We start from the raw sequence: 144,179 nt of genomic DNA, 5'->3' as shown, positions 1-144,179 counted from the left end.
ACGCGTATTTGCTCATACCCGCACAACAAAATATCCCATTACTGTAACCCTTAACAGGTTACACTTATACTAATTCAGTTCCTTCTTTATTTCAGATAAACAATGAAATATTGAGACCTAATTGTCAGTACTTTAGAGCATTTCAATAATGAAAAACATACATGGTCATTTAGTATAACATGTCTCTTTATCAAAAATATAAAAAAAAATCAGTGACATATGTTATATTTAATATGAGAAAAAGTAATATGTTCTGAAAAACATCACCCTCTAAAACTCCTCCCATAAAACAAGACTTTAAGCAACTACGTGTATGTAGACATTTTCTCAATGAATACAACTAAAACCTGGAAATTTACAATGAAAATGGTCTAGGTCTTTTCTCAATACAATAAGCAATAAAACTAAACCAAAGTATAGTTGCCACATCCTCACATGATTCATAATACCAGGTTTCATCATTATTTTGGCTTACTTCATATGTATCACTGAGTAGTCACTTCCTGTTTGGTGTAATCAGTCCTTTAAGGAAAACTTTGAAGTGTTATTTTCACTTACATTGTACCAGGAACCTAAATGCATATAAAAACCCAGTTTCAGTTTGATAAAATTAATTTTCCTTGAAGATTTTACGGCTTTTTCAGAAACATATGCTAGCGTGCCAAATTTCCTCTAAAATAGCTGTCGCTAATATATGACTACTTTTCCTTAATGGGGCTTATTTTGCCATATTTATTTTTTCACTCGAAACTGCACTCAAATCACACACTTTTACTGTAAAATATACCCAATCTCACCTCTGAAATTTAAAATTTAGTAATTTATAGGAAAAAATACACTATAAGCAGTGAAATTGAAATATTTTAGGTTTTTCTACATGTTCTCTGCAAAATTGCAATAAGATCGTCATTTCTGTCATAATCTTACCAAACTAAACCATTTACAGTTACAATTTTTACCCCTGAACAACGGAACGAAGACACTTAAATTATTAGTAAATGCGCCAAATAAACTGAAGGTAAAGACAAGTGATTTAAAAGATAAAAACGGGTAAACATCGGCATTGAATTGCTCAAGGGTTGGAATGTCAGGTGGAAAATTATTTCATAAGGAAAAAGGTGTATTTATAAAAGTCTGTGGTTGCAGAGGTAAGACAGCAAATGATTAAACGAATATAAACACGGAAACCGTCACATTCTTTGTAGAATGCAGACTAGTAGTGTAAAAATGTGATTTAAGCACCCGTTCTACACGAAAATACTAAAAACAAAATGGAAAAATAAGGATCTATTTACTTTGGACCTCTTTCAACTCATTTTTTTTGGACAAAATCTTGTCCTTATTCTTATAACATCATGTCTCGATAGCAAAGAATACTGCAACTGGTAATAATTATAAAAAAACATCAGTACATTTCTAGCATATATACATGGAGAGACATGAAAAAGCTATTACATCATCAGCCTTACCCCGGATATCAGCAACGTCAATCAACTTTACAATGAGTTATAATGAAACGTTGCTTTCATTTAATCATTTTTTTTTCTCTATATATTCAAAGCGCATATTGAACATAATTTTATTTAGGAATTTAGCAATTATATTACTGATATGTATCATTCTGTCAGCATCTATAGAATTTTCCATAGGTCTAAACGCAGGCACATGATTTGTGATAAGAACATGACTAGAGGTCACTGACATCATAACGTTGAGACGTCATACTCAGACGTCGCACACAACTTAAGAGACCAAATATGGCAAAGCGCAAAGCAGTACAGACGGGCGTGCATATACACGTCCGAACTGCTCTACACATTGCATACTTGCATATATACTCAAATTTCTGTTAAAATGCCTCACAATCAGCTTTGACATTTTATTTTTTTTCTAATTGATTGGGTCCAGAGAAGCTGTTTAATGTGTATAATGATTTATACAAAATATAGGCATATAACCACGTATCTATCATGATTATACCGCCTACTTCTAAACACAAGGAAACTGTTCAATGAGTTTTCGGAAATCTCCAATGAAATCTCGTTATATTATGGTAATTTTGTATTCCTGAACGCAAACAATGAATTCAGTTTCCGATGGTTTTCTTAAGAGTCTATTGCAACATTTTCATATTGTAGGATAATTTAGACTACAATATAAGAAGTACATATAAGACCTTATTAGCCTAAATGTACATTTATAGCCCTAAAAGGATATGTATTTACATGTATACCACATCACAGTATCAAATTCAAATAAACAACAATATGTTTAATATACCAAAAATATAAATCGGTATTTTAGATGATTTGGATGAGTTTTATATAAAGTATGCGGCTGTACTGTAATCATTTAACAGATAACACCGGCGTTTACATTGCTAAGCATTGCCTGGAACACTTTCAATCACTTTGTTATTACTTCTATCTACAGCTCAATGAAAGTTCTTTCAAAAATCTAAACAGCATACATTTTGACTTGTACCGCTTTAAACCGAAAAACAGAAAAAATACATATTTTTGAAATTGTCGTACTGTTTGCATACACATAGTGAAAAAAAACCAAATGGAATATCTGGTAGACTGGAATCCATCTCACTCGATGCACAGTAATTACTGGCTTGCTATTTCGTCTCAAGAAAAAGCTATAGATTTTGAACTTACTGTGTATATAGATTTTAATAGGCTTATATTTAAAATCGCATCAAATTTAATGTAATATTGGCGTGTTTCATGAACTATATTACTACATAAAATAGCGTTAGTGTACAAATTGTAGGCACGTTTGTTGGTTTTTCATATTAAGTTTGAATTTACAGATGAGTCTACACTTCTATAAGCAACAATAACACTACTGGTGCCTTTGAAGAGTCACAACATTTTGAGGGAATAGTTTACCAATGACAGCATCATTTCACTGATGAATATTTGTGTTTTGCTATTGTGAACTTGTTAAAAAAATGTGTATCAGAATTGTATTATTATCATCAATTCTCAAAAGTTATATTCATTAGATATAGTTTCAATATAAGTCTGTTAATACAATTAAGCTGAATATAAACATCAAAAAGAAAAAAGATATTGTGACTACTATATTCACATACTAGTAGATTTACATCTACCGTTAACCTGACAAAAGCAAATTATTACATAGCTCAGTCTAATCCCTGCAAACTAATCAAGTTTGTCGTAGGTGGCGCAAGTTTCTTCCATGTGCGGTCGTTTTTCAACAGTTCGGTCAGTAGACTTTCCTTTACTCTCTGACGTCAATACGTTATAGGTATCATTTACTGCTGACGTTGTATTATATATTTCACCCATCGGCTTTGCTAGTTGTTTAGTACCAACGGCATGAAGATGGTCATATACTCCAGTCCCATCATCATGTCTGATGCCTGAATGAATGCCATATACGTTAGCATCAACTGGCATCGCACTGGCTGTATTACCAGTTGATTTTCCAGGAGCATTAAGATCCACTCTATCATATTCGCACTCGGGTACATTATGCTGTATCAGCGCTTTGTGAGGTGTTGCGTATGCACATTCTTCAGCTGAATCATTATGTTGATGTATAAGTACTTGTGATTGCTCAACACAGTGAGATACTGTTGCTGATCTTGCACTGATGTCCGAATCAATAGCAGTCGTTTTATGATCGTCGTTAGATCTAGTTTTATTAGAAGGACCACGTTTTCGTACTTTACGTCTTTTTCGTAACATTAGGCATGTTATACCGATAGCAAAGATGAGTGTTAACACAACACCTATAGCTATATAAATGCTAGTGGGAATTGTTTCTTCATGTGCAGTTTCTTTATCTTTACCTAACGTAGTAGTTGGAGATGAGAAATAAGTTACAGAAGAAACAGTATTCTTTTTACTTACTATTGTAGTCAGAAAACTACTCTTTGCTTCTGATTCAGTTTCTTTGTGAGAATAAGTTGTTTTTAACGTTGTTGAATCTGTGCTTTCAGATATGTCATCTTCACAAATATATATCTTGTTAGTAGAACAATCGGCAGGATCTAACACAAGTTTGTTGTTGACTTTCTTAAGTGATAAGCAAACTCTATTTTCGTCCGAAACATCTGCATCATCTAGTTTGAAAGTACGAAAAATACCTATCCAAAAGGTAACATTGGGTTTTACATATACCTGTATTTTATGATAAATATGAGTGGCAAGTTTACCGAGATATTGATCACATTGTTTATATGACGACGGCCATGAGGACGACATGTAGACTGCACAAAATGAAGGTGATTGATAATTGCAGTCTGTATTCAGAGGCTGGTAAGCACTGTTTATACATATGAACCCGTCTTTGACAGTGTAACATGAATCTGTCTGATAGCGCATTTTGCCATTTATTTTCCAACTATAAACACACTGACCAAAAAGAGCAGGTGGATGTGGGTCCCAGAATAAGCTCGTGCGTTCTATAATTATATAAACGTTAATTCTAGATGTGGATGAGTCACCATTTCTTGAAGAGAAAGTCGGTTCAATAAATTGCTTTTCACAGAAATGGTCAGATTTTGCAACAATATTTGCTATCTGCGCAGGTTTGATACAATAACACCACTCGTTCCGAAGTCCAATGTAGGATATTTTTGATATTGCAGCACAAGTTTCTAAACAGTTATAAATGTCATTATTTGCTAGCGTGTATCCCCATATCTCTTTTGTGTCTCCAGTGTAGCATCCATGCCAAGCAACAGACTTATTTGAAAATCTAACATTTCCAGAAATCCAAACTGAATCACCTTCACTGAGAGACTGTCCTTTGTCCTCACTCCTACCATCATTTTCAATAAAATGTTGATACGATGCCAGTCCGCCATGTCCTTTACACTGTTCTGTTGCGGTTGTTTGATTGACAGTTAATATTCCACTTGCAAAGTGACACAAACTAATAAAGAAAAACGTTCTGAAGGTCATTTTCATATTTTCCTCTTTGGTTATACGTAACTGATTAATTAATTAATTAATTAACTAATTAAGTCAGTGGTATAACCATCCTGCTGATTAACAGTTAGCCGTTCATTGTTTCAGAATTGTACATTTATATAAGTTGCATTTATTAGAAAAAAGGAAACAAATTTAAGTGTCGGTTACTATTTTATGGAAAGTCCATCTACATCTAGGAAGTTAACATAATTATCTTTTTTACTTCCTGGTATAAATAACAACTGATTGGGTTAATAATATAATACAGTGCTGTACCATAAAACTAATACACAAAAATATAATACTAAAAGATTTTGAGGCATAATGTAGCGTTAATTTTTAAAGTATTTTACGGGCCGGTCTTAACGGACACATTTAATAGGTGACAGTGTTGCTTTGATCACTTTTCTTGATACGCGTTGCGAAGTCATCGAATATGTCCTAAAATACCATCGAAAATTGCTCAACAAGATGTAACAAAGTAACATGTAGCCGACTCTAAACTGATTCAGTTATTCTTGATGACTCCTCAACAGTTTGAAGCTAATACGTGCACACAAATACAATGAATGTCAGTTAAATTCTGACAGCGATACATTGAATGCCTAATAAATTCTGATATCGACTATCATGTGCATAGAGACACACTGATTGTCTGTAAAGTTCTAATACCGACTATAGACGTTCTATCCAAATATTTCTAGACATTTAGAATTGCAAATATCCTTTGAACATATATTATATGTAAACAGGTGGCATAATCATGTTTCCTTGTTATAACCCTTATGTATGAAAACATTCAATGCCGCTTTCTTAAAACTGTCTCCTTTATAACTTTAATGATAACTTGAACTTGTTTTATTGAAAACATAATACTCGTCTTTCGTCTTAAACATTTGATTTATTAATCAGTAGGCAAATATTGTGCTATTTTTTCTATCGATATTCTTGTTTGGTTTAAAAAAATAACAGTAATTTAGGGTATACTAAAACATATTAATAAAAGTGGTTATGACCCAAATGTTATGAAACACTGTTCAAATTTTATTTTCCTCTATGGTTATGATTCTTTTTTTCCTTGGTGAGCATGAGGCATCGCAATTACAAACAGGAGCGGTTCCAGCAATTAAAATTTTCTTTTATTCGGTCTGCAGAATTGAACATGAAAGAATACTTGTAAATCATTCATAAACTTTAAAAATAAATATTTATCTTCTTATCGGAAATTTAGAATTTACTTCAAGAAATAAAAATAATTTTCTCAATTCGGCGTCGATTTTGAATTGGATGTCATCTCAAGTTTCATTGTTCTTTGCAATGGCTTTGGTAACGGTGTATGTATTCGAGCTAACTCTTCACCGTATATAAGGGGAACCAAATAAAACGCATCACGACGAAGCACGGAGGAATTGCCTCCCCCCACACCCCTTACAGAGAAACTTTTATTAACAGTACTGTTGCATATGGTGTACTGTGTTCACACGTAGGCCAGAAGCTAAAGACCAGATAAAATTGAACAGTCAACCAAAAGTTTTACTTCCCATTTCCCATTTTTTTTTATACGGAAGGTGACATCCGAACACATTCGTCCAATTTTTTTTAAAATCATTCGTTGACTTTATAGAAAGGTAAAAGAAACACCATTTCAAGCCAATGTATTTCTATGGTCCTTACATCGTGTAATTGTGTATCAATAATAGAGGTACCGTTTGCTTGTCTACACTGTCATGTACATACAACCCAGCGGGCATGCGACGTCGAAACGACGTCGGTTCTAAGTTGTTATTAGGTCGCGACGTCGACAACCAAAATACAACATCTTCCCGACGTCGAAAGTGCGACATCGGTACGACGTCAGGTTTCGACGTTGTATCGACGTTGAATTTTGGTCGAAATTGTAATTGTTGCAGGTGGACCTGGTTAACGTTTTACAATAAAATTTAATCATTTTTTTTATTAATAAATTAATCGGAAATGGATAAAAGATGCATCGCAATTTCTCCAGGAACTGCATTCACTAGTTTACCTCCCTTGATAAAGTATGAGTCACCGCTAGGAGACGATTTTTCTGAAGTAAACATTGTACTTTTTTCATCTTTTTTAAATTAGATATTTTTTAAACTCATTTTTATCATGAATTAAACTTAAATGAATCACAGAAACTTTAAAAATATGAAAAAAACTTTTTTTTACTTAACGCGCCAAAACCCACGTGCTATATTCATTTCCGGTTGTAAACAACGAAAACGAGTCAACAATTATACTTTCTAAATCCAACAAAGTTATCAGAGAAATTTGAATCAAAGGAAGTTTTACATAAAAGTCCTGATTTAGAAAACTTCGATATCGACGCTTAATTATAGCTTCTAGAAGAAAAACATTATGAAAAATAGGTTGTTTACACATTGCAAACCCGACGTTGAATCGACGTCGGGTGTCGACGTTGTTTCAACGTCGGGGTTTTGACGTCTAAAAAACTTACATTTTCAACCAAAACACAACGTCGAATCGACGTCCGTATCCGACGTCGTATCAACGTCGAATGCCAACTGGGATTGTACTTTTTTTCATCTTTTTTAAATTAGATATTTTTTAAACTCATTTTTATCATGAATTAAACTTAAATGAATCACAGAAACTTTAAAAATATGAAAAAAAACAAAAACTTTTTGTACTTAACGCGCCAAAAACCCACGTGCTATATTCATTTCCGGTTGTAAACAACGAGAAAGGAGTAAACAATTATACTTTCTAAATCCAACAAAGTTATCACTAGAGAAATTGGAATCAAAGGAAGTTTCACATAAAAGTCCTGATTTAGAAGACTTCGATATCGACGCTTAATTATAGCTTCTAGAAGAAAACCATTATGAAAAATAGGTTGTTTACACGTTGGAAACCCGACGTTTAATCGACGTCGGGTGTCGACGTTGTTTCGACGTCGGGGTTTCGACGTCTAAAAAACTTACATTTTCAACCAAAACACAACGTCGAATCGACGTCCGTATCCGACGTCGTATCAACGTCGTTACGACGTCGAATGCCCACTGGGAAGTAAAGTAATTAAATACAATATGTACTAGCGTGAGTCCTATTTTTGTAGCAATGCCGGCTTGATGATGAAACTAAAAACCTAGAATTGCAGGTGATTTGTTGCGTCTTCACCTTATTACATTTTCTTTCAGGCTATGAATGGCAAGTGAACATTCCATGGAAGCATTTAGCACAACAAATACAACCAGACATATACATTGCGACCATTAAGTATGCCAACCAGAGACACACATTGCAACTACTAATAGTACTTTTATGAAAATACCCCGTATTTAGACAAAATAATGTATTGTTGAGAAAAATTCAAAAACATCTAGCTGTGAAAAGATATCACGTGATTCAAATTACAACCTGTAACAACACTTAAAAATGATACAGATGAATTATTTTTATGCCCCCTTCGAAGAAGGATGGGTATATTGTTTTGCAGATGTCGGTCGGTCGGTATGTAGACTAATCCGTTTCCGGATGATAACTCAAGAACGCTTTGGCCTAGGATCATGAAAGTTGACAAGATGGTTGGTCATGAACAGCAGATGACCCCTGTTCATTTTGAATTTTGTAGGTCAAAGGTCAAGGTCACAGTGACTGAGAACAGTTAAACCGTGATAAATATTGCAGTAACTGAAAACTGTTTCTAAGTATCAAGAATGCTAGAAAACAACAACTACAACAAAACAAAATAATAAAAAATGTAGTGATCTATCACGGATGCTTCAAGTTTTCATGAGATACAATATTATTGCAAAATACACGTATACAGAACCCTAGAGAAAATCAATTCTGATGATTATTTTATTTTGCTAGCATAAAATAAAATAATCATAGACGCAGACGCTTTTTTTCGCAGTCAAAGTTTATTTATTTCATATATTGTATTTCTGTCAAAAACTTGTGCTAAGCTAACTTCACTCGTTACTTAGTTATGCAGATAAAACGACAATGTTTATAAATGTGATAGTCCCGCCGCACTAAATGCCTTATCCACACGGCTATATGATTGGGAAAGCATATTTTGTATTTGTTTAAATATATCAGTAATATTGGCAATGCTATAAACGTCCGGACACACCGATATTACTTTAGAGCCATTGTTGTTTCGCCCTTATCCAAGTGGAATATTAAGCGCGATAGACTTGAAAGTAATATTTTGTTCACGGATGTCGGTACAGTCGATCAAGAGTCTTGTTATATGCCAAATGAACTGGTTGACAGAAGAAGTTGCGCTAAATTTCGTTGATTGTAGGGATAATACACGTTTTTTTGTGTATTAACGTCTGCAGAAGCCCGCGAGACCGAGACCGAAAGTCGAGGTCACAAACATATCCCAAGGGCTTCTGCAGGCGTTAATACACAAAACAAACGTGTATTGTCGCTATTCTTGCAAAAAACAAAAACATTACACGACGACTAAATGCATTGTGTTCATATGTGATGACTTTATGATTCCGGTACATTTTTAGTTACCATTCGGTTGTTCTTGGAAACGGTAAACATATTTTAAATATCCATATCCGGGGCACACATAACAACAACACTACTAAAAGCGTGATTTGAAGGTTTTTGAGCATCTTATTTTTATTTTTAGTTATTACAAACGTGACATTACACATAATTCTGCATATAACTTAAAAAATTGATAAACAGGAACACAATTTTAAGAATAACAACTTTACATTCGAAGTATTTTGAGTACAAACACACTTAGAGTACGGATGAGTACGAAGCTAGTGACTAGCTTTCGAGGTTTATTATATGAATTATGCGAAAAATCAAGTAAAAACAAACCGACTGATACTTACATACATACGACCCTGGCAAAGCATTTCAAAAATAAAAATCATGTATTAACAGCACGTGAATTGCCTTGTTTGCACACGATTTTTCTCCCGTTTATACATGGGCGGATCCAGTGAAAAAAGTAGTTTTTATGCAAGAATTTCTGTTAATGGGTAGCGTTGTATTCAAATGACTATTTTCTGAAACTGAGTGAGTTTCTTTGACCAAAGAAGTTGTGCTAAATTTCGTTGATTTTTGTAAATGGGTAGCGTTGTATTCAAAAGACTATTTTCTGAAACTGAGTGAGTTTTTACGACAGAATAAGTTGTACCAAATGTTGTTAATTTTGTACTGTCAGCAATATCATCTGCACATATGTATCCCATTTTAGTAATACAGGCGACGGGATCCAGCACAACTTTGCCTCTAACTTTTCGTATTGATATACAAACTCTATTGTCTTTTGAAATATCTTCACCCTGAAGCATGAAACTACGGTAGTTACCTGTCCAGTATTTTCTATAGGGTACCAATTGCATCTTTACACAAGGCAATACGTGATGTACATGTGTTCCTGAATATTTATCACATTCTGTTATCGATATAAGGCAGGAGGACAACTTGGAGACAATACAAAATGGTATACTTTTAAATTATTTGTCTTTTATAAATTACCAGAATGATAAAATGACATTTTGCATTGAAATGTTTATATGCACTGTTTATACATATAAATCAACTTGCTTATGAATTATATGACACTGTACCGTAACCTACTTTATTGCAACCAATCCCCCACTTAACACACTGACCGACAGCATAAGGTAACGGAGAATCCGCGTTGAGAGTTCTGTGTTCAATAATTACATATACATAGATATTCGTGTTTGCAGATGTGGATGGGTCACCAATATTTTCAACTGCATTCGGTTCAACAATTTGCGGCTTATATTCATCATCTGGTTTTACTTCCATTAGCGCAATGTCTTTCCATTCGATACAATGACAAATTTCATTCCAAAAATAACATGTAAGGGTAGATTTCCCAGAAGCACTCCAAACACAGCCATAGAGCCATGCATCGCAAAGTAGGCTGCCACAACAAATAGAAGCTCTAACAGAAAGAATATTGTAGACGGGTTGCTTCAAAAATCCAACAATAATGACATTATAAATATATGAAAAATGCAGAAAATAGGGTAGGGGTGGTAAGGGATAGATAAAAGGCTCGGACGTAGGGGGTAAGGTGGAGCAAGGATGAATATTTAACAGGGAAAAGCACGTTCCAATGTACGAAATATTGGGTATGCTTGAACAATTTTCACAATCTTCTCAGCAGTTATAAATATTATTTCCGAACAGTTTACTTCTGTCACAAAGTGCGAGAGAAATTTGTAATATTAACTTTACTAACCTAAAACCCAGCTAACATTTGTTTTATAAGTTTATAATTAGCCTTTTCGACAGTATTGCTCATTAGTTATTCAGTTTTGCCTCTCTCAAAATTTGGAGTTGTTGTTTGGTTTGCACACGGTTCTAGGTTTTTCTGGGAAAAATCAGATATATTCATTATTTAGACCAGACAACATCTAAAATTTTACAGAGATCTTAATACAGAAAAATTAAAGATATTTGTTACAGAAGAGGAATAAACTGTAGAAAACTAAATTTGTTGTTCAAAATTTAATTCAACTGTTTCTAGTGTAGCGAAAAAGAAACATAATCACGGGCCGCTACAACTTTCATATACTGAGTGGTTGTGCCCGTTGTAACAACCATGTTTTCATTATTTTCAAAACTGTTTATAATAAATATGATTAGATACAGTTGCTTAAAGCTATCGTAATCCCATTTTGTTGTTTTCAACACCATAAAAGTACAGCCATATGGTGACTCAATGTCGAGAACAACGTGCTATTTGTGGGAAAAGCATCAAACTTGGTACAAATGCCAATGGGTTTTATCTTAATGATAAAACGAAATGAAGTTGCTGTAATATCTAAGATGGTCAACGTTTAAGCCATTTTAATACAGCTGCCAAGCTAAATATTACTGATGATATTTGATAACACCAAATATTTCTAAAATAACACAAAAAATAACATATTGATATTGTATGATATGAATAATATGTTTGTTTGTTTGTGCTTGGTATAACGCCGTTTTTAAACAGTATTTCAGTCATGTAATGGCGAGCAGTTAACCTAATCAGTGTTCCTGGATTCTGTACCAGTACAAACCTGTTCTCCGCAAGTAACTGCCAACTTCCCTACATGAATCAGAGCTGGAGGACGAATGATTCAGACACAATATCTTTTATCAAATCGTCACTTAGATGTATGATATGTCTGGGCGGCATAGTGTATTCATTGACATTATACTGTATGTTACAGTGCTATCAAAATGGCTGTCAAAAGTAAAATTGCCGCCAAAAATAGTTCAGTCAAACTATCATTGTACTGTAAATCAGGTAAATTAAGAACATATTGAGGATAAATATAAATGGTATAGTGTAATAATTATAAAACCGTCCTGTTATATCTATATTTAAAACAGACGTTTAACAGCAGTTCAACTGTGTGTACAGCGTTGTATGTCGACAACTACGCATAATATGTCAGATCAGCGGAACCTAATTAGAGACACCCTTATGAATTGTTTTGTTACTCACACTCGCAGACTATTGCAAAGCATTGTTCACTGGTATTTATAGCACCGAACTGTACATTTTTTCACATGTCCAGATCAAAGCAGCTTCGCATTAACTCAAAATAGATTTTTTCATGCTGGCCTTCAGGCGATTCGTTAGCGGTAAGCCTCGACTGATATCTACTAGGCTGCAACCACAACAAGAGGGCCAAGATGGCTCTAGGTCGCTCACTTGACAAACACACCATAACAGTGTAAACATGTTTGACCTTGGCGATTTCATGGAAACAAATATTCTGGTCAATTTTCATTAGGATTGTACCAAAAATGTGTTCTCTTGAATTTAAACAAGTATTTTCTTTGATTTTACCTAGTGACCTAGATTTTGACTCCAGAGGACCCATATTCAATCTTGACTTAGATTCTATCAGGGTTATCATTCTGACCAAATTTCACGAAGAACAATTGAAGAATACAGCCTCTTTTACATACACAAGATTCTTTTTTGATTTGATCTAGTGACATACTTTTTAACCCCAGATGACCTATTTTCAAAGCTGGCCTAAATTTTATCAATGTTATCATTCTGACTAAATTTCATGAAGATCAGTTGAAAAGTACAGCCTCTATCGCATACACAAGCTAAATGTTGACGGACAGACGACAGACAGACAGACGACAGACGCCGGACATCGAGCCATCACAAAGACTCACCTGAGCATTTATCAGGTGAGCTAAAAATGCAGCGAATTTACAATTCATATAATCTACATACTGTCCTTACACAGAAAGGCATCCATTGTCAGTTTATTCCTCAAAGAGCACAGTAGTATAGGCATCGGTTTGGGGCCACGACTGCGCATGCGTGAGAATGACGTCATGCGCGGCGGCCATTTTGAATTTTATTTTTAGAATGACATCATCTTTCTATTTTAAGAATGACCTCACTCTGCTATTTATATCTCCCAGAAGTATACGGAGCTGACTCATATACCTATCTAGGGCGTGATCGCGCACATTGAGGGTCAGGTACTCAGCCCTAGACGGGGAGATAACGTGAAGTGAAAGAAAAATATACAGTAGAATCAGATTAAATGCTATATTATTAATAAAAGGTTGCATAGATTTTTCCATTAGGATATAAAATACTTCGGAAATAACAAAATTTATACAGGATAACTTTTATTTTGGATACAATATGAATAAGCGATAAATACCTGTTTGCTCCTTGACGTTCAGTGAATAAATGACTCTGATGAAAATATTCAAGTTCTAAATGCCCATGCGTATTTTAGAATGAGATCATTGTCTATTTTTAGTTACAATAAAATGCGCACCCGTCAATCTATGTTTTAGAATACAATCATCTTTGTTTTTAGTTACAACGATAATTTATCTAGTTACAGTATTCTATTTTTTATATTAATACATGTCAATGGAAAGAGTTATATACTTACAAAATATAGATTAATGAAAACGAGTCTTCTTTAAATAAAATGCATGAATAAAATAAACTAGGAACTTGCTTTTCATATATGTTTACTCCTCAAACTACCGTAACTGAATGAATCTAGTGGCAAATATCTTAGTTCAAAATGCGCATGCTCAACTCTATAAACATCACGCGTACGTCACTCATCTATTCTTTAAATCTACTATTCACCTGTACCATTAATATCCATCAAAATGTCTTTGTCCCATTCAAAGTGAATATTCCCTTAACCCTAGATGAAAAGATTCTTTGTCCATTCAAAACTATTGACCATAAAGTACGAGCGCCGCTCTGTCTAGGCAAACAATACCTAGCGGAACTATTTGAACAAAAGTCCTTTGTCCTCGTAACTAAATATAGTTTTAATTATTGATGCTCATTACTCAAAGTCACGCACAGCTGTGGTTTACAAAAGATGAAAAGAATTCTTTTTCCCTTTGAAATTTAATGACCCTTTTGTGTCGTGACCGAGAGTTGAACTTTTTTCCGATAAAAGATGAAAGATACCTGTGTCCCATTGAAATTTAATGGTCCTTTTATATCATGACCTAGCGCTGAACTTTTGCGGACAAAAGATGAAAAAAATTCATTGTCCTATTGAAATTGACAAAGCCTTTTATCCCATGACCTAGTGCTGAACTTTTGCGGACAAAAGATGAAAAGAATCGTATGTCCCTTTGAAAGTCAATGGTCCGTTTGTAGCGCGTTATAAAGATATTTGTGAACCCAGTTACTGTTTCTATATATTTCTTTGTCATTGTTTTTCACTCAAAATGGCCAGAACGGTTTATTTTTACGATACAGCTATATGTTTCGTGTTGACTTAATGACCAGATAAAAGTTTAGCCATATAACTGTTTTTAAACTCTGTGGCAATATTTTACGATATAAAATTGAAAATGGTTACCCTTAATCGATACATTAGGTCATAGTTCTCAAAATAGATATGGGGTTCTCGATTCGATTTTCAGTCGTTATCGAGTTATGACGTAACAGCGATTTTAAACTTTTCTTAAACTTGAAAGGTCTCGTTACGTCTATTCCTATAAAGGTGTTATATATGATATCTAAGTACTCACCAGAGAAATAAGCTCCGTATCCCGTATTAATTATAAAGTTCAATATGTTATTTACGAACGTAAGTCAGTCTCAGCTATTATATATAAAAGTACTCAACAAGTAACGAGCTCTATATTCCGTATTAATAATAATGTCCATTATGTTATTTACTGACGTAACAATATACACCAGACACTGCTGAAAAAAAAACTGTGGAACTGCATCATTTCAAGTTGTCATGAAATCCTAAATAAACACATACATTTACAATTTAATAACCTAATATAAACTGTCCTGTGTAATTTACACGCCAATAGAGCGCATAAATAAAATCGATTAAATGCGCGTATCGTGAAGAAAGCTGCATTGTGACCCTTAATTAACTTCTATTGAAGTGCACGATGTGGTCAACTGCATGCATATTTTATACCCGATTGCCACAGCAACTGTTTTAAGTTGGGAGTTTTATACGTTCCTTATAACGTTCGATTTAAACCAGGGATTTTTAATACTTGAAATCTAGCTGATTTTGGTCTTTTATACATAAAATTTAAAAGAAATAGGCAACTTTTTAAATAAACAGTTTATGCCATGAAAGTTTAACATTTCATTAAATAAATGAGAAATATATTTCCTAATTTCAGTAGTTTGTCTCTTTAATAGTAGAACAGTCCATTTAATTTTGATTTATGAGAAATATAATCATTTTAGAAATTTGTCTATTTTATATGCCGTTTTTTTGGAAATAAATACAGAAGCCATATACCCTATGTATGAGAGCGGAAACATTGACACTAAGCAAATTGATCTTGGTATGAAGCCGAAGGCATCAATGAGAACTGCGTGTTGGTAGCATACAACCGGAAATGAAATCACTCATGCGTAAAATATCGATTTTCTCATTTATTACTCAACCGACTATACCCGTGTTTGGTATCCTACGAAAGGTTTTGACTAGTACTATTTCATTGTTTGCACTAAAAGAATATGGGGTCACTCACGCGTAAAATGCGTCAAAGTAAGCTTACCTGATCCTTACACTTTGAGATCAAAAATGACAATGAACGAATTCAGAGAGTCTGAGCAACGTTCTGATTAGTCAGTAAAGGTTATAGCAATGCTCTGATTGGCTAGTGATATGACGCATTCTGATTGGTTTAATTCTCAAAGAAAGGCTAACTTACATGTTAAAACTTGTCATACCAACAACTCCTCCTCCTCCACTCCTCCTCCTCCTCCTCCACCTCCTCCACTCCTCCTCCTCCTCCTCCACTCCTCCTCTTTCTCCTCCTCCACTCCTCCTCCTCCCTCCTCCTCCACTCCTCCTCCTCCTCCACCTCCTCCTCCTCCTCCTCTTCCTCCTCCTCCACTCCTCCTCCTCCTCCTCCTCCTCCACACCTCCTCCTGCTCCTCCCCTCCTCCACTCCTCCTCCTCCTCCTGCTCCTCCTCCTCTTCCTTCTCCTCTTCCCCAAGAAAGCGTAAGAATGGCAAACAGTATAAAGCAGCGTCTTTTTGATAAAAGATACTTACATCGGTTTCACAAATGCATCAGTGTCCTGTGTGCCATCAGTCTTTCTCCCGGATTGACAACATGCGGAGACATCAACGTTACGTCCACGTAAATGACGAAGCCACTGACAGTTTTTCACCGCCATTACAAACATGGGACATCTCAAGAGAGACGACGTTTCAACATTCATTTTCTATGGTCGTTTCAGGACCTAGTGGTAGTGGAAAAACTGAATGGACAAGAAAACTGCTATCATCAAATCTTGTAAGACCTCAGCCTCAGCGTATCATATGGTGTTTTGGACAATGGCAACCATTGTATGATGAACTTCATCGTGAAATCCCCGGTGTCGAATTTGTACAAGGTATTCCAGACTACTTGAATGATTCCCAATATATAAATGTTAGTCAAAGGAACCTGCTGGTCTTTGACGACTTGATGACTGAAGCTAAATGCGATCAAGGTCACAGGGGCCAACGTTAACTTTTTGCATGAAGGCACTTTACTCGCGAACCACTGCACCCGGGACCTTCAAACTTCACAAGCTGATAGTACATATTGAGTATACCACCCCTACTGACATTGGGGTCACCAGGTCAAAGTCAAGGTCACAGAGGCCAACGTTAACTTTTTGCATGAAGGCACTTTACTCGCGAACTACTGCACCCAGGACCTTCAAACTTCACATGCTGATAGTACTTATTGAGTACACCACCCCTACTGACTTTGGGGTCACCATGTCAAAGGTCAAGGTCACAGGGGTCAATGTTAACTTTTTGCATGAAGGCACTTTACTCGCGAACCACTGCACCCAGGACCTTCAAACTTCACATGCTGATAGTACTTATTGAGTACACCACCTCTACTGACTTTGGGGTCACCAGGTCAAAAGTCAAGGTCACAGGGGCCAACGTTAACTTTTTGCATGAAGGCACTTTACTCGCGAACCACTGCACCCGGGACCTTCAAACTTCACATGCTGATAGTACTTATTGAGTACACCACCCCTACTGACTTTGAAGTCACCAGGTCAAAGGTGAAGGTCACAGAGGCCAACGTTAAATTTTTGCACGAAGGCACTTTACTCGCGAACCACTGCACCCAGGACCTTCAAACTTCACATGCTGATAGTACTTATTGAGTACACCACCCCTACTGACTTTGGGGTCACCAGGTCAAAGGTCACGGTCACAGAGGCCAACGTTAACTTTTTGCATGAAGGCACTTTACTCGCGAACCACTACACCCAGGACCTTCAAACTTCACATGCTGATAGTACTTATTGAGTACACCACCCCTACTGACCTTGGGGTCACCATGTCAAAGGTCAAGGTCACAGGGGTCAATGTTAACTTTTTGCATGAAGGCACTTTACTCGCGAACCACTGCACCCAGGACCTTCAAACTTCATATGCTGATAGTACTTATTGAGTACACTACCCCTACTGATTTTGGGGTCACCAGGTCAAAAGTCAAGGTCACAGGGGCCAACGTTAACTTTTTGCATGAAGGCACTTTACTCGCGAACCACTGCACCCAGGACCTTCAAACTTCACATGCTGATAGTACTTATTGAGTACACCACTCCTACTAACTTTGGGGTCACCAGGTCAAAGGTCAAGGTCACAGGGGTCAATGTTAAATTTTTGCCTGAAGGCACTTTACTCGCGAACCACTTCACCCAGGACCTTCAAACTTCACTTGCTGATAGTACTTTATGAGTATACCAACCCTACTGACTTTAGGATCACCAGGTCAAAGGTCAAGTTCACAGGGGCCAACGTTAACTTTTTGCATGAAGGCACTTTACATGCAAACCACTTCATGCAGGACCTTCAATCTTCACATGCTGATAGTACTTATTGAGTACACCACCCCTACTGACTTTGGGGTCACCAGGTCAAAGGTCAAGGTGCTGCGGGGGCATTTGTCACCATTAGTGACAGCTCTTGTTTTGATGTAGATGCCATTTGAGTCACTCCAATGACAGCTCCAGTTTCCTCAGATGTGCCCATTTTCAGTATCCAGCATCTAAATATTCGAGCGTGCTGTCTCCTGTGTCAGCTCTTGTTTTAGATATTGCCATAACCAACTGTATATCATGCTATTATAGTAATGAGAGAGTATGTATGGCTATGCTTCAAAGTATGCAGTTTAATAGAAAAGTGCTTTAACTTCAGCTGATGTATTTTTTACGTATTTTCAGAAAAGGGAATTTGGTATGTATGTTGCCATTGTAACACAATTCAAATTATGTTTCATAGAAATAATGGCTTTGTATTTCAATTAATGATCTACAATGTATATTTCATTGTAATAGAATTTTCACTTTCTGCAATATTGTAAGTTATAACTAGCCAGTGAAAAACAAATTGTGAGGAAGGAGTGACTGTAATGTTTCATTCTTACGATAACTACCTTTGTTACAAAACATGTCATTAAACTGACTATTTTAAAGTTTTTATGTGAAATTTCAGATTTCATGTCAGAATACTTATCCTTTCAAGTATTTAACTTATTAGAAATATTATTTCAAAATTAGCTGTTGTTTTTAGCTCGACTATTCAAAGCATTATCTAGCTATCCTACTCACCCAGGTGTCGGCGTCACACCCTGGTTAAAGTTTTGCATGCAAACACATATGGCTTTCATTTAACGGCATATAGCTTTGAAACTTGTTTTTTTTCTTTTTCTAGGTCTATTACCAACCTCACTGGGTCAAGTTTTACATGCAAGTTACTATCTCCAAAACTAATGCAGTTATTGACTTGAAACTTCACATGTGTCTCCTGGGTTATAAAACTAGTTGATAGTATCAAGTCTCATAACTCTGACCTGCAATTTTGCCAAATTATGCCCCCTTTTGAACTTAGAATATCTTGGTTAAATTTTTGCGTGCAAGTACATACAGCTACATTTGTATTAGTTATAGGCATATACATGTAGATTTGAAACTTAGTTTTTCTTTTTCTAGATCAATTAGCCAACCTCAGCGGGTAAAGTTCCATAACTCTGACATGTATTTTGGTCAAATTATGCCCCCTTTTGGACTTAGAAAATTCTGGTATTTTAACATTTAGGGTAAAAATTTCCTGCTCCTGGGACAATATTTCGAATGGCTGTCTTACAGATAGCTCTTGTTAAGTATTATTGTAGAAAAAGGGAATTTAATACCAGGGTAAAATACTTTTCTTAGAAAATATGGAAGATTTTAAATTAGCTGTATTTTTCTACTTTAAAATAAGCATCTTAAACATAAGATTTCATAGAAATATAAGTTTCATTTACTTCAAAATAGTCATTTATTACAAACAAGTAAAAGTTAGACAAGTTATGAAGAAACAATGACAGAAATGCATTGTTATAGTTATTACATTATAAACACTGTCATAAAACCAAACATTTTTATCTTTTAACATGAAATTTTCAGATTATATTTTTTAATACATATGCTTTATAATATTCAACTTATATGAAAACCTTTTCCAAATTTAGCTCTTGTTTTAAAGTATTATTGTAGAAAACAGAATCGAATGTACATGTTGCCATGGTAATGCAATTTAATAATGTTTCTTTAGAAAATGTGAAGGATTTTAGTTAGCTAGATATTTGCACTTTAAGTGAAGATCTAAATATTCATTGTAATAGAAGATTCATTTATTTAAAAATAGCCAGTGATTACCAATAAGTGAAATAGTCATTTATTACCAGCAAGTAAAAGGCAAGTTATGAAGAAACAAAAATGTCTTATTGTTATGGTTATTACCCATGTAACAAAAACCGTCATAAAACCAAACATTCTTAATATATACATGTGAAAGTTTGCGTTTATTTTTCTTAATACATATGCCTTCAAATATTTTACTTTTTAAAAACCATATTTCAAGTGAACACTTTTTTTTTATAGAAAAGGGAATTTAATATATTTGTTGCCATGGTAACACAATTTGAGTAATGTTTTTATAGAAATTGTTGTAGATTTTAATTGATTATCATTTTGTGTATTAAGAAGGGATCTAAATTATATCCTGCCATTGTAACAGAAGATTCATTTATCTCAGAGTTGTTAGCCATTAACAGTAAGTGAGAAATAAACAAGAAAGAAAGGATTACTGAGATGTTCTGTTTTTATTAATCTGTGTTACAGATTCTGACATAAAGCTGAAAAGCTTGAAGATTTTCATCTGAATTTTTTAAGATTTTTTTCTGAATGGATATACTTTCTAAATATGCAAAAATTTGAAAATGTCAAAATTCCTCATCTGGACTCATTTTCTCAGTCACATACATGTATGTATATAGATCTAGTGGAAACTAAAATCATCTTGTATGAAACTGCTTGGCAATGCCCGATTTTAGAATAATTTTACACAAATGGTCCTTGTGTGACCCTCTACCAAGATTGTTCAAAATATTTTGATTCATCACAAAACATGGCCGCCAGAGGGCGTGGTCACTTTTCCCTATATGTATATAGTAGAAACTTAAAAACCTTCGTGTGTGAAACAGCTGGCCCGATTTTAGAATACTTTTACACAAATGGTTCTTGTGTAACCCTCTACCAAGATTGTTCACATTATTCCGATTCGTCAAAAACATGGCTGCCAGGGGGTGTGGTCACTTTTCTTCTCTGAATCAATAATAGCTAGAGCCTTGATATTTTGCGTGTGATAGGAGATTTGTAATGTCTACCATAACTGTTCAAATTATTGCCCTAGGTTCAAAAGTGTGTGCGACACGTATATAATATAGGCTTACATAGAAGAATTCCTAACTCAGAATTTGATTTGATTTTTCAGAATATATTTAGAAAATTCAGCAAATAAAAATGACAAAGTTGTGTGCTTCATTTTATGCCAGACTGATTTGAAAACTTGCGACCTTTTTGTGAAGTATTTAACATGTCAGATGTTTTAATATCATATTTTAACTTTGGAAAGACAGTTACAGTACCATAGTGATAAATTTATTCACAGGTTGCCATTAACTCATAAAATGATTTTCATTTCCGTACACCAAGTCCAGGCTTTATTCTACTTTCCCCGAATAAATGACTTTACGCCATCACTTATGGTTTATCAAACATGCAGAAGTACCTTAAAATATGGCATTCTAGTACAGTAATGTGAAACAGAATCACAGCATTATTTCTAAATATATTTTTATTTCCATTCTTTTTACACCCACAGAAAAAACAAGAAAGTTTGGTATCCAGTGTAGACTCACAGCAGCTTTTGAGTTCACATCCACTATTTCTTTTTTAATGGAAAATACACATCATGACAGTCTAGTGGTCTAATGTGGTCAAGATTGAACAGATCGAAGAATTATTCATGACCTCGTACAGTCCTTTCGAAAATGCCTGTTTTACTACACTAGGCTAAAGCCTTCAGCTTCTGCAATTATACCGACCATGTGATTTTTCAGCTTCTCCTAGTTCACAAGATCATTAGTTTTGCAGAAGCAAATTGATGGTGCAAGTATTCCCATAAGAAAGCATTTGTGATTTATGATTAAATTCCATAATTCCAGTAGCAATGTTCTTGGACAACATTGTGCATCTAATTAAGGTCAGAAGCACATGTCCCATGTTTAAAGTTACATTCTGCTGGCTACCATCAATGCTCAATTAAGGTGTGGAGATGGCCACACCTGAAACACAAAGTTACAAGGTTTTATTTCCAATAACAAGAGCTGTCAGTTGGACAGTAAAAAATTCTAATTTATAAAGGGGCATAAATCTGTAATAATCAAAACCCAGTTCTGGGGACTGCTTTCTCAGTTGGTTATGTTGATAAGGTGGCAGGGGAGCGGTTTCGTAGTTTTGGCCCCTGTCGATTTTCTGTATAAACAGGACAGGGTAGATATAAAGGCATATCTATCTTACTGGTTATTTATCATTATAAATTCTTTAATATATCTGGGGAATGTGGAACGGTTAATGATTCTACATGGCGGGTGTTTTAAAATTCCTAGCTCCGTACTTCCGGTTGAGGCTAAAACATAAATATCAGAACAAAAAGTCGGCCAGACGCGCGGCTGTCATCCATCCACTTTTTTTCAAGTGAAAATTAGGGAAATAAAGTGGTGGTTGGCAGACACATTCCACACCACCTGGGTATGCATCTATGTTCGTACTATACATATATGCTACGAAATTGGATTTAAAAATAGAAATGGATGAATGGCAGAGTTCAAAGTGAGGCCCGGTTAGGCTATTTTTGGTCTATAAAATTTGGGTGCTTTGGCCGATTTTCACTACATCTGGCGTGGAAAGCGACAGGTGCATAGGACCTGAGGGGCGTCTTTATGTAGTCTATAGTATCTGCAATGGTCCATAGTAGTTTCAAAGAAAAATAAGCAAAAACGAGATTTCTATGGATATTTCAACACTGGTACCCGCACGTCAATGTGGAATTCGCTAATTTGCACTCCCCTGCCACCTAAGAGGTATTTCAAGTTTCAACTACTGTATTCAATATATTGTAGTTTAAAAAAACTTCAACTAAAAATTTTAAGGTACTCAAATTAAGTACATTAGAAGTAAAGTTTTTGTTACAAACTGCACATATTATTCAAATGCTCCTGACAGTCATTCTTGAATCTGATCTTTGACCTCTACGTGTGACCTTGACCATAGACCAAGGGACCTGGTTCTTGCAAAATTATGACACTCCGTCTCATGATGATAAACATTTGTGTCAATTTACATCAAAATCAAATACAAGGTGCTATCACTTTGGAAAACATTATATATCTATACCAGACACAACTGGAGAAATGACAAGCATAATAAGAATACATGTATGATTAAGTGAATGGACTGTCAAGTTCACCTTATATCACATTAAAACATTTCTCTCCAGTGTGTATTTGCATTTTGCATTAAGTGACTGTCAAGTTTAATGAAAACATTTCTCCCAAGTATATATTTTCATATTTGCATGTCAAGTTTACCTTATATCACATTAAAACATTTCTCTCCAGTATGTATTTCGATGTTTGATTATAATTTCTAATCTGCACATTTTTAAAAAGTCTTAAAATCATACAGTATTTTTAATACCCTCTATGTAACAAGATAAGATACGTTTGAAAAGCGAATGCGAGCATTTCAATTTTTTGTGGACACATATTTCGAAATCCTGAATCAAGGCTTTGCAAGAGTTCTCTTTCCTATGATTATTGCTAGATCTACTTAAACATCATAAATCTGCCCCATAAAAAAGTCCTGTTACCAGTGTTAAATCTATCTATCCGATACTTTCGATATAACCATTCATGCCAAATACTTAAGAAATACAGATAACTTACTTCAAACTGAGTGTATTCCATCCCAGTAAAATAGCTGGCTGAATGCGCTACAAATGGCGAATATTCTAGTAAGGGACATAACAAACAAACTTTCTTTACGGTTTCCTTCACGGAAATTGTCGAATATTCATGAGAGCAGCGCCGCCTTGCGCCAGAACGTGACTTTATATTAAGCTTTCGCCGTTATCCTTGATGCTTGCTGCTATCTTCCATTCGATAACCTGCTACGCGATATCTTTCGTTTTAGACCGATGTAATTTTGGCAGCGAATATCAACCATGAATCTGAAATGTTTCATTATCAACTAAGCCAATGCACTTAAGAAAATGCAACAAGAATTAGAACACACAAACATGTTAAGAATAACAAGTAAACAAGAAATACAACAGACTCACTTTCCCAATTACATTAAAGAATAAGTCACTTACACACAATAATAAATAATTTACATGCAATAATAAGGGAATAAGTGATTTACAGGAATGGATGAGTCAAAAACACACAATAATAAGTAATTAACATGCAAGAATAAGTCATTAATATGCAAGGATTTTTTACTTAAATGCCCTTCCATATATTTATGAAAATATTAGATATAATACATTTTAAATAGGCCACTGCAGTCGACAAAATATTAGTCATAAGTTACGGATCACTTGTCGCTCTCTGTTTGGTGTTCGAACCACGTTCAGGGTTACATGCAGCATTTAGGAAGCAATCCAACTGCCTCACAAAAAGGAAAATCAGATTGATTGTTCTACTGCAGCAAACGCTTTTGTCTTTATCATAAGCCACTTTTAACGTCCGCTAAAAGATATCGGCTGTGACCAGTATGCAACTATGAAATTGCAGGCATTCGGATATGAGCTTGAGAAGATTATGATGTCTAGTTCATACTAGTTCTGTCAGTAACTATTAGCAAGCCATGTATTGGCATATGTTTTGATTCATATTAGGTCACATGTGTAACCGCTGGCATACTTTTAAGATTCATATTTTATTTGTTTCCAATTATAAATCATTAAGATGTAACAATTTATAAATGTTCTTAATTCGTCAAGGCCTTTGTTTTAAATTTCAGTACAAGTGAACATGACGTCTAGTTTCAGCTACAAATATAAAGGTAACGGTTATGGTAAAACAGAATACAGATTGAACGATATTATAAATGGTAAAAAAGTATCTTGTTTACGTCTTAAATTAGCGAAGGTGAGTTATTCCTTTTGTATACTCTTAAGCTAATGTAATACAGCATTCTGTGTATTGATTGGACGAATTTTATTTCATAAAATATTTAGTGGCCCTCAATACACATGTGACCGTATGTGCATTTCGGTATGGCATATAGCAATTATAGCAATTTATGAATTGAGGTAAACATTGAGCAATTCGCCTCACTTTCTCATCGGCTGTGAATGGAGAAATCTCTGCAATTTGCCAGTTCCTTCATTGTCAGCCTATAAAATGGGCTTCTGCCACTTTGCGTTGCCTGTAAGTTGCTATGCCATTTAGCTAGTGATTGTTCTTGTTTCATTTCTTAAAATTTAAACATGCTGTATGCCATGATATCAATGAAATAAAGTCGCGGCCATTTCCCATCTACCTTTGTGTTTGTTGTTTGTAAATGCTAATAAGGATAGTTAAGAATAGTTGTACTGACGTCGTAAAACGACATAGATATAGCAAACCTCATAAAATATCTGTATGTTCTGCCTTGATCGTAACCGATCTTAAGCTGGCCCTTGCATCAATAATTAGACAGCCACCTGCCTTTGGCAACTTCATGGGTTCATTCCTTTGTGGGTTGCTTAACACAGGTCTGGCTGTATACTTTGTAACAGAGAGGTCGTTATGTTGCACATGGGCGGATACGCTTACATGTAGGTTCAAAGAACATCTCAAGCGACAAAAATCAGACAAGAAAAATTATTCACAAATAAGTCATGTGTAAGCGTTGAAGTTCTGATCAGGTTAAGATTACCTGAAAGTCTTTGGCATACGCTGAATATTACGTATACTTGTAAAACATTAATTCACACTTTGTATGCGCATGTGCATGATATCGCTATCTTCCTGTTACTGGACATGCTGCCTTCTGTTCATAATGGGTTCTGCCTTCGCCAATAAAATAAATAAGAAAATATCAAGATGGCGTAAGAAATTTCAAACCTCGGATTATCAGACTTCTGATAAAGTGGATAAAATCGTTCTACAGCATTTAGAACCTCTTCAAATGATGTAAGGGAGGTAATTAATTTTGTTCTTTGTTTCACTCATTCGCCATATCTACATTGTCACTTCCGCAAGCAAGATAATCTAAAGGGCGACAACTGATATTACTGTTATATATAATATATAGCAAAACGATGTTTTAAAAAAATGTTTAGTTAATATGCTTTATAATATTACCTATTCATGATGTAGTTGTTAAAATGAGTTTGCAGTAGTACAAAAACTTTTAATAGCAATGCATATGTTAGATCTGTATTGTGTGCTTTTCCTTCGATATAATTGTAATTTGAGCAAAACACTCGCGTGAAAATATCAGATTATTATTTTTATTTGATAATGTGGACAATACAGAAAAATGTTTGTTGAAAGACGCAGTTATGTTTCTCAGTATCGTATTCGGAGAAACTTGTTTTATTTAATATGTGATGTGAATAAAAATACTTTATCAATACCTAAGCATGTATTACTTTATAGCTGGAATTACTGTATATGATATTTACTTAGTTTTTGTAAGGCGGATTGGCGGATGCTCCCTGACCTTTCATCACACTTGACGGGGATACTCTGTTAAAGGGCGTCTGGGAGAAAAACAAAAAGCTGGGTAGATCTACATACATGCCATTTAATGACTGAAATAAAGACCGTGATCTGTTGTCGGCATGCGACCTACACCATTTTGACGTGACTTCCAAACGAACCAAACAAACACACACGCAAGTAAACTCCCACCCCCCCCCCCACCTCACCCCACACACTTTTTTTGGGGGATAGCATATTTTGTATTTGTTTAAATATATCGGTAATATTGGCAATGCTATAAACGTCCGGACACACCGATATTACTTTAGAGCCATTAATTGTTGTTCCCCCCTTATCCATGTTAAATATTAATAAAGTAATATTTTGTTCACGGATGTAGGTACTGTCGATCAAGTTTCTCAGTTTTCTTGTTATTTGCTAAAGGAACTGGTTGGCCTGCCTCGTAAGATATCTGCTCTCTCTATATTTTCAAGTTACTCCCTAGAAATATCCATTAGGCCTAAAAAAATCTTTGTTTCCGGTAACATGCTCAAAATAATTAGGGTAGGTAGGTCGGATTTTTTTTTGGATTTTTTTTATTAAGGGAGACTTTTCGGAAATTATTTTTGTGTCAAAAATGAATACAAATAAAGGGGTTATGCCTTTAGAGCATCAGTAAGGTGATTTTTAACATCACTGACCATGTTTTAAGCATAAAGAATGCAGTTTTGCAACCTTTTTGTCAAAAAGTTGAAAAAAATTATTCTCCAAGGCCATAAAAACATTTAGGGTCGGGCAAAAAATTTAGGGTAGGCCGGGATACCGGAAACAAACATTTTTTTACGCCTTACCTTATATGTTTTCACGAATATGAGACAAAGTCATATATCAGGCCATTTTCTCTTGCAAAGACTTGGTTTAAATCCTGGTTTAATTTAGAAGTTGGCCAATGTTTAAAGTTATGTACGTTCAATTGTAGTCGCTCATTTAATTTGCCGTTGACATTAAAGCTAATCTCCATTTAGCCGACCGTCAATTACCATGTCAGGCAAGTTTAAAACTTCATAAGTATCTCTTCCTTCTCTCATCATATTGCCATATACGACGCCGAGCGGTTTATATTGCTGTATTGTGTTTAAGGCCGGCAGCTGGCATTCAACTCTCGTTTCGTTGTTTATTCGAGCAAATGTTTGTCTATCTGCCTCATTATTCTTCCTCGGCCTTTCATTTTCGTAAGCGGTAAATTGCGGTCCATCATATGTGGCGTCACTGTTTTTGCGAACGAATGTTTGTCTATCTATCACATTATACTCTACTGACTTCCTGTTGTCATTTGTGTTGAACTTCAAGTCATCATATGTTGTCATTTCAAGATTATGTTGAAGAAGTTTGTTCCTTTTTCGCCTCACCAGGAAGGTTGTACTGACAGCTAAACATATTAAAATTACAGCTGATAAGGCGACACCAATAGCTATATACACACCACTTAGACCTGCATCTTCATCAACATTATTGCTTGATATAGTTCTCGTCATATATCTATCTTCAGTTACTGAACCCGGGTCTATGGCCGAAGACGTTGTGCTAAATTTCGTTGATTTTCTGTAAATGGGTATCGTTGTATTCAAAAGACTGTTTTCTGAAACTGAGTGAGTTTCTTTGACCAAAGAAGTTGTTCTAAATTTCCGTGATTTTCTGTAAATGGGTATCGTTGTATTCAAAAGACTATTTTCTGAAACTGAGTGAGTTTCTTTGACCAAAGAAGTTGTGCTAATTTCCGTTGATTTTCTGTAAATGGGTATCGTTGTATTCAAAAGACTATTTTCTGAAACGGAGTGAGTTTTTACGACAGAATAAATTGTACCAAATGTTGTTAATTGTGTACTGTCAGCAATATCATCTGCACAAATGTACCCCATTTCAGTAATACAGGCGACAGGATCTAGCTCAATTTTGCCCCTAACTTTTCGTATTGATATACAAACTCTATTGTCTTTTGAAAAATCTTCATCCTGAAGCTTGAAACTACGAAATATACCTGTCCAGTATTTTCTATAGGGTACCAATTGCTCCTTTATATAAGGCAATACGTGATGTACAAGTTTTCCTGAATATTTACCACATTCTGTAATTGACGTAAGGCAGGAGGACAACTTGGAGACAATGCAAAATGGAATACTATATATGTCTGTACCAGAATGATAAAATGTATCGCATTTTGCACTGAGAGGTTGATATGCACTGTTTATACATATAAATCCGCTTGCTTGTGAGTTACATGACACTGTACCGTAACTTAACACATTGCCGTCAGTCCGCACATAAACACACTGACTGACAGCATTAGGCAATGGAGGGTCCATGTAGAAAGTGCTGTGATCAATAATTACATATACATTGATATTCGTGCTTGCAGATGTGGATGAGTCACCAATATTTTCAACAGCATTCGGTCCTACAATTTGCGGCTTACATTTATCATCTGGCTTTACTTCCATATATACCATGTCTTTCCATTCGATACAATAACAAAATTCATTCCGAAGTCCAATGTACACTATATTGGGTATGTGCGAACAATTTTCTAAGCAGTTATAAATATTGTTTCTGAACAGTCTACTTTCATGTACAGATTGTCTGTGCCCAGTGTAACACCCATGCCAGCCGACAAACTTTGAAAATTTAACTTTTCCAGATATCCATGCTGATTCACCTTCATCAAGCGAAGTGGATTCATCCACATTCCTTCCTTCATTTTCAATAAAATGACGAAACGATGCAAGTCCACCATGTCCTCTACACCGTTCTATTGCAGTCGTATGATTGAAAGCTAGTATTCCACGTACAATATGAAAGAAAAGTATGTAAAATAGTGTTTTGAAAAATATTTGTATCATTCCTACATTGGTGATAGATGTAAATAGTTTTATTAATGTACTTGTTTGCGATTTCAGGATTGTGTATATTTAAACAGTGTCCGCATGATTGTCGTGCCACCAAGAAAGGAAGTTAATGTCATTGTATGTACATGTATATTGTCTATTTTCTTTTGTTACAATTGTCTCCTTATAGTTAAGAGGTCCTTATGCATTTTGAGGCCACACGTTTCGCAACTAGAGGAATGTTTTTAAAACGTCTGTACATTTCGTCAGAAATGCGGTTAACGTCATGATCGCAGCACTCTTCATAAGGTTTTACGACCTGTGGGTTGTCACGTTTTCGATTTTATGTACATTTTAAAATTTCAAAAGAAGATGTTAATCACAGAACAATAAAACAAACTGTTTGGTCACTTTTCAAGCAGACATTTCCGATTCTTCCTTCGACACTTGACAAGACAATATCATTTAAAACATTTTAAGCTGTTCTTATCTTTAATTTCATGTGCGCTATGTGTAGGGGAAGATAATTCGTCTGCTTTTTTACTTGGTTGCATTTTATGCTTCCAATGAATCTCTGATAAAACATTCAGAAGAGTTTGTCTTAATTAAGTGACGTCATCAACTTGTGACGCTATAGTCACCGACAGGAGAAATTTCTCTGCATATTTTTCATTTTTATAAAAGTAATGATCAATTGTTTGAGTAACTAGTAGAATAGCTTTTTCAAGAGGTTGATTTACCTTTTAAATATATGCAATCAAGATGTTTTAAAAATAGGTTTTTGATGGTTTAAAAATCTAGATTTCCTAGCGAAGCATAGATTCTATCACAAGTTTATAATTTTAGACTGAATAAAATGTAAACCAATTTATTCATAATACATTTCTATTTTTAAAAATAGGTAGCTCTTATACTTTCTAGCATTTCATATCATTTCCACTTAAATAATGCCGAAACAAGGACGGATCAACCGTCGGAGAACTGTTAGAGGTAGCGATACAGGGAGCAACATCAGTCATCTTGTCGGAGCCAGAAGGTCTCCATCGTAACGACCAAATACAATGTCTATTAGTGGGAGTGGGTCTATGATGCAACTTCGCAAACTAACGATATCTAGATCTTTGACCACCAAAGCTTGATGTGTTAATGCCACGTTTCAGCAAGTGTTTGCAGCCTGCTATTCGTCGTAGCTGGACAGTTTTTCCTTCATCGAGTGTTTTTACGACAGCAGGTCTTACAACTAACTTTGCACATGATACGAGATTTGCGGTCCCTCCGAGCATCAGTCTCTTACAGAAACAGTACATGCAGCCGCGCCCGCCAAAAACAGTACTGTCTATACTAGCATTAACATTACTGAAATTACAAATATGACATGCTACACAGCTGGAAAATCCTCAGACGTTAACGTGTGCTAGTGCATTTTTGTTTTCGCAACATCATGAGACAGTACCTGGCGACTCCACCAAGTTACGTTAATAATGACGTTGCTCATCCTGGTCCAGGGCTCATAAAAAGCTAACATTGTATCGAACAACTGCGCCTAGCTGTAGTACTCTGAGATTCTCATCGCTAGCATCTAACCAAGATGCAGCGCCTTTGCCAAGTAACACCACTAATTACGTTGATCACATGTATCAATCTCAGCCGCATCACCTTCATATGATTCACAAAGTAATACAACCTTGTAGCAATATGATTGCACACTTAGATGACAATTTACATACAGCAGTAAATCAAAGAAGAAATATCGAATGGAGAATATATTCAGTTACACAATCATTTAGACAAGACTCAAAACACCTCAGACGATAAAACAAGTGAACGGTAACTCAACAGTACAACATAAAGACAATGCAATGTGTATCACGTGCTTAAGCGATGCGCAAAGTGCCAGATCACGATAGCGCGAAATCTCAAAATAATTTGAACTTTGCAATAGTTATCTTGCGCTTTGCATTCGTATTATGGCACTTCAGGTGTCGCGAAGTTATGACGAAGACAAATGACAAAATCGCGAAATTATTGTGATTTCGCACTTTGCTGTCCTGATTTTGCGCTTTGCTAGATCGTATTCTGGCACTTGACTACGGAAACGTTTATGGGCCTCTCAATGTCGTGTAAGATAACGCAAATATCGACATATTTTTGCGAGAAATCAACATATTATCACAACAAGTCGTTATATTTTATTGACATATTGCATTCATTTTTTCAATGTTTAACCATTTTTTCTCGAGATCCGCGTAAGCTGTAATGATATCTCGACATATTATGTCGATATAAACCATCCATTTCTTGATTTTCTAACGCAAGTTCTCGACTTAACCCGACTATATGTATACAAAGTCACTTCAATGACAGTGAGCAGGGGTGTAGGAAAGGTGTGTTTGGTTAGGATTCAGTATGTATGCGTGGATCAGGGGACTCGTCAAGCAGATTATACGAATACACAATGAACATAAACATAAAATAAAAACGTGTAGTGTCTCTAGAAAAAAATGCGGATTCACTGTATAGGCAGTTTACGAGTACTTAGGCACCAAATTTTCACTCGGCGGATCATTTGCCTTTCTATAAAGGGACTCGGCAGAGCTGCTAGTAATAGCAAGACTAAAAATTTATTTCTGGTTTACGGCAATTTGTAAGTGCCTTAATGCTACTCGTTGACAGATAGTATGAAGCAGAGAATAACTTCATACACAGTTTGGATTGTCTGTGAACAAATAACATATCACTAGCACATAACACATTTTTATCAATCTTTTCTGAGTGCATGTTCTTTCCAAAAAAGGAACAACTAACAAATTAAACAGATAAAGAAAATTTAAAAAAAACAGTCTCACAGTAAAATATCCACAGTTTTACTTTCACAACAGACGTCCGTCAGGTGTTGTGAAAGTGAAACAATTCTTTGATTTTTTTTCTATTTTTATGGATTTCATAAATAAACACCAAGACACTTTTATATTAAATAACAAAAATGTTTTTCATAAAGTAGATCTAGGTTGAACATGGATTTCGTAATAAAAAGTAAATATTCAAATTTAAAAAAAAAATACAATGATTATATTTTATGACTGTATTTTATTAAAGAACGTTCGAAAATAACAACACTTTCTTAAACTAAAAATATAAACAAGTTTTAATATTTTTATGAAGTACATCTAGAATGCAGTCAGATTTCTTTAAAAAGATGATTAAGGGAAATAAATAAATAAAATGAGTTTTTTATGAAGTAGATTAAGACTGCTTGGGTTTCCTAAAATATCTGTTGCATTGCATTTGACGGACCAATATGTTTGTATCACTATCTGCTATCTATGTCATCTCACATGGATTAGGAACTTACATACTATAAGTGGTCTGCTTGAATAGTGTATACTTTTTCATCGATAATTTCTGCATGTTTTATTCATGACAGGAAATATGGAACTTGTTTTTGTGTACATTCATATATCTTTTGTGTGTTGTCAGAATTCAAGGGAATCATGGTAACGTTACTGTGGTTTTTAGGAACCGCTTCTTAGGACATTGCGCTCCCAAAAATTGCAAACTAAGTGCTGTAATTGTTAAAGTACAGTTTAAACTGCACTACGGTCACTTTATATTGATGGTAAGCCAGGCTTCTAGGAACAGGGTCAGTGCTACAATTCCCAAAATAATTTCCAAAATTGCGTTTATTCCACTAATTAAACTTCCAGCTATTTGATTTGTCTTACTAGCATGGTATTGAAAATGCCCGCCCAATATGAAAATACTTCCTACGGGCCTGTAAACCCAAATTTCATATTTCTAAAGAGAGCAATTACTATGTAGGGATAACGCATGTTTTTCGTGTTATAACGTTTGCAGAATCTCTAGAGATTGTTTGGTGCCCGAGCCCGTAGGGCGAGGGTACCAACGTATCCCGAGGGATTCTGAAGATGTTATAACACGAAATGAACATGCGCTAACGCTATTCTAGCATAAAACGCGGAAAAAACCTAATAAATGAATACATTCTACCTCAACGTCATTAAATTTTCATGAAATGCGCGGGAATATCTGAGTTGTTTTTTCACGTTGACATCATTTCCATTTGAATTATTCGTTTGGAGCCGTAATACGTTTACGCTTTGCCACGGAACGCGCATATATAAAAAGGTGTTATAACAGCACGTGAGCGCGAAAATCTCTCTGTTAACACACGTCTTCTCTCTTGTTAAAACACCCCCAAAAAGTGACAAGAACAGCAGTTTTATGCTAGAATATATTACGAGAACTCACATCAGTAAATCAAGAAAGAGGCGTTTTATATCGTCATACTATGTCGAGATATCTTTATAGCTTACGCGGGTCTCGAGAAAAATTATTAAACATTGAAAAAATGAATGCAATAAGTCAATAAAATATATCGACTTGTTGTGATAATATGTTGATTTCTCGCGAAAATATGTCGATATTTGCGTTATCTAACGCGACACTGCGAGACCCATAAACGTTTCCGTACTTGACTCATTGCCTTCACTTAATGGTGAAGTGCGGAGCGTGAAAGCACGAGGGCGAAGCGTGAGATCACAAAGTTTTCGTAAATTCGCGTTTCACCATCGTCATCACGTACTTTGCGAATCGGTTACGCATGTTTGCAAAGCGCGATGGGCGAGATCACGATTGCGGAAAACGAATTTACGACGGCAGTTACGCGCTTCGTCATTGTGAGGTGACATTTCTTATACACAGCTCGAGACAACGATGGAGAAGCGCAAGATCATAATTGCAAAACTGTGAATAAAAATACATAATAGAGTTATAGAGTGTATTGAATGTCAGATCATCACAGTGAACAAGTGAGTGAAGTTTCTATCCAATCGGGACTTCGATGCGGTGTCGGACGCGCACGTCGGCGACGACGAAGACGGATAGATGAATGCAGTAGCTCTACCTATTTTTCGAATAGTAAAGATAAAAGGTTTTAATGCCCGTATAAATAACTTTGATGCAATAATATAAAGAGTGACCCTTTCCTCAAGATTTCAAATGCGATCCTACCACACACACACAATGAACAAAATGACATCGTTCGAAAATGTCTTTGAAAACTGAAGAATGAAAATTAAATAATAGCTACAATTAACTTTTCTTACGGTAAATACCAAAATGAATCGACACGCCATTTTGATTTTTCTCAGAATTAAGAAAACAGGAACTATGTTTTTACTGGAGGGCGAATTACAGTTTAATGCGGCACGTCTTGCAAATCTTAGCGCGATTCATAGATTTAAATTTACTGAATTTATTCCCGTCTTAACGCACAAAAAACCCCATTTTATTCTTAAATAAAAATAATGTCAGTCGAAAGTTATTGTGGGGGAAAATGTAGGTAAAAAACAACATCATCATTACTTTTGTTTCGGTTAAGAAGATTTATTCACAACTTATAGAAATATTTACATGATGAAGAAATGAAAGATCCAATAAATATTGAAATAAACACATATATTTAGACATTAGTGATATGAATAATGCGCAAACTAGCAAACTATAATTAAGATATGTTACAAATAACAGACAACTGATAACAGAGATATTGCTAGGTGATATAATATAAAACAGTTATAAAATTTAAAGCTTCTGAACACTGTTTGATACAATTTTACAACAGAAAAGTTACACTCATTATATATCTAAAATATGTAAATGTATGTATGAATAACTACAAAAGCATGCAAAAATACAAGCAACTGAAAGTTAAAAACTTTTTTTATTTATATCTTCTGCCTTGATATTGTTTTGTTGAGATTTAGAGTCATACCCACACAATTTTGGTCAAGTGGCGACTTGTCAAGCATGGTGGAGCCTAGATGCTCATTCCAGCATTGCTTGAGGCATGGGTGGGCACCGATCTTCCATAAGCCAGTTAGACGGTTTCTTCGCATGAAGAATCCCATCACCTTAACGAGGTTCCGAACCAACACTGGTGAGGGGAATGTGATTTAAAGTCAGAGACTTTTACCACACAGCCACGGAGGCCCTTACTCAATATTGATAGTAATAATCAACCTAATGTTCCATACCCATTGCACCATGTGTTTATGAAATACAGTGCAACCTCTGTACAGCAACACCTTTGGGAGATACAAATATTAACTGCTGAGGTTGTTGTTCTGGAGAGGCAAACTTGATAGTATATTTCAGCTTAGGGACATTTTGAAGATGTTGTTATAGAGAGGTTTTTGTTTAAGAGAGGGCCGCTTTGGAGAGGTTGTATTAAATACACCGGTAACAACCAATAATTGGCTAATGCTATTTTATTAGCGGTTGGCTGTGATGAGAGCTTCGGGCTGATTAAATCTCTCTCAAGTCTGCTTCCTGGAGAATTTCAGTACTAGTGTCAAATTAAAATGCATGTTTGCGACCCCAGTGCGACTTGAAACAATGGCCTCTGGGTAGAGTGGCCGACATTTTAACCACTAGACCACTGCTTACCTTAAATACCTGAGCAGGCATGTGTAAAAAGACTGTCTTCTGTTTATTTGCCAGTTATGAGTTTTCCAGACCAAAGAGTGAAAATATATTTATATAATGCAAAAATATATCAAATGAAATTACCATTTCGCCAGGTCTGTGTCGATATTCAAACAAAAACAAAAAGTGATAAAACATTCAATATTTATCCGTTGAAGAACATAATCATTAGGTAAAGGTTAAAATCTTGTGACAGACGAATACACGGCGTTATATTCAGCTTTGAATAACTTTTGTTTTCATTTGTTGTTTTTGTGTAACATCAGGATGAGACGTATATATACTTTCTTACTTCCTTTTTGTAGAAAAGGGGGAATTATAGCATGTGATATCATGAAAGTACCGTACAGGTACTCTCCCGTGCGCAATGTCTTTCTTGTAGTCAAGGTTGATATAGCTCAAAATGCTGTATAATAATGTTTTTATCTATAAACATGGTTTTATTTATGATATATTCTACAGTGTTAATTGATTCCGAAAGTTCAGCTTCATGATGTGTACCGGCTCTACCGCACATTCTTCAGGGAAATGAACGTGATTTAAAGCAAGGTTAAGAAATCTTAGAAAAAAACCTCCCTGTTCCTATTATTCAAAACGAAGTTAGAAGTTAAATGCAGATAAAAAATAAGAGCTATTACATGATCAGACAAAAGGTAATATTGATGGACAAAAATAATGCTGAAATGATTATGGCTCATTGGGACAATATCAAGTGAATCTCAAATGCAGCCACTCTTCCGGAAGTCATTTTGCATTGTAATTGCAATTATATACATTCATATTTTATCAAAGAAGTAACATTTTCCATAGAAATATAGTACTGTCGCTAACAAACATCGTGCATAAAAATTCACTAATGATGCATATTTTGTAGCCTGGGGTTTCCCTTCTTAATGGCATCAATGACCCTTTTTACTTCAAAGATGTCAAATACTATACAATTAGATACATGTGTATCATCACGAAAGTTGCTACTTTTTGTATTCCTTTTCGTTTAGAGTACACAAATTGTAAATAATTTTATTGTTAAGAAAAAAACACAGTAGTCCGACATTTATATTTGTTCACAGCAAAATGTCATGATTGATTATAAATTAGTACTTCAACATTAAGATACAAGGTTACAGTTATTGCAAGAATGTTAGCAAATGAACAAGTATCAATAATTCACACAACAGTACAGTTATCACAATACATGTATATACTTTGAAAAGTTCTGTTATTCTGTTAAATGTATGAATTTATTTAGCGTATGGTTTTGAGTTTTAAAGATACTGAGAAATTGAAAATGTTTTCTCTTATATGATTAATATAAACATGAGTGTTTTTTCTATATTGCAGTGTTAATTTTGACACCACTCATGTTCGTTTACAAAGGGACTTGACAACATGATGACGTCTCAATCTACAGAATACAGATTGCAGGATAAGCAATAAGCTACTAATCCATACAACATATACATATTAAATCAAGGTCATCACGAGAACATATTTACAAAACATTTTAACATAGTAACAACTATAAATGTCAATTAAATGTGTTACAATATAAACAAGTGAATGAAGTATTGCCATGCAATACAAAGTCCCCTACTGGGAGGCACCTTATTGTTTCTACTGCAGTATAAATAATGAATTGATATATGTCAATGATGTATAAACAATGTTGTACTATATATATATATATATATATATATATATATATATATATATATATATATATATATGTTATAACAAAACACATGGATTAAAATTTGCATACATAAAAACCTATAGTTGCTTTCATATGTATTTATTTTGGCCAATTATAAAAAGTTATCATATACGGTATCTTTAGTAACAACAAAGGGAAATTGATAAAAAAAAATTTAAAAAAGAAAGAAAAAATATATCTATTAAAAAAAACAATATATTACAAGTCCACACAAAACTCTTAACCAGGTAGAGATAGGTCAAAATGCATCTAAAAATTCAATGTAACATGCATGTTGTACCACAGAAAATTGGTCTCGATTTTTCCCTACAGCCAGTAATAAAAAATTAACAATATAATCTATTTGTAGTAAAACAAAGGGGGATAATTCTTAAAACAAGGGTGCCTCATGGCAATGCACATTTGTGCCAAATTACATCAAAATCTCTCCATGCATAGAGAAGAAATGCTCTGCACAAAGTCATTAAATTTAACCTTTGACCTCTAAGTATGACCTTGACCTTAAACCTAGAGACCTGGTTCTTGCACAAGACAATCCGTCTCATAGTGCTGAACATCTGTGCCATGTTTCATCAAAATCCCTTCATGCATGAAGAAGAAATGGTTCCGACAAAGTCATTTTTGTATCTGACATTTGGCCTGTAAGTGTGACATTGACCTTAGACTTAGGGCCCGGGTTCTGCGCATGACATGTTGCTTCATCCAGGGAAATATTTGTGCCAACTGATATTTAAATCCTGCCTTGCATGACAAAGTTATAGACCGGACAGGAAAAAATCTCATTGACCTTTGCTCTCAAAGTGTGACCTTGACCTTTAAGCTAGGATCCTGGGTGTTGCGCATGACAAGCCAACTCATCATGGGGAACATTTGTGCCCAGTAATATTAAATTCCCTTCATAGATGGCAGAGTTATGGACCAGACAGGAAAAAAGCACTGTTGACATTTGACCTCCAATTGTGACCTTGACCTTTATGCTAGAGGTCTGGGTCTTGCGTAAGACACGTTGCCGCCTCATAGGGAACATTTGTGCCAAGTGATATTTAATTCCCTTAATGAATGACAGAGTTATGGACCGGACACGAAGCAGACCTTGTTCATGCCATGTTAACATTTGACTGCTAAGTGTGACCTTGACCTTTGAGCTAGGGGTCTGAAGTTAAACAAGACTCATTGTGTTATTATGAGGTGCATTTGTGCCAAGTAATATTAAAATCCCTTCATGGATTGTAGAGTTATGGTCCGGACAGGAGAAAAGTCCTGTTGACCTTTGACCTCCAATTATGACCTTGACCTTTGAGGTAGGGGTCCAGGTCTTGCGCGTGACAAGTCGTATCCTCATGGGGAACATTTGTGTTAAGTGATATTAAAATCCCTCAATGAATGACAGAGTTATAGACCGGACACGAAGCTGACCCTGCTCATGCCATGCTAACATTTGACTGCTAAGTGTGACCTTGACCTTTAAGCTAGGGGTCTGAAAGTTGGGCATGACACATCGTCCTATTATGAGATACAATTGTGCCAAATAACATTTAAATCCCTTCATGGATGGACCGGACAGGAGAAAAGCCTGTTGACATTTGACCTCCAATTGTGACCTTGACCTTTAAGGTAGGGGTGCGGGTCTTGCGCACGACACATCGTCTCATCATGGGGAACACTTGTGCCCAGTAATATTAAAATCCCTTCATGGATGACAGAGTTATGGACCTGACAAGAAAATGCGGACGGACGGACGGACGGACGGAGGGAATAACAGAATGACGGAAAAGTGCATTCCTATAATCCCCGAAACTGGTTTTCAACCAGTAGGGGACTAATAATAAAACATTTACCAATTTATAAGATGTAGAGGATATTTGTTTGTTTTAGTATAAGATCGAAATATATTTCACCGAGTGAACACCATGATGCAATATTTTCACGAATGGCGCAGCCACGAGTGAAAATGTAAATTATGGTGTTCAGGAGTGAAATATATTTCTATCTTACACTGAAACAAACAAATTTTCCATTCATTTTATGCATTTTAATGATTTTAACCAAATTATATTCAGTTTGCCCGCGCAACGTCACGTGCATCGCATCATAACGTGATAATGTCGCGATGTCAGGATGTCTTTGTAGAAAAACTATAAATAGTAATGTTCTATTACGTTTTCTGATTTCTTTGACATTTTATTATGATCAAATTATTTTTATACATCTTTACCTTTACTGAAGAATATTTTGCAAGGAATTTCCTATCATTTATAATTCATATCATTTCGCATTCAAATGTAAATCTGTACCAGTGAAAAAATAAAAATGATATTTTCACTGTTTGAATCTGGAAATTTTAGTATTTCACAGAAAAGTATAAAATAAAAAGGTATTAGAAGGTATATGTAAATAATAAGCGGACAAACACATATCATAAGAAACTCATCTTCTATGTCTCTAGAACAACAAACATCACAAGTTCGTTCACTTCTGTCAATTCTGTTCTGACCATAACGTCCGGTTTCAACTTTTAAATAATCTACAGATATGATTCGTCTTTAGTGTATCTAGTGTCAAATGATGCATGCTGCATTTATTTTACATGCGAGTACAGTATATAACTTTAAATTTAACAAATTTATTCTTAGTATTAGTCTTTAATATTTAGATAATACCCTTATCAAGGTTAAGACAAACGTACATCATTACTTTTTTCCACAGTTAAAATCATGATAATAATGATAAAGCAGTATATATGATATATATTCAATGGCAAAATATAACCAAAAGTACAGATATTAAATAATTTATATCCACAGTAACCATGTAAGAACTTTTAACTGTCTGCTTCACTGTCTGCTGCTGTCAGTAAATAATATATGTTCTAATGTCAACAGTCCGCTACACGCACAACACTACCAGAGCACAATCATGCCTTTTTGATATATTCACATGTTGCGGCAAAACACATCTCAAACTGGTCCTGAAATAGGATGAAGATCAAAACAAATGGCCCAAATATACTGATTCATGATTAACAGAAGTCAATACAACAATTTATACAGTCAACATTAGCTATTACTAGCTATTACTTGAAAACAAGTGTTCAAAGTAACAAAAGACCCTATAGTGGTGTATGTACACAGAGAAAGACAAGTACATGTAGGTCAGTTGCAGGAGAACCATCGGGGAATATAAATCGGCGACCCACCCTCACTCTTAAACCTCATATTATTCAATACTAATACAAGTAATCCCCGCCAGGTTCTGAACTCGTAAATTTCCCAGCGATAATTTTCACAGTAAGTATGTATAAAAAGAATCATCACGAGCAATATACCCTTGTATATTCATTACTTTAAACATTATAATAAGAGTTACTTATAAATAGATAAAAACACCATTAAGCTATGTGTTCAGACACAAGTTATTCTTGCTAGTTTGTTACTCTTAAAACTTTGTAACAGTTTTGCTTCGTTTACGTATCCATTTAAATATATGTAATAATACCTATAGGATAAAGTATAACATTTTAACCCGATCCAGACTTCCAGTTATATGTTTATAAGTCAAAATAATTTATCCAAATAGGCCTACATTTATAGAAAACTAACAGTTAGAAACTTACCATAGTAGGTAACGCGTTTGGCCTTCTCGCTAGTATCTTTCTAACGACACTTGTAACACTAACTTCGTCTTCAAAGTCTACTATCTCAAACAAATTCACCAAAGCACAAAACAAACCACTTTGTTCAGCTCCATTCCTACAGGTTTATAAATAACGTTTTTCTCAAAAGTTTCATATATGAAATCCTATTTTCATTCATTTTATACATATAAGAATATATCACGATAATTTGCACTTCAAACTCGTTCTGATGACGGCTCGATCAACGATATGTGCGGCCCTACTAGCAAAAGTAGTGCTCAAATATTTTCATAGTAATAGTTCAGAATTTCTTTAGTTCATGCTTGCTCTTAGTACTTTTTATAATTACAGTGAATAAATATGCATTCTGTACGACATAGATGTCCTCTTAAAATGACTTACAAAGATTATTAAAGAAATTCTGTAACAAGTAATACTTCTAAGATGTGCGGACCATCAAGTGCACTATTCTAGAATAAGTCACATTTCGGGACAAACCTCTATAAATAGCTTAGCTACTAGTGTACGAAAGAAGAGTTGTGATTAGGCCATATATACTTCTCCACGTTACTCTGGCAGCCTTTTGATCAAACCTGGTTTTAACTAGAATAATTCAATGCTGTTTATAAGTAAAATGTCATTTTGTTCTCTTTATTTTAAAAACAGTGATCTAAAGCTGCAATGTAAGACTTACATGCAATGGATTAAAAGGCGCTTATCTGGCAAATCCCTGATGTATCTCTGACACACTTGAAGGATTTTCAGCATGTTTTTTGCGTTTGGTACATTCTTAACTATCTTCCACCCTTTATACTGAATCATAGTTACTTCGTGCGCCGGGGAGTCGTCATCAGTCTACGTAAAATAGAAATTAAAGGCGTTTGCTAGAATTTCACCATTTTTTTCCCAATAACAGATTTTGTTCATATTTCATATATTGTTAGTTCATTTTATAAGTAACTTAAAAATAAAAAGAAATATGGGGGTCACCGACTTCGTTTTCATTTTATTTCAGATTATAATGCATGACCATGGTACAAGTGTATGTTGAAATCTAGAGCGTGTCTGCCATAACATATAAGATCAAGGAATCAAATAAATGATTCATGAAGTATAACTGCTAGTCAAATCTCATAAGACATGATTTCTTCCCTTCAAAACAAAAAGAAATTTTACTGAAATTCAAGAAATAGTTGCATGACACTTGTGTGTTGTTGTTGTTGTTTTCTAAGTCAAAAAAGCATCATAATTATGAAATATTGTATATTTCCTTTAGCAGTTAAAATTTCCAAATCTACATAAAGGAATTTTATTAAACTTGCAAGAATAGCAGAATATTATATAATGTTTACTTTTGAAATATAAAAAGAAAAAGGGTGGTCAATGAATTAGATTTTTCACATTTTCATTTTGAATTATTACCCCTTTATGATACTGGATTGTGATCTTCATGCAGAGAAATAAAAAGAAAAAAAAAACATTATAAATCCAAAGTAGTCATAAATACTGATCAGACTCCAAAAGATTACAAATAAATATTCATAAAGAAACGTCAAATGGGTCAAATGTAACTCATAATTTTAAATTTGAGACTAAAATCGTTGGTAATATGTGAAAAAGTGCGAGGAGATTTCTACCTCGACACCGGTTTCAGCCGATGACACTGAAATGACAGAAACAAAAACACAAAACTTACGTTCAAAAATATCAGCGAGACAATTGTATGCTTTAATGTCGACATAAATTCATTATCAGACCTTTTATCTTTACAAATACATTCATATGTACACGTACCAGAAAACGTTCCCAACAAACTTCATCGGAGGTGTCCTTACATAAATACGCACAATAAGCTCGGACGTGACGGGACTGTGACAGTCAAACGTTATTACGCTGTCCCGAAACATACATCCTATTATTTGGATTTGTTTTGATCACGCATTAGAAATAAACACGGCGATTGTCCGAATATCCAAAACCATGCAACTTTACCGGAAACGGTGAGCCATGCGATTTCTGCCTCGTGAAAATTTTATCTGACGTACGTTTTGATTGCGGATTTCCTTACAGAAATACTCAAAATAAGCATGAACGTAACGGGAGAGTGATAGTCAAAAGTTATCATGCCGTCCTGAAACGTACATACTACCATTTCGACTAGTTTTGACCAAGCGTTGAAAATAAACTTTACCGGAAACGGTGTCGTAATCGGTGCGTCATGCGATTTCTGCCTCGTGAAAATTTTATCTAGCATACGCCTTTAAGCTCAAAGCGTTTCCATGACACAAAAATAAGGTCCGGTTTTAACTGTTAATACGGTTAATGTGCTGATAAAGATACTTAAATATGATAGGCACGATCTAGTTTAGTTATGAAACTGATCTAATTTGAAAGAAAATGTCTGCCCCATGGAGCAGTCTCCTCACAAGATTTGTCAGCAGAGATTAAAAGTGGATTGAAACAAACGTTTCGAGAAAATATTATATATGTATTTTTTAAACACATGAAAGAGGGATGAACACAAACCTCAGGAGTGTGGATTCTGAGTTGTCTGATAATATAGTCGGATTCCTTCTCTATACTTAACTGGGAAATAATCATCTTACCAGCAACCACTGGCGTCTTTGCCGTGGGCCAGTATGTTCCAATTGACTGTAAACAAAGTCAGCAATACAGTGACATGGAATGTTATAACATTTGAAATTGCAGTATAAAAGCAAACAGATATACATGTATATCGTAGGATAACACCTAGTTAAAATGCAGATTACAATGTTTTTTTTTTAAACACATTATCCAGGTACACACTTTAATATATAAAGAAAGGTATATGTAGAAACCCTTTGAAACACTCTTTCACTTCTAAGGCTAAGGAATGCGTTTATGTTTATGAAGGGTTACATGCGAGTCTCACGTTGCTAAGGAACATTTCTAAGTTTAAAAAGACGTTGTGACAATATTATCGATAATGAATTACAGTCAGTTTCGGACATTTATATTTTTTAACCTTAAATTAGCTTCAAGAACATATAAGGTACACATATTTGAATAAGAAAACATGCATTCATAATTTAGAAATAATCAACCGAGCATTCTTTTTAACAAAGTAACTGTCTTGTTTTATACGTCGTATAGACACAGTTTAGGTCGTACTGCGAATTTCGAGCATCAGTTGTTGGAGTAAGATACATTTGGGAAAAAAGGCACACTGGAAGATCTGCTTTCTTTCGAAAGACAGCTAGCAGAAGGACTCCCCACATGAAAGCCCGATCAAGGCTTGAATCCGCAGAGGTGAAAGGCAAGCAATTTTATCTTACTGACTTTCAAAACTTGATCACGGAATCAGACAGGAACAAAATCACAACCACAGAAATATGTACCTTGTCATTAGGGTCTATTGGGTTTAGCATGATGACCGTGGCGCATTGATGATAGACCAGTAACTGGCAGAAATCATGAAGTGTGTCCGGTGTTGGCATTTGCGTTGCTACTATAGCCTCTTTCTTCCTTAGCGACTAGATTTACAAATCATATTTTAATTATAGTGCATAAATATAATAATAACATGCAATTCAGATATTGAACAAGTAAGTTTTTTTGAAAATATGGAGCCATTGCCTTTAAGGTATAACTAGATACTAGTCTCTGTAACTGTTTACAATTTTGCTCGTTACCGGTGCGCTTATAAATTCCATTACTAAATTCAAAGTAAGGGAAGAGCTCTTCGTATGGTCTCTAACATAATATGTATTGGTCGTTTCTGTTGATGAACAAACGGTCACATGTATACTTATTCGGAATATCGCACTACGAACATTTATAATTATTGTATATTTCAGTTTCAGAAGTTAACAGTATCTCTTTTTTGGTGAGATTATTTTCTTTATAATTTCCCTGGTTTCGGTACAGATGACATAATAGTTTACAATGTACATATTCTATAGGTCGAATTCAAAAGACACGCACATGTACCCTAACGAGTGGAGAACATGCACATAATGCTATGAGAATGCCGAGTTTGCTCGTTACAAGTTTATTATCATTCAAATGATAAGATGCTAACGATTTGATTTTATTTACATTGCAATGGTCTGAACCTAACTTCTAAGACGCTTTAGAAATTGATGGAAATCACACATTTATATAAAGTATAAATTTTTCTGTCCGCCAATTGACTGTCTTACCTCAAATATGACTGCGTTTATGTAAATATTTTGCGGTAAATCAGGTCTGAAGAGAACATCTGAAACATTATAAACACAAAATGGTTCCATATAAAGGTAGTAAATGACAAAATAATTGAACTAAAGAAGAAAATCTAAGTATAATGAGATTGGTATCTGTGTGTAGACACATACTATTTAAGTGTCGATACGAGATAATTTTAATTTAAACTGCCTTGTAACTTTCAAATATATTTGGCGGTGATCCATTTGTATTCCTTTCTTTGTTTAGTCTATATACATACATACATACATACATACATACATACATACATACATAGATTTACTACGCTACGCGCTTTTGATTTAATTTTTTGTTGGGTTTAACGTCGCGCGAACACAAATATAGGTCATATGCCGACTTTCCAGCTTTTATTGAAGAGAACAACCCAAGGTAACCCTCCGTGCATTATTTCATCACCAGCGGGCACCTGGGTAGAACAACCGGCCTTCCGTAAGCCCGCTGGATGGCTTCCTCACATGAATAATTCAACGCCCCAAGTGAGGCTCGAACCCACATCGGTGACAGGCAAGTGATCTAAAGATTTGAAGTCAGTGATCTTAACCACTCGGCCACGGAGGCCCCATTTTTGATTTGAAGTATCTGCGTTCAAGGACCTTAAATTTTCATATTGGGTATTATCCTAATGCTTTGAGATTTGGTTCAAATAATTTTACACTTTCATACCTGGTACATCACTTGTTGGCCTGTCCTTGCTCTTCCTTTCTTGAAGGACATCAACTGTCGCTATTTCAGCAGTATCCAATACCAAGGAAGCCTTTAAGCTCTGTATATAAATACCAAACATTAAATCATTTATGAACTGATTCAATTCTCTGTGTCGACTTCTTTAAACTTGCGGTTAAAGGAATATACAATGTACCGGTTAACAAAGTTTGCAATTTTGGTAATTTTGTCGTTAACGTTTTCCAAAATTCTGCCATTAATCCTTGATATCTCAGGCAGTGATTTTATCTTGAATCAAAGCATCGTTTTTTTCGTTCAGATGAGCAATATTATACCACTTGGACTGTCCCCTCGTAATATAAGTCCGTCGCATCTGAACTTCTAACAGTGGCCAATCAATGTTTGGTAAATAATATTTCTAAACTTTCATTTAAAAAAGAACAAATACCATATATCATCTATGTATGTAAACACGAAATAACACATCTCATATATAAAAAGTATGATGTTAGATTAAAGATAGTACACAATAAACATAAATGTATATGTAGCCACATTATCACTTTGCACTACCCTGGCTAAACTGGCAGTTATGTAACCCATGTCTGTTACAACATTACAGTAAACTGTGAATGCGTCTGTACTGGCTACTGGCGCAGTAACTTTTAGTACTAGCCAAGATAAATACATCTAATGAGGATATTCCATATTTCAAGTTAATATCTAATGCTAAAATATTTTAGTGAAAGATGTGCATAATATATCTTTAAAGAAAATCTGACGTTTAACCTGGTAAAGAAGTTCCAGTTTTGATTTTCCACTGTCATGATCAAACCTTTTCAGCTCAGTAAGTTTGTCTTGCAACCTCACTTTATGACAAGGCTGTGCCTCTAAAGCAAACGTCTGAGCTACAGCTTTATACAAAAACTCATACTGGTCCTGTGAATCATAATATGACAAGATTCGTTATTATATGATTATTAAAGTATTTATAACATCACTGAAACAAGATTACTAGGATATCTGAAATTGAAAATGATGTCAAGTTGCAAATGATATATAAATCGAAATATTGCATTCATAGTCTTCGCTGACTGATACCATTTTAAATGATACATACTTTCATCATTTATTATCACAAATAATGATTTGTCTATTAATATTATATCGATATGTGTTTTTCACTCACTACATAAAGATGAATTATCATCAAAAGACTTCTATGTATTTCATTCATGAGAGATAGCATTATGTGTTGGTTGTTACCCTGTTCTTATGACACTTACAATGGAGCGCACCATATCCACACGTTGTTCTCGCAGTGCAACAACACACTTAAACACATCCACATTTAGTGTATCCAGGCCTTCTTCTACGAGAATGTCCAGTGCAATAAATACACCAGTTCTTCCCACTCCGGCTCTGGAATATCAGATACTTTCACATTGAATAGGTAAACATGAAACGCAACACATTAGACAAAAATTTATTTAATGAAAGCATATATGAGCCGTGTCATGAGAAAACCAACATACTGCGTTTGCGACCAGCATGAATCCAGACCATCCTGCGCATCAATACTGTTCGCTTTCAAAGCCTATTGCAATTAGAGAACGTTAGCGAACAGCATGGATCCTGATCAGACTGCGCACTAGCCTAGATCCGTGCTGGTCGCAAACGCGCTATGTTGATTTTCTCATGGCGCAGCTCATATGTCGATTTCTATGAACTTGACATTATTTACGGAAATAAGAATTGTCGTTCGTGTTTCTGTTTTTATACATAAAAGAGCAATTTGTGGATGCTTGTAGACTACAGCATACCAAGAATTCAATTTATTGCGTACATTGTTTCTTGGAGACGACCTAAATGAGAAAATAAGATCTACATGTATAAAAAAATTATTTAGGAAAACAATTATTTTAAAACATGCTCGACAAAATTGTTGATACAAATCGACTTCTGTTCGTTTGCACTTGACAATTTACAAGAAAAGTTTCATATAAACTTTAAATTCAATAATCAAAAGCCATTTGTTAACTCAAAATAAACGAGCTCTGTCTAACAGCAACATGCTCTACTATCTGAACGCATTTGTATAGATACTAGCTTACTTACATTCATACTTTTGTTGAAGTGTACGTGTAAGACATGAAACCTGACAATATACAATATATATCTAAAACAGTTGCTTACGTGCAATGTACAATAGTAGCGCCCATTCCGTGACGCCCTTTAGTCAAAGATCTGTATTTCTGATGAAACTGTATGAAGTCAATAGCAGATACCGGACAGCCCTCCTCCGGCCAGGCAGTGAACTGAAGGTGTACCATATCTCTCTCATGACCGTTCTTCTACAATATTGTAAACAGAGTTTTCTGGATTATTGATGCTGCCCTCACATTTATGTTGAGAATACGTAATGTACATGTACGCAAGTATGACCATGACCTTTTTAACTGTAACACTCTGGTATGGTTTAAAATACTTAACAAGTTCAGTTTGAGTTGTCAAAATAGAGTATTTTAAGCATATTGACTACAATTGTAGCATGTAATTATAGATCTAATGGAATACAGTAAAATACATACCAAGCTCAGTTTGAGTAGTCGAACAGTATAGTCAGCATATTGATTACAATCGTAGCATGTAATCGTAATGTCACCAAATGTCTCATGTTTGTCAAGATCTGGCCAATACTTTTCGCAGCGAGATAACTGTAATGTTAAGAATATTTAGCTTGACACAGGAGGTATATCATTTGGTATCTACATCAGCATCTCTTTACATTCTAATATGCTTGTCAATGTTAAAACAATCTTACGCTAGAATTACGTCACATTAACGTGCGGTGACGTACAGTTTTTGTTGCGACCAAGAAGGAGCGTTCCTATATTTTATCCGATGTAGCTCATTGCAGAGTTGGAGCGGTCTTCTGCGCATGCCTGGAAGTGATTCTGAATTGGATCACACGGCAAAAATACGCAAATTATTGCATGTTCGCACGCATTTAGTGTATAATATGTATGATATACTGACTAAAAGTTAGGGTTAGTATCACCATGGTTACAAAATATATACATTTGAAGTACTTTAAGTTCAAATTGCTTGAATCCGGTATATACCGGAGTCTGTAATTTATACCGGCGCTCCAAGTCTGCATTGAGTCAAAGTCTATTTTATCTACTGTTTTAGATCAACGGGGTATTAGAATCGAAATAAGTTATAGCAAAACCGTATTTTAACACTATTTATACACTTTGGTGGTAATACGTCGTACAAATAATTTCACTCGGGCTGCGCTCTCGTGAAATTATTACGCCCGACGTATAACCGCCCATCGTGCATAGATAGTGATAACATTAACATACATTATCCTCATCATTAAACACTTGTAATTGGATAATAGAGCGAACTATTTGTAACAAAAAAGGCTTTCATTATGGACAGTGCAGCATATTGACATTACCAATACAAAGTAAAAAAAAAATATCATGCTTAGTAATAACAAACTGGTTCAATAACGCATAGATCTACATGTGTCAGTAAGTCAAAGATAGGCCTACAGCCATGTGACAGTAATAGCCAGGGAGAAAATGAAAGACAACATGTCATTACGTTACATGTACTTTACCCGATGTGAGCTTTACACACTAAGAAAATCATACATACTCCCTCTTCTGGGATCTCTGTCAGCATGATGACAAAGCTACTTTTCTGTTCCCATGCCATGATCCAGAAATCATTCGCAGTCAATTTCGACGGCGCTGAAATGATAACAAAAACTAAACATAGTATAACTTGATTTTAACGACACTTGTCTGAAACGACATTTACATTTCCTTGATCTGGCCATTGTTCTTTTACATTGTTAACCTTTAGCCTGCTGACTGCAAGTGATTCTGCCTTTGCAACCAGTGCAGACCAAGATCAGCCTGCACAGATGTGCAGCCTGTCTACACTGTTTTGTATATTCAGTCAGTAAATTTTCAGTAAACAACCCTTCTAAGAATAAATGGTATTGCCCTAATTGAATGGTGGACCAGTCCATTTTAGAAATTTAGAAGGCTAAAGGTTTAACTTGAAAGATATATAAAGGAGAGTACCCCATGCCGATCATGTACAACAGTTCCTTGCGAATCCAAATAAACGTATAACTGAACTCGTCATAGCCGGACCCTGTATAAAGCAGCCACTGGATTTGAGCAACTCTAATTTCAAAATGTTTGAACAGCCATTTGTTGGTGACTGCTTAATACTTTCATTTGTGGTAGAGAAAATACGTTATGAATAAAAGCTAAGAGGGGTTGGGGGTACTAGTTTTTTTCCGTAAATCAATTTTGGACATATAAGGCTGCGGGAAACAAACCATGGTCTTGTCGTATACAGTTTTAGATGAACCCAGCCTAGCCAGACAAAAGCTTGATTAAACAACAGCTAGGAGCACAAGACAGGTATATTCAAACAAAATCATAGTTACGTACCTTGTGCGGCAATGTATTTTTCATTCTGATTGTATCCCTGAAAGGAGAATAATTATTTTTTAAATCAAGTTAACAGAACAAATTAGCGTGAAAGGAACAATTATGATTTACGGGGTATGTCTTGCAGGCCTGAAGCCTGACGCTGTCACGAGCTGTGAAGGCCGTTATTATCTCTGTTTACTGAAATTCTAACATGATAGGTATAATAAGCAAGCAAGGTCGTCTATAAAAACAGTAATAACGTATTTTTTTAAAAATTTGACATTAAGTAAACATGAATAGTGACACAACCGAATTGGACTTTAAATGTCCGATAGAATAATGTCCGTATGAAAGTGTCATGTCATTTTGTTGTGAGACCTGAAGATATTTATTTTTGAGTGATAAATACACATACAACCATTCTATGAAAATTTTTCAAAAAATAAGTGACTACCTATTACAGAGGTTTAAAATTACATTCTATTTTTCAGGTGAAGTACCAAGTTATGAAATGAATATTTTCTAAAAGTTCTGCATAATTGATTACAGGGTCCTAAAGCAAGATATCTTCAATCATTTTTGTTTGGTGACAGAAACAGTGTCTGTCTATTAAAAGAAAACATGAGTCAAGAACAAATGACGTATAAACGAAAGAATTTAGCACATACACTAAAATAACTTGATGATGATGTATGGAAAAGAAATCCAGAAAACTCAACACGTTCCTATTATAAAGTATGACACAGACTTATTATAAAATAGTATTCAACAAGAGCGCCAGACTGTCACAAAATACGCCCGTCATCGAACTCGGCCTAATTCAAGGGGCATAATGCAAGAGTGCCTGGGGCGATTTAGGTGGTTATCGTACTTATCCGATATATTATGACAATAAACATTGCCAGCAAATTTGGTGAGGATCGGGTGGAAACTGACTTAAAGTGCGGAGAAGGCTAAATTCGCGGTTTTCCGAGTAATTCAAGGGGCATAATCCAAGAGTGCCTGGGGCGAGTTGTCTGGTTATCAAACTTGGCCGAGATATTATGCCCGCAAACAGTGTAAGCAAGTTTGGTGAAGATCCGATGAAAACTTACTTAGAGAGCGGACATGATTTGGATGCTGACCGCCCGCCTGCCCGTCGCCCACCGCCACGAGTGTTCACATAATACACCTCGCTCTTTCAGAAATGGGCGTATAAAAATTAATTGAAATAAAATGTATTACGAAAAATGTGATCGAAATTTTATCAATATTGTTTCCAGAAGAATCCCCGAACATACCTTAATGAATGACGCATTTATATAATCCTTCCTAATAGTCACGCTTCCATCATTTTCCTTTGTTATTTCTGGCTTGCGTTTCCTGACATCTTCATCGTCTGTATTGTCAGAATTTCTCCTTTCGCCTTTATCTTTGTGAACAACAGCATAATCACACTGGTCGTCATCTTTTGGTTGATCTGTGTGTGATGACGCGCCGCTTTCATTTCCGCCTATATGATCATAGGGACCATCTTTATCTTTGTGAACTACCGGATATTCGCACGTTTCGTCATTTTTTGTTTGTTCTGTCTTGGCTGTTTCACCATTTTTATCCTTGTTTATATGATCAAAGTCATCCTCCAGCTCGCCTTCTGCAGGAGATTTGGTTTTGTCACCGTAAGTAACTTTTGCATAATCACTTGGTTCGTCTTCTTTACCAGATGGTGAAGGTTTACCACTTCCACTTATATCAACAGTTGCATAGTCGTCAACATCTTCCTTGTTGTCTTCTTTCTGTAGCCCATCAGCGCCAGTTTCATCTTTTATATCAAAGACAACACTTGAGTATCCATTTGACCGATCGTTTCCGCCTTTATTTCTGCGTTTGGCGTTGGCTTCATTCTGGTTCTCATTTTTACTTTCTGCTTCTAACACTTCGTATGTAGAATCCCTATTAGGGCGAAATGTCGTGAAATGAACTGACTTCAATATACCTCGTTTTCCTTTCGATTTTCTTTTCACATCTTCCTCATCAAACGAATGCTTCAAAATAACGCGATTCTCGTCATCTTAAACAAAAAACAAGTGTGTCGTTTTAACGAAATAGTTCACAGAAATTTTGCTTCTCCAAGTCATTTACGTTTGAACAAATAAAATTGCAACTTTATAAAGAACAAGAACATGCTATAACCTCACGTTACACAGACTGAGTTTTCTTACCAAACTGTCCGCTTCCATAGAAAACCAGTACATGTGTCATATGAGAAGGCGTGGTCCTGAACCCACGGGCCCCGGGTCTAGACGCCAACTCTTTAGCCACTAGACCACCGCTCCCATATAATATGCAAATAGAATGAAAGTAGCTCAAACGTCTTTTGTCAAAAATGCCCAATTGGTCTATTCAAATGTGGCCAGATACCGTTCGTTATTCTACCTGGAGTTTATGTAAGAATTCATTTTCGCAATGAAAGTTATGGAATTTTAAATATAAGGAATACTTATTCAAGAATCTGTTTTTTTAGTGATGTATAATAGAACAGGTTCATATATTGAGCCTTACATGGATATATTCCACCGAAGAAATTCAAGGCAAGATTGTCGATTTTCCTTGAGGCTTCGTGCGATTTCGTCAAACCGGTCTTAAATTCCTGAAAAAGACATTATGTGTCTTACTTTCTATTTATTATTACTTGCATAAATATCTATAATGAAACTATATACTTATATGATGACTAACATGACAAATAAATAAATCTTAAAATGTTTTTTTTTTCAAGTTTTGTTGTGTTCCTTGTTTGAATAATGTTTATTACCTCTGTGATTTATATTCCCATTACAACTTTTCACGTATATCTAATAATGCGCAGGGTGGCTGAATGCGTTGTTGCATACATTAAAAAAACATGTCTTCCTATTTAACTTCCTTGTCATTTTTTCTTAAACAATGCGTACACGTGACGAATGCAGACTAGTAATAAAGCACAAACTTCAGACCGGCGATATTTACACAAAGTCATGTCAAAATATCCATTGAGATATAAAAAACAAGGATAGGTAAAAAATCCACGTTCCAAGAACGTATCACCTTCAAATCGCAACTACATTGCTGCAATTCCATAGCAATGTAAAAAAAGGGCAAACAAAAATATTAGGGCACCTTCAAACGGTATAATGACAAAAACAAACTTTTTAACGGACAGAGAATGATACAATTCATATCAAACTGTTCTTTACAAGAGTATGCTCTATCAGTTACTTTCATTTTTTAACCACATCCTATTGGTATACAATAAGTCATTTTTTAACATCTGAAATCATTCTAATATACGAATAGTTTGTTTATTATACGAGGAAACTGCTATAATAATTGAAAGTACAAATAAACCTTTTCCGAAGTCTGACTCCATAGGTCTCCCAACACAACAAAAAGTTTACACTTACATCAAATTCGCGGCCGAAGTCATTTTCGTCCATTTTAATAACTCGTCCAAGGATCTCTCTCAGAGGTGTTTTGGTAATCAAGTCGCCACCATGACTTCGGTACTTCATAAATCTGGCAAGTGGGTTCTCAACAAACAACTGGGTCAGTCTGGCTCCTGCACCTTCGGCTAAAACATACCGATTTATTGTCTTTAAAGTAGCTTATAAAAATCATTTTACATTAGTATTACAAGCCAGAACTATTTGCAGAGGCCCAATGCTTCTCTCAATAGCTTTTCAATACATGACATTAGATAAAAAAATTAAAAATAAAGTCTAGTAAACATGTATTGAGTATAGACCTTTCATATATCATACACTGTAGACTTGTAAATCATATAAAAATCATGTAAAAAATTATATTGTGCTACATGGTCAAAGATATTTACTTTCAGAATGTACCGGGTCTTTGCAAGAACTGTATACCATGAATGAAGATAAATAACTATCAATTGGATGTCATTGCATAAGAATACTACGGAAAAAAGTGTAAATATGCTGTTGACGAGTCACCTGATACTTGCTAAATAACATGATTTAGACAATTAAATGTTATAAAGCTTCCATTTTACTTCAGTCACCTATAATAATCTTCATAAAGAAACATTGAGCCGAATATGTAAAATTCGTATTTTATCTTACCTTTAGTTCAATATTGTATCGCATTTAGTGGGTCTCATTTGATGACAAAAAGATATTTGCTAAGAAACATAATTTATTATTTCTTCATTAATGCATTTAACCTCAGAAACCATGAAAATAGAACATTGAGCAGGATAGTTAGAATTAGACCTTTGAGTCAATTTTGTATTACATTTATTTGTATTACATTTAAATGCACACTTGAAAACCGCATATGGAAAAAGTACTTTTATATAATGGGTTGAGATATTTACAGATGCTGGTCTAAGTGTGATGATATATAAAATATACCACCTTTATGTTTCTGTCGGCGCTGCGCTTCCTCTAGAACTTTTTCATCAGGGAGTGTAGACATCCTTGCGGTTCTTCTGCGTTTAGCAATTTGCCTCCTGTTTTGGAATTAAGGTAATAATTAAATCTAATATTATGAACTAGGAGAAATAAATGAAGAACAAATTCAATACTGACTCAGATGAAATTATCTATGACATCTAAACTATTAATGTGCAGTTTTGCAAGCATTTCAATAATTCTGACGAACTTTGTAGTGATGAATGTTGCGCGTCTTGTTTAAACATGTTTTTAAACATACTTTTATAATTATCATGTTCTATTATGCATATAGTTCATTAAATAAACTACAGTTTATTAGTTTTAAAGAGTTAACATTTCGATTGTTTTAACTAAATGATTACGTAATCATGTTGACCTTACCGTTTCTTTGTCACCAATACTATTGTTGCCATAACACCCAGGGCTACAAGTGCCCCACAACCTATAGCTACATATACCCAGTTGTCGCTCAATACAGATAATGGGCTAGGTGTAGGAATTGGCATAACTGAAAAGTACATTTAAACATCAAGAGCTAGATAGAAATGATGCACACATATTGTCATTTATTAAAAGTGATTTGAAAGAATGACATGATTCATATATAACTATGGCAAAGTTAAATGTCACACCACTGATATGTCGCCACCACCGCTAACTGTCGCAAAATAGTATACTTTGAACATCTTCTTGTCTAAAAAAGCTTGTTTGATTTCAGAATTCATTTTCACCCATAACAGTTAACTGAACATGGCTTAGTCTTTCTATATGTATTGGTAAAAAATATGTTGTGTGAACATTTAACTAAGACTGCTAACACTTTCGATTTGTACAAAATCACGGCCGTTATAGAACTGGACTGGTTTCATATTTACTTTAATCTGAAAAACATAGGTGTTCGATCAAGGGCCATCATAACACTCTTGCTCATTATCTTATCTCCAGCGTACGACATATTATATATACAGCACGATATCTTGTCTCGAGTGCATGACATCTTTTCTCGAGTGCATGATATATTGTCTCGAGACCATCACATCTTATCTTGAGCGCACGACAATTTATTAAAATCACTCAACATCTTACTTCGAGCGCTCGACATCTTATCTCGAGCAAGTGAAACCTTATTGCGGGAGCACTTGACATTATCTGTCGAGTATACGACATCTTATTGCGAGAGCACTCGACATTTTATCCCCGAGTGATTGACATGTTATTTAGATTGCACGACATCTTATATCGGGAGCAAGACATCTGATCTCGATTGCACGACATCTTATCTCTATTGCTCGACATCATATATCGACCATACGACGTGTTACATAACGACTTATTATCTCGATCACACAGCATCTTATATTGAAATCACGACATCTTTTTTTCGATCATTCAACATCTTATCTCGGCCATACGACATCTTATATCTAACTCACGACTTATTATCTCGATCGCACGACATCTTATCTCGAGCTCAAGACATCTTATCTTGATCGCAGGACATTGTATTTCGATCGCTCGAGATAATTCTAATTAAAAAAAAAATAAGTGTATGTTCCAAACATACCACAGTATTTTAATTAGGTGTCATAAAATTAAAACTAAACATCACCAAATATATGATGAAAATTAAGTGATCTTCTATAAAAGTTATACGCTAAACTAGCCAGGCTCAGCCCAGTATGAGTGATTAATTCCAGTAAAGACAGGTTCAAGATATATATATTTTTCTAATAGGAATATGTATGATACTTGTCATCGGATGACACAGATTTCTTGAAAGACAATTAAGCACAAATTAATGCACACATCCTCCTCTTCCCTACCTTGATTATCTCCCCTCACTACTCCATCCCGACCCCCACACATAACCCCACCCCGCCATAACATACAAAGAAAATTATTTTACTGTGTCTTAGATTCCTTTGTTAACAGTCACCCCCTTCCCCAACCCCACTCCTATTCCACAAACAAATTGTCATCAGCAACCGTATTTGTTTACTGAAAACTTTAACACTGGCCCTTTTTCGAAGTAGTCTCTCTTTTTTTTTCTTGCGTAGCTCTCTATCAAAACTGTTCAAGCAGCCTGTGAAACTCAGGTAAGCGACCCTGTTTCTATATGTACCAGCAATTAACATTATTTGTATAGCATTAACATGCCTGCTGCCCCCGAAAAAGTATACAAGAATGTAGGAGTGTGACTTCCGTAGGGCTTTAAGCTGACGCCGCATTATTGTACCCCCCGACAACAAAGTTGTAAGGGGTGTGTGTGTGGGGGGGGGGAGGGTATACTGGTTTCAGGTTGTCTGTCTGTCTGTCTGTCCGTAGACGCAATCTTGTGCGCACCATCTCTCCTTATCCTCTTGACAGAATTTAATGAAACTTCACACAAGTGATCAGTACCAACAGTAGTTGTGCATGGGGCATGTTAGGTTCTTTTAGAAAAAAAATTGCAGAGTTATGGGACTTTGTTTTTTTGTTACTATACTATATATATTGACACAATCTTGTGCGCACCATCTCTCTTCATCCCCTTGACACAATTTAATGAAACTTCACACAAGTGATCAGTACCAACAGTAGTTGTGCACGGGGCATGTTAGGTTCTTTTAGAAAATAAAATTTGCAGAGTTATGGGACTTTGTTTTTTTGTTACTATACTATATACATAGACACAATCTTGTGCGCACCATCTCTCCTCATCCCCTTGACACAATTTAATGAAACTTCACACAAGTGATCAGTAACAACAGTAGTTGTGCATGGGGCATGTTAGGTTCTTTCAGAAAAAAAATTTGCAGAGTTATGGGACTTTGATTTTTTGTTACTATACTATATACATAGACACAATCTTGTGCGCACCATCTCTCCTCATCCCCTTGACACAATTTAATGAAACTTCACACAAGTGATCAGTAACAACAGTAGTTGTGCATGGGGCATGTTAGGTTCTTTCAGCGACAAAAATTGCAGAGTTATGGGACTTTGTTTCTTGTTAACATACTATGTACATACAGTCTGCATATGCAATCTTGTGCGTGCCTAATCTACCAAACCCTTGCACACAATTTAATGAAACTTCACACAAGTGATCAGTACCAACCCTAGTTGTGCATGGTGCATGTTACATTCTTTTAGATAAATATTCTGCATAGTTATGGGACTTTGTTTTCTGTTACTATACTGTTACTACTGCAAATACCTAAGCATATCTGACAAGGTACCGGTCTATCTCAGTAAACAAAGGTTTCTATATACCAAAATGTTTGTTAGGATCTGTAGATTACAGAACTGCATGATGCAGTTGCATCATGTGTGGTATGTAACTGATATTAAAGATGGCGTCCAAAATGGCCGCCGAAAATTGTTAAATTTCTGCATATGGGGCCTTATGGATATACAGGGGTGCTAAATTGTATACATCTTACTGAAATACACTAAAATGTATGTTATGTTGTCAAGAGGATAATAAAAGAGTTATTTTTATGAAATATTACTAATATCCAAAATGGCGTTCAAGATGGCTGCCAAATTGAGTAAGATTTTTGTTTCAAGACTTTGTGGACAAACTGGCAATGTTATAATGCCTTTAAAAAATACTCAATACTGTCTTTTGGAAATGCATTCTAGATTACAGAACTGCATGATGCAGTTGCATCATGTGTGGTAGATAACTGATGTTAAAAATGGCATCCAAAATGGCCGCCAAAATTATTAAATTTCTGTATATGGAGACTTATGTATTTACAGGAGTGCTAAATTGTATATATCTTATTGAAATGCACTAAAATGTGTATGTGCTACCAAATCTATCTATCTATCTATGGTTACTGCCTCACGCCTCTAGTGAGTATTATGGGCAGGGTGCACGCCGGGTATTAGAGAAGAATAAAAGTTAAACTGGAAGAAGTCTTCCAGACATAGTGAAACTATGAGGCATAGCATGATTGTTAAAATGTTAAAAACAGTAATAGATCTAGAGTAAAAGAAGGTTAAAAACAACTGCTATATTTAATACTGGAACAGGGCCACTACCTGCTTGAAGGATTCAAGATCAGACAGAGTCGCAATATGCTGGGGTAACCTGTTCCATAGGACTGTGGTGTGAGGGAAGAAGGAGAATTTAAAGAAGTCCTTGTTGACATGAATTTGGCGGAGACTGAGGGGGTGCATCTGTCTGGTGAACCTGGTTGGGGCTTCTTTGTAAGTTGGAAGCAGGATGGCTACAAGATGGTGATAAATCTTGTAGAACATGACAAGTTTGGAGTCTAGACGTCTCTTCTCAAGTGTGCTCCAGCCTTAGGTGTTCTGTAGTTTCGTTACGCTAGCTACTGTATCATGAATGATCATTTGTAACCCATCTGACTGGGTCTCGCTGGACCATTTCCAGCTTATGTATGTTAACCTGTGTGTGGCATATTGATGGGACTTATTCTAACTGTGGTCTGACCCGTGTTTTGTATTATAGTGCTTAGATGTTTTCGTGTTTTGTTTTGATGTTGCGTTTAAGGAAATCTAGTGTTCTGTTTGCATTTGTTGCTATTCTGTTGATATGTGTGTTCCAGCTGAGGTCGTGGCTATGTCGACACAAAGGTATTTTGCACCCTTAACTGGGACAGTGTTTGACCTTGTAGTTTATAGGGGAACTGGGTGGGCTTTCTGCTACGTGTGATGTGAAGGACCTGGCACTTGCTGGAGTTAAACTCAATGTCCCACATTTCCCCAAGTTTCTAAGTTTAGAAGATCATTAATCTGTGAGGGAGGAAACTGCAAGGCACATGGCTGTGTCATCTGCAAATAACCGTACCTGGGAGGTGACTGTACCAGGGAGATCGTTAATGTACAGTAGGAAGAGCAGGGGATCACAGGACAGAGCCCTAAGGGACCTCTGATGTAACAGGGACTTGATCAGACATATGACCGTTAACCACGACAGACTGGGATCTGCCTATTAGGAAGGACCTGATCCAAGTCACGATTTGTTTGGGGACACCATGTTCTTGGAGTTTGAATAATAATTTAAGGTGGTTGACCTTGTGGAAGGCTTTACTGAAGTCTAGTAGGATATGGTCGGTTTGTTTTCTTGAGGAAAGATTCCTTGATATTTCATCAACAAGTTCTATTAGCTGGGTTTCACAGGACCGTTTTTCCCGGAACCCGTGTTACAGCTCATTTTGTTTTGAGAAGTGTGCGGGTAGGCTAGAAGCAATAATATGTTCTAAGTGTTTGCATAGAACACACGTTAGAGAAATGGGCCTATAGTTTGCGGAGTCACTAGTATCACCTTTTTTAAACTGTGCGGCAACATTTGCCTTCGTCCATTCCGATAGGAGTTGACCAATATTTAGGGATCTTTGAAAAGTCAGTAATACTATGTCAAGGATATCGGAGCTTCTGCAGGACAATGGGCTTAATCAAATCTGGGCCAACAGCCTGATCCGCCTTTAAGTTTTGGATAAGTTTCAGGATACCTCTGGGGTCAAAGACAATATCAGCCATAGTTGGGTATTTGGTTTTTCTAAGGGCATTCTTACATAGTTGGGTCAGTGAGAGTGCAGAAACTCCGGAAAAAAAAAACAGACTGAAACTGTTTATTCGGGATGTTTGCTTAACCAATGCATTCCGAGTTAATTTTACTAGTTGCCTGGTTGAGGTCAAGAATGATGTTGATGTATGTTTCATCAGATAACCTAATTTTTTTTTAGTTTAATGAGGTGTTTGGTGGTTTTGAATTGCCTGTAATACTGATTTGAATCAAGCCCTCCTAGACCGTTTGGATTTTTATACAATGTTTCTGTATAAATGTACTAGTTTCTAGAGTTATATGAATTACATATGACTTGCATTTGTACTTCGTACGAAGGATGCCATACCTTTAATTGTCTGAAAACGGAGGTGTTCTTGTTTTTGTTCATATACACCACCACTTTTGTATGAACAAGTTATGACTCTTAAATTCAGTTCAAAATCTACATATGGACAGTACATCTTAAAAGAAGATTGTCCTTACAAGAAATTATTTATGCGCCTTATACTTTATAGTTGTTTTCTTTCTCAGATTTTTTCATGGCAAAAATGGTAATAAGAGAAATAACTATGTCAAATGCACGGATAAATAACCAGCTGAGAACGTAAATGTATGTTTTGTAACATAAATCAAAAATGTTTAAGAAGTATTAAAAGGGACCACCTATAGTTAATATATTTATGCAATATTGGATACATACAGAGCAAAATCGCTTGGAAACCCTTATGAAATGTACTATTTCTGTTTGTTTTGGGCCTGAACTTCCTTAATTATAGTATTATTTGTTTCTTTTCTCTATATTACTGCATTTTTCTTATTTATATCTTACTATCCAGTCAGTATCAGCTTAATTACACAATATAAGCTATTATTTTACACGGAAAAGTAAATTAATGTAAACCTATCTATTTTGGCGGCCATCTTGGACGCCATCTTGAATATCGGGAATCTACCACAGAAATTGCAACTGCATCAAGCAGTTCTATAATCTACAGTTCCTTACGAACATTTTGATATATAAAAACCTTTGTTTACAGATGTAGACCGGTTACCTCCTTAAGGAGGCATTATATTGCCTACCATTTGCACTGTTATGTATACATACAGTCTATATACATACAGTCCACATAATTATGCAATCTTGTGTGCGTCAAATTGCAATGTACTGTGTCAGTGCATGCGGGGGGTACATTCATCACCTTTAGTGATAGCTCTAGTTTTGCTATTGAAAATTCAAGTTTATTACATGAAATAAAATTAAAAAAAAAAAGTAAACATATGTCTCAGTTTTGAATATGCAGTGCGACATTTAGCGTTTATATCTTTCAAAATGATGCCGCAATTTTTACGGGTTAGGTAGATCATACCGAAACACATATGTGATGGTAAGTTTACTTAGATATTTGAGATTTAATCGTAACCTTGTTGTTATTTTCAGTTTACGGATATGCTGTATGTTCCTTTTCTCATCTTTAAAAAAAATCTTAAAAGTTGAAAAAAATCTAGGTTTCTAAAAGAAAGTTTAATGCCCTAAAATCGCATTGACTGAGAATTCCTGTGATATCAAGTATTTATATCTATAATGTATCCCTGATATGAATTAATAACTTGAATTATTAAGCATAATTGTGAGGTGACCTAATAGCATTATTCTTATGCGAAACCTTTCATATTTTGTATATAATGTTATTTTACTTGTTGCTGAAAATTGCTGAAAAGGCGAGAAATACCTGACAATAATTTTTAAAATCGGACCACTAGTGAAGGAGATATGGCAGAATGAAATTTAAAAAAGAAATGGCTGATTATGGAGGCAGCCATTTTAGTGTATCCTCCATTTTGATTTTTTTTTTTTTGCAATAGAAACAAAATGACCGCCAGTTTGTTTTTGTAGCAGTGCTCGTAACTGTTTATTTATAAGCCGATATTGAAACTTCTTTTAATTCTTTAAATGACTTCAGACATCCTTGCTGACGGAATTACTATAAAATCATTATTGCCTTTCTCTTGAAAATGAATAAACAAATAATAATAATAATAATTACAAAACTTGAGGGAAACATACAGATATTCAACTAGAATGTGTCTGTAGGACACAGGGTGTGCCCCCACTAGTACATTTGTCACAAATAAGGGGCAATAATTCAAATGTTTGCAGTGTTAATGTGGTTTAGCCTAAACAAACATTTTATGAAAAAGATTCATTATTCTAGGCCGTATATTTTGAGCTATGAGCATTACAAACAAAAAGATCCAAGCAAGGTTTCATGAATTTACCTTAAATACTTTTTGAGCTAGGCACATAAATAGGTGAAAATGTGCATTATTTTACTATTTCAGGTGCCATAACTTTAAAAATAGAGGATGGAGCCAGCCAAAAAATAAGAGGTATGCAAGTTTATATCCCGATAAAGACTTATGCAAGTTTTCAACCATTTATATTAAATACTTTTTGAGCTAGGTGCGTCACAAGGTGAAAATGTGCATTTTTTACTATTTCAGGGTCCATAACTCTGAAAATAGGGGAGGAGTCAGATGAAAAATAGGAGGTGCACAAGTTCATATCATGATAAAGGCTCATACAAGGTTTAATCAATTCATATGAAATACGTTTTGCTCTAAGCGCGTCACAATGTGAAAATGTGCATTTTTGACTATTTCAGGGGCCATAACTCTAATAATATGGGGTGGAGCCAGACAAAAAATAGAAGGTGCACAAGTTCATATCATGATAAAGACTCATACAAGGTTTAATCAATTTATATGAAATAATTTTTGAGCTAGGCGTGTCACAAGGTGAAAATGTGCATTTTTTACTATTTCAGGGGCCATAACTCTGAAAATAGGCGGCAGACCAAAATAAAAAATAGAAAGTGCGCAAGTTCATATCATATCATGATTAAAACTCATGCAAGGTGTCATGAATCTATATCAAATACTTTTTGAGCTAGGCGTGTCACAAGGTGAAAATGTGCATTTTTGACTATTTCAGGGGCCACAACTCTGAAAACTGGGGGCAGACCAAAATAAAAAATAGGAGGTGCGCAAGGCCATATCATGATTAAGACTTATGCAAGGTTTCATGAATCTATATATAAAATACCTTTTGAGCTAGGTGAAAATGTGCATTTTTGACTATTTCAGGGGCCATAACTCTAAAAGTATAGGGAGCGGAGCAGGACGAAAAATTGAAGGTGAGCAAGTTCATATCATGATAAAGACCCATGCAAGGTTTCATAAATTCATATCGAATACTTTTTGAGCTAGGCGCGTCACGAACTTCGGACGGACGGACGCACGGACGGACGAACGGACGTTCTAACGAAACGGTCTTTATGTGACTCCCCCATTGTTCTCTCTATTGTTCTAACAGTCACATAAAAAGAAAAATAGTCACATAAACAGAACGGAATGAATGACATCAAAGAGAAAGTACCGTTATGCAGTCACTTAAGGAGGAACCACACTATAACTTTTTTTCAGAGCCCACGTTATTGAATGGTACCAACAAAAACTGGAAGATATTTCTGATTTAGATCTGTGTATATTTTTACGTTTAATGCATCAGTGACGTTCCCATGACGTCGCAAACATGACCACTTCGCGCACTTTTGACGTCATATATACGGGGACAAAATCTGCCTTGAAATTATTGTACCGGCAATATTTTTTAACGTAAACCCATAAATTATACATGAAATGAAAGCTGACATGAAACTCCAGACGATGATTTAATCGGAATTGCTCTACGTTTTCGCGTAATAAAATGAGAGCCAAAAAACGAGTTTTCTTTTTACTTAAATTTTCCACAAAAAAATAGCTTCGCACAGCATTAAAAAAAATCCATCCGTAATTTTTTTACCAAAATTGAATATGTTTTACACTAATACGTCCTGTAAATATGTAGTAAAAAACAGAAAGTTTTACCGTGTCGTTTTGTGGCTATAAGAACTTTTTAAGCATCACTACAGTAACATTTTTCGACGCTGAAAAAAAAATGACGTGAATGTGAAGATATGGCCCTTAAGGTTAGGCAAAAAAAGTTTGTTTCTGGTAACATGCTAAACAAGTAGGGTAGGTAGCTAAATGGCCGCCAGTTTTTATTTACACAGTTACAATCAACTATAAAAGATTTTTATTTAATGATGATTTAATCGGAACTGCTCTACGTTTTCGTTTAATAAAATGAGAGCCAAAAAACGAGTTTTGTTTTTACTTTAATTTTCCACAAAAATAGCTTCGCTCAGCGTTAAAAAATATCCACCCGTATTTTTTTTACCAAAATAGAATATGTTTTACACTAATACGTCCTGTATATATATAGTAAAAAACAGAAAGTTTTACCGTGCCGTTTTGTGAACTTTTTAAGCATCACTACAGTAACAGTTTTCGACGCTGAAAAAAATGACGTGAATATGAAGTAAAGTGCCGCCAGTTTTTATTTACACAGTTACAATTAACTGTAATTTATTTAGTATTAGGTATAAGGCCATGCCACGATAACGAAGTAGATTTGAAATGGCTTTTTTGACCATGTCTGGAAGGTTTTCAACCCAGTTGGGTCCCTTTTGACATAAACTTGTACCCTTTTAATACATGGTCGACTAGGTATGGGTCCTGGCTACGGATTAAGACCATGTTCGAAAACCTTGGTGAGCCATATGTGTCAGGGGAGGTAATACATGGAGGAACGGTATTGTATTAAATTCATACTGAATTTCAGCTGATAATGACACTATGTTAGATTTTGACCCTTGTTCGAGTTTCTACACCCCAGGTACCTACCTATACCATATATGAATATGTTTGTAGATGTCTTAGCTTTACATTTAAGCTACTTACAAGTCCATATGATGCCATCAGAGCTCAGGACAGGTATCAGTAAATGAGCAAACTTGTTATTTGCAGTAGGGTGCTGGCCAAGACTAAGCTGGCCCGCCCCGTGGAGCCGTGAGAATTGCTCCAATGGTGTCATTGGACTCAGTGAAGATAGTGCTTGAGCTTTCAGGACTGCCTTGACTGCTCTGAAAAGTTCATATTTTGAGAATATTACCGGAATTTGACCTATGACCTTGACCCCTAGTCGACCGGGTTCGAACCTAACGTGGCCTGTTTTCTCTAGGTACTTGCTTACCCTTTGCAACAAGGTATCATTTATTAAAATCGGACATCAAGTTATGAAGATATGACTCCTCTTACCAGGCCAGCCCCTCTATTTAATATATGAAGAAGTATGCATATTTTCAGAAAAAAAAATGATACATTTTGAGACGGTCCTCCGACGAAACCGTCGGCGACAAAAATATACAAGTTACATATCTGCTTATACAATGTTTAGATATAATTCATAAAAGTTATTTCATTAAAATATCTTGTGTTTGGAACATTCTACAATTATGTGAAGGCTAATAAAAAACACTGCCTTTTACCGTACGGAAAAGTACGGAAATACAGCTTTTATCCTAAATTACGTACAGACGGACGAAAAGATGTTGTCTTTTTTGTCACAAACTTTCAAATTTTGTCATTTTCTGACAAAACAAGTTTTAATTTGCAGTTATTTCGCCAAAGTAAAAATTTTATAAGCATTTTTTCCTTATTTTACGGCAAATATTTTAAGTCAAAAATGGCAGATTTCAGCAAATGTTCCCGACGGCGTGCTCATCGGGGAAGACAATTGTTTTTCATATTCGATTAGACAATATTTCCAACTACTTTTTAAAAGAAATTTCAGTTTGATATCTTACTCTTAACGCTTTTTATAATAAAAAGAAATTGATGAATTTTTCGAAAAAAATGCGACCAAGATTAGCGTTATACGGTCCCTACAGCAAGTCTGCAGATCGTACAGACGGACAAAACTTACCTAAAACTATTTATTTCCATAGAAATAATTGATATTCGCCAAAACGTGTTACTTAAGAGCCTTAATTGATGTAAACTATTTTTTCAGAAAAATAAAGTGTATTTTCGTAATGTTTTTGCTTTTTGACATATTGGCACCCATGTTCGAGCCCGGACGACCCTTGGGATCGGGTTTGAGCCTTGCACTATACCTTTATGAAATAGTTCTTGAATAGTTCTAAAAATGAATGTTACTTTCATTAAGATATCTAGAGTAATATATCGTATACCTAGTAATAAAGAAGCGATAAAAATCGTAAAATATGCGTCGAGAAATCCATGCAGAACTACGCGCTATTATCTGAGTCTACATGTCTTTTTGACCACACCAAGCACGTGATCGCGATCGGCCAATTTGCTCTGAACAAATGTGTAATATTTTATGCTATTATAGACAATATTCGGTCATTTCTGTAAAATTACTACATAAATATGGTACGCTTTATACAAAGTAAATAAAATATGTTAACTATTTGCGTTGTTAAATAGGCTCTGATCTATAACTCTCTTTTGCGGAAAATGTATTAGCAATAATTTTGTATATGTTAGAAGAGTTTCAAATAATACGTTTATATCTTGCATAACTTCGAATATGACCACGCAGATAATGAGGTCACTGAAAGGAAATTTACACTAGTGTTTCCGCTGATGTGATAATTATTCTTATCACTATAATCGAATGCCATAGTCTCAGCCTATTCTTTAATTAGTACTTATCCTCACAGAAACATAATATTTCCGTATTTCGGGTATGAACGGTAGATATTCGGATCTGGCAGTATGTTAACTAATGATAGTGTTACCGTCTCTGTGATTACACATTCCATAAAAGCTATCACAATTTCTAAATAATGGGATAACTAATGCAATTTCATGTTTGTCTGAACGTTGCGTAACTTGTCAATTCTTCAAAAACAATTTGAAACGGTGACGTCGAGAAAACGTAAATTTGTTGACCTAGTATCAAAGCATAACAGCTAACTACCTAAAAACGACACCGCAGAACTTTCTTAATTTTGACTGTTATTCAGAAAACATACTAATGTAAAACATATTCAGTTTTAATAAAAAAATTACGAATGGATATTTTTTTAATGCAGAGCGAAGCTATTTTTTGTGGAAATTTTAAGTAAAAAGAAAACTCGTTTTTTGGCTCTCATTTTATTAAGCGAAAACGTAGAGCAATTCCGATTAAATCATCATTAAATAAAAATCTATTATAGTTAATTGTAAATGTAAATAAAACTGGTGGCACTTTAGCTACCTACCCTATTTGTTTAGCATGTTACCAGAAACAAACTTTTTTTGCCTAACCTTAAGGGCCATATCTTCACATTCACGTCATTTTTTTTTCAGCGTCGAAAAATGTTACTGTAGTGATGCTTAAAAAGTTCTTATAGCCACAAAACGACACGGTAAAACTTTCTGTTTTTTACTACATATTTACAGGACGTATTAGTGTAAAACATATTCAATTTTGGTAAAAAAATTACGGATGGATTTTTTTTTAAATGCTGAGCGAAGTTATTTTTTGTGGAAATTTAAGTAAAAAGAAAAACTCGTTTTTTGGCTCTCATTTTATTACGCGAAAACGTAGAGCATTCCGATTAAATCATCGTCTGGAGTTTCATGTCAGCTTTCATTTCATGTATAATTTATGGATTTACGTTAAAAAATATTGCCGGTACAATAATTTCAAGGCAGATTTTGTCCCCGTATATATGACGTCAAAAGTGCGCGAAGTGGTCATGTTTGCGACGTCATGGAAACGTCACTGATGCATTAAACGTAAAAATATACACAGATCTAAATCAAAAATATCTTCCAGTTTTTGTTGGTACCACTCAATAATGTGGGCTCTGAAAAAAAGTTATAGTGTGGTTCCTCCTTAACCATCATTTCGCGGGCACGGACAAGACCAAATCAAATCTATATGAAAAATGAATATTCGCTTTGTTCCTTTTTTCTCAATTGTTTAATGAAACAAATCGACTGCTGTGATGCTACAAAGAATGTTTTATTTTCAAACGTTTACTTAAATCAAATAACAGTGAACTAATTCTAAGATTCAATATCATTATTACCTTATGATGCATTTTGTGGCGTTTTACTTTTATCAAATGCCGTAAGTCTCAGAGCAATGCATGTCTGAGTGGTTAGAGGACTTTAATTTTAGAATCACTTTCCCGCTGAAACCCTTTTTAAAAATGAGGTAGAATTCTTTCATGCTAGGTAGAAATCTATCTGGCGTACCTATGAGTATTGGTTCTACCCGGGCAGCTGTCCGTGTCTGTAACAATGCTTGGATAGGCACCCGGTGTCTTCCTCTTCTATGCAAAGCATTTTGTCATATTCCTCAATTGTTACGGTGCGAAATACAACTCAACAAAGCAAAATAGAACGGGCGAGTTCTTGAAGACAATCTTATGTTGACCACTAGTACATGTTTTACATCATACTCACACAGCTGAGGATACATGGCAATTTTCTAGCTTTTAATCCGGGCATTTTGCAGGCTTGGGTTGCCACCCAGCAGATTCATTTATTTACCTTTCACAGGTCAGCAGGATTCCTCACATGACGAACATGACAGAGCTCGAATTAATAGACTTTGGTCAATTGATTTGATACCAACAGTCGTAACTACTTGGCCACGGGGAGGTGCCAAGTTAAAACACAAACGTCAATTTAATCCGACGGTTATAACTCTTGCATTATTTTTGTGTAAGAAAATGTCAAAAAAATGTCTTGTTCAAGACTTATTCAAGGGTGGTTGTAATACTCACAGCAAAGTTTAAAAATACTGAATTAAAAGTGACTGAATTTACCTTTATTAAGACATCACACCAGGAAAGAACATAGGTAATGATAATACTATCAAATGCTTCTTAGTGTATAAAAATGGAATGAAACTACATGTATCTGTTTATTTATAGTTTGGCATAATGGAAATCTAATCATAAAGATCTTTGAGACTATAACAGCTATTATGAAAGACTGTTTTATACAAGTATACATGTTTACTTCCATTTTCTGAGAGATGTAAGACAGATTCAACAGAAATACTAACTAATTCATATGGTGACGTTTGGTTGTCAACAATGCATGTAATCGTGTAATGTTTATACTACTTAAATTTTAGTTATGTCAGACTTTCTGTGTCAGATCATGGAAAAGCTGACTGTACTCTTAGTTCTTTAAAATTTTCTATTTTAAGTGATAATGTTAAAATGAAAGGAAAATTCGGATATAATCCCTGTCTTATCTCTATACCAGGTAACAGTATTTCATTGCAGAAGGAAATTTCACTACACCCTGTCACGAATAATGTATGAATACATCGTCTTAAAATAATTGATACTATGTAAAATGAATATCTTAAACATGTTTTTGAATAAACATACAATTTCTTGAAATGGTTGAATAATAATTTGCCATTTCACAGAAGGAAGATTTTAATACCAAACATAACATTTGAAAATTATGTTTTTCATGAATAAAAAATCGCTTCATACGTGGATAAACCTTATAAAAGTACGAACCTTTACCATTTATAAATATAAAGTTAGACAATAATGCTTTAACTAAAGGCTAAATCGAAAACAAAGCGATATATTTCACTGAAATATGGTAACCAGTTTGACATTTAAAATGAACGCCATAATGATATGCGAAAAAAATGAAATTCTCAATAGGTGGTGGATATGCTATCATAAAAACATGACTTTCAAAAACAGCAAAATCTCCACAGGATAACAATTTACCACAGACTATATATAACATAGATTTTTTTTTTCAAATAAATATTGCACGTACCGGTCAGACAATGGAATCCTTGATATCCTGATACACAGCCATCAGTACAATTACCGTCGTCTCTCTCACATTTCAGATCAAAACACTTGTCGCTGCAAACTTTGTCACACTGGTCTCCATAGGTGCCCGTTTTACATCCATAAACACAAGATCCATTCACTCTATCACACATGCTATTGATGCAATTTAAATTACAGCTATTTTCACATTGTACACCATAATGTTCTTTTACGCATTCGTTACAATATCCGTCGGCTCTCCCACACGTGCCGTTTAGACAATTGTCACTGCATGGTACATTACATTGCCCACCATATACTGTTTTTGTCGTGCATCCTTCTGTGCAGTCCCCAGATTTCTGTTCACAGGTTCCATTTAGACAACCATCGGAGCATGAAATGCACTTATTACCCCAATGTTTATTGTCTTTACATCCGTCAAGACAGGTCCCATCGATACTGTCACATATTGCAGAGTCTACAGGCTCCTTGCAATTTTCACTACAGAGGTTCGGGCATTTGTTTCCCCAGTAGTTATGATTACATCCATTCACGCAATCACAAGACTGGTTACACTGTTGTAATTTACAACCATCTTGACATCCAATTTCACAAGTTGGTCCGCAGTAGCTTGGATATTTGCATCCTCCAATACATGATCCTTTAACAAAAAGCAATTTTATTTCTAGATTTGAGATGGAGAGGAGAACTTCCTACAAATTACAAAAGTAAATAAAATGTATTTGTCACAAACTGACATACGGGCCTCAACGTATCTGTAGTGTAAATGTAGGTATTTTATCATCATTTTGTATTTTTTTTTACGCATATTACACTTCTAATTATCTTCTGTATTTCATAACTTAAATTTCCATGTAAATTTCATAAAATTCGGTTCAGTTATAAAGAACTCGATGTATTCTAAACTTCAGTAATTTGCATTTTTATCCCCAAGACCATTATAACGGGCCTTAAACTGTCCATTTTTCCTTACTGCTGCTATAGTTAGAGCTCACGGCTATGTCGTGTTTCCCGTGCAAAATCTAATTATTGGTGGGAAATAAAGATACCAATTGACTTGACTAGATATAAAAAAATCCTTAATGCACACAGCATTACAGTCTTGATGACACTATGTCACTTTTTTAAAGTAGAAATTAAGTTTTTGCTCGATCCAGATAAGAAATGTATTTGTTAGATATTTGTATTATATTTGAAATACGATTTTATTACGTAACTTTTCTGTTCATTCTACAGAATTATGTAAAAAGTTTACTTTTCGGCAAGAGACTAGCTCGTTTCGATACGTCAAGCTAACTCAATTTTTAAGACTATTGTATAGATTCTATTTCGAAAGAAGAATCTGAAATGTTTCGTTTGTGTAAGTTGTAAACTTTATATTGGAAATTTTGTAACGTAGTTATTAGCTACTTTTTGTCATAAATCGTATTTTTCGTTGTAAATTATGGAACGCCCGTACTTATTATATTATAATGTATAAATGTATGGGCTTTACAAGCATAGCACCGCATATTTAATATTTAGTTATTTAATTGCAATTTAAAATCATTGTGTGCCAGTTTAAAGAATATCTTTATTATGTCTGTTTCGTTGAATGGTAGTTGATAATACGTTCATACCAGCTATTGTGTTAGCTTTAACTGGCATTGCTTTTTGTTAATTTTGTAAATAATAGCTGCTGTAATCATCTTATCTATAATTTTCACCATAATCTTTTCATATCTTTATCATACTTTAACTTTAGACTAGTAAGTAATCAATTGGAAAAATAATGGAAGTATAAGTGACGTATTGTATTCACATGACGTATGAACTTAATAGCACATATATTTTGTATAAATAGCACGTATTCTTTATGGGAACCTACGGAGGTATTGTGTACCCAAAGGAGCAGTTTTATGCCCACTTTTGTATTTGCTATGGTGCTTACCATATGTTATATATTTTAGCTTCTTCCAGCAGAAGATTTTTTCCTGATGATGACTACACCCCCCCCCCCTTCCCCCATCCCCGGAAGTCTTATACCCGTGATTTACTTTACTCGCCAAGATGTGAATTCCCAGCGTAGAGATTCTACGTCCAATGGTTGTGCCTTAACCGCCAAGCCGTTAGCCTTTGTAATCGACTTAGCCAGCTCAAGGATACAAACACCGGACAGGGGGAGTCAGAATGGGGTCAACGTGTTCGCGATTTAATAGGACAGTAACTTACCTAATTTTAGTGCTACTCTAAGTTTAAAGTAAAAGTAAAACATTTCGAGGGTTGATCGTGAAACTATTGTATCTGACATTTTGACCAAAATTGGTTTTATGTCATTTTCTTAACTGCCTGATTAATACCCACAATGTGACAAAATATTAGAATTCAGTTTCTCTCTTTTCATTGTAAATCAAGAATAAGTGAAATATATTGTATCTGCATTATCATATTTTGTTCATCGTGAAACTATTGAATCTGACACAGTGCAGATACAATAGTTTCATAATAAAAATTTGTTTTGCTCTGTAGAAAATATATATTGTAACTGTATTTTTTTCATTAAATCACTTAAATTTACATTATATTAGTTGAAAATGTTTGAAACAGAGACCTTCCCTTCAGAATTTAAAAAAAATATTGCAATATAAGAAACAGTTGTGCAGATTTGTAACATTTTCAGGAGGAAGAAAAAACCATTTAATTTGAAGATGTAAATGTTGTATGGAATAAAACTCATCATTATAACATGAAATAGTTTTATAAATATATCCCTTTTGACAAAATATTAATCTTGAAAGTATTTTTCAAGAAAATTGGAAAAATGTCAGATACAATAGTTTCACGCTGAAAGTGTTCAAAAATCACCCTTGAAGTTCAGAATGAAACTATTGTATCCGCAGTTTAGTTGATGTTTTCTCTATTAAATGACTCTAATTTCAGTAGAATCATTAATTTATAAGTCATTATCATAGTTTTTTCTTTTGTATTTTGTTGTATTTTATACAACTTATTTTTGTATTATTATTACTGTTACACAGTAGTAACTTACTAGAGATACAAGTTCTTAAATCATGTCAGTTAGCGTGTCTGACTGTTTTAGTAAGTTTAAATGTTAATTATTTCTTTGACTAACTTAGGTAATATAAACTAAATTCATGAAAAATACTAAGCCTCATTACTCAGCCATATTGAACAAACAACCTTGATATTATTTTACGAAAATATGGTACATTTCAGTCTGCATGGCCAACTTGTGGTAAATGATGTATCAATGGGATGCATGTAAACAAGTGCATCCAACCGCATTTGATGCTTTTAAGTTACAGTTAAATGCAGCATAGCTCAGGGTATTTTTAAAGAAAATGTTAGAATCAAAGTAACTAGTATTTCCATTTCTTATATTTAAATAAAATACAGTCCATCATTTAATTTGAAAAATTCAATGCAATTTTGATTCAATTAGTAACTATGTATCAGAACTCCTCGCTATATTTTATTCAATGAGAAAATACAGCAAAACATTAATTTTATTATTTCTTAAATACAAGTTGAATTTAGTTTATATCACCTAAGTTAAGTTATTGGGCCACTAAAAGTAATGTTTAAAGAATGGCATTTGCTTGGTATATTCTTAAAGCTGACCGTGTTTCGCACTTTGTTGTAATTTTTAAAAAACTTTTTTCGTGCCGTTTTTTTTTGTAAGTTTTGTATAGTTCACGATATTTCCTCAAGCTCAAGTAGAGACAAATTTCAAAGCGATGGCCACTATCCAAAACGTTCGCATAGAATTCATTTTGCCATTAATTTTGATAAAAGAAACATCAAACAATTGGTAAGCAACTATAAAACACAAAATAAAACTGTCAATATAATTTTTTCAAGGATGACTGAAGTAAACGGATTTAATGAGAAGGAATTCTAACTCCAACATTGAAAAATTAAGGTCGAATCCCACGGGTCTGTTCTTAATTTTGCAAACTTCATTCAAAAATAACCTTGGGGCTGAAGTAAAACCTACCTACATTTCTTCTACAATATCTAATCTAAAAAGTTAATGCAAAATAGAGAACTTTTACCGCATGTAACTCAGTATTTTTGAAGATGTCTAACACTACCCCTTCTGTTTCAGAGATAAATTCACTTTGAACTGCAAAAAATTGCTTATAAAATTATTTTTTTCCACTCTTCTACAATAAATCAATAATGAGTCTTGAAAGAAGTAAAAACTTACTAGAAAACATGAAAATAAGGGGGAAATATTGGTCCCAGTGGGGCTTGAACCTACACACTCCTGAAAATTGCAGTCAAAGTAGGTTATGGTAGGAATTGAATACTCTTCAAAAAGGAGGTACTCTTTTACATGCCTAATACCTTAATCAAAGAAACAATTAACATTTTAAACTTGCTAAAACAGTCAAGCAAACTGACATGATTTAAGAACTTGTATCTCTAGTAAGTTACTACAGTAAAAACCAGAACAAATCAGAGACTACTCATAAAAATACAACTAAGGGTCCACCCATCCATCCATAGGACCACGTTTGGCAGCAGTTTCTATTTGAAATAGTTTCTCTTTCAATTATATTCCAATTGCTAGAGTCTAAAAGTGAAAATAAATCCATCTCTGACTTAAGACATAACTAAATTGATCTGTTTTACAATAACATGCAGATACAATAGTTTCGCAATGAACAAAAACAATGTTGTATAAAATACAACAAAATACAAAAAAAACAAACTAGGATAATGACTGATAAATTAATGATTCTACTGAAATTAGAGTCATTTTATAGAGAAAATATCAACTAAACTGCAAATACAATAGTTTCATTCTGAACTTCAAGGGTGATTTTTGAACATTTTCAGGGTAAAACTATTGTATCTGACATTTTACCAATTTTCTTGAAAAATACTTTCAAGATTAACATTTTGTCAAAAGAGATATATTTATAAAAGTATTTCATGTTATATTGATGATTTTTATTCCATACAACATTTACATCTTCAAATTAAATAGTTTTTCCTTCCTCCTGAAAATTTTACAAAATGCAGATACAATAGTTTCACGATCAACCCTCTATTTGCTTAACCGTCACGATGAAAATCAACTGTAATTATGAGAAATGAAAATCTTGTGAAAAAAAAAATCAACAACAACCAAAAAAACCACATCAGATATTTAGCTCAGCGTTTTCCCCATTCTGTTTAGTTTTATTTTTTCATTCATTGTAGATAATCACTTTTTTCTGTAAATAAATTTGTACATAGTTATTAGTGTTTAATTGTTCCTATGGTTCCTGTGCCCGGTCCGGACATCCTGTCACAGTACTGGTTATCTGATTTGGCCCAACTATGATTCTACAGAAAAGTTCATCAAATGCAGACATTGGCTGAAGGTGTGCCTTGGTTTTCTTCTGATTGCTTTTGCCTACCGTTTGACATGTTAACAAGATAAGTATAAAAATTAATGGTTGACCCTGGACGATTTCCCAGTTTGAATACTTCAAAGGGTATCAATTGCTAGTGACAGTAAGTAAAGGTAACAGACAAAACAAATCAGCAACTGTATTTACGGATCACTCATTATTGTCGTGTATGTACACATAAACATGCTTTAATAGAAAGCTTGAAATACATGAGAATGCAAGAATTTTACCTAGTAGAAAAATTGTAAAATATGATACAAGCTTTTTACCAAAAAACTGTTTTAATGATGATGTATTTCTATCATCTGTAAATGATAAGATATCCTTATCTGAATCTGACCTTGATCATCAGAATGTTGTAGATAGTTTTTATGATACATTATGTTGTAGTATGAAACATGAAATGTCACGTAAACTTAATAAAAATGTGGTTAGTATTGTATTTGGTAAGAGTAAGAAGCGTCATCGCACACTGAAACCATGGTGAAATGACCAGTTACAACTGTTATGGGATAGTATGTGTGAAGCAGAAAACCGATGGGTCAGAGAAAAGGGTCCTAGAAAAATGTACTTTAAGAATTTGTTTGTAATGGAAAAGCGACATTATTTTATAAAGAGGTGCAGAAATGTAAACGCCAGCATTGGCTTAAACTAAAAAATGAGTTAATTTTTGATGCAGAGAACAATAAGCCTGATTTTTGGAAGAATATTGGTAGAATGGGAATACGAGATAATAGGAAAAATTCTGTCCCATATGAGGTAGAAGATGTAGAAGGAAATATTGTATGTGATCCCTACAAGGTGCTAGATAAATGGAAATCAGATTTTTGTTCATTGTTAAATGTTGATAGTAGTATACATGTAATTAACAATGATGATTAATACCATAATGGGCATATACCTGATTCTTCACTATCCACCGAAGAAGGTTTTACTGTGACAGATGTTAGAAAAGCAATTTTTGATGTAAAGTGTAACAGAGCAATGGGAGTTGATGAGCTACCTGCAAATATTTTTAAAACTGATAATGTTGCTTATTATTTGCTATTATTATAATACAGGTAAATACCTCAGATATGGGGGAAAAGTATTATAAATCCAATCCCAAAAAGCTCAACTGCAAATGCAAGGGATCCTATGTCATATAGAGGCATTGCTATTACATCAGTAGTTTACAAAATATACTGCTCCTTGTTGAATAGTAAGCTAACTTCAGTGGTTGAATCGAATGGTGTTTTATTTGAAGGACAAAATTGGTTTAGAAAGGGACGTAGCACGATAGATCATTTATCTTCCCTGACGAATATTATCGACACTCGGCGTCAAAAGAAACTGTCTACATTTTGTGCTTTCATTGATCTAAAGAAGGCATACGATTCGATAAATAGGGATATTTTATGGGGAAAACTTAACCATGTAATAGAAAATAAGCTATTAAGTGCAATTAAAAGTATATATAACAATGTAATGTGTTCTGTCAAAGGGAATAACTTCTTCACAGACCGGTTCTATGTGAAAACAGGCTTAAAACAGGGCTATTCATTATCGCCAGTGTTATTTCATTTATATATTAACGATTTACCCATTAGAATAAATGCTCTAGGTAAAGGTATTGATATTGATGATGAGCATTGCGCCATATTATTATTTGCAGAAGATATTGTACTAACAGCCGATAATGCACAACATTTGCAATGTTTAATTGTTGAATTAGATTCATGGTGTAAAGAAAACTTTATGCTTATAAATGCTGATAAATCCAATGTTGTACACTTTAGAAATCCTTCTGTCGGTAGATGTGACCATTTGTTCAGATGTGGAAACTCACAGATTGAATATGCCTCTCAATATAAGTAGCTAGGTCTGGTTTTGACTGAACATCTGGATTATGCTGTCACTGCTAAATTTGTGGCACAGTCTGCTGGACGGGCATTGGGGTTACTTATTGCGAGAGCAAAGTCAGTCGGCGGTTTTCCTTATCAGGCATTCACCAAGTTATCTGAATCTACTATTATTCCAATTATAACATATGGAGCTTGTATTTGGGCTAATGATGGGTATAGTTGTATTAATGCAGTTCAACATAGAGCAGCGCGGTACTTTTTAAATGTTGGCAAGTACCACCAAATGCTGCGGTGATTGGTTGGAGTCCTATGATATGTAAAACTAAGAAAGCTATTGTAAATCAGTGGTCTAGATTTGTTAATATGTCTGATGAAAGATTGGATAAAAAGGTTTTTACATGGGCACATAATGTTAGAGGTAGAAATTGTAAGAACTGGAATTACAAAGTAGAAATTTTGTTCACAAAATATGATTTGACATATTACTTTAATACTGATTTGTACTCAAGCAATTTCATATTTGTCAAGCTCTTTTATCTAAATTGCTAGAAAAATATATTGCAACATGGAGATCAGAAGTTGATAGAGTGAATGCTCGTAGAGGAGATGGTAGAAACAAACATAGATTTTATATATGTTCTAAAGAAAATTTTGAAACTGAACCATATTGTAAAACTGTTTTAAATAGAGCCCATAGGGGTGCAATCGCCAAGTTTAGAAGTGGTACAGCTCCGATTAATGTTGAAATAGGTCGTTATAACAATGTTTCATTTGAACAAAGGCATTGTAGTTACTGCCAAATCATTGGGATTTTTAATATTGTTAAGGATGAAAAACATGTAATTTTGGAGTGTCCGTTGTACACAGAACTAAGGAATCCTCTTCTTGATAATGCAGAACAGTTGTTTATTGGATTTGAGGCTTTGTCATGTACCGATAAATTGAAGATCTTACTACATCAGGAAGCAATTGTAAATTTTACTGCCAAGACCTGTTACAATATCATTGAGAAAAGAGGTAACTCTGTTTCTCACATTAACATTTAAGAGTATAATAATTACTTGGTACAGTCTAACCTGTACTAACGGTCACCTCCGATCATATGTTTTATTGAAAAGTTGAGACTTGAGCAGTGTCAAGTGGAAACCAACCATAGCATGACTGCGGTTTGTTGGGGGTGCGGATTGGCTGCGCTGGGGTGAGGTCTGTTCGGGATCCATACTGTTTGCCTGACATCCCAGTATATCTTAACTGGCTGAATGGCAAATAGTGTGTGTCCGGGTCGGGCTGGGCTTTGGTGTGGCTGATTTGCTCTGTGTCTGTTCCGCTGGACTCAGCCCATGTATAGTAATTTTATTATGCTGGACTATGTGATCTCAGATAATAGAACGAAAGTTTGCCTTCTAAAATTGATTCAAGTTGCACTGGATTGGATAACTTGATGCATTAGCATTTAACCATTATTTGGACAACATCTCTGCGTACTTTAATACATTTGAGATCAGACAATATGACAAAATTTGTAATTATGATTTTATATAAGCGATTTTATGTATATTCGTTGGTAAATGTTGAATTATGTATATAACATAAATGATATCTTATAACCCTGCGAGAGTGGCGGCAATGCATATACATGTATTTTATTGTGTTTTTTTACTATATTGTGCATACTTATGTCATGCCGATGAGATCTAAATAAATAAATAAATAAAAACGTTTTAGGTTCCAAGGTTTTAGGATGAACTTAATTGAGCATCTTAAATGTTATAAAACGTTTTCGTATTACGCTGTTCTTTGCATGCATTCAAATAAGTGGTATTCATTTTCTATATCAGAACTACAGTTGTCACCTTTCATTTCTCTGTATCCTGTCTCTACCTACTGCGAGGTATTTTATTCTCGAATGTGTATCGTCAATAAACCTCTGTAATATTTACTGTTCATTGAATTTAAATACACTTAGATAGATAGATTTATTTCGGAAAGGAGTGCACATACATGGACAATTAAAAACAACATGTATAGTAATTACAACATAATAACATAATGCATACATGAAATTAAAAAATAGCCATGACAGGCACACCGTCACCAAGGATTACACAAAAAAGAGAAAACTCTTATTTCCATTGTGGTCCTTTGTGTTGGTGGCATGACATAGAGAGGCATAACAGAGTTTACAGAATTATGTGACTAGATGGAAATTGAAGTATGTGACTAGATGGAAATTACACAGCTATATCAAATAAAGAATTATGTGACTAGATGGAAATTGCACAACTATATCAAAAAGTAAAATGCGAGCTTAAATTAAAATGTTCATACATCGAAGGCCATAAGAATAGTTATTAAAACACATTAAAGTAAATATGCTAAACTGTCTAGTAAATAATTCTTTACTAACGTTTTAAAAACAGGTAATTTCTCAGTCTGTGCTATACTAGCAGGCAACTTATTCCATAGGGAAATACCAGAAAAGAAAAAGGACTTTAACCCAAAACCTTTGACCTTTGGAACAGCAAAAGCACCTTTGTGACTTAACCTTGTCCTATATGAATGAACAGTATCCTGTGGGATAAAATTGTCTCCCATGTAGTCCGGGCCATTTTTTATCTTAAAAACATGACACAGGATAATTTGGTCTACACGTTTGTTGACTGGTAACCAGTTGAGTTCTCACATATAATCTTTCTTCAAATAATGTTTTATTACACTCCACGTTCTCCTGTCTTTTTTTGCCTCAATATATCAATAAGTATAAAAACAAAAAGGTGAGTTTCTCGAAATTTTGTGTAAGAAACTATAAATATGATACAAACACTTGAAGAATGTGTGGTTAGTTAGTTAAATCTTCTTTTACGAAAGTATGGTGTAACAGAACTTGAAAGAGAGTAACATTTTATGATGAAAAATATCCAAAGAGCCCGTGGCGGGATTCGAACTTGCTATTACATCCCAGTTCCCCCAGTCAGTCCCCCACAGTTGTTTCCCCCTGTATTTTATTTACACAGAAAAGGAAAAAAATCCAATTAGCTGTCCCCCCCATATTGTCCCGCTGTTTTCCCCTTTTTTTGTACACACACAAAAAAGACAGTTTCTTCCCGTTTATCATGTATTATTCACAATGCAGAAACATACATTCAAGAAGGGTATAACAAACTAAACATAACATAACATAACATAACATAAATTTTATTTGTCTTAAGCATAAAAAGCTCATCGACACAACAAAAAACATATAAACATAATTTTTTGGCATGCATAAAATACATATTCATGTAAAGATGCAAGAAAATCAAAATTAACATAAGCATAACACAAAATATGAATTTTAAGATGTGAGAGTAAATTCAAAACACGAATGAACATAAATAGACTAATATCTAAGTGACATCTGGTCTAACATTAGACTGTCTTAATTTAAAAGCTTTAGTAATATATAATGCAAGTTTCGTTAATGTATTCTTATTTGTCGAGTTTAATAATTCCATGAATTTAAAAACACTTGGATTTTCAGAGAAATATTTACCAATATCTTTTTTGCGCAGTTCTGCATAACAGTTACACTTTAGAATGAAGTGGAACTCGTCTTCCAAATCATTAAGGTCACAAAAAACACATTTTCTTTCCTGTCTCGGTATGGGGTTTGCAGAATGTCTGGCTTTTTCAATCCTTAAGTCATGAGAACTTTTAAGAATAGCCCTTCTATAGTATTTTATTATTCAGAATTTTCAGGTAATCTGACATTTCAAACACCTGTTTTAACTCTTTGTACATATGTAACGATGGGTGGAAGTTCATATTTTCTCTCCATTCATTTATGAATGTGTCTTTTAGTCTTTGCCTTAAAACTGTAATAAACTGGTCCATGTTCACTGAACTGGGGAAAATCCAAACGTCACCAAATCCTATTTCGTTCAACATATTTCTCACTTTAAGAGACCAATTATCAATTCCTCTGTTCGTTAAATCTAACTGGCGTGACAGAATATTTGTCAATATACAATTTTCTTTTCTTTGGTGTATTTTTAAAAAGTATTTAATAATTCTTATTTTGCGTTCAATGATTAACGGCATACGGCCAGATTCTCCATACAAGCGTAGGTTGCTAGTTGAGATTTTAGCATTAAAAGTCCACTTCAAAAACTTTCTATGTACGCGTTCTATACAAACCCCAGATTTCGCTTGAGTATGATAGGATTGAAGATACATAAGCGTCAAACAGATTAAACATGATTTCTGTCGGAACAGTTATGTCTTTTATAATTGAGTAGAGCGATCCTATTGCTTTTAAGCCTTTTCCCCCCAGTGTACTAACCGCTGTTCGAAATGAGCCACCGGATGTTAAAACCAATCCGAGATAGTTAAAGTGGTCAACAATTTCTATTTCTATTCCATCGTAGGTCCATTTCTCTGAATTTCTCAAGGCGCCCCCTTTTCTAAAGACCATTATTTTAGTTTTTTCGACATTTACAGTTAATCTCCATTTATCACAGTAACGTTTTAAGTTGTCCATTGATTGCTGTAATCCCGAAATTGTATCAGAGAATATAACAGCGTCGTCGGCAAACAATATTAGATATAGAGATAACTGGTTTAGATTTATACCTGAATTAAGGTTTTCGTGCAAGCTAGTTTCTGGATCATTGATGAATAAAGAAAATAGAAATGGCGAACATATTTCCCCTTGAAATAATCCAATATCGTACTCGAAAAATTCCGACAAGTTATTAAATTGTCTAACACATGATTTTACATTTTGATACAGGGAGCGTATGATTTGTAACAATTTGCCATCAATTCCATTCTTTATCATTTTTATCCACAAGGAGGATCCGTCAATGAGATCATAAGCCTTCTTGAGGTCCAAAAATAAGCAGTAAAGTCTCTGTTTATTCCTTAAATGGTGCTGAAAAATGTCATTAAGAACGAAAAGTGCATCTGTAGTACCAAACTTTGATTTGAAAACAAATTGAGCGTCTGTTATAATATCATTCTGTTCTGACCATTTTTTCAGTCTGTTGTTTATTACTGACATGAACAGTTTTGAAAAGCAACTTACAAGGGTTATTCCCCTGTAGTTACCAGGTTCATCCTTCGCTCCTTTCTTGAATATCGGTATAATTAACTAAACAGTCTTTCCCCCTTTCACTGTCTATTATCATTCAGATATGTATATACATTCTAGAGGGGAAACTAGTCAGTTTCTCCTCACTTCACCAGTATTACATGTATTTAGAAATGCAGACACATACATACTACTTCGGAAAACAAACTGTTAGTTTCTTTTCTTATAATTTTGCACAAAACTAAGGTAGAAACAATAAACCAAAGGGTTAAAAAAACCCAAATGATTTGTTTTTTTTCTTTGTGTGGATACCAAAACTAACTAAAGGGAGAAAAAACTGGTCAATTTTCTCCCTGATTGTTCATACAAACTAAAGGGGGACTAGGTTAGGAGAGAGAAACAGACCTTTTATTTTCCTGGAGATAAAATCAACTAGTTTTTTTTCGCCGGGGATAAAACTAATTGGGACAAGAACTGCCCATTACACTGCTTTAACCACTTAGCCAGGATAGTCTCTTTTACGCAGTTGTAATAGAGGTTGGTTTTAAACGTACGGACTATGCAGAAACGATAATTACACTTAATAAAAGCAGTTGCGAATACAGTGCCAAATATAACATACACACGTGTTAATAAGGATTTAGATGAACGCATTGACACAATTAGGACAGACATACATTGTGAGCTGGAGACAATGAGTGGAAATATTAATTCCCTCAATGATGTCATACAGACTGAACAACCAAATGTGAAATCATCGAATCTAGTGTTCAGAAAACGTCCTGAGAGTGTTAATGAAAATCTAGAGGAAAAGATTAATATGATCATCAGAGATCATATGAAGCTGAATGGAATATCGGTTTCAGAAGTTAAACGTATTCCATATACAAACAAAGACTCTCCCACACCGGGCATTGTAATTGTAACTTTTGCGAATAAAGAACATCGATCAAAGGTACCTGGTGCTAAAAAGAACTTGTGTAACTCTATTTACAGTGATATATTTGTACATGAGGACCAAACAAGAGAGGAAAGGCTAGCAGCTAGCAATCTACGGCCAGTGGTTAATGCAGTTAACAGAGGGGAAAAGCTCTCCATTCGAGGAAATCGTGTTTTCACAAATAAGTTACAACAGAGTGGTAATAACCAGGAAAATGGTACCAATAATAATGGTGCAAATCAGACTGGCCATGCCAGTAATGGTTTCCGTAATCAATATAGACAGGATGGACAACATCAAGGACGACGTAGAGGTCAAGGTCAACGTAGGGATTGTGGTCAAGGTCGAGGATTCATTGGAGGAGGAAATCGGGAAATGGTTACAGAGGAGGAAGACAATAGGTTCATATTGGGTTTTGGAATGTGAATGGATTCAGTACAAACATTGACAGTGATAATTTTATTTTAAGACAACAATGTATAAACTGTGTTGATTTTGACATTTTAGGCATAAGCGAAACTCACTTAACAGGTCAAAACGTAATTAAGTTACCAGGATACTTATGGTTTGGAAATAATAGAAACCAAATGCATGTTAACGCTAAATCAGGTTCAGGGGCATTGGCTTTCTAGTGAAAGAATGGCTAAGTGACATACATTTTATCAATATATTAAATAACAATTATGATGGTATGGCTTGCATTTACTGATAAATGCTCTGGTTATTCATTTTATTCTTGTGTATGTTATTTACCACCAAACAATTCTTCTAGACATATGGATGTTTGTGAATTTTATGATACTTTGCTCAGTAACATTTATATATATCAAACTTATAGACCAATTTATGTGTCTGGGGATTTTAATAGTAGAATCGGGGATAATGATGATCATATTGTTGGAATAGATGAGTTGCCTAAGAGGGGTGTTGTAAATTTTATCTCTAATAGTTTTGGTGATAAACTCATTGAATTTTTAATAGATAGTAATATGCATGTTCTTAAGGTACTTTCGCCATCTTGAATTTAGAGTGACCTTCATTTCAAGTGTGAAAATATAGTGAACAAAAGCTTTCAAATGCAGCTGTTTCAGAATACGAAAACAGCTCAGTTTGCAAGACCTGAACTAAAAGTAGATGTATAAAAAGTAAAACTAAAATTTGGAAATAAACAAAGAAGATATTTTACCTGTATTTTTCCAAATTTTTGGTTAGATTTATAAATCCTTTAAAATTCTTTATTAAAAATTCATGAATGGCAAAAGTTAGTTCAAAGTTTCAATTAGTGCACAGGAGAATTGTCTTACTGAATAGAACTAAACTTATTACAAAATCTGTTTTCAAATCTGACCACCTCATGTATTAAAACAAAACTAAATCTGTACATATTGATATTTTCAGCATACATAAAAGTAGTGCAATGTGCAGACAATGATTTTTGTACGTATGGTGTACCAAACTGCCTAAAATTGTAAGACAAGTCTCAAACTTAATGTGAACAAGATTTGGCAAAGATCCAAAATTCTTTTCAAGGATTGTGCAAGTATAAGAAAGGTTTAATTTATTATAGTGGAATTTATGTACTTACGCGCTGCTTATCTCACGGAAAATTTGGTGGAATGGAATTTTCGGCACTTCCTGCGGTAACTACTGAAATTACTTAACGTAACTTTCTCATTCATACGTGATTGTATATTTATAAATTATAAAAACAATCGAAATATTTGCTTTATCACGATATATGCAAATATTTTTAGACAATCTTGAAACATTAGGCCACAGTATTTCCGCATACTGGTCCGGGACAAGTTCGATGTGTATAGTGATTCCTTATTAGATGTTTCATGCGTCGTAAACTAACCAATTTTGATCTGTCCACTTTTTAAACAATATGAGAATAATGCAGCATGTTTTTGAAAACACAGTGAAAAGAAATCGCAGAAAAAATGTACAGCCAAATATGTTAGGAGGTAATACAATTTGTATACAGTTGTAGATAACTACGAAACATTTTACAAAATGCAATCAGTTGAACTTCTCACGCGAAAACATGGTGATTACAATCAGCAATATCTCAAAAGTAATTTTTCTACATCTTGGTTCTTCGTTAAACAATGATATTTTTTCACACTTTCATAGATTTAAACTGATCATAAATGTGCATTGAAATTCCGGCATAGAAATGGACATTGACTTTACATTACTGCGGTGTTGACAGCGGAAACAGCGGTCCAGTACTAAGACTGTCTACGAAACCAAGGATAACGAGTTCTTTATCTGAAAATTACGAACATTGGGATCAGTGTTCAGTATACACCTGAAAATGACATACTTGCTATTTGCCGAGTGCACACTTGTTTTCTATCGTCGTTAATATAAAATAGACTAGTAAATATTCGTACACATGCATAATCTCATAAACACTTCTTTAATGTATGCTCTCTGAAATGAACAAATAACTAGCTCATCTGAGACACCATACTTTAAAGTAAATTCAGTTTATTCACCACGAGGTTCAAAATGCACGGGAGTCTCGTGATAGTATTGTCCGTAAGTATTGACCTGGCACTCATGAATATTCCGTGTATTTCCGTAAATTAATTTTCGGTGTCCGAATATAAATAGCGGTATAACTAAATAGTACATACACATGTATATCGTTCTAACTGATATACTGTCGCATGTGCAAGTAGCTGTGCGGACAAAGCGTTTACCTGCCAATATCAGGATTGTAGGTTCGAGTTCTACGTCCGAACATATATTTTTCCCCAAATTTTCTATGCAGACTTACTACTCATTTGATCAAACGTATCGTGATATCTATGGTTCATTTATTTAGAGTAATCATATTTTCCAGTTATAAAATAATGGAATAAAATTGTTTTAATAGTATCTTAGATAAAGAGACAAGTTACCTGTCACCAACGTTCCAGGAAAAGAAAATATTACAAAAGAAAACAATCAAAATTCATGAAATATGACACATAAAAATAATGTAAACGATAACCTTACAATGCATTAAATTGAAAAAAGATCTATTCCGTAAGTGATTTCGAACCCATGGTAACGTGCGTGCTAGTCAGACACCTTACCTCTACGCCACCGTGTCATTGATTAACTTTACATGTTACTTTAGTAATGAAGATACTTTCAGGATACTAATATTGCGTAAATTAACGAAAACGCCCGAAAATATTGGCGAAGATTAATGAGTGCCAGGTCAATACTTACGGACAATATATGCCTTTAATTTCACATGGTTGAAGTGTAAACAAATAGTTAAATTTGCTTCGTTTTATTTCTCACGGAAAAGATCGGACTGTTTTTTATATTGAAATAATTATAGAACATTGTATGCATTTAAAGTTGAAAGTTGATTGTTTTCTACAGGACGTAAAACTGAAACAAGTAAGCACTTTTACTTTTTCAGCAATGTTCCTCAGGTGAACTTTGACATTGTTTACGAAGAGAAATCAGTTTTGTGTCATCTTAAAATGCGTTGATCGGCTGAAACGTATAGTTCCCGAAAAAGTTCTAAAATGGTTTATTTTGGGGATTTTTGTTTTATTTATAAATTCAACACAATGTGCAATATTTCCAGTTTTTGAAAATGATTAAAATTCAACTTTATTTTAGAAAAAGTTTCGATCTTTCAGTAATATTTTGTCAGCGGATGCTTACAATTCTTAAGTGAAACGGCTTTCTTGTCCAAGGGAGGTGTGTAAAGCGAAAACATTGCGTTTATTCTTTAAATGTGAAGGATCGGTAACAGATTAAGGAGATCGGACAGTGAAAAACTATACTAAATGGATATCTCTAACCACGAATAAGGAGACATACATATTTCTGTAAGGAAATCTCAGGCAAAAGAACAATCATATATTTTATTCCTTGAAATAAACATGGCGGCGAAATATTTTAAAAAAACTGTGCACGTGTTTTGCGCATTAGAATGTTTAACGACATTTTCTTGAAAAAGTAACGCTCCCGTGCACTATTTTGGCATTTCTTTGATTTGAAAATAAATATTTTATAGCAATTTAGGTTACATACGATACCAAAATTTTGCACCAAAAATGTTCACTCATTTCTTCCAAAGCAGCGTGGAGACAGGGTTCAGCGTAGCTTTCATGCTCGCAAGTTTACCTACAGATATATCTTTTCAACTTTTATCATACATTTTTTGTGTCCTTGCATTTCGAAAGCTGTTTTAAGGGTTCTGATTTTTCACATGAATTTCTAATTTCAATTTGCGGAAGTACCTTAATGGCAGAAATTTTATTAAAAATGATTTTACGTCCATCTCTGTAAAAGGCTGTGCAGTAGTTAATTATTGCTTAGTACATCATGATAGTCTTAATCTGTTTAAAGAATTTAACATAATCAGAAGCAATGAACTGCTGAACGAGCTGAATCGTAGCAGTGGATTTATACCATCATCTATACTGGACCAGTCAATTTTGTCTTGGAAGTTTTATATATCTGGTCATATGAGCATTGTTGAAGCTGGTTCTGATTCACATCGTTCAGATTACAGTGCAGCTTATTATGAGAAATTCAATCTCAAATCTATTCCTGAAGAATATTTGCAGTCTGATTATGTTGTTAACCTGCTTCATGACGAGTGTATAAGTTAGAACAGAGTCTACGACTACAATCTGATGTTGATATTTCATATAATGATATTTGTACAATTTAAAAAAAAGAGATGTATGATAACTTAGATCATAAACAAGTATTTTTACAATCTGGTACCAACAATAAGAAAAAATACGAGCTAGCAAACCCTGGTGGAATGAGCACTTATTTGATCTTTGGAATGCTCAATGTCATCCCGAACGTAATTGGTTAAAATGTAACAATACGTCTGCTAAGAAACATCTAAAAACAATATTTACTGGTGCAAGACGCACTTTTGACCAAGAAGTTTAAAAATGTAAGAGAGCACACTGGGTTTCATTTCAAGCAGAGTTACTCTCTGAATGTTTAAATAACTCGGATGAATTTTGGAATTGGAAATCTATTGGTCAGATAGATATTGCTCAGTCAAAAAAGAAAACCATACCCATGTCCGAATGGCTCAGTATCTAACAATATTGATACAGTTCTAGACAAATGGAAACATGAATTTAGTACTTTATTTTTGAAAAGAAATACGGTCAGACAAGACATATCTGATGTAGAGAACAGTAATTTGAGATATAGCTGTGATGTACTCAATGAGTATATATCATTGTTTGAAGTTAAGAAAGCAATAATGAAAACCAAACTCGGTAAAGCCTATGGTGCTGATTCTATTCCAGTTGATATCTTGAAAAGTGACAGTTGTGTTTCTTTTTTTTTGCAAATTCTGTTTAATGCCTGTTTTGATACTGGTGTAGTGCCCTCAGACTAGGGTAAGGTGATTATAAGTCCGATTCCAAAGTCTGGTACAACCGATCCTCGTGAATCATTATCATACTGGGGTGTTGCTTTTCCATGCTCAATGTATAAACTATATTGTTCAATTTTCAAAGATAGATTATCTCCGTGGGCAGAAAATAATAAAATTATTGTTGACGAGCAAAAATGGTTTCAGAAAACAAAGAAGTACCATTGACCATTTATCACCTCTTACAAATATTATTGAAACCAGAAAGAGACTAATATGTTCAACATTCTGTACTTTCATAGATTTTAAAAAGGTATACGATTTTATTGACCGTAGTATTTTATGGAAAAAACTGATGAGTTCTAAAGTTGGACTTGATGGAAAACTTATTGTTGCTTTTAAGTCTTTATACAGTAATATATATTCTTGTCTTAGAATCAATGGATACTTCACAGACAGTTTCGATGTACAGTGCGGGTTGAGACAGGGTTGTTCTTTGTCTCTCCTACTTTTTAATTTGTTTGTTAATGATTTAGCTAAGGTGATTAAGGCCGAAGATAAAGGTATATCCATTGGAAACGAAAACAATATGTATCCTGCTTTATGCAGATGACATTATTTTGTTATCTGAAAATGAAGAAGACTTACAGTTTATGTTGAATATCTTAAATAACTGGTGTATGTCAAATAGTATGGCTATTAACCCATTCAAAAGTCAAGTTGTTCACTTTAGACCGCAGTCATCAGAACTCCTTTCAGTTTCAGGTGTGGTGACCATAGTCTGGAAGTACTAGATAAATACACATACCTTGGGCTACTGTTAAATGAACACTTGGATTATAACATTACTGCCAAATGTGTGGCTCAGAGTGCCGGCAGAGCTCTGGGGCTGTTAATTGCCAAATGTAAATCTATCGGTGGTATGCCATATGAAGTATTTACTTAGCTTTATGAAAGTACTGTTTGGCTTATAATATCATATAGTGCGGCTATAAGGGTAACAAAGTCGCATTCCTGCATTAATGCTGTTGAATACAGAGCAATGCGGCTCTTTCTGGGTACTGGTAGATATACACCAAATAGTGCTCTTTATGGGGAATTTGCATGGCACACACCAGACCTGAAACAATGGAGGTCTGTTGCACAACAGTGGCATAGAATTTGTAAAATGAACCGTAACAGAATCAACTATAAGATATTTAGTCACTGTGACAGTAAGAGTAATACCCGTTGTAAAAACTGGCAATTTGAATTTAAGAACCATGTGAATAAAATTGGATTGTCAGTGCTACTAGCAGACAGAGATATTACTTCATCGTCTAAATATTTTAGTAATAAAGTTTTGAATTGTTCATTGCATCAGTTTGTCCCAGAATGGAAAGATAATATTAACAGAGATGTCGGCCCATCAGGACGTGGGCGTAATAAGCTTAGGACATATACACTGTTTAAACAAAATTATATTACTGGAAATTACGTCAGATATAAAATACCTCTGAAACACAGATCAGCCCTTGCAAAGTTTAGATGTGGGGTAGCCCCAATTAGATTAGAGACTGGCAGATATGAAAATATACCAGAAAACCAACGTTTATGCTCAGTTTGTAGAACTGATATTGAATATGAAATCCATGTTCTGTTTCACTGTAATGCTTACCAGAATATTAGAGATACACTTACGACCAAAGCATGTGGAGTTGATGGAAACTATCTGAATCTTTCTGACAACGACAACTTAATACTTTTACTGTCAAAAGAAAATATGTTTAAAATTAGTGCCAAGACCTGTTTTATGATTTTAAAAACTAGAAATGACTTGCTGTACAAATGAAAATGTTCATTTTATTATCTCGACTATTCAAAGAATAGTCTAGCTATTAGCGTCTGTGTCACAATTTGGTGAAAGTTTTACATGCAAGTACATATGGCTATCATTTAAAGGCATATAGCTTTGGAACTTTATAGGTCAATCACTAACCCCGCTAGGTCATGTCCTTTAGCTTTGGCATGTATTTTGGCCAGATTATGTCCCTTTTCATGCTTTTGGACTTAGAAAATCCTGGTTTAAGTTTTTACATGCAAGTTGCTATCCTCAAAATTAATGCAGGTATTGAACGGAAAATTCACGGGTGTCTTCAGGTTGTATATAGAGGAAAAGAAAAGAAAGAAAAGAAGAAGGGAAAAGGAAAAAAATGGTGATAGCATCAAGTGCTATAACTCTGACATGCATTTTGGCCAAATTATATCCCATTTTCGGGCTTAAAAAATCATGGTTAGTTTTGCATGCAATGCAAGTACACTTAGCTATTAAGTTAAGGCATATAGCATTGAAACATTTTATGTCAATTATCAATCTCACTGGGTCATGTCCCTTAATTCTGACATGTATTTTGACTTAATTATGCCCCCTTTTGAACTTATAAAATCATGGTTAAAGTTTTATATGCAAGTTACTATCTCCAAAACAAATATAGAGATTGAATTGAAACTTTACATGTGTCTTCGGGTTCATAAAACTATGTGACAGCATCAAGAGCCATAATTGGCAGGCATCTTGGCAAATTATGCTCCTTTTGGACTGTCTGGTTAAAGTTTTGCATGCGAGTATATATGGTTATCACTTAAAAATATTTAGCTTTGAAAATTTTCTTTTTCTAGGTCAATTACCAACCTCACTGGGTCAAATGCCATAACTCTAACATGTATTTTGGCCAAATTATACCCTCTGTTGGAACTAGAAGATACTGGTTAAAGTTATGGATGCAAGTACGTATAACTATTACTTAAAGTGATATAGCTCTGAAACTTTTTTTCTAGGTAAATTACTAGCCTCATTGGGACAAGTCCCATAACACTGACATGTACAAATTATGCCCACTTTTGGAAAAATCTTGGTTAAAATTTTGCTTGTAAGTGACTATCATCAAATCAAATGCAGATATTGAATTGAAACCTCACATGTGTCTTCGGGGTTATAAAAATAGGTTATAGCATCAGATCCCATAAGTCTGATGTGCATTTTGGCCAAATTATGTCCCCTTTTGAACTTAAAAGTTCTGGTTTGAGTTTTTGAATGCAAGTTAGTTTCTCCAAAACTAATGCAGATACTGGGTTGAAACTCCATGGATATTTTAGCATTTAGGGTAATACTCCTGCTTCTGGGACATCAATTTGAATAGTCGAGCAGCGGCTGTCTTATGGACAGATTTTGTTTTTAATTTGTTTTTACTAGAAACTAAACTTTTTAGTTTAACATAAAGGATGTTTGGTCAAATATCTTAGCACACTCATAGGGTTAATGTTGGCATAAGTACATGTATAGGACTGAATCAATTCTCATATGACTGGATCAATTTAGAAGATTTTAACACATACTTTTTAATATTTTATATAAGAAAACATCAAAAAAGGGCTAGAGCTGAGATGTTTGATTACAACACATCACTGATATTGTACGATGTAAATAATATATCAAATACTCTGTATAATAGGGCATATACTTTAATGTATATATATGCATGTATAGGTGTATATGTGTGTACATATATGCATGTGTATGTATTTGTATTATATATATATAATATATATATATATGTGTGTGTGTGTGTGTGTGTTTATGCGGGTATACTATATGTGTATATATACATGTGTGTTTGTATGTATGAATTTACCTAAATGTTAAATAACCGTTGAGCTATTTAAATGTTTGGGATTTTTACATCGTTTTAGCTTCATTATATATCATTTTAGAATTTGATAAACTAAATAGACATGTTCAAATTACAGAAATTAACAAAGGTAAATCAGTTTTGTACTTTTTATTTTTATCTTGTCAATGTATAAGTCGCTTATAATTCAGTTAATGAATGGTCATATATATTTTATCTGCCATGCTTCTCTTTTATGTTGTATACTTTGTACATGAATGAGACTGAAATAAAATAAAATAAAATAAAAAAAAAATACACCGAGCATTGGTACTAGCCAAGCATTGATCTAATTAGCCGAAAATTGAGAAAAGAATTTTGCCGGAAAGTAATTACAACTTAGTGTTTTAATGAAAGGATTGGGCCGTCCCCTTCTTAAGACGAGTAAAAAATCTGACCAAGTATAAAAGTAGCTCGTCAGAAATTCAGATAGATTTTCTTCCACATTGAGACTGACTTCATAATATGACATTTAGGTACAATGTAAACTATTTCTTTTGAAAAGTATTGCCGAATCTATTGATGCTTAGCTAAAATTAAGTTAAGATGAAACTTTACGGTACATGTATTTTACTACATTTGTATTCATGTTAACCCGAACAGATGTTTAAACTCTTACCGGTTTCCCTTTGACAAGTATTGTTGCAAGTGCTGCTACATCTTATGCCACATTTAAAACCATAGCGATTTGAACGACAACCGAAGTTACAATATCCATCACGTTCCCTGCATGTTGGTAGAGAATGATTTGTCTTGATAGTACAATAGTAGTTACATTGAATGCATTTACCGTTATCTCGGTAGAAGTTTTTGTTGCATTCGTTGCATACAAATCCACTGAAAAACAATGGTGACATTATTGTTAAGAACGTTTCCACTTTAACATTGTAGGCATTGTAACTGAAAATACAAACTTCAAGTAGGAGCTATCTATATTATATGTATGTGAAGTTAACTGCATCAGAATACAAGGAAAAAATTATTAAAATATCATTTCCTGAAAAAGAGTTATTTGAGCTGAAAAAAATGATCCCGGATGAAATATTTGGAAAAAATGGAGACAACTCCGCAAAGACTTTATGATAGGCTTAGGTGACAATTGACCTAGTACCTCATGCAAACTACCCACTTTTTACCTCTAATAATGAAAAAAGCATGCATACTTGCCACATGGATTAGCAACCTGAATACAAAACTATGTAAAGATCAAATAATTGATTGCTTTGGGGAAAGTAGGACATTTTTGTGGTGAAATTTGTCAACAAACAAACGATTTTTTTTAAAAAGTTAAAACCCACAGAATTTCACAAGGTGAAATATGTTGAAAAGGCTACTGCTGGAAAGAGAACAGTCTCAACTACCCATACATATGCGTCAAAGTATGGGAAAAATATCTAGAAATATGAGAAAATCGAAGAAATCAATTTCAAGACTGTTAGATGCATAACTGTGTAATCATACATGGCATTTATCATAGATAGGTTACTTTTCCTTTGCACTGATATAACATGGGCAGGATTAGGATTAAGAAACGGTGTTCACTCAACAATTTCACTATATTAGATTGTTTCCCTTGCGTAAAGAAGGCTTAGGGTACGTCTCTAAACATTGTATTGTTGAAGGTAGTTCTGTGCGTTTGATTAACCGGCATTGACAGTGTAACATCATTTATCCAGAAATAATGCCTTGCCGCTGTTATACGGAGATAATGTTGCTGTGAATCTACTATTCTATTTCGTGTATTAAGTGCTTAATGTTCAGCGCCGTTGTCTATCTTAAGGATCACTTTGAAAATAAATGTGTTGAATTAAAATAATTCATAACTATTACATAAAATAAGCAATAATATGACGACTCAAACTGCTATTTTGCGAATTATATGATGCTTAGCAAAGGGACCTATACGTCTTGATTGGTCATAAAATTTACAATATGTAAATCTACAAGTATGAAAAGTTTCATTAAAGTCTACATCGTTGAACCTTTTCTATAATTCGAAAATGTTACAAAAAGTACGATTTTCCAATAGAAGTCCATTGTAAAATTTGAACAAAAAACCAATACTTTTAATTGCTGTAGCTTCCATAAAAAAGAAAAGTTTGAAAATTTGCCAGTATGACAGGGTTAAGAATGATAAATAGGAGTATTAAGATCTGTATCAAAAGTTAAACACGTGGTCCAAACTTCTATGCTGTATCTTCAAAAACATGAAAGTAGGTCAGTAGGTCAGTAGGTCATGGTGAAGACTATTCTAGACGAGTATTGAAATCTGTATCAAGGGTGGTCCAACTCTCTTTACTTTAGCTTCAAAAACCAGAAAGCAGGTCAGTGGGCCAAGGTTAAGAATATTAAAAATGAGTATCAAGTCCAAATTTCTATGCTTCAATTTAATCTAGGGATACCGAGATTTAGGCCAACATCCCATAATAATATAATAGGGAAAATAAGCCCCACCCTATGGCCGCCATGATTTTGTGAAATAGAACAGCTTGAGCAAGTTTGGGAAAGGGCCACTTCGAGATCATTTTTGAAATCCGGCTTACAGCTTCAGATGATAAGAAATTCGATTGCCATGGCGATTCAAGTTCTGCATGGATTTCTATTCTTTTGGCAATTCTTAAAGGGGGAGGGGGCACCAATAGGACCATTAGACAATGCCACATGTAAAATATCTTAGCTCTGCGTCAAACTCACTATTACTTTGTGAGTCCTAAGCTCATGCATTGCCGAGTTATTTGGTGAAATATGTGACCCCGGGACAGGGCCTCTTTTCACCCCAGGGGCATTCTTTGAACAATCTTGTTAAACAACTACAGGCAATGCTAAATATCAAAGGCCTAGGCCTTGAACTTTCAGAGAAGAAATGTTTTAAAAACATTTTATATGTGAAAATCTGCACCCGACATGGGATCATGATACTATAATTTCGTTAGGTATACACTCGAAATTAATAACAATTTACAATAACCATAAGAAAGCATGTATATATACTATGTAGTGATTTCAAGAGACTGTACTTTAATCTTGAAACCACAAATTTTTCTCATTATTCGTTCTGTAAATAAGATATATGTACGCCGTGGATCTTGCTTCCCAGACAAAGACTATAATTTTGCGCACTAATTGGTACTTAAAAGGGAATTTCTATAGTTTTTATGCGCATCTTTCTGCGCAACCGACACTATCTATAAAAAACTGAAGTGAAGTCAACATTTGTTGGAACATGTGACAGACAATCTTAAATATGAGGAATCTTGAATAAAATAAACTTTTTAATAAGTTTAACTAGTAATCAAATGTTGATACTGGTTTATGTTGTTTTGACATGAATCATGCTTGACATGTATATTGCCATTTTTGTGGCTCTGTTTTGACAGTGTATTTTAGTACAAAGACAGTGTTGTTAACATAATGTTAGACAATTAACTTTGTATTGATAAGACAATATCTCCTTCCAGATTATTCAGTATTCAGTTATAGAAAGAATTAAGTTTTTTTAATTATTTTATTTTAACTTCTAGCAGATATACATGTAATCAATTTGATATATTCAAAATCTGTAATACTATCAGCGATAAAACTGTGGGACGAACAAGATCAAAATATCCGCGAATTAGATACACTCGTAGAATTCAAACAAAAATTGAAAGAGGTTTACAAACCCCCTATTGTACAGACATTCTTCCTTAGTGGAAACCGAGCTGAACAGTTCCATCACGCCCGTATTTAGAAATAATTGTAGTAACTTACATGCAAACTTATTCAATAATCATCTAAAAGACACTCCAAAATGTAACTGTGGTCATAATTTCGAAAATGCTGAACATTATTTTTTCCGATGCCGCTTATTTGCTGACCAAAGAATAATATTATTTCGTAATACACGACCGTGGCATCCGATAAATACTAACAAATTATTATTTGAAATAAGTAGTCGTACTGATGAAGAAAATGTTAGACTATTGCAGAAGTTCAAAAATTTATAAAGAATACAAAACGTTTTTACTAATGACTACTGCAGCCCCTATGTTATTTCGATGTAGATGATGGGCCCACGGGCTGGTTGGGTTGGTGCGGGTGCCGAGTGTCGAACAATTCAGAGGAATCGTCTGTTCTTTTTTCTCTTATTGGATTTCTGATTATTTTTCAATCATTAAAATATATATATATTTTTTTGTGAAATAATGATGTGTAGATCTATCTGATCTCAGTTCAAAGTTATTTTTGTCATCTTCTTTACAATCAGTTTTTTCCTCCGTTTTCTCACTTCTTTGATCAGAATTCAGTAAGTTTTAAAGCATATTCTTTTTTTTATCCATAGTTAAAAAATTATCATAGACATACAATCTATCACTTTGTTTACAGAGCTGTTAATTTGACTTCATATGGAACGGGCCGTTTGCTGATGTTGATATAACTCGTGGCCCAATCCATTTGTATATGTTACTTTTGTGTTCATACTATTGTACATATGCCTAATAACAAATACAATAAAATATTATTAAACTAATCAATTTGATCAGGTTCGCGCAATTTTTCGTTAGAACAGGTGTTGTATTCAAGCGGTCTTAACATAAAATTTAGCCCGGTGACCTATTTATTTTTGGCCATTTTTATGTTCACAATATAATCATCTATACATAAGCAAAACAAGAAAAAGATCTATGAAACGGTTTTTTTCTTCAAAATTTAAAAAAAGAAAAATATTCTTCACTATGAGTATTTTTTGTTGAAAAAGTTCACAAAAGTGATTATGAAACAAGTTTTGTCTTCATTTGTACCCATTGTTGTAATGGTATAGTATTAAAAATATGACTATGATATCAAATACGTTTATAACAAAATCTGTAAAAGGAATAAACCCTCCTGCGCTGTCTTGAAGCATATGCTGGTTGGTATCTAAAAACAAGAGGGCCAAGATGGCCCTAGGTCGCTCACCTGAGAAACACACCATAACACACCACAACAGTGTAAACATGTTTGACCTATTGATTTCATGGAAAAAAATATTCTGACCAATTATCATTAAAATTGGAGCAAAAATCTTGGGAATAAATAAGTATTTTCTTTGATCTTTGATTTGACCTAATGACCTAGTTTTTGACCCCAGATGACCCATATTCGAACTTGACCTAGATTTCATCAAGGCTATCATTCTGACCAAATTTCATGAAGATCAATTGAAAACTACAGCCTCTATCGCATACACAAGGTTTTTCTTTGATTTGACCTAGTGACCTACTTTTTGACCCTAGATGACCCATATTCAAATTTGGTCTAGATTTTATCAAGGCAAATCATTCTGACTTAATTTCAGGAACATCAATTGGAAAATACAGCCTCTATTGCATACACAATGTTTTTCTTTGATTTGACATAGTGACCTAATTTTTAACCCAAAATGATCCATTTTCAAACTCGGCCTAGATTTCATTAAGATTATCATTTTGACTTAATTTCAGGAAGATCAATTGAAAAATACAGCCTCTATCGCATATACAAGCTTTTCCTTTGATTTGACCTAGTGACCTACTTTTTGAACCCAGATGACCCATATTCCAATCTAACCTAGATTTAATCAAGGCAATCATTCTGACCAAAATTCATGAAGATTAATTGAAAAATACAGCCTCTATCGCATACACAAGGTTTTTCTTTGATTTGACCTAGTGACCTAGTTTTTGATCCCAGATGATCCGTTTTCAAACTCGACCTAGATTTCATCAAGATAATTATTCTGACCAAAATTCATGAAGATTAATTGAAAAATACAGCCTCTATCGCATACACAAGGTTTTTCTTTGATTTGACCTAGTGACATAGTTTTTGACCTCAGATAACCTATTTTCGAACTCGGCCTAGATTTCATCAAGATAATCATTCTGACCAAAATTCATGAAGATCAATTGAAAAACACAGCCTCTATCGCATACACAAGGTTTTTCTTTGATTTGACCTAGTGACCTAGTTTTTGACCCCAGATTACCCATTTTCGAACTCGGCCTAGATTTTATCAAGGTTATCATTCTGACCAAATTGCATGAAGTTCAGTTGAAAAATACAGCCTCTATCGCATACACAAGCTAAATGTTGACAGACGACAGACGCCGGACATCGAGTGATCAGAACAACTCACCTGAGCATTGCTCAGGTGAGCTAAAAAGCAGAAAATTATGAAAATGTTGAAAAATCGTTGGCAGTTTCAGCAGTAGTGGGTGTGTTCAAAACAATTTTTCACAAAAACAAGCCTGGTGACCCATTGTTTTTATTTGCTCATTGTTTTAAGCACAAATTTTCCTATCAAATAATTGAAAAACTGAAAAAAAGCTATGAAAGGAAAAAAAAACTGTAGAAATTCTCTTTAAAGTTGATGATGTCATATTAATTACATATGGTTCTTACCATCCAAATATCTCCCAAACTGACTATATACAAAGCTGATGGATATATATGCGCTACGTGGATTAAAAAGAACAAAAACGACGCCTTTACGGTACGAAAGCAGACAAGTAGACCATGGTTCATATAGTGTACCTAGGGGTATGATATAACATGTACAGAGGCATTTTCTTTCTGATCTGGTGCCAGTGGTTTTGATGTGCCTTCACCGCTGTTTTACCGCGAGCTTGCGCTTAAAGGCTAATGCCAAACAAGAGATTCTAGACTTTGTAAAAACACGCAAACTTAAGAGTTCTTTCAAAGATTTATTTTGACTGCTTTCAGTTATCATGATTATCGGGCAAAGGTAGGTAAGTTTGAAAATTCCACAAATTTGCGTTGGTACCACATTAATTATAGAAGTACTATTTTGAGAAATATCGAGAAAGTGTAGAGCAAATGTTTTGCATATACTTACATATAAAACGAGTGCAACTCCGGTTATAGTACAATAAATTTTTAGACAAGAACCATCCAAAATGCACAAAAACCGCGACCTATTCCAAGTTATCTGCAAATGATTGACCTAAAGCGTATGATTATTTTTTAAGCATGTGTCTAGACAAAAGTAGGGGTTGTAAGAAAAGTGTCTCATGGTTGACTTTTCCCCCAAATTTGAGCTGAATCTAGATGGATGGATGACTGCTGCCATTTCGTCTGACTTATGTAACCTCATGTAAAATTTTAGACCCGAACGTCTACACGGAGCTAGGGAAATCAATTGAAGCTTTTTATATTATTTATGCAGCAATTGCTCGTTTGCATAAATCTTCAGTTCTATAAACATCAGAAATAACCAGATAAATACAGAGGCCTTTAAAATACATCTACCTATATTATCCGGGCCACAATTCGAAATTGCCAATTAAGCATATGCTGGTCTAACATTGATCTAGTCATAAAATGTACTCAATAGGACCGGTCTGCGTTTCAATATGTAGGCGTAACATTCTTTGGAAATAGGCTTGCTCCTTTCACACACTCGATAAGAGTCTCGAAAAGAGAGACTGAATGAAGCGAAAAGGAGTAAAATTGTAGCTTTCTTATATAAAAGTGATCAACCCCTTTTACTCTTTTCTGGCAACACATGTGTCTGAAAATGATATGCTAAAAAACCCGAGAAACGTTATTAAGAAAGTTGATTCTATATAAAAAGAACAGATTTAGTGGTGTTCATTCTACTGGCGATGAGGCAGTGTTTTCTTCTCAATGAAAAGTGCATAATCATCCGATTGCTCAAACTTATTTATCATTCAAACATCCTTCAACATTAAGCCAAGCAAAAGATTCCTTCTAGCGCATATGCAATACTAGATCCTTTAAGAAAATCCGTTTCTCATGTGTAATTAGACAGTGATATAATACTTGTTTTGTTGCTTTATATGTATTACATGCAGTATGTGGGAATCAATGTACGCATATTAAAGTCTTCAACACACGCGGGCAACTCTATATATAGATGCATCCATAATCCAATATGTAACCAGCGACTATTTCATTAGATTATTTGGCAAGAGTATATTCATTAGACTGTATCAAATATTCCATTCGCGTGTAAAAAAAACCCACCACGACCTAGTGACTTACATTTTTCACTCACAAAAACTTCATGAAAATCATTCTTGAAATACAGGTAATATACAGTTATACTACAAGTTTTCAGGTGGACAATTTAGGCCATTCCTGAATAAATGTGTTTTGACAACTTCATCTGCAAACGTATTAGTCAATCTCTTTTCAGCATAGTTGCAAAAACATAGATGAATAACTATCTTACACTGTAGAAACAAAATTTCATTAAATACACTGATTTCTGTACATATTGCTACAGTAGGTATTTCAATGACCTTGACCTTTAATGTAAACATATATGGCGGCCGTCGATTGAAAATAGAAAGTGCAACTCGCTTGAAAATTCGTAAATACACTCGTGATTTTTTTTATGGAAAAGAAATTTTCTTTAGGAACAAAATCGGCGGTGAAACTTTGCTTTTATTTAGTAACATAGAAAGTTGGAAATTATTTTCAATTTTCATAAAAACAGCAGCAAACAAAAAGAAATTCCTACAGATGATGGATTACCTCACAACTATTTTATTATTGCAGAAATTAAATCATTATCAACTCGCATTTACAAGCGATCTGCCTCCAAAACTTCGAATCGTAAAGTGCTCACTGCGCATGCCCAGCGGAAGTTATGAAGTTCTAAGGGAGAAGCAATTATTCACTTCCTGGATTTTTTATGGTCTATTCTTCACTTAAGGGGAAGTAACTAAAACATTACTAATTATGCATTCTGGAACTTATTCCTTTGTTAGAAGTAGTGGTATCCCTTTTGTTAGCTCACCTGAGCAATGCTCAGGTGAGTTTTTCTGATCGCTCGATTACCGGCGTCCGTCGTCTGTTGTCTGTCTGTCGTCCGTCAACATTTAGCTTGTGTATGCGGTAGAGGCTGTATTTTTCAATTGATCTTCATGAAATTTTGTCAGAATGATAACCTTGATGAAATCTAGGCTGAGTTCGAAAACGGATTATCTGGGGTAAAAAACTAGGTCACTAGGTCAATTTAAAGAAAAACCTTGTGTATGCAATAGATGCTGTATTTTTCAATTGATCTTCAAGAAATTTGATCAGAATGATTGCCTTGATGAAATCTAGGCCAGTTACGAATATGGGTCATCTGGGGTCAAAAAATAGTACACAAGGTCAAATCAAAGAAAAACCTTGTGTATGAATGTGTATGTTTGTCTGGATGAAATCTAGGTTGAATTTGAATATGGGTCATCTAGGGTCAAAAACTAGGTCACCCGGTCAAATTAAAGAAAAACATTGTGTACGCAATAGGGGCTGCATTTTACACTGGATATACATAAGATTTAGTCAGAATGATTGCCTTAATGAAATCTAGGTCAAGTTAAAATATGGGTCATCTGTGGTTAAAAACTAGGTCACTAGGTCAAATAAAAAAAAACCCTTGTGTATGCGATAGAGACTGTATTTTTCAATTGATCTTCATGAAATTTGGTCAGAATGATAGCCTTGATTAAAAATTTAGGTCAATTTTGAATACGGGTCATCTGGGATCAAAAACTAGGTCGCTAGGACAAATCAAAGAAAAAGGTTTTGTATGCGATAGAGGCTGTATTTTTCAATTGAGGTTCATGAAATTTAGTCAGAATGATTGCCTTGATCAAATCTAGGCCAAGTTTGAATGTAGGTTACCTTGTCTTAAAACCTAGGTCATTATGTTAAATTGAAGAAAATACTTGTTTACACTTCAAGGGACTACATTTTTGGTCCAATCCTAATGAAAATTGGTCAGAATATTTATTTCCATGAAATCACTATGTCAAACATGTTTACACTGTTATGGTGTGTTTAGGTGAGCGACCTAGGGCCATCTTGGCCCTCTTGTTTAAATTTTTTCTTGCATCAAGAGAGAAAAAGTAGGAGAAACATTTTTATGGAGCAGAATCTTTTTTGCAATAAATTCAATTAATTTCTTAACATTTCTAGAAAGGTATTGCCTTTAGAAATGAAATAACATTTTGAAAAATAGGGAAATGTATTTTTTATAAAATGTCATTGAAATAGCTAGCTACAGTCATTCAATAAAATGTTAAGACATTACACAGATTGTCTTGGCCTAATATATGTCACTGTCAATTTGTAACTAGATACTTGTTATTTCTCATTTTCTTCATGCAAAGCATGTATAATTGCCATCACGGAAACACAAAACAATACAGTTATTTTGTGGTTACTCTTTAATAGCGAGGGTTGCGAGCGAGCAATTGCGAGCGCGTAGCTCGCCTAACGGCAATGTGTAGGCCAATACAAAAAAGGTGTGCCGAATGAGGCAAAGTGATGTAGCTGAAAACTTTTCGTCGACATCTGGGCGCCGCCATTTTTTTTCTACTTCCGTCAAGGTCGGGATTTTTTTAATTTCATATTTGAAATACAATCTCTATATTCATTTAGGTGTCTTTATTTTTAAAAAAGTTATGTTATGGAAATAATTTCAATTTTGCTTTTATTTTACGAAAAGCGCGTCCCTACTTCATTTGATTGCTGAATGTTATCCATCACTCAAAAATAATGCAAGAAAGATTTCCAGTTGGTAGAAAAAAAAATCTTTTAAAAGATCAAGCATTGGCCAGAAAATCGGATCAAATGTCATTAATGTGCATAAAGCCACAAGAACGCGGCAAACAGGTAATGACGTCACCGTGACACCGGCTTTCCATAAATTTTGCAACGTAGGATATTCGCTGTTACAAGTATTATGTCACTAAATTTTTGTTTCTTTGTGAATAGGTTCTCGCGAATTATTTTAAGCAGTGAATAGTTTCTTTGTCGTTTGCCTTTTCCATATTAGGGGATGAAAATCCCCGAGACGGTAACGTCCGTATATAGTTATTCGTCTGTAGACTGTGTTTACTGACAGAGAATCAGATCATAAACAAAAATATAAAATAAAGCACATCATAGGTACCTAACATTGGTCATGAATTGTCTGCCCTTGAATGTCGGAAAAAATACGAAAAATCTATTTTCAAGGGCAGAAAGTTCAAGATCAGGCACCGGTACCTATGAATTTTAATACATATTTACCTTTTAAATTTGAATGCCAGTTAGTACACAAAGTTTAAAGAAATTCTGTCCGTTTGAAAATTTTTGCCTATATGCATAAATTATTCTTAACTTACGAACGTAAGAAATGATTCTGCAAAGTACCGATATTTCTCATAGACTGAATTCCTTTAAACAATGTATTTAATGCAAATGATGACTAAAACAGAAATATAGATTAAAATGCACAGTTTCGTTGCCTTAATCTTGAATTATCTGCACTTGGAATTTTTTTTAATTTTTTTTTTTTATTTTTTTTTTTTTTTTTTGGTATTTTCTGACTTTCAAGGGCAGATAATTCAAGATCAAGCACCGGTACCTATATTTTTTATACATATTCCCGTTTTAAAATTCTCAGTCAGTAAATAAAGTTTAAAGAAATCAGGTCTATAGGAAACTGTCAGATGTGTCTTTAATATGTTTTTGTTGTACAAAAAATTATCTTATAATAATCGCTGTTACGTAAAGAAACACGAGGCCTTAGTGGCCCTAGATCGCTCACATGAGTTCCACAACTTGCTTGAACAGCAGTTACAGTTTTATTTGGCAAATCAGCAAATCAATGCCTTTGGCCAATTAACATAAACACAAACTGAATACGGCCAAGACATACATATACATACAGTCAGCGGTACTATGATTATCTCTAAAACAAAATTGTGATTCACTAAATAACTGCTCTGATTCACACGATTTATTGATTCTAGTCTTGAGTGCTTGAGAAAATATTTTTGCCATTACATTTACGAGTGTAATACCTCGATAATTACTGGTATTTGAAATATCATTTTTTTAGCTCACGGTGAGCTATTGTGACCGCTTGATGTCCGTCGTCCGTCGTGCGTCGTCCGTCGACAAATTCTAAAAAATCGTCTTCTTAACCTTTTGGCAGAATTACACCAAACTTACTTCACAGGAATGATCCTTGGGTGGCCCCCTTTCAAGACTGTTCAAAGAATTGAATTTCAAGTAGAGCTCTGGTTGCCGTGGCAACCAAAGGAAAAACTTTAAAAATCTTCGTGTCCAAAACCACAGGGCCTATAGCTTTGGTATCTGGTGTGTAGCATCATCTAGTGGTCTTCTAACAAAATTATTCAAATTATCCCGGTAGGTTCAAATATGGTCCCGTCCCGGGGGTCACATGGTTTATATAGACTTATATAGGGAAAACTTTGAAAATCTTCTAGTACAAAACCACATGGCCTAGGACTTTGATATTTGGTATGTAGCATGATCTAGTAGTCCTCTACCAAGATTGTTCAAATTATCCTCCTAAGGTCAATTATAGCCCCGCCCGAGGTATTAGACTAGACTTTTGTTTACCACGGAACATTTTGTCATTAAATGGTGCCCGGTTAATTTGCCTTTTTGGAGAATTTGCTAGGTGCCTCACATCTTTCAAGTGCACAGTTTTAGTTCCTTGACCTTTGTCTACACCAGAATGACCTTTAGAATCTCCATCATCTGTGTGGTGTGAAATCTGAAGATATTTAGTAATATCCTTAGATACCATTTCATTCCATTTGAGCAGAGACCAGGTGTGCAGTATCAACACCTTTTTAGTTACATTTTGACATGAATAGTTGGAGAGAACTTAATACCATGGCCATGAGATATGACTTTAGCTATAGAATGCAAAAATATGCAGTATTGTTGCATCAGAAATGAAAAAAAAGACAATTTTCCCATTTTTTACTGAAAAATAAGCTTTTTTTAAACAAAAAAAATTCACTAAACACTAATTTTGTTCTATATTTTATAGCAGTTGCATAATTATAAGTTTTTTTCAGTGTGGTTGTCTATTCCGCACTTGCTGGTGGTATATTTCATGTAATATCTTACGGGTTTTTTGAAAAAAAACAAACAAACAGCGTTTAATGACTATATGTGATTCAGCTAAATTTAACGGCTTAAACCGCAGTCTTTGGACAAAATGATGGTGTGCAAAAATTGTGATTTTGAGAAAACTGCTGGTTTGTTTGGGCTGAAACTTGTTTTATAAGCTGAGTATAGATAAAACTTCACATAGACAGCAAAAAAGCTTTAAAAAATTCATATTTCCATATAGGCATACAGACACTAAATAGCCTGAGCACCTATGAAAAAATGGTAGTCGCATAATGGCGGATTCAAATAGTTCTCAGTTCTTTTTGCTGTAAGAAGGATTTTTCCTTGAAATCATTGTTATATATTGGTTGAAATCATATTGCATGGCTATACTTGACATACTGGTAGCATTTGCATGTTGAAAAAAGACGCCAAACAGATTTAACATGTGAAATTTATTCATACACCCCTACCCTAAACTTGTGATTGTCATTTCAGTGTAAAAATTACGGTGTGTCCGTTTGACCAGAAATATTTTTCTTGCATCAAACATGACCCCTACCTTTCTTTGGATATTTTTACAGTATAAATGTTGCTCTACAAGAAAATGTAAGTTAAAGAAATTTAAAATGGGTCTAGGTGTGTATTGCAGCATTGTGAAAACTTGTCATTTTTATATAGAATATCTAGTGCTGGCTATTTAGTGTGTTATAACCTTATAGATAATTTATCAAAATGGAAGATTTATGCAACACTCTGCCTGATTGGACGAGTGTCAATTTCTTTCACTCTGTTGATTGTGCTACGCTGAGTGAAATATAGACAAAACGTTTATCCTAAACGACGCTGTTCACAGTTGTAAAGGTAACTTTTGCTCAGTATATTTAGCAAGAATATTGATATATCTCAACATAATAAGTAAGTTTAATATATATGATAAAAACCTGTTCAAATACCAACATATATCAAATTAAAGAAAGAGCTGAATACGGTCTGCGTATCACATGAATAAGGGTGTGATAAGAGTCTTTTATGTAGAGAAGTGCTTTTTAAAAGATTTTCCTTGTTACAATTGTCGTCTGTATATGAAAAGGTTTCTTGCTTTTGTGACTTATTCAGATTGCATATTAAAATGAGTACTTGTTTGCTTTGATATATTTGTTATAAATTATTTAACTGATTTATTATATATGAATAGTTTTCTTTAGTATGGTATGCAAATATTGAACTCAGTTGAAATCTTTTTTATTATGTATATGCTATATAATGACTGAATCTCATTACACTGAAATGAACGTACGCTGCATACAGTTTATCTATGTGTTTTGACTACGGTCAAACTTTGCTTGTGAAACTGAAATATTGAAATAATTACAATTGTATCTTTTGCTTGACCTTCACTTTTTTATAGGTGTGACGTCATTGTCCAAAGATTCATGAATAGCGAATATGCATTTGTTAAAGCGGGATCAATTGGCCTATTTTAGAAATAAATAAAAATAATAAATAAAAATCCTTTAATTGATTTTTTCTCATGTATTCTAATCAAACTAGATTTGTAGCATCTTTATTAGGCCCGCAGCCAACTTTGTTCAGCTGGGAAATTTGACCCCTTTTAGGGGCTGCTAGAGCTAAAACTAGAAATGCCTTTATACAGCGTCTCATGAACAGCTTGGTGGATCTTTGTCATACTTGGTCTGGAGCATCATTATAAGGTCCTCTTCCAAATTTATATATATATAGGAATTTGGGCCCTATTAGGGACCACTATAGCTAAAAGTAGATATGCCTTTCTTCGCATTAACCACTAAAATGTAATGGATTTTTATAAAACTCGATGTGTAACAATATCGTAAGGTCTCCTGCTATTTTGTTACAAATGGGGATAGGGACCAATTTAGCTAAAAATATAAACACGTTTAATGACCTCTTCTCATGAACCGCTTCATGAATCTTCATCAAACTACTGCTGTAATTATTCGTCTAAGGATAAACGAAAAAAAATTGCAACCCTACGAAACCTTTGCGAAAAATTAAAAGAGAACCATTTAAATTGTTAAAGTGGGCTGTTTAGTTTTGCAATTTGAAAAATGTTAGATGAAAGATGAATGTTAGATTAAAAATTCATAAACTTCTTTCCTTATTACAATTCGCCGACCATCATTTTTAAAGATATTTCTTGTTTTTCTATGTTTTTACATAGTGACCTAATTTTCAGCCCAGATGATCAAGTTTCCAAATTATTGTACATTGTATATTGTGTAAATACTCTGATAAGGTTAATCAAAATGCGGCATAAAGGAGTATTTTCTATATATGCTTTGACCTAGGACAAGCGATACAGGTTTTATACATACCACACGACAGACCTGCTTTCATATAGACCCAGTAAAAAATTTTAACAGTGCCTTTTTAGAAGTTGACCAGAGACCTATATTTTCACCGAAGATAATGCAGTAACTAGCTTGCCCGAAATTTTGTTATAGCAAACATTCAGACTAAGTTTACTGTTTTCACCTTGATCTGTCGTTTACACATTTCTATTTTTTCGCACACAGTGATGGATTTAATAACGTTTGCCGCAGCTAATAAGGCGAACCCTATGGCGAGTACTGCGTTTCCCTGGTGAATAGAGATCGTCATTATACTGCTTAAAATTGTATATCACTCAAACAATTCATACAGATTAGTTCGAACAAATGATCGTGAATAATTCTACTGAGAGTTGAGGTCACCAATAAATCCAAAGAGCTTCTGCAGACGTTAATACAGAAAAACATGAATCGTTGCTCTTCTTGCATAAAAATAAAAACGTCACGCGACAGCTAAATGTATTGCTCTCATATTTGATGACTTTACGATTCCAATACATTTTCGAAGTACCATTCTGCCGTTTACTTTTTCGGGTACGGATGAGTACGAACGAAATGACAAGCTTTCAAACTTTTTCACACAAAGTCTTCGGTAATTAGACAAAACATACCGACTAGTACTTACCGAAATTATTAATATGATTCCTAAAAACAACAATCGCACATGTTACACGAGATTCTTATACATTCACGGTTCTGGACAAAAATTGAATCGCCGCCGACTTCATATATAGAGGAGTTAACATAGGGAGTAGCGAGTACGTACATTTTGGGGGATAGTGCGCCTAGTGTTGGTAGCTGATACAACAAAGCATACTATAATGGAATAGGTTGCGTGTTTTGTGCTACAAGAAGAGGTAATAATAAAAGAAACAAGACGCATAAACTGGATGTCAATCTGTGCCGAAATAAATGTACGTCCAAAACGTGATACACTGGCGGATCCGGTGAAAGAAGTAAATATTATGCAAAAATGGATATTTTAGCCTTGTTCTAGACTGTGATGTTTCTCTAATAACGTTGATAATTTTACGTCACTGACAAAAACGTAAGTAAACTATAAACTAACTTTAATGTTTTTGAACCTATTTATAAAGTTTGAGAACGAAGAAAAAAAAAACAATAAACACTTTGACATTTTATACACGACGGGGCGGAAGTATGTGTTTACAGGAAAAAAAGAAGAAAACTATTATATGCTTGTAGATCCATGAAGGTAATCTGATTAATGAACAAAATCTACAAGATCCTTTAGGAGAAGAGAACGCAGCGAAGTAATCTAATTGCACACTCGTTTTGACTTAGTCTATTCATACGAGATAATGATGCCCTTGAGCATCTGTTTAAGAGTAAGCAGAATTCAAATACAGTAAAACTGAGAGATAATCAATAAAATCTATACGATTCTTTGAAATATTACAACAAATCAAGCAAACCTGTAAAAACCGAGTCTGTTCAAGAAAGGTTATGAAAATATGTAATACCTTCACATCACCTAGCACCGGCTTAAGGTAATTCTGCACGTTTGATAACCGGAAGTGATGGCGTAACGTCATTTATCCGGAAAACATAGAATAAAGCCTGGATTCGGCGTACGGAAATGAAAATCAGTGTATGAAATAAAGGCAACCTGTGAATAAATTTATTGAATTGTAACAGTCTCTATCTTTCTAAAGTTAAAATATAATATTAAAACATCTGACACGTTAAATAATTCAAAATAATGTCTTAAAATCTGCTTCAAATAGGCGGTTCACTTTAATCATGGCCAAATATCTCAGAAATAAGCACACGGACCTATACATTTTATTTCACTATATTATAGGCCATATGTTTGTTTACGACTGTGAGAAGTTTCATTAAAATCTACATTGTGGAAAATTTTCTATTCGCGAAAATGTTATGAAAGTTGCTATTTTCCCATAGACTCCCATTATGAAAACTTGCGCGAGTAGTGCGATCAATTCGTAACAGAAAATGCCAAAATACTTCAGAAAATGGGAAAAGCACCAAAATTGGCACAGCTGTTTATTAAAGCATTAAAAACATTTTTTTCATGGGACCCATTTGATATCTGTCAAGATGGCCGATATGGCGGCCATTTTCCAAAATGGCCGCCAAAACTTAATATTTACCTTAGAAGATTCTAATGAAAGGTCATTATATTTACATTCATCCCCAAAATGCACTAAATATAAATGTATATAATAAAATAAATCCTAAATTTGCATCAAATGCAAAAATAACAATTCAAATTATGTTAGTTTCTTTCTGTTTCCATGGTAACGGCAAAAATCTAACCTTTAAAACTTAGTTTAATATTATCATTGTGTAGTTTTCATATTTTAAAGAATATTTTGTTTTAATATATGTAATTTATATTATTTCGCTTGAATTCCCTCCACAGCACCATATTGAAACATTGTTGTTATTCCCTTACCAGTATTTAGACAGATGGGGCTTATGGGTTGCCCCTGTATGCATGTCAATACGTCAGCCATGCAGAGTGTGATACTGCAATAACTTTGAAACTACAGCAGAATTTTTCATGATACGTGGTACATGGATAGATGGCAATGCAGAGAATTCCAATGTCATTTAAATTTGTTCCTATGGCAACAAATGTTGTTGCTATGGCAACAAATAGTGCACGAATATGACACAAAGTGTCATCCTGCATTTCTTCAAAACAAGGAGAGATTGTTTCTTGAGAAATTTTACATAGACAGAGGGACAAATTGAGAACATGCTTGTTATCTTGTTTTCTCCTCTTGTACATCATTTTGTCCGTCTGTATGTCGGTCCATCATTTGCAAATGGCGGATTCTTCAATAACTTCAAAATTGCAAATTCTATAGACTTCTTTATGAAACCTTGTTTATAGATGGTAAGTAATATGGAGAATGTGAAGGTCAATTAACTTAGTTGCTATATAAAATTGTAGTTTCTTTGACACGAAGTACGACAACGACCCCTTTCAGTCTGGGACTTCGAAATGCAAGAATAGATTATAGCGACGGGCTAGTAGGATCAAATGAAACAATGTTCCTTATTATGCACCCGCAGTCACAATGTCTGCGTAATAAATTGCTAACTGTGTAACAAAGAAGAGTAAGGCTGAAAATGTAAAAGTTGCTTTCATGGACAACACTTAGTAACTATTCTGTGAAATATATTACTCTGAACAGTGAGCTGAAATCTGAAATAAGGTACATGTCAGATACTCTTGTCAGTACACACAATCACGAGATTGTCGACAACTTTAGTTAACTGGCATAAGGCAGTGCAGAGCATTTCAGCACGTTTGACAAATTACGTTTTCCTCCACAGCCTTTATCGAGGTTGCAAATGCACTTGAGGAGCTATTGGTACGAGACTCGGGTACTTGAGACAAAAACTATTGGAAAGGTTCCAATATATCAAAGTTCTCTCTGGTCAGCCTTATTTATCTTGACTAGGAATTTTAGGAAAGTGATGGAACACCCGACACCCATAGGTGCCCGACCTAATGGGCAACCTTTTTTAGTATGTTCAAGAGGTGTAGCAGACGATGCAGGAATGCACATTATAGCCCTAATCTATATGTGAACAGATGGTTGATCAAGCTACTTGACATGTTTTGCTGTAAAGAAGAGTATCGAAAGCCTCCATTTATTCCCCAGAAATATAATACGAACAGTTTGTTTGTAGGAAGATGTAGAAAATGCATTTAAAAGCTTGATTCACTGGTAAGCGCGAGCTGTACTGGTTACTTTTGTTTGACAAGACAGTGTTATTCTTACACTGGACTGCTTAACTGGAAGTACAAATGGTAAATAGATAATATTTGTCGTCTTAAAACTAGAAATTTAAATTGGTATTTAAATTGTGTTTCGAATGTACCTGTACTCAAAAATCCTCAAGTACTCACATTTAATTTAATTTTAATTTCATTAAAATGTCCAGAAATAGATATTAGAGCACATTTTTCTTGTAGAAATGATAGTTTCTGCTCTTAATTTATATCCCCGTTACACTCAGCCACGTTCCCACTACGTCGTAAAAACTAGCAGGACGCAGTAAGAACTTGTACAATGTAGAAGAAATACAGTAGACTCCGATAAGAACATGATAATTATGGTCTCCATGAGTGTAGAGAACGCGGTCGAATTTTGGACATGTACATAACAAATGTAGTGAGAACGCGGTCTAATCAGGAAGGACGTAGTAATGATGTAACTAAAACCTAGTAGGACATAGTACAAGCGTGGTGCGGACGGGAAAGGCTGCATGGCGTGCTCACTGCGCTGTCATTGGGTTATCATTGCGTTCTTGCTACGTCAATGGAGTTCTTACTACAACATATATACGCTTGTGTGCTATGACCATGCTACGTGCATGCCACATTGTAGTATACCGCATAAGGTTATTAATACGTCCTTTCGGTTCTTAACACATCTATGTCACGTTTGCAGCAGGTTCTCACCATGATTGGTTCAGATTCTGAAAACTGAGTATGAATACTGGATCCAATTCCCAATCACTTCGTTTTCAATCAGCAATGGGTATTGAACATCATCAGGAATTGCCACATAATCATGGACTCAGCAGCACTGGCAGCTTGTAGTGGACTTTTTGACCTCCGTATATCCTTCACACTGCTTTTGCTTATTCCACCGCAGTCTCTCTATAAGACTGCTCTTTTGTCTTCGTTGGGGTGGGGGGGGGGGGGGGGGGGGGTCGTCGTTTATTGTAATTTATGGTTGTTGAGTGTAGATGCAGACACAATTATGTCAATATAACTTGCAGAAGGAATGAAAAAAAAAGAGGCGCATGGCGTAGTATTTATAAGTAGCCGACGAATGCAGTGAAAAGGTGATAAGCATATGGTTGAAGCATGGTAAGCGAGAGGTGCAATCTGACTGATCGTACTAAGAATGTAGTAAGAACACACTGGACGTGAAGAAGCGCGTGGTAAGAAAATTAGTGTGAACGTGTTAGACGCCATGAGAACCTGGCAAGGATGTTAAAAGCGCGCAGTATGAACTTTAGAACTGCACACTTTTCGAGTTTGATCCCCGTCCCCACCGCGTCAAAATTTTCAGGAAGCAGTATATAATCTTCATGGTCTTTGCCTAAGAGTGATCAGGGCATTAGTGACTGTACATTATATGCTTATGACATTAAACTATAAAACCATTGTTATGGCACAATGTGCTACAATTTGACAAAAACAGAATATTACAGGAACATGCAAATGTAAATTTGATTACGCTGATCAACCGGCAATGACTTTTTCCCAAAGAAATCATGATGATCTGACAGGCCAGGGATGTTCACATGGTCTATCACACTAACATAATTAATTAATTATATAGTTTTATTAAGTGTCATTAGTTCTCTTAGTGTAAATAAATTGAAATGAATACAGCAACACTTACAAATTCTGAGTCACGAAAACTAATGACAAAGTGAAACACATGTCATTTATTCACTAATACACATTACAGACTAAAACTTCGTTTGCTCAGACTCTGATAATTCGAACACCATTCTTCAATTAATCTATCGTCAGATCCCAAACAAATTCCTTTATAATATATTTTTCGATCACTCATACTACCGATAATTCGAATAAATTTAGTCGGTCCTGGTGGGTTCCAGTTATCGAAGTTCGAATGTATTTATAATTAATTAATTTACAATTGTTGTAAAGTTCTGCACAGGACTGTTGCCATTTTAAACATTCTTGATATGCCAGTTACCGTTATATACTTAATTTTGATTCATATAAATGCATTATGACTTTTCTTCTGCTTAATAGCACATTTTATCCAAGGGAGACAATTTTTTTCTTTTTGTTGGAACAGCGGTATTCTTGTTAATATAATATGTTTGGATTTATTCAGGCAGGTGGTTTTAGCTTATTATACTGATGACTGTAAGTGTCAATAGAAATTTTATATATAATATTATGTATTTTTGAAAATATATACATATATGGCGGCCATCTTGGATTTTTCGGCCATATTGGATTTTTCGGAGTGGGTCTCATGCTCATTTTTAGTATTTTGCCCTAAAGTAGTTATGTACCAAGTTTCATGCTTTTCCCATTTTCTGAAGTATTTTTACACCATTTTACTGTACTAGAGGTCCGAAATTTTCAAATCAGTCTAGCAAAAAATCAAGCACACGACCCTATCATTTTTATTTGCTGAATTTTCTAGGTATATTCTGAAGTTTTGAAAAATCAGAGTTTAATCAAATTCTACATTGTAGAAAAAATTTCGATCCAAACGTGCAGAACTACCTTAAGCGGATTTCTTCATTTATATTTCAAGTATACTGTGACTTTCCAAACTCAGTTTAAAGTATCAAACCTTAAGCCATAGGAGAATTTTCAAGACACATTGAATAGTTCGTGTCCAGTACATTTGCAATATCTTGCACGAATTAAGTTAACTTAGGGAATGCAACTATTAAATCATAACAAGGTTTTATCTACCTGTTATCATCCTTTGCAGAGCATCGCATACAATACAGATCTTGATCAGAACATTTGTTTGTGCAGTTACGACCATAAAATCCATCTTTACATCCATAGACACAATCCTCAGAGGTTGCGTTACATATTTCACTTCCTCTGTTGTCGGAAGGGGCACAGTTCTGTGGACATTTAACGGAGCAATTTGTTCCAGCAAACCCAGCCTTGCAGCCATGCAAGCATTCCCCTGTTGTATGTTCACAAGTTCCAGTCTCGTTCTCGGATGGAAGATTACAGTTAGCAGGACATTCAAATGAGCAATTTGGTCCAGCAAACCCATCCTTGCACCCATGCAAACATTCGCCTATCGTGTAGTCACAGGTTTCCGTCTCGTTTTTGGATGGAAACATACAATTTGAAGGACATTCAAAAGAACAATTGGTCCCAGCATAACCGTCCTTACAGCCAAGAAGACATTCTCCGTTTGTATAGTTGCAGGTTTCCGTCCCATCAATTGCTGGAAGCGTGCAGTTTGCGGGACATTCATAGGAACAGTTTGGTCCAGCAAAACCTTTAAGACAACCAAGCAAGCATTCTCCGGTTGTAGAGTCACAGGTATCATTTCCACCTGTTACTGGAAGCAAACAGTTTGTGGGGCATTTATAAGAGCAATTAGGACCTGCACTACCCGTGATACAACCATGTAAACATTCTCCGGTCTTGTAATTACACATCTCGGTATTGTTTTGAAGTGGGTACGAACAGTTAGTGGGGCATTCAAAAGAGCAGTTTGGACCAGCATATCTCGACATGCAACCGTATAAGCATTCGCCAGTTATATCACATGTTTCAGTGTTCTTAGTAGGAGATTTTGTACACGTCATGGAACATTCAAAAGAACAGTTTGGACCTCCATAACCTTGCAAACAACCATATAGGCACTGTCTTGAAGTTTCATTACAAGTTTGTGTGTTTAACTCCTCGGCTTTTCCACAGTTACCTGGACATTCAACGGTGCAGTTTGGTCCGGCATAACCATACTGACATCCGAGTAAACATTCTCCAGTACTGGTGTTGCACGAGTCGCCTTTCGCGCTGCTTGAGAACCTACAGTTCAATGGACAATCATATGAACAAGTTGGTCCGGCGTAACCTAATTTGCAACCGTGTAAACACTCATTCGTTGTAGCATCGCAAGTTTCTGTGCTGTTTTGGAGAGGTTGCAAGCAATTAGATGGACATTGTACTGAGCAGTTAGGTCCGGTATATCCTTGAATGCACCCGAACAAACACTCACCGGAAGTGATGTTACATGGTTCTGTCGTGTTTGATGGATCTGGTGAGCATTCACTGCTACATGTAATGTTTTCCGCTCTTGAAACAGCTGCAAAAGACAAAGAATTATGTCAGAAAAGGAAGTGAATTATTTAAGGTGGTACTATTTGGTGTATAAGATAATTATAGAGACGGAAACGAACAAATTACACACTTTTTATGTTCCATTTTACAAACTTGTCACTCGACATTACAAATACGTATTCATACAAAACACCATGATAAGCTTTACCAGACTCGAATGTGACCACGTTTGAGCTAGGCCTTACAATCTTGGAATGATTTCCAAATAATTCAATACATATGATACCGCGAATAAGTACAAATCAACTGGATCTATTGCCTTTTAGAGTTAAAGGGAATTCACCACTTAATCAAGTTATACATTAAACGTTAGAGTTATTTATTTAAAACAAATAATAAATAGTACGTACTAATTTAAAATTTGACGCTAGAAAAAATTCTTATCAAAATAGTAGATTTTATATAATATCGTATAGTTACTTGGCTTTTTGGATAGAAATTCGTTTTCTAAAACAACGAGTTGTATATAATATGGGATTAAAACAGGCACAAAATGTAATCAGATGTAAAATGAAAAACGTAAAGTTTAATTTGCAATGCAAAACAATGACTTCATCATTTATCACTTTTTACAACAATATCTTATGATCTAGAAATTTTGCACATAATAAAAACTGCTTTCTAAAGCAAAAAACGACAAATTCGAAACGTTAAACATGTCATCTTTTTATTTTACAACTGTAGTTGTTCATGAAACCTAGATCTTAACGACAGCATATACATCTTAAGAATTCTTAAGTTAAATTTCATTCAAGTGTAATCATTACAACAAAATATACAAGGAAGTTTTCAAATGAGACGTAAATAGTTTGAAATGACATTTTACAAACACATTTGTCAATATTTTGAAAAACAGGCAATTATTTGAGTTTCCCCGAGTGATTTATTTCGAAAGTCGTATAACCGCTGGGGTGTATATAAAAAAAAAATTTAAAGAAAAAGCTTTTGCTCTTGATTCAAAAGCATCATTAAAATATTCCTATAATAGGACTGAGCCTGTAAAAAAGAATGAAACAGACCACTGTTGAAGATATTACATTTTTTTATCCATTAATTACGTGAGGACAACAGTCCGATACATGCACGTCAAAGAGTGAATAATAGAAAATTGCATATTTATAAAATTTACCAACTCTACATTTTGCATTCAGGAGAACGTAACACTTTGTATCAACAACAAAATGTTATGTTCAAAAAGTTTAATTAAAACCTTTTAGAAAAATAACTAAAGGAATAAGAAATATACTTCACTTTTTTATTATATTTTAGATGGAAGTGGTACTCAAAACTATAGTCGACCTTTCTCGAAAACAACAGCGAAAGAATAATGTGATTAAATCTTTATAAAAGGAGTAAACTTTCTATACTGGCAAATATATAGTACACGATAATCTAAGATACTCAAGTGTACATTTGTAATCTAATTTCTAATACACACATTATTATAACCTATAAAATTCTGTGAAAATGTAATTTGTATTTCATAAGTAAGTACGAACAGGCAGAACATCCTTGTTGCCGGACTACTTTCTTTAATTGATATTCATGACCTGACTCAGTTCTATAGATGGTGGAGGTAATGTGAAGATAATTCTATAAAATGTACATGTATATGATAAAGGGGTAATTGTAACAATAGCCAGAGCTTTTACATTTATAAGATAATGTAAATAATAGTATAAAAATCACTGTAAGTTTGAAAGCGGAAGAATTGGTCATTTCGCTTTTGATGTAATTAAAGTGGGACGCTGTGCATGTATTTTGATTCTTTTCCCTATTGTTATGCAAAATAATACCTTAAGTATAACATTGGCGGCACAATGTTATAATATTTCCCTACCGTCAGTATATCAAATTAACAAATATACATCAACTCTTTTACACTATTCCTTATTCCAAAAAACTCTTAAAAATTATGTTACTTAATCACAATTAAATGGGATGCCTAGCATAGCTGTTGAAAGCCAAGCTGTTTCTACATGTGTCTGTTTGTCCTATTTGTCTATTTACTGTACTCTGTCCGTGTTTTTACCTAGACGTCTAAATTCTCATAGCCTACTCTTGCATGGTTTTGTTTTTCGATGCCGCAATTTTGGAAGGGACTATTCCTATTAGCTCATTCTCCTTGGATTTTTGCTTGACTATTTCCTATACATCGAATTTTCAATATTTTAACCACTCTCAACCACCTACTTGCAGTTGATATACAATATAGAAAACTGAAATAGCTTGATATAGTAGATACACAAAGGTCAGTATCTTACTTTGAATTAAACACTTGTATTGAGATTACGCATTACTCTGTCAGTATGACTAACTGCATGGGAATGTCAAATTTTACTCTATACCTATATACAATCTGTCAAAAGTACGGGTTGTATTTCACAAGTAAATAAGAACAGGCTGAAAAAATCCGTATTGTACCTTTCGTATTGTATATTGTCGGACTACTTTCATTTAGTAAGCATGACATAACACAGTTCTATAAATAGTGTACACGAAAACTACACTCAGTTTTATTTCAGCATCAATAAACTGATAAAACATTAAAGATTTCGCTCGATAACAAAACGACAAAAATAAAGATGGAGGTATTTAAAAAAGGTCATTATAACAGTAGCTAGATCTGAGATTTTGTATTCGGCTCAGGTCTTATGACACTCGACGCTTGTACGCCACGCGTTATTCACTCAAGCCGAATACAGCATCCAAGATCAAGCTACTATTACAATAACCCTATCATATTTTATGGCTCGTTTCTTCGCAATTGCTTTATTCTATGAATAAATGAATGAATGAATGAATCTGACAAATCGTTGTGGTGACAGATGATGATGATTGGTGATGAAGAATGATGAAAATAAATAAGAATGATATTGACCCATCATGATGATGATAAAAGAAGAATAACTATGATGAATAAGAATAAGGATAAGGATGATGATAAATAATGACTAACGGTGATTCAAAAAATGATGATGATGATGAAGACGATGATGTAAATGAAGATGATCAATATTAGTGCTAGAAAACATATATTTCTAATATATACACACTCATGCATTTGTTCTAATCAGTTGTACATAAAGTAATTACAACACAATTACATTAATTTCAGAATGATTTGATGAATGCTTTAGAAATATATTGAAAACGTAGTGAAAATATTTTGTCTATATATTCAAGCACCTACACTTCTTGTAAAGCTTTCTAGGTTTCATGTATAATTCTATTTATATGTAAATAAAGATCGACTTTTTTCTCGTTCTCTGGTTTAGTTTATCTAATTTATTTATTGTCATGCCGTTGTTAGTATTTTATCACTCTTTGACCTACATTTATTCATTATCATATTAAAGGGCAAGGAATGACTGACAACAAGTTAATTTTATATTAAAGCCATCCTCAAGCCTTTCATAACACTGAAAGAATTTTAAAAATTTGACTACTATTGCAAAGGTACGGTAGTTTGAAATTTATAAGTTTATAAAAATGATTGATCATGGAGGCAGCCATTTGACTGTGTTTACGACGCCATTTATAGACTGCTGATTTCTGTATTAAGCAAGTAGCATTTCAATTCATGTCTTTCTTTAGTGTGAGATGTTAAATACAGTCACTTATTTATTATTGCTTGAACGAGTAGATAAATTATTTAACAGAAATAAGTAAGTACAGTTCAAATATATATCTAGATCCGCCATTTTGCTTTTGTTGCCATAAAAACAAAATGGCAGACATTCCAAATGCACATAACTTTCTGATTTTAGCCGATTTTGAAAAAAAAATTCACTTCTTTGAATGATTTAAGAAATCATAGCAGACGGAATAAACATAATAGCAACATTGCTGTCCCTTTTAGTATATTCGACTTATAGGTTTAGGTTTATTGATGATTATAGCCTCATGCATCTACAAACATCAATATAAAACATATATCTTACAGCATTAGAATACGCTAAGAAAACCGACATATCATGCCAATAATTTTTCATCAAAGAGCACGTGCTACCGATATTACATTTTGGGAAATATCGCTTTACCGCTTCCAATTGGGCATTATTTATGGTAACGGTTTAAATAGCAATACTGTAACGTTTGCGTTTTCATAAGACACTCCATTTTATGTCGGGTATGATGCAGTTAAAGTGTGCATACAAGAAACCAACTATATCAGTGGGTTGAATCTTGATTAAAGGCGATCCGACACTGGTTTGTTTCTTCTGTATCATCATTCATCACTTATGAGTATGATGAAAAATAATAATGATGATTGATAACTGGATGAATTATGATGATGACGATGATGAAACGAGTTTATAAATTCAGTTAGTTCTATTCTCCTATCATCTGTGTCAAAAATAGTTTGCCATCATGCACTGGCCGGCTCATGTTTTGAAACAAATACAATTCTTAAATCATTTTACGTTTCTTATTCGGCAACTGGTGCACGAATTAACATGACTGTATACATGAACCGAAGGAAATACGAGAGGTGTTCAAGAAGTACCCAGAAAAGTGCTCTTAAAGTTATATTTCATATCTGATCCTATTATGCTAAAATTTTAGAATATGATGAATAAGAACATGTTAAAAGTGATTATTTAAATTTCAGATTTCAGAACATTCCCATTATTTATCTATCGTCCCTGAGACAACGTCACTACCTCTAAAGCAGTCCAACGTCATTATGACGCTGTCATGTCACACATAATTGATCAATACAAGTTGTGATTATCAATGGTTCAATGCATGGTTCTAATATTTGAACCACGGGTCATCAGCAATATCCTCCTGACCACTTTTAAACATCCCGTACCATTAATAATTTTTTCTGGACATTTTAGCATCAACCTTATGCAGCATAGCGTTTGTCTCTTTTCTTGATTGTTTAAAACACAAAACGTTTTTTTTTCTTCACTTTTATATTATTCCGATTTCAGGAAAAGTAGCCTGAAAAGCAGTTAGGTGGCAAGGGATGTTTTAGCGAATACAAAATAGAAAAGGATACAAAATTGGGTCGGATGACGTCACCTGACCTAGACATGGGGACCAATATTTACTTATTATTTGTACAAAGAAAATATAATTTTGACGTATCATTTGAATAGTCCCTTATCTACATTATGTAACAGTGTCATTGATGTTTAAGATACACGACGAAATTAGAGCACGTTTACGACCCTCGTACACATACATGTGACATTTCTAAACAACTTCATTTTTCCGCTCTTTACAATTGTGCATGAAATGGACATAAGTAAAGGTATGCAACTTAGAGAAATATATTTTTCGAATAAAAATATACGCTATTCATTCTCGTTGTAGTGTTTCTGTAAAGAAAGTTTGTACTATCGTACAGTACTAATTAACTTTGATAATGTGGCAGTTGAGTCCAATAAGTCCAGGGGTGTTCAAAGATAATCCGTCATAGATCTATTGTAAAGCAAATATTGGATTTACCTGTATTGGAAAATAAACAGTGTCGATTGTATTGAGATCAACCGCCACATATACAAAGTTATTAGTAATCAATTAATCTAGTTATTATGTTCAGGCTATATACTTCAGCCTGACGGGAACGAACCGGTGATCTCTACACATAAGGCGGACATTACCGTCGCTAATTGAAACTAATGTTCAAATTCAAGTGTAAAAAATTCCCACCATATACTTACCCAATTATACACTTCATTTAGAATCGTCATCGAAATTCCAAATGTTTGAACTTGCTTCAACGGTGTCTATAAATACTGTTATTATTTAGTTGGGCCAAATGTAAAGGCTGAAAATACTCAAGCCTGAACCGGGAATCGAACCCGGACACTCACACTAGGTGACATTCATACGTCGCTATAAAAGCTACCTCAATAACAAGGAAGTATAAGTGCACCATTATACTCTACCCTACTACACCTATACACTGAAAACTGAAATTCGAGCTGATGTTCAGGCCTCATCAAGTCACATTGAAGACCGAGGTCAAGTTCCCCTTTCTGGACCTTCCACCTTTCTAAAATATTTTACCAACTAAATAATAACATATCTTTATAGACTACCAAGGTTTAAAAATAAAATACAAACATTAGTTGTGAATTGGGTCATTGTCGATAGACAAGTTATGAATTTTGGGAATTTAAATGATGCAGGATTGTTTACAGGAGTTGAAGTTAAGTTCAATTTAATCAATGTTTCCTTTATTGTAATTTAAAGCGAGTTGTTCACAATTTTCAGGCAAAGTGTAACACTAACGCTAATCTGTTTGTTTGTTTATTTATTCTTTGTCTCTATTTTGACAGTCTGTTTGTTCGTCCGAGTATGAGTAGCACACGTGTTCCATTCTGACTTAAGCGTCTTATATATAGTAATGGTAAATCCAATATTCCATTAACTTTAGTACGCTCACAATCTTAAGAAAATATATGGAAGGTTACCAGCGGTTTATTAATTTTAGGTTAATTCACTAAATATATACTAGTCATCTTCCAGAAATTTTAGTACGTTAGAAGTTAAATAAAGCTTGGTGATGATGTCAAACGTGAAAGCACAATTAGATATCTCGGTGCATTTCTTGACGAAACCTTCAACTTTAAAGATCATATAAATCGCAAATGTCGTACAGCCATGTTGAATTACCTACGAATTAAGAACATCCGAAAATACTTAACAAAAGCAGCAACTGAAATTTTAGTTTTGTCTCTAGTTATTTCACATCTGGATTATTGCAATGTCATACTGTATGGTGTAGCTAACTGTGAGGTGCGTAAGATGCAACGTATTCAAAACAAGTGTGCAAAGCTTGTCCTTAACAAAAGGAAATTTGACAGTTCTAAACAAGCATTGTAACACTTACATTGGTTGCCGATGAAAGCAAGAATTGAGTTCAAGATACTCTCTTTCATGTATAGCTGTCACACTGGCAGAGCACCTCTGTACTTAACAGAATTGCTTACAGAGTATATCCCAAGTAGACAAGGTTTGAGATCGTCTGAAAATTCTGAATGTCGTTATGTTGTTCCATACAACAAGTGCAAAACATTCAATGATAGAAGTTTCTGTACTATTGATCCTAAACTTTGGAATGAACTGCCGTTAGAACTACGCACAAGTAAATCACTTGACACATTCAAAAAATCTTAAGACTCTGTATTTCAGAGATTTCGCGGCATTGTTTTAAATTTTTGATAACTGTTTATCATGCGAAAACAGCAGGTGATAGTTCTTAAATTTTTGTAAAAGGTTTTACATTTTGAACCTCTATATGCAGCCCGTCTGGGCGTACCAGACGCTTTAAGCACTGGTATTGTCAATAAGGGTAAAATGATCTCAAGGGGAAGGGTGCGATCAGGACTGTTTATTACAATAAGGCTGTTATTGTTATTATTGTCATTATTAATATTGTTATAATAACTATTATTATCATTATTATGTACAACGCCATTGAATATATCATTGTATAAAAATAGGCGTTTAATCAAATTATTCAGTTTCAGTTTCAGTTTCAGTAAAACCGATATCATTACAGATATATCGTTCATTTCCTACAAAATGAAACTTCAAATGTCCGGTATTATTCTATATCTATTTTATTTATCCAATCGTGAATATTTATTTGCAACACGTGACCGTACAATATATGACCTTATTTGACACACGTGCGTACAAAATAACCTGTATTTTTTCCCGTATTTAGACGGTTAAACAGTCCCATGTTAAACATATGATAAAGCCCGAAACGCGTGAAAATGTTCCGAATGTAAATCGGGTGTAGTCGGCGCTCTGTGTACAGAGCTGATTATGCGTCTTGAAATCAGGATTATATATCAAGAAAGGCAGAAATACAACATTCAGTTGATCATTTTTAATTGAAACTAAAATAATATATATATAGAATAAAACGATTATTTAACATTGTACTGTACAATACGAGATATATTTAGACTCGTACCCAGCTGGGAAAATCATATTGGACTCGCCTAGCGGCTCGTCCAATATGTTTTTCTCAGCTAGATACTCGTCCAAATATATCTCCGTATTGTACAGAACAATGTAAAAAACCTACGGTGTTCCGTTTGGACAATCGTGACATTTTATTTAATTATAAACCGCGATGCACGATGGTACGATGACGAAAACGCGATGGCGCGATTGCACGATGATGAAACAACGATGGTACGATGATGAAACTGCGATGGCACGATGATGAAATCGCGATGGTGCGATGGTACGATGGTAAAATGTCGATGTAATATCGCGTCTTCATTATCGTTCCTTCGCGTTTTTACCATCGTACAATCGCGTTTTCACCATCATGCCATCGCGTTATCACCTTCGTACCGTCGCTTTTCACCATCGTGCCATCGCTTTTTCACTATCGTACCATCGCGTTTTCACCATCGTACCATCGCGTTTTCACCATCGTGCCATCGCGTTATCACCATCGTCCTGTCGCAGTTTCACTATCGTACCATCGCGTTTTCACCATCGTACCATCGCCTTCCGGTTAGAAATGCGTAGTTCCGTGTATTTGTATTTTTTCAACAATAGATGAAAGTATCTCAATGTATTTTGTGAGAAGAAATTTACCATTTACATTTTGCTGTTTTGCAAAATGTTTTATAAAATGTTCAGTGCTCAGTTCATTAGAACTGTGTAAAATCTTCCTTTGTATTTTATGTATGCATGAAAGTAAATAAAAAGCTGGATGTAATAGTCACATTATATTATTCAAACTCAGCTTATTCTTGTTAGGATGAAGAAGATACATAGTGAAATGTGAAAATGCGATTGTATAAAGCCTGTATTTTTCTGACACATATACTGTACCACTGCGCATGACCACTGGAAGTCGATGGTACGATGGTGAAAATGCGATGGCACGATGGTGATACCGCAATGGTACGATGGTGAAAACGCTATGGTACGATGGTGATAATGCGATGGTACGATGGTGAAAACGCGATGGTACGATGGTGAAAACGCAATGGCACGATGGTGATAATGATGAAGGACGATGGTACGATGATGAAAACGCGATGGTACGATGATACAATGGTGAAAACGCGATGGTACGATGATGAAAACGCGATATTATATCTACATTTCACCATCGTACCATCGCATCATCGCGATTTCATCATCGCGCCATCGCGTTTTCACCATCGTACCATCGTTGTTTCATCATCGTGGCATCGCACCATCGCGTTTTCGTCATCTTTCCATCGTACATCGCGATTTGGGATTCAATAAAAAGTCACGATTGTCCGAACGGAACACAGTAAAAACCTTATATTGTCCATGTATAGCTAAAGGGCAATAAAACTTGGAATATTTGCCCTTTCTCTATCATCGAGCAACGGACTACATCCTTGAAAGAGAATTTCCTACGTTGGTTTAAATGGGAATTTTAAACAAAGATTTTTTCATTGTATTTTAGTCTCTACCATATTTCTCCTAGGTATATACTACAGAGGTCAATGTTACATCTGATGGATACTCTTGCAATGGATCGGATTGTCCTGTGCCTACTTAACATGATAGTGATAAGCTATTATATACACATGGACTGAACCAATTGTGTTGAAAGAAATTCACAAAAAAATGTCATGTTTAAAAAGTTTAAGGAAAGAAATTACAACTAATGGTGAAAATGTTCTATACGTCAAAATTCATTTTTAACGGACACATAACAATTGTAAAACCCCTTCAAATTGTTTCTAAGTTTTAACTTCCCTGAAGATTATAAACACATTTTGAATATCAGCTGGTTTGAGTGTACCACACTGAGGGATGACCAGACATATAGAATGTAGAATAACCTTTGGAAATTCCACATTCAGACACGGTAGTGAAGAATAGCGAGACTGAGCCATTCTTTTTTGAAAAATAAACGCCAACAAAAATGTATAGATCATTTTCCTACTGTTTGATCTACCTTTGTCGTACCAATGTTTTCTTTGATTTCTCTTCAAATACAAGCCAGTACCAGTGATTAAAAGAACTCGAACTCTGAGGATGGTAATAAGAATAGAATACCGCGATTGCTTTAGAATTTATTATCATATTGATAACTTAGTTAGCATAAAAGCAATCTTCCCATGCAAATAAATGTATCTATTTTTCGAAATTGAGATTTTGCCAGAATTTTATAATTGGAAAAATACATTGTTAATCATAACATTGACATTCTGAAAGATATTAAAAAAAAAAAACATTTCACAACCATACTAATGAAAGATATAAGGTTGATGTCTGGACCTTGCACAATAATGATGCAGTTCGCGATTAACCCTATTACGGGTAATATATGCAGTGCCATTTTATGATAATTTGCACAAGTAACAAAACTGGAATATCTGTGTGGGGGGAACTATTAAAGTGTGCAGTTTGTCTATGGACATTTCTAAAAGTTTATGGTGTGTGTTTTGAAACTTTATGTGACCCTGGTACTTTGATTTACAGTCGTTATTAAGGTTCTTTTGTTCATGAAAAATAACCAGTTTAAAATATAAAGAGATAAAATCGTAAGGAGGAAGTTGAAATTGTGTTAGTGATAGCTGAAACTCAAGGTTATGGAAAAACCAAGTATCTTAGCAGTTCAACGAGTGTTAAGCTGACAGGCTTATTAACTTAAACAATCGATGAGAAGAAAATCAATTCTGATTCGACAAAGTTATCTCAAATGAGTGTCAAAAACTCCTTGAAATTCAATTTATGTCCTACGAAGCAAATGAATTTGATCACTCTATGTTTTATAAATGATATCTCATTTAAGGTTAGGGTTTTTAGAATGTTCGTAGATCCAGTATCTTATAATAAATCAGTAAGCTGTTTTTTCATTGTATTGCGGTGTGCGTTCTTTGAACGTGATTGTTGCTATTTAATCTTTCTACAGCCAAACTGTTGAACTCAATAGGGAAAGCGCAATTGTACGGATCAGGGCCCGTGAGTTCGATATACGGGGCGAGGCATATGTCCTGCAAGAAGATAAGATAAAAGACATTGTGTCATCCACCTGTCATCCAAGTGAAAAAAAAAGGCAATTTCTTGCGGAAAACACTAAGTCATGTTACAGAATCCAGGAAAACTAGTTAGGTTACATAACTGAAATATTATTGAAAAGAAGCGCTTAACACAGACCCTAAAAAGATAATAATGCATAACAGTTTCTTTCTAAATGTGTTCATGTGAACACTGATGCCTGAACTTTCGTCGGCAGTTATTTTGAATGCTTTTGAACTCTTTACGTCATAGATGTTCCAATCCATCTTGGCGTCCCATTGTTACAATAGGATTTTAAGTTCAAAAACAAGGAAAAAGACCGAAGTTTTCGAGTACAGTATTTGGAAGCGGGATCCAGCTAAACAATCATAATAAGCCCAAAGAGACTCTTTCTAACTGAAAATTGTTTGGTATAGGTACTCTAATGTTTTTCAAACACGGATTACAGATACAAGTCATTGAAATTTAAATCTAAATCTAAATCAGGCTAAATTAGGGAAAAGACATTGGTGAAGAAAATTATCTAAATCAAAATCACGATTCCTGTTACTAATGGGTATAATTGGTGTATTTATTTATCTAGCCAGAGAGTTTATTTACTTAACGGCATTTATTATGTGCCCTTTTTTCCCTCTGTTTGCACTGTTCAATATTAGGTCATCACTCTGTTATGTCGAAGAACAGTATCATAATAAAACGAACAGTATCATAATAAAACGGGCCACTGAGTATGTTTTAGAAAAAAACTACCATAATTGCTTTATATCTAAAAATATTGATGTATTGGTTTCCATACGCGAGTCTATTTTCATTATCTAAAATGGCTGCTGGGTTTCGAATTGTAATTAAACTTCCAAAATAATCCATTATAAAAAGAACATTCCTTGAGAGAATACAGTGACTTGGTAAACACTTCGGATACTTTAGAATGTATACATATATTTTGAGTGCGATCAAATATTGTGTAATAGAAATAAGAAATGAACTTTATTGTGCATGTGTCGTTGTTCGCTACACAAAGAATTACAAGTATTGTATGACTGTAATCATATCATACAATGTACCTCTACAGTGATAAAGCAGAACGTATACATATTGTCAAGTAGAATTCCTTTGTAACTCTTCTATTTATGTTTTATATAACCAAAAACATTTTAATATCGAACAGTTTAAAAGTTTGAAGTATCAAACTTGATTAAATACCCATTGAATGATAGATTTACTAGGGTTTAAACCTAATGCACCTTAGTTTCTTTCTCTCATCCTGAAAGTGTTTATAGGCAAACGTTTTATCATTTAAAAATAATTTGAATGTATTTTGATATAGAAAACAACGGCATTCATATTTCCATCGTCAGTAAAACAAAAGCTGTCATTGTTTTCTATGATACTGTTTTTGGCACTGTTTTTAAATGTTGATAAAGCTGTTGAAAGTTTTCAAAAAGGGCTTATAAGTAGAAAACACAGACTGCTCTTTCATTCTTTTTCTGAATTATTTTTTTTTCTTTTGAAATACTATTTTAGTATTTAACCGCAAAGATAAAATGCATTAACTTGTTATTGTGTAAGGGTATCTGGCGAATGAAATGAACACGCTGAAGAAATAGTAAACAGCAACCAGGAAATTATTTAAAACTCGGCAAATTTAAGTCATTTTCCATAATATATTATCTGATTTTAAGAGAAGGTAAATAATAAAAAGGAAACCCCCTCGTTTTTACAAAACCTTTTTCTTTATTAAATCACCAGCTTTAATTTCCTTATTTTCTGACATATTAGACAGAAGCTATACTGCATAGAGATTTAGATGATAAGAGTTGGATTATCATATAATCAAGTAGATAAAGTTATAAATGTGTTTCCCTGACCACAATTACGGAAACTAATTTACCAGAAAACAATTGTAATTATCCTTAGAAACGAAAGCTGACCAACATTACGATCGTGAGTCAGAAATATACACTGGTGTATTATCTTATATCAAAATGAACGTTTTTACACAGTTGGGGTCTATTTGACAACCTATGGCCATTAGAAAAATGAATATAGACATTTAGGTCCCTATGTGTATTAAAATTCCGTATAAGCCAGTGCACGTGGGTGTAACTGTGTTGCACATTTCATTACCTCATGACAGACTCAACCAAACCTAGCCTGCTACGGTTTTACTTGTTGGCATTCTATGCTCCCAAAGGACCTTTTTTAGATTTTATTTTTTATAGCCATGTAGCATAAACGAAAGAACAGGATGTGTAATAATTATGTTATACATACTACCAGAAATATATGTATATGAACGCACTTCTTATGTATTCCACTTTTTCTGTTTGACTATGTACATAATTTAAGTTATAATTATAAAATAAATTTCAACAGAAAGCAATATTATCTAAATGAAGTCTTAGACATAATGCTTCTGAATTCCTTCATACAAAAATGAAACAGAATAATTATTTGTTTTGGTGTAATACTGAACAATAGAATATGTACATAATGTGTAACATTTTCAAGAACGGCGCGTAGCCACGATTGAAAATCTTCGATATGGTGCTTACGGACGAAATATTTGTTTATATCATATGCAAATGACAATTTCCTGTCAATTTCACGTCTTTTCAATGGTTTTATTCAATAAAATCTATAAAAAAGATCCATTAAAACCACAAAAAGCAACCAACAAAATAATAGCAGACTCAGTTTGTCTGAGTATGCTCCTGAAAGGTAATGAAAGAAGGCATCGCCTCTCGCGCCCCCTACCACCAGCCATGAATAACCAAATATTTAACCCATTTTGTATGATATTAATATATTTTATAACTGTCTCTATAAAACATAGATATTTCATATTTATTTTTAATTACTTTCCGAAAGACAAGCAAGACACACACACACACACACACACACACACGCCAATTACTTTTTGACAATTGTAAAATTTAAATAGTATACGAAATAGCATGATTTATGGTAAAACTTGCAAAATACACAAAAAAGATAAAACGTTTTATTCAGAATATAAGAAAAGAAAACCACAAAGCGTAAAGAGGAAGTTTTAAAAGGTTTATTTATCTCTAATAATGTCAATTCACTGTCACATTAAACCTTAACATGTCTTTATCTCATAAAAACACGCAGAAAACCCAGCAAGTCAACTTACAGGAGAGCAATTTCGATTTATTTTTTATCAATCAATGCTGCTACAATTGATTGAGTGCACAAGTTTATCAACAATTTTATATAACGGAACACCGTAATAGCGCAATACATATATACATGTAGTTACATTTACTCAAAATTAAGACAGATGTTGTTTTGTCTTTTTTTCAGTTCAAGAACGTGGTACCTTATGTCCATCTTGCTCGATTAAAATTAAATTACAAGGAATAATCTATTTACTTCAAAAGACACCTACTGTAACAATGAAAGTACGCTGTTTTTGGTGCCGTATGCGCAAAATTAAGACAACTTAAATAAAAATTAAGTGGAAGTAAAGATATAAAATATATACACAAAATTCATTGTTCACTTTTAGTTAAAACGATTTATATTACGTGAAAATGTACCATCTTTCATTTGTAATTAATCATTTGTAAGGTATGTACAGCTTTTAAGATGTGTGTTTGATAGTTGTTTTTCAGTCATTTGCAGTATTTTTAAAACGGTTCAAAACTAAATTCGATTCTTTGATTTGAATTAAGACTTATTCATTTTCTAGAAACATGTTTACTAGCTACGATGAGCAATTGTAAATGATTTTAAATTACTCAGGGATGAAATGTTGATCAATTTATAATTTTGATAATCAAAACTGACATGAATGTCCAATCAGGAAGTTTTTTTGTGAATGCCGATTAAGAAGGCTTGAAACATATGCGCTTTTATATTTTGGGACAGCCAAGTTGTGCGAGAACAGGTAAGTCCGGTTCTGGTAAAGCAGGCTATGAATGTATAAAACATATAACAAATGTACTAGGCGATTGGCGAGAATGGCAGGATTCCGTTAAAAACACGTATTGGATAAATTAGATTTCACCCTAAAATTGTTTAAATGGTTTCCATGGTTTCCTTATATATTAAAAATCGAATTATGTATTCAAATCAAGCTACTACTGGAACGTAGTACATCAACATTGTTTTAGTTTTGTAAAACCAGCACAATATAGGCATTTACATTGAATATATTTTGTCCCGCCTGGAACGATCCAATTTCATTAAAGATTGGGAACCGTGGTACGAGCGCTAATCGCCCGAGTGCATAAATAGTGTTAAAACACAGTTTGGGTATAAACTATTTCGTTAGCGTGACGTCATTCTAGCGTAGGAGTGTTTTAACGCTATTGATGCACGATGGGTGGTTATACGTCGGGCGTAATAATTTAACTAGGGCGTAGCCCGAGTGGAATTATTTGTACGACGTATTACCGCCCGAGGGCATAAATAGTATTAAAATACGGTTCTGGTATAAATTATTTCGATTCTGATACGTTCTTAATCTATACAGCAAAAATATATAGTAGCGCTCTTTCTTGATCGCAACAAGAACATTGACTTCAACGCATGTTAACGTGACGTCATTCTAGCATAAGAGTGTTTTAACAGAGAAAGGCATATTAGAATTGAGCTTAATTATTATCAACACAATACTAGTCCCAATAACTTTTGGCAGAAGCTCAATGTTTAGCAATTTGAAAACTTTTCAATATACTTACGTGTAGATAAGTATACATTTGCTGTTATATATTTTAGCAAGCTTGTTTACTTCCATCGAGTATTTGTGCACCAAAACATTATGCAATATGAAATCCGAGACGCCGAAATAAGAGGACTGTCTCGCATACATATATTCATGATTGTCTTAGCATTGCAGTTACATTTTGTATGTACATTAAAACATTTAGCTAAATACAGACAAATATATCAAAATAACAAGAGATATTCTATTTTTTATATTATGTTAAACAATCATAATCTGAAAGCCCTTTGGACAGAAATTATTCCGCTCTCGAGTCCGCTTCACCAGTGTCACATGAGAAGTTATGGTTGTTACCAAATTCTTAACCACTAGACCACCACAATCATATAAAATTAATTGTAGAGAAAATTAAACATAATGCTTAATTACGTGTTTACTGATTTAATAAAAAAAATAACACAAAAATAGGTAAGGATTTATTTCCCAGATGCACAGAGCATCCTAACACATTGAAGCTTGTAGAACTTTAATTCAAATAAGAAAACATTAATGTGTAATGATATTATTTACTTACTTCCTAAAAGTAGAACTACAAATCCTACAAACTCGATCATTCTGTAAAGTCCACTTCTTGGTTAAGTCACATCGACGTTCTTTTCTTACTCAGTTTTTTTTTTTCGCAAGAAAATTGTCCGTCTTGATATTGAATCAAATTGAAATTGATGTAAACATATCAATTAAACAGTTTTTAATATCAGTTTTGCTTGATGAAAACGACAGTCACCTATAGTCGCATTTCACGTGTGAGCAGAAAAGAGGAAGTTTAGCGAATATGAAATTGTTAAACCATTCTTTTTTATTAACAGAACGTAACGCCTATTATGTTACAGTATTTTGAATGCAAACTACATCTTATAAAAAAATTTTTATCTTCCCGGTCTACAAAAACGTTTTCATTGAATTAAGCCTGCGCAGGTATACTTCCTTTTTACATAAGATATTTTAGTATGTTTAACGATGGATGTGATACGTTTCACATGTATTCATTATTACCTGTTTCGGCTCTCATTTTACTAAAACGACAGAAATGAGAATTAAATGTTAATTTTACTCATTTTTTTTTTTTTTGCCTTCTTCAGTTTTATTCTAGATCTGTTCAAATAAGCATTTCAATTAATTTCTTTATGATCGTTCGAACTCAGATTTACATACCAAAATACAAATCATAAATATCATGTATTACTTATTGCAACTACATATTTGTATTAGGTATAGTTTGGCTATACAGTAATCATGAAGGATTTCAAGTGTACGCGAACAATACACGAGTATCAATCGCCCGCTAAAGCAATACACTTAAACATACTCCGTTTTGACTGGAAAAAAATAAGATTCTATTTTAGAATTGTTTATATATGGTCATGTATACGTAGTTTAATTGCAAACATCTGCTTATCCCGAAATAACCGCTTTAAATTTACAATTTAAAAAAAATACATATAGACAGAGTGAAATGTTCAAAAGAAAAGCTTACCGAGTGTATGAAATGCATGAAGAGATATTATCGACGTTTTATATGTCCACTTTTAATTATTACTATATAAATGAGCCGTGCCATGATAAAAACTAACACATCTGCGCAGTCTGGTCAGGATCCATGCTCTTCACTAACGGCTTCTGTAACTGCTATAGCTTTTGAAAGCGAATAGCATGGATCCTGACCAGACTGCGCGGATACGCAGGCTGGTCTGGACCCATGCTGGTCGCAAACCCACTATGTTGGTTTTCTCATGGTGTGGCTCAAATGTTGAACTCCAGTTGGAAGTATTGCACTTTATTACTTTTATCTAATTTACGCGGCCTTTTTGTACTTATGCAATGTGTATTTTTTTGTATTATTATTTTTTGTTCAGGTTCTTGATACTATTGAAACAATAGTATTGACACTTTGTACATTTGTTTACTATCATTATGTATGAGAATATATGACACGAACAATTGCATTGTAATGAGAATGGTCATTTTTGTACAAAGAAAATTATTAATTCTTGGTAAAGTTTATGTTGTGTATTACTGGTCAACTTGAGTGTTCATCTAATATTAGGAAATTGGTCAAGAATCATACCACTGTCTTCGGATCTGGGATATTTATTAGGTCCTATTTTTTGTATTTACTGGTGTTTGGTTTCTTGTTTCTTTATGTTCGATTTTCTTGAATGTTATGAAGCAATAAGCTACATATATACAATCATATCTTGGTAAAACAGATGATCATCATCGCTATTTGAGTCAATCAACCACAAACTTCTCTACATATTTGTTTGTCTTGTATGAATAGGCACAAAACTATGTTATTTGTTCAATAAGGAAGTGGTTACACGGAAAATAATCATTTCATTATGGTAAATATTGAAGAAGTATTGAATGCAATAAATAGCATATGAGATGAGAGATGAAACAGCAGGAAAATTTTAAACAAAAAGAATAACAGAATATGCATATTAACAAGCTTTTGTGAGAAGGTCAGAATTGCCTGTTTGTAGTCATTTGGAGACTATTTTTTCTTACGCACGTGATTTGGTCCAAAATGGTGAAAAAAAGCAATCAACCCCGATTTATTGCTGCTTACATTTTAACCATTGAATTGTTTTATTTAATGCAGGTACTTTTTGTCTGTGATATATATAAATGGTGGCATAATTCTGCATATGGTAACCAAAAAGGTTTCGCGAAAATATATCAAGTTTTCGCTAAAAAAAAAAAACAGGAAAGTTTTTGAGAAAATAAATGCAAATATTAAGTGGAAAGTTTCGCGATAGAGCCCAGTTCTGCAGTTAAGATACAGGGTCTTAAAAACTAATCTGTTCGTGAAAAGTTGTTAAAATTTGTTACTGTTATAAAAATAGAAACATTCGGAACGCTTTGAACAACAATATCCAAATGCTTGAAATGAAAGACTCAGGCTGATACCGAATGTACTATATCTGAAAGATTTTACTGTTTTCATGAGAACATTTCATTTTCACGAAAACTTTCCATTTTTCATGAAAGTAAGGTCCAATTTCGCGAAACCTATCTGGTTTTCTCATGCAGTTGTTGACACTTATGGTGGCATATTTCTGCATACGATAACCAGATAAGTTTCTCGAAAATGTATCGAGATTTCACGAAAAACAAAAAAAAAATTCGCGAAAACATAAAAGCTTTTCACAAAAAGAACTGCAAATATTAAATGGAAAAAGATTGCGTTAGTACCCACTACTGCATAGGGAAACCAGATAAGTTTCGCGAAAATGGACTAAACTTTCATGAAAAACGGTAAAGTTTTCGTGAAAATAAAATATTTTCGCGAAAATAATATTTTATTTTCCCGAAAACTTAACCGTTTTTCATGAAAATTTGGTCCATTTTCGCAAAACTTATCTGGTTTTCTTATGCAGAAGTGGGAACTAATACAAATTTATCCACTTAATATTTGCAGTTCCTTTCGAGAAAAGCTTTTATGTTTTCGCGGAAAGCTTATATGTTTTCGCGATTTTTTAAATGTTTTTCTTGAAAATTCGATACATTTTCGCGAAACTTATCCGGTTATCGTATGCAGAAATATGCCACCATAGACACTAACGCATTTTTTCCACTTCATGTTTGCAGTTCTTTTCATGAAAAGCTTTTACGTTTTCGCTAAAACTTATCTCTTTTTCGTGAAAACTTGATACATTTTCGTGAAACTTATCTGGTTATCGTATGCAGAGATATACCACTATAGTAATACAGGCAAATGTTTAATATCGAACAGTGTCTACATTTGTCATATAGTACAGGTAATGGTGGTTTTAAGTCAGATAAATTGTTTAGTTCAACCTGTTTTTTTTTAAAGCGCTAGTTAAAATGCTTTGTTGTAGAGATAGGACTTACAAGTTTTAATTATGAAAAACAATTTAAAAAATAATGCTGGTTGCTGATATGTAATATTTAAAACTGAGTATAATACTTAAGTATTGGCTTTATCATTTTGAATTATATTCTTTAAGGTTTTCTGAAACTTCTTATTTAATTTCAATGTAGGTGCTTGCAGATAGTCCTGCCTATAAAGGCATTGATAAATATATAATTCCCAATTATACCTGGATTATTGCGGGAAGAACTTACCTCAATGCAAAAAGTTGTCAAATACACTTTAATTGTTAAACGTTAGAAAATGTTTCAAGTCCTACAAAAATAGATCAAATATCTAATCTGAAATTTAGATTTTATGTTATTTGTACCATATCACACATCATATACAAAAACAAGAAAACAAAACAAAAAAAAACTCTTCAGTACTTACCATGAAATTTGACATTACAATGAAATGACTTATCACTAAGTTTTTAACCAAACATTTACATAATTATTGCTATCATCTTGTTCCATGCAAGTGTACAGGTAAATGCAGGATAGGATTAAAATTTATGTCATTGATTGATCTCTAGTACTATGTCTTAATTGTTGTAAATTGCTACATATGTTTAACACGTGGATTAAGAATCTAAGTTTAAGGTTATGTAAATGTAATGATTACAACCTTTTTGTACTCTTTTTGATTAATCAATATTTGCGTGAAGACTTAACTACGAATGAGTAGCCTTGCTACTCCATGTAATTATACATCATTGTAAGAGGGTTGGTTATAGTAGAAGCATTATTCTGTTTCTGCCCAATGTCTGTATTTTATCAGAAGGCTTAATGTTTATACCTTATCGATACCATAAATACCACATTTTTATCATACCTTTGTAATGAGAAATACCAGCATGATCCCCGATATGAGGAAACGAAACTCAATTTGAAATCGTATTGGAAACGCTCGCGTCTGTTTTAATTCATGATAATTCATGATATATTTATTTCCACTATATTTCTTGCAACGGCTGTGTAAAAAATATATATATAAACTTGTGTCAGCTATACACATGCACAATCAATATAAAATGTCTAATTATGCCCTCCTCCCTCCTCTGCAAAGGAAATCGCATGATTTCCTACGAAGAAGCATAACTCTATTGCATCCTATTTCCCTCTTGCACAAGGGATAAATCACTGTTCGCACAGTTCAAAATTTAATTTAATGCTGTCTGTTGTAAAGCAGGAACTCGTTTAGAAACTATGTATGTCTATCTTAAAATATAAGTTAATCGTTCTTTTAAATTTTATTTCAGTAAATGAATGCTTAAATTTGATATACTTAAATAGAATACCCACAATGATATTTCGTTACTACAACTAAATTTGATATCGTTTGCAACCGTTTATTGATAAAAACTAGTGCTCTATGTTAATTTTGTGTCTCAGATGAGCACTCCGTTACAAAACATAGCGTTCTGACTACGAATAAATTTATCATTTTTATATAAAAAAAGGGTTTTTGACATAATATGATCTTGATGATTAACATGTTATCTGATAAAACGTGCGTATAAGCAATAAAATTTAAAATGACATCAACTTCCTATTTCGGTTCAGTATTTGAAACAAACATTACAATCATGGTAACACTAGAAAACAAAAATAATCGTACGTTTAACAAATACAGAAAACTGGTCCTCCCGCGCGAGCTTTTCCTCATAATAAGCCTGTTATGGCAATAAAAATCCAAATGGTTTGAAAATACATTTCGAAGCAGATTGTAAGTCTGTCATTGCTCTTTATTATTAAACTCATCGTTCGTCTGATCGGAAAGAAGAACTTTTGGCGTTATAAACTCCCAGCACCATTTCAAATTAATTTCGCACAAGTATTCCGTGTTGAGTATTTTAGTTATACCAAATTGTCAACCCCTCTACCATCGCACCCTCACCCCCCACCCCCCAAAAAAAGAGAGAAACGAAACAAGAGGGCCAACATGGCCCTAGGTTGCCCATCTGAGACACACACCATAACAGTCTAAACATGTTTGACCAAGTTATTTCTTGGAAACAAATATTCTGACCAATTCTCATTAAGACTGGACCCAAAAATGTGGTCAAGTTAACAAGTATTTTCTTCAATTTGACCTAGTGACCTAGTTTTTGAGCTAAGACGACCTACATTCGAACTTAGCCTAGATTTGATCAAGGCAATCATTCTGACCAAAGTTCATGAACCTCAGTTGAAAAATACATGGCCCTAGGTCGCCCATCTGAGACACACACCATAACAGTCTAAACAGGTTTGACCAAGTTATTTCTTGGAAATAAATATTCTGACCAATTCTCATTAAGATTGGACCCAAAAATGTGTTCAAGTAAACAAGTATTTTCTTCAGTTTGTCCTTGCGACCTAGTGTTTTATCCCAGATGACCCATAATTAAACTTGGCCTAGATTACACCAAGGCTATAATTTTTACTTAATTTCATGAAGGTCAACTGAAAAGTACAGGCTCTAACGCATTCACAATGTTTTCTTTTATTTGACCTAGTGACCTAGTTTTTGACCACAGATGACTGATATTCAAACTCCTCCTAGATTTAATCAAGGCAATCATTCTGACAAAATTTTATGAATATCCAGGGCGGGGAGTGGGGGAGGGTAAGAGTTATACTACGGCTGTTTTCCAAACTAACTTTTATTTTCATGTAATATTTAAAACGTCTGTCCGATGGTGAGATTGGAGTTATCTAGAATAAATCCCGTCCATATATTTATTCTGCCATATTCCTCATATATAACTTTTCTTTATTAACGACGGAAGTAACTCAAGAAAGTTGTTTCTTTACTGATTCTGATTGTCTTTTGCTACGAACATTAAATGATTAAGATATTACACCATGAACATGTGTTATTTCAGAGTTTTTTTAAATTGATTTGAAAATGTTTAAGACTTTATCAACAACATTCAACCAGCGAGCCAGACTATGTATGACTCAGTTATAAAATTGCTATCGTCCTATAACTTCTGTGGTGGAACTACTTTTCCCTGTAAATGTTTTTAATTTTTTCATGAATGACTGTCAACATTGTTACCTGTTTGAGCTGTGGCACGCAAATAAGTGGTAAAATGAAATAAGATACAAGAAAATGTATTTGACCTCGGATAAGAACAACATATAACAATAGCTTAAAGCTACTTTAATATGATTTTTCCGGAAAATATCGTACGGATTATGACTTAGGCCAAAAAATGTTTATTGTATCAAGAATAAACGTGATAAGTCTAGGGCACGAACTCTGAAGCTCACGCCTTGAAATGATTTAGCAATCCTGATATTGGATTAACGCAATTTAAAATATTTTCTAACATGATCATTATAAGGTGAACATTAATATTTCTTTTCATGAAAATTCTGCCAAGGGTTCAAGGAGATATATACCGAGTAAGAACTTCAAAATTGAAACTTCAGTTTCGACGTTTGAAGTGCGCGCCAATCTAAACGCGGTTATAAACAGATTTTACTTTTTAGATTTAAATGCGCTTTCCACAAATTTGTGGTCAGTGAGTAATCAAATCAGGGAATAGGGGTTATTATGTCAGTTGCTTGTAAATATACTAAACAGATATATCTGCTATACACGTCACAATAAAACAAAATTCACCATTTTTGTATGTGAATATCGAATCACTTTAAATTTATACAATCATATTGCTGATATGGTAACAACATAATACATGTGAAAAAGAACTGTCCTGGCACGGCATATTGAAATAAAAACAGTGGTAGCAGTGACTTTTCAAAAAATATAATCCAATAAACAAAGAATAGTTTGATATCCCTTATGCTTGAAATGAAAATATCCGTTGAAGTTGTTCAAGCATGTTCATTTATGTTGCTGGAAACATTTGAAAGTCACTGTTATCAAAATTTTTATAAGGATTCTAAAAATATCAGTAGCCTTGTTATTTTATTAAATCCTATATCATTGTCAGGGAGGTAGTTTGAGCAGAACTTCTGCCTTGCATACTGCACAATATCTGTCCCTTATCAGACGGGCTAAATGTTCTTGCTTTTACCTTATCGGTCCCATAACCACCACATTAAGAATAACTTTGAAGTGAATAACGATATATATTTTGTGATCAGACGGGAGTAATGTCGCGCTGTCTTCAATTGTACACCAACAATGTTTCTAGTTTTCAGAAATGTGAATGCATGAATCTGTTTTAATTAATGATAATATTTATGATACATTCGTTTTGCCCTCCTCTGTAGATACAAACCCACGATTTCATACGAAGGAGCAATTCTCCATACTGCATCACCAAACCCTCCTGGTACGAGATAAATCACTAAAGTGAAATTGATGCTGTCTGGTAGGTGAGTCATTGTTAAACAAGAACTTGTGTATAAACAATATTGTTCACCAATACATTTATTCTATATATTACAAGCAAAGGGCAATAAATCACATGAAGATGTGCCTATCTTTAAATACTAGTTATCGTCCTGTTTAGTCCTTAAAATTTATTTCACTTAAAAAAAAAGAGCTTAATTTTGATATATTTAATTATAGTATACACAATAGTACTATTTGATATCATTTTTCAGCCGTATAACCATTATATGCTAGTGCTCTTTTTTGTAAACTTTGTCTCATATGAGTGTTCGGTTAGAAAAGATTCCTCCTGACTTCGAATTTATTCATCAACTGATGTACAATTCGATGTCATTCGCTAAATATGAGCTTGGTGATGAAGGTGACATTTGCTGAAACATACGTTTAGGTAATAAAATCTAGAATGAAATCGGTTTTGTATTTCGGTTAGCGTATAATATTAATAATACAGCCATGTAATAAAAATATCATCGTTCTTCCTCTAACTCACCAACCATCCGTCTGCATTTTCTTCAAATGTTAAACGCACGATATCTCCTTCTACACCACCCAGCCACTTTCAGATACAATTCACAGGAAACTTCTTCAGATGGCTCTTGTTTTAAAATGTTCAAATGCCTATTTCCATGCATAACTCTCGTTGTCATGGAAGCGGAGCAAAAATACTTATAATATTTTTGTCGTATACGAACAGAGCAACGTTAATATATTCCGTGGGTTACTCTCTAACAAGATTTTTCAAAATCCTACCAGACAGTCAAAAGTGAGGGTAAAATGGCCAACAAGAGGCATCAGGAGCCAGCAGGAGCGTGGTCACTTTTTCCTATATGTGTGTAGTAAAAATGTAAAATATCTTCTCGTCAGACAATGCTTGCCAGTTTTTTTTTAGATAATTTCACATAAATGATCCTCTACCAGGGTTGTTCAAATTATTTCCGTTTGGAAAAACCATAGCCCAAATGAACATGGCCACTAATGAAATTCTAATATGCTCTTGTTGAGATGTGAGAATTACATGTACAGAAGCTGGTGATGATAGAAGAGTGTTAGAAAAAAGACGAGCTTTTTGCGAGCATTCTAATGACTTTTGTATTTATCACCAGCAAAGCTTAATAGAGTAAGGTACTGCTAGGTGTAGTTCTTACATCATAGTCTTCAGATGTTTAAATATCTTTTTCGGTCGATTAAATCAAACATATAATATTTACTTAAATTGAAATATTCTAATCTGAAACATCTTTAAAATCACCATGTTTGAAGATCGGTGCTGTATGAATATAAAAGAAACAACCACTGAACCGATCATTTTAAAGGGTCAATGAGTGCGTCAAGATTTAGTGTCTATGCTAAACTGTCGGTTAAGGTACAGTTAAGTGTAGACGGTCCATTTGTGCAATACAAATACAGTTTTGCCATATTGAATCCATTCATAGTAAGGTTTGTTGTTTAGTTTTCGTTCAATTCGTTTAATTTAATGTCATTTTGCGGGTTTTATGTAACACAGTGATTACACACGTACAATGTTTATATTTGTTTCGGGCACTTGATTTTTTAACAAAATCTTTGAAAGATATAACAGTGTTATTACATTAATATTTGTTGATACTGATTTTTTCAAGAAACACGAATATGGGTAATGATGAAGTATAAATGTTCACAGATAGATTTAAATAAGCACAATTTGCTGAAGAAACTATGAGTTATTTGCATTACAAGTGTCATAAAACAGTCTAAAATTATATATGAAGACAATACGCTAGTTTACAGAAAACACTATTAAAGTGGCATCCACGAAAGGTTAAAATTGCGTAATTAAAGTGTTCAGTGCTTATCATTAAGATATTTGTTTGGTCTGTTTTAATGCTAAACCAACACAATAAAGTCGTATTTCAAATATCTACCTTTTGATGACGTAGGAAGACGTGTACAGGCCTTTTAATGCATTTCTATAGTCATGTTATCATTCAAGAATATCATGCATAAACTAATTAATGATATCAAAGTGTTGAGCAAAACAAATGCTATGTGTTTTATATATAAGGGTAAACAAGTCATTATTGTTGCCATTTGCATTATCCATTTGTACGAAGCAGTAATGACTTTAAATATCCATATCAGCATACTTACTTATAAACAAAGAATGGTTTGATATCTACGGTATATCGTTGTATCATTTAAAGCTCTTGTATTCACACTATCGTGCTTAAATGTATTCAAACTCCACAGTTGCAAAGTTCTCAGGGTTGCGTCTATCTGTACATCTCCGTCCCCACTCCCCCCACTGAGAAACAAAGAATATTCAAACTGGTAGCAATAGAAGAAAACATTATCTCAAAACTGTTGCCAATTTAAAGAAACCTAATATGACATCATATTACTAAATGTTCTTACTGTTTATGTAAGACAACTGCACATTGAGCAGAGCTTTATCATATTTAATGGTTCCAGCGTTGTATTAACTGTGAATTTCAGACAGAAATTTAAAGAGGAAATAAACACGGATGAATGTTATTGTAGTGGCCTGTTGTTCAAAAACAGTCCATGTCGTTTATCTCAACATTTTGTCTAATTGAATCACTCTTGACTGTCAATCCAGAGGTCAGGGGTTTAATCCCGATTCAGGTACTGGAAATTACTATGATCCTCTTGACTGTGTATGATCTTACTAAGAGACCAGTACTGGTTCTTCCCAGAAAGTTCCCGGTGTATCGGTTGTACACGCCGGACAGGTTAAAGAACCAGACTGAATGTTTGTAAAGTGCTAGGCTAAGTTAGCTAGACTGGATTTCATTCTCTCTGTCTTTTAAGACGCGCAGCAGAATAACTGTATTCCTTTTTTTCATTTCCATGATGGTAATCATATATGTTTTGCATGAAAAAAAAACTACGAAGAACTAGTGTCTAGTAACAAATTGACATTGACATGTTAGGCCAAGACACTGTGTTTAGTGATTCATTTTATTTATTGAATGTAGCAATATGCAAAGTATCAAGTTGTGTTAAGGCCCTGAATTTGCAGATAAAACTGTGAAACACACTTTATTCGAAATTTCAACATGTCAGATTTTCAGACTTATATTCCCATCAAAAACTATATCGCAAGAGAAAAATGTTTATATCGCAAGAGAAAAATGTTGTTTACATTTATGTAAGAAAACTACACTTGTTTAAATACAACCCACTGAATTTACTTCATTTTTCTCCTTTCAATGTCTCTTTTCGCCGTCATCATACTGAAACTCGGTAGAGTAAAAACACAATGCTAATGAGAAAGGCACGAAAAAGGAAGAAATTTTGACCAGCGTAGGCTAACATTTTATTTGGTATTGATCAGCCTGTATGGTGGCTGATTTGTACCGTATCGAGTAGGCGTAACAAATGCACCAGTTTGATTTTTTCTACCCATCAGCTTGAAGCTACGCCAAAGAGGGTAATCTATCTTAACCAGTTTACAAACATACAGCTCTCCCCTTTTTGAATTTTAATTCATCACTTTTTTTTCTTAATCTATTTTTCTAACCAATGAAGTCAATTACTGTTGGGAGCCAGATTTAACACTTTTTCAATGTTAACATTGATCGAAGTTATATGGCTAGTGGAGCCTGTATATATGATTACCCTAATATGACAAACCTTTATCTTTTCTTCTTTTCAAAGCTGTGTAGTCTTTTGTAATCCGTTTTGTTATCTTTTATGATGAAATTTTATATGTAACTGTGCAAAGATGTGACCCAAATAGAAAAAACAAATAGATATATATGACCATTCAAAACTTATGTTCGTCTCATCTCCGCCAGTATAAATTAAATACCCGAAAGTATTCTGCTGTTATACTAACTAATCGCAAATAGATTTCAGTTAACCATTTCCGTTCGCCCTATGCTAAGAAACCGAGCTTACAGGAACAAACAATTAAAATATGTTTGTGGACAGTACTGTAATGCAAAAAGTACAAATATTTCTAACTCCTTTCTTTCTTTCAAGATAACTTAGGTATTGATCTTTGAAGCACCGGGTGAATATTAAGCTTAAAAACCGAGCTTACAGGAACAAACAATTAAAATATGTTTATGGACAGTACTGTAGTACAAATATTTTTAACTCCTTTCTTTCTTTCAAGATAACTGAGGTATTGACCTTTGAAGTACTGGATAAATACTGAGCTGGTGTAATATTTACTCACTCCTCTTGAAAGTAAAATGGTGAAGACAAAATGCACAAGAAGGTTAATTTATAGAATATATATTAGTTATGTACTATATTTCTATAATCCTTTAATTAGCTGTGCTACCCGCGGCTATAAATTATTTCCTTTAATATCAGTAAATAGTGTT

General features: G+C 34.2%; 1 protein-coding gene and 1 long non-coding RNA gene across 2 annotated transcripts; both read right to left on the bottom strand.

Moving 5' to 3' along the window:
• Positions 1-21,640: 21,640 nt before the first annotated feature.
• On the bottom strand, positions 21,641-24,216 carry LOC128546257 (uncharacterized). The gene is made up of 2 exons (XR_008365901.1): positions 23,811-24,216; positions 21,641-22,148 (listed from the first exon to the last, which is right to left on the bottom strand). It is a non-coding gene; the product is annotated as an uncharacterized LOC128546257 (long non-coding RNA).
• Positions 24,217-34,824: 10,608 nt separating this feature from the next.
• Positions 34,825-132,542, bottom strand: LOC123561072 (uncharacterized). Its single transcript, XM_053516549.1, has 22 exons — positions 132,130-132,542; positions 114,464-115,826; positions 93,330-93,547; positions 70,356-71,015; positions 55,493-55,619; positions 55,073-55,167; positions 54,098-54,264; positions 53,217-53,304; positions 51,956-52,725; positions 50,694-50,730; positions 49,882-49,976; positions 48,801-48,926; positions 48,406-48,563; positions 47,496-47,631; positions 46,999-47,148; positions 46,210-46,309; positions 45,483-45,541; positions 44,679-44,813; positions 43,825-43,950; positions 41,993-42,153; positions 41,278-41,413; positions 34,825-40,632 (listed from the first exon to the last, which is right to left on the bottom strand). The coding sequence occupies exons 1-22, from the start codon at positions 132,167-132,169 to the stop codon at positions 40,579-40,581; spliced, it is 5,001 nt and encodes a 1,666-aa protein (XP_053372524.1). The 5' UTR covers positions 132,170-132,542; the 3' UTR covers positions 34,825-40,578.
• Positions 132,543-144,179: the final 11,637 nt, after the last annotated feature.

The sequence above is a fragment of the Mercenaria mercenaria genome, chromosome 10, assembly GCF_021730395.1.
Source record: "Mercenaria mercenaria strain notata chromosome 10, MADL_Memer_1, whole genome shotgun sequence".
Lineage (NCBI taxonomy): Eukaryota > Metazoa > Mollusca > Bivalvia > Venerida > Veneridae > Mercenaria > Mercenaria mercenaria.
Note: the sequence above shows the minus strand (reverse complement) of the source record. Positions and strands in the feature narration are given on the sequence as shown.

Coding starts and splice junctions, on each gene's coding strand:
- LOC123561072 (XM_053516549.1), bottom strand. CDS start 132,169: ATGATCGAGTTTGTAGGATTTGTAGTTCTACTTTTAGGAA. Junction 115,827..132,129: donor TGTAGTTCTACTTTTAGGAA/GTAAGTAAATAA, acceptor TGTCTTTTGCAG/CTGTTTCAAGAGCGGAAAAC. Junction 48,564..48,800: donor GACTACTCAAACTGAGCTTG/GTATGTATTTTA, acceptor ACAATATTGTAG/AAGAACGGTCATGAGAGAGA.